Below are 140,769 nucleotides of genomic sequence, written 5' to 3' on the forward strand. Positions count from 1 at the left end.
TCCTGGCAGCGCTACAAGAGGACGGTCAAGGGGTCAAACATACCTCTCATCCTGCTCCCTTAGCTGCAGTGACATCTACTGGACTGCTACCCCAGGGTGTAGGACGCGCAGGGAAAACGAACACCTTTCCTTACAAGGAAACAGTGAAAGTGTTGAGGAAGAAAAAGGGGCAAAACTTTTGTCACTTTTAGTTAAATTAGCATGAAATAAATCACTCACAGCAGATGGTTGCACTGAGTTATATTAAAAAGGTCAGAATGTTAAAATAAAGCAGAAAGGGCATTGACAGGTTAACAGAAAATATCTGTATTGATGTTATATGCTGACAAGTTTTTTTTTTTTTTTTTTTTTACAGAAGAGTGTAATAAAGATCAACCTTCAGTATCTAGTAAAGAACATTAATATGCTGCAGGTTTTATTTAGCATGTTGGAGAAAACTCCCAAAGAAGCCTGAATGGCCAAAAAAAGGAGAATAGATCAGAAAGAAAAAAGACCAAACTTTCCCACGTCACCATTAAAACCACCACTGAGTGAGCATGTGCATTTCATTTTACAGTTTGGGATCAAACAAGAGATAAAAACATTGTGTAAGATGAAAAAAAAAAACAGGGAATGTAAAACATTTGAAATAAAATGACACTGCTGGGCTTAATAGAGAGTTTCCAACAAAACATTTTAAACCAAGAGGATATAACAAGATTAAAGTGATGAAAACAGTGCTGCTGACAAGTACCACTTTCAATAATCAATTCTTGATATCATGATAGGACCAATGAAAAAAAAAAGGTCAAACTTTTGCAAAACAGTTTGTTATATATATAAAAAAGTGATTTAATACATACACATGGCATGATGACAGCATAGGATGCTGTTTGAAAAATGTGAGACAAAAACTAAACAGAAATATGGACTGAGAAACTATACGGGTGATTTCCTCTACTTGCAGCACGCAGTCAAGTCACCCTGAGTTTGGAGTCAAATTTGGCAAATATCTCCAAAGTAAATGGCTTTGTTTCTTTTAATATTACAACACATCTTTTCTTCCCAAGATTTTTGTTTTTCCAAAAAGGGTACAAAAACATGTGAATTATGCAGAATGGAGCTATTTTAATTTTAGATATCACAAATACACTTTCAATGTTCAAAAGTATGTAAAAAAATTGATTGCTTTTCCATTCTCACCTGCTTAATGTTGTAGGTGTGAATAAATTCTTATATATATATGTAATCTGGATGAACAATAACTTTGGACGCAGGCTGACTGCTAAAAAACAATGCATAATAATAATAATTAAAATATTAAAAACAAAAGAAATCTTTGCATGGGCTTAATAGATTCACTTCAGCTGCATAAAATTTGCTCTGCCGTTGGGTCTGAGCCTCTCTTTAAAAATGACTGAAACATTATCCGGATATAATAGCAACAAAACGTGAGAATATATTTGCTTGACATAGCGATAACGTTTCCCAGAAATACATAATTGACAGATAAGTGAATTTAAACAAAGTGGCATTTAAACTACACAATATTGTACAAAATAAGGCATTTCTTTGTGTATTTACTGCAATGTCTTTTCCACCTTTTAGTCTCCACTTGCTTGTTTTTCCTCTATGGAAACTAAAGATGGGGATGGACTATTTTTGTGGTAAAATATATATTTATATTTATATATAATCTAGAATTTTCCTTCAAAACTTGAATAAAAATGCAAGTTGGAGTATACAGTATGAGAGACGCAGAAGTCCATGGGAGGAAATCACTTCATAACTTCACTGGCGGCGACCGTGGTGACGAGCTGGAGGGGGATCTCTGCGTTGGCCAGTATGTCCTGGGCGTTGTTCGAGCCCTGCTGGATGTTGGTGAGGATGAGGGTGGTTCCGCCCGCCGTGATGATGCTGTCAGAGGAGCCCGCTGACTCCATGGAGGCCACCACGGTGCCACCAGAGTTCACGCCCTTTTTGTTCTGATGGGTCTTAATGTGCTTTGCCAGGTGGTCGCTCCGCATGAAGCGCTTGGAACATTCGGGACAGACGAACTTCTTCTCTCCTATCAGAAAGAAACTAGAGTTAGATGCTCAATATGTCATGGTTGTTCCACCAAATATTGGTTTCTGAACTCTTCCTGAGTTAAAACATCAGTATTGTTGTTTCTGAAAGAATATGAACTTGTTTTCTTTGCATTATTTGAGGTCTGAAAGCACTACATTGCTATCGTTATTTTGACCATTTCTCATTTTTTGCAAATAAATACTAAATAAATGTTTGTTTGGAATTTCGGAGACATGCTGTCAGTAGTTCATATAATAAAAAAAAAATATTTTACTAAAATATATACCTATAATAAGATAAATCAGAGAAACTGATCATTTTAAGTGGTCTCAATTTTTTCCAGAGCTTTATATGCTGTATAATAAATCTAGAAATGGACTAATGCACAGAATGTTGCAATTAATTTTTTACATAAACAATAGGTTGACCAAGCTAGTTAACATATTGTTTTTGTCAGTTTCTTTATTATTTATTTTACACTGGCTGTTATACTGTTAATTGCACTGACTGAACAAATTAAAGTTGTGTTGTTTTTCCATGGTTTACCAAGGTTGTGAAGCTGTTGTTGTATTTAAGTGTGCTGTACTGGTGCAGAGTTATCAAATTAATTTATAATTCAGTATATTTTGTGTTCTTATGCTGAGTTCGATCTGATTGGATCCACATCACACAGTTCATCCTCATTTGTTACCTGGATTGAACAGGATATATTATACAATGAATGTGAAAAAGTTTATTTTTGATTTTTAAAATATATGCTACATTTTTTATCTCTGTTGTCAGATCCATGCACCATCAAGAAGAATGTTTGATATGCAGAAAGCCAATCTGCCAGAGGCAAAACACACAGTTTGAGACGACAACTAAAACAAAATCTTGATGAATAAATATCCTGTTGTAGTTCAGTTGAGAATGCAAACAGCTGAAGGAAATGATGGGATTAAATTCCACCAGGAAGCAGTGGAGAAGATGGCATTATTTTTAAAGGACTTTGTGGTCACTTGTTAGATGTGTATGGTGTGCATGTAATTTAAATCTGAAAAAAAAGAAAAATAGTGATAAAAAAAAAGGCTCATGGAAAAAAAACGCTATTTTCCTCGCCAGTGTCCAGTCCCAGCATTTTAGTCAACAGCGGGACAAAAGCTGAAATTTCTTACGTGACTCAGTTTACGAGCACAAATTAACTAATTTTACAAATTTTATGGATGTTTTCCTGCCGTGCAGAACCAAAAAGAGCAGGTCACCACCTGTGTGTGTTCTCCTGTGCCTCTGCAGCTCGTCGCTGCGTGTGAACCTCTTCCCACAGAACATCCAGCTGCAGACGAAAGGTCGCTCTCCCGAATGCCAGCGCAGGTGTGCTCGCAGGTGCGACGTTTTCCCGTACACCTTCCCACAGCCCACGATGTGGCAGATGTGCTGCTTCTTTTTCCCCGTGCTGGACCCTCTGGCAAACACAGAAAGAGGTACGTTTTAATTCAACCTGGGTCTGAGAACTGCTGAGAGCGCAGGCCTGGTTTTCTTACCTCCCGCCCGACTCTTTGCAGTTGGGACAAGTACACGCTACTCTGCGCAGCCTCTTGCCCTCCTGACCGAGCTGATCCTCTTCCTCTCCCAGCCTGCCGGGGAGGTGAGACAGGTCGTTGGCGTTCAGGGTGGAATCTGCACTCAGCCAGTCTCCAGAGTCCGGCTCTTCCTTTATCCGAATATCTGAAAAGGATGCGTGAAGGATGTTAGTGAACAACTGCCGCAGCAGCTAATGTTCCACCTCATTGACTGAAAGTATTTTAATGATAATCAATAGGCAGTTTGAATAACCAATAGCTGGTTTACGTGTATAGCGGGAGAACTGCAACGTGCTTCATCTGTACATGGGCAATTATCGTGTTGCTTATAGCTTTTAAGAAAAAACGAAATAGGACAGATTTGCAATGATGATGTTTCCAAACCCAGAAAACTGTGTGGTTAGGATTATTTTTACTGCCCCCCCCCCACTTTGTGTTTCGATAAGAGCATAGAAGTATTTTGGCAAATATGATTCAATACTACTATTGCTTTTCTGGTGTACAATTGCACAATTATAATGTAAATAGTTTACGAAAGTAGCTAATTTTCATTATTAAGAGCAGCATTTGTGTTTTTGGGACTCTGACTTTACACAATGACACTATATTGCAAAAGAAACAAAAAACAAAATCCACATCCCCACCCCTATAGTTAACCATTCATCATTTATATGCAGTGCACTAAGTAATGAACTAGATGTTGCCACCTTACGCCTACATTTTGTCTGTTCTCGCCAAGAAATGTTAAATGTGTTTCTGTGTTATCAGAGGAAGGCAAAATAGTTCAGTTTATCTGACCTTGCAAACAGATTTTATCTTGTTGCAACAACGAATATTATATCGTTTAATTTATTAGAATAATGGGTCATTTTGTTGATATTCCCTAGTACGGTTATTTCTGATCCAAACTAGATGCCCAGCTTCACAGCATAATAAAAACAAAGCCTTGTGCCTGTTGATGTACATTGCGGAAAAATTGCCAGTGGCGTAATTACATTATTCTGCCATTAAAACAGGATTAATCAGCACTTCAAACATTTCCCTAGATAAAAGCACACATGAAGAGTGCCATTTGTCCCTGGGCCTCCTCTTTAGGCAATCCCACGATTTTTCTCTAAGATTCAGGTCTGGGAAATGTGTTGATTTGTTCAAATATTCTGTGATGTTACCATGTTGAAAGACTTAATCATGACCGGTTTCCATCTACAGTTTCCTGATTTCGTCATGAATTCTAACATACCTCCCAGCACCTTTGGAGGAGAAACAGACCCAAAGCATCATACATCCTCTGCCATAAGGCATGTTTCTACTAGGGGTGTTAATCTTTTACTATCTCAGGTTTTGATTCTGATTTTTGGGGCCACAATTTGATTTAAAATCGTTTTTTTCATGCAAAACAATTATTTATAACGATTTCTACTGCAATCTATCGGTGTGCAAAAGACAAATTGAGACATTAAAGTATCTTATTCGTGTTTTAAACATTAATCCACGATTAGATGGATTTACTTTTATACTGCATCTACCCTGGTGCTTCAACAAAAAAAGCAACATTTGAGAATTCTTTAACTGAAATGAATGGACAGAACTGCACAAATTAAATCTTACATTATTTTACAGCCGTTTCTATAGAAAAATAAACAAAGTGGGATGAAAATTCTGTTTTTGTTTGGATGCATTCTATATTTACCATATGCTTTCTAAAGAAACTAAAAACCGAAGGTAAGTTTGTCTAAAACAACCTCTTATATTTTGCTGATTTAAAATGGGAGACTGTTTATTTAAATGAGTCATTGTTTCAAAGATTTATCTGCAGACATTTTGTCACACATGAGAAGCACAGGTGTAATTAAAAACATCAGGGATTGTTGTTCTACTCTATTTAAGTGCCCTCACACCCAATGACAGCATGACAGTTTCCTGAACAGTGTTGGACCTGAAGACCAAAGTCACTAAATCATCTATGGTCATTATTTATTGCGATCTTTATATGTAAGCTTTCATTGATGCCATGTGACATTTTTACTTGTCTTTAGAAATGAGATTCATTTAAATGGAGAAAATCTGTCAACAATTAAAACTGTTATTAGTCAGAAAACAACCCTGAAAAGGTAAACTGAATAGTAAAAATAATAATATTTTTATTAAAAAAAAAAAAAAAACATTTTATTGCAGCATTAATTGTAGGTAGACCCATGACAAGGTTTTTTTTGTTTTTTTTTTACTGAAGAGGATTTTTATTTCAATGTTTAGTAATATAAAACAAAGATCTGCTGTACCTCCTGGGGTTGCTGCGTCTCCTCCTCCTTCCTGTTGGCCCACTGAGTTGACCGTCACCGTCTGCAGGTTTGGGATCTGACCGGCACCGATGCTGCCCAGAGACAGGGTCTGGACTGGTGCCAGGGTTATCTGCTGGGGGGGTGACGTTGGCAGCTGGAGGTTCTGGAGATTCTGCACTCCTTGTACCTGAAAGGTCTGCCATTGTATCTGACCCGATGGGGTGACTGTCTGAGCTTGAATGATGAAGGTTCCAGGGTTGATGAGCTGGACATTTTGCAGGTTCTGTCCTCCTGCAGTGACAGACTGAACCATCTGGCCGTTGGTGGTCTGAATGGGCACCTGTTGCAGCTGGATGAGGGGCTGAGCTGAGGAAACCTGGACATTCTGCTCCTGATTCTGTTGGAGGAAGTTTTCTTGGAGAGCAGCACTGGAGTCTGCTTGCTCTGCAGCCACCGATTGTAATGAAGGATCTTGCGTATGGAGACCGGCTTCGTTTGCTGGAACGTGTAGCTGAGAGGAAGACGTTGGCACAAATATCTCAGTATTTGCATTTGAGTTATGTCCCGGTAGAGTCTGTGAGAGGTGATCATCTGTCTTGTTCAAACTCTCCGAGTTATCTCCTGGTTGGTTTGCCATAATCAGCTGGCCATCAGCAGTGACCCCCGTTGCTATAGTCTGAGCGCCCGACAGGCCAAGGGAGTCCAAGTCAACACTGTTAATAGGAAGAAAAGTAATGTTCCCGGGCAGACCCACAGGCACGTTGGTAACAACCTGGCCCTGGTTGTTAAAAGTGGAACCGCCAAATGACACCCCTTGGATGTGCTGGATGCTGCCAGTCTGTGAAATGAGGTTTTGGTTGTTAAGGATGTTTGCAGACGATGCCACATTGAGACTCTGGCTACCATCGGGCAAGATCTGAATCTGCCCTGTGGCGTCCTGAGTCAGAGTTGGTCCCTCCACACCGGAAGTGGAGAAGCTCAGCTGTCCGTCTGCTGTCTGGATCTGAGGAATCACTTGGTACTGAATGTTAGGCACTGAATTGGCAGAGGAGGCGTCTGTGCCAGACGCCACAAAGATTGGCTGACTCTGTAAGTTTTGGAGGGGAAGTACGTACTGTCCATTTGATGTTAATATTCCTTGACTCTGAATCTGTATTATTCCAGAATCATCCTTTGCTGCTGTTGTGGGAGTTAGCACTTCCCATTTCTCAGTCCCAGTAAGCTGAGAAGAAGGCTCTGATGCCTGAGGAAAGAAAAGAAATTAAAAGGTTAGTACAGTTTTTCAAAATGTTCTCTCATGCCATTAAGTAACAAAGCGAAATCAGCGGCAGAAATTTGAAGACCACACCCCAAAATAGCCAGAAATCTTTGCTGACCATCATCAGTTTGACTTTGATCTTCATTTGTTGCATAATCTGCTAATTTATCAATTTTTATGTCAATAGTTTTTTTTTTCCTTTTTCTTCAGAACTGCCTTAGTCCTTAATGGCATAAATCCACCAAGGTAGCAAAAATATTCCTCAGAAATTGTAGTCCATATTGATATAATAGCTTCAGGCAGTTGGTGCTAACTAACAAACCAATCATGTTCAAGGGACCAGTTTGAGCTTTCTAAGGTGATAAATTATCTTAATTTATCATCTTCTAAGTAGACATTGGAAGATGAGGACATCATGGACATGGTCAGCAATAATTAGCTGGTAAGTCGTTGTGCTTTCGCAATGCCGAAGTAGCTCCAAGGGACTTGAAGTATGCCCAAATAATCTACCCCACACCAATATATCACCACCAGCAGCAGCATCAGCACCCTGAAGCATTGATTTAAGGCAGAATGAATCACGCTTGTACTCTCTTATCTCAGGCATTTTATTTTTTTACAAATTGCCACTGCAGTGTGTTAAGACCTGTATTCTGATACTTGTGTTGTAACAACTGAGCTACTGCTGTCTTTCATGTTAAGCCATTCAGTCAATTTCCCTCTGAAATCAACAGGACAGTTTCTATTTAACAAAACAACCCTTACTGTATATTTTCTCCTTTTGGACCTGTCACTGTCAACTGGAGATTTAGCTATTCATAAAAACCCTTTCACATTCAAGTCACTTAAATCCCCTCTCTTCCTTATTCTGATCACTGGTTTTAACTTCAGTAAGACGTCTTCACCATATCTAGATGCCATGTAGTTGGCCGATTCACGATTTGTGTTAATAAGCAATGTGCACCTAATAAAGTGTGTTGTGAGTGTATATTATTGGCACACAAAGCATAAAACAGAACATCTAAAATATTACAGCCTATTAAAAATAGCATCCAAGCTGTCCTTGGTCACGTTTTACAGTAATATTACAATGAGGATCGCATTGCCACATATTGTGTCGTTTTAGCCCAATATGTGTGCAGTTTTGTGTTATTCAATAAAACCAATTTCTGTCAAACAACATACAAACTTGACTCTTCTCACTTGTCTAGATAGTTGCACTTCTTCCAGCACTAAGCTGGAATATACCTGCAGCCGCTCCCCTGACCAGAACAATGAGCTGCTGCTGGAAGTTTGAAACTCTGCTAACATGGTGAATACATTCAGACAAAACCATAAGTGACTTGTAGCCGACAAAACAAATGCAAATATTTTGTTGGGAGGAACGTTCCCTGTAAGACAGCTAGGGACATGCCAAATGATGCCACATGGTAATCTTTAGAGCATTAAGCGAAGGCAACTGGATTTCTTTTAAAACATGACCATCCTGAAGATGTTTCACCTCCAATCCAAAAGGCTTCTTTGGTCTGAAACTTACGCTGGACGTATTGGACTTACAGATCAGACTTAAATAAGAACAATCACATTGATTGGGCAAAACACTAACAAGGCCATGCCACGTGAAACTCTGGCAATGCCATCTATTCAACATTCACATTAAAAATTGTGAATAAAAATTAGAAACGTAATTTCTAATATGATCTAAAACTATGACCATCTTTGACTACACTCCCTATTTAAGACTTATTTATAGGAAATATTTGTTTATATTTAAATGATAGGTAAATAGGTAGAAAAGTGAGGTAGCATTCAAAATTGATTACAAATCAAAACTGTGTAGGTTTATAGTTTGCCAGCACAGGAGGAAATCTTCAAGGATGTCCCAAGAAACATCACTACCTCCTGTGACACAAAGTGGTCAAACGCTGCTGCCAATATCTGCTACCTACGTTCCTTATAGTGGCCTGTATTGACTACACTATCAAGGTTGACGATAATGTCAACGTGAGTCTATAAAATGCTAATTAGTAGAGTAAATTTAATCTAAAGTGAACAGAGGTCTACATCTGAATAAGAACTGTTACAGAAAATAATCTAGACTGACTGGCAACCTATAACTTCTAGTGCCGTAAAAATGTTTTATAATAAATATTTGGTCAATAAAACTTAAGAAAAGCAGATGTGTAATGAAATAAATGTGAAGCAGGTTGTTTATCTCTTTTTATGACTTTTTCTGGTGTGATTTTATAACAGTTTAAAATATTTGGTATATTTATTGTGACGATTAAGACCTAATTTTCCTATCTTTTCAAAGGGTGTTTTGGAGATTTGATACCAATAAGCATCAATGACATGAAGTCCAGACAGGCTCAATAAAGTTCTTACAGCTGCTTTAAAGGGTGTTATTTCCTTCCTATTAGATGTGAGAAATTGGTTCTGAAACTTGAATAGTAGCATGAGCGAACCAGAAAAGAGGAACAGCCTTGATGGCTTTCTCTAAACTGATCATCAAACCTAAATATGTATAAATGTTTAAAAACTTTTAAAATAAACTATATTTTAACTATTCTAAAGTAAAGAAACATGACAAGCTGTTTAATCCTTATTTGTGTTTGTAGGACTAAAGAAAATCTCAGCAGTAACTAGTAAATAATAAACAACCACAAAAGCAAAAAAAGTTAACAGAGAATGTAAAAACAAAATCTGCATAATACTTTTAGCTGCTTATAGAGCTGCTGCACCTCTAGTCCACATCTGAAAGTGATGTTATAATAAAGCGTAAAAAAAGATTTAGTATGAAGTGGGGTTTAGTATTAGTCGACTAGTCGATTCTCTGCAATGACTTTTTTCTGGGCCAGTCGACTAGTCGCAATCGTGTGACAAAACTGATTAATCCAAGGAAATGAAAGAAGGTGAACTAGATGAGTTTGTCAGAAAGTTCAATTTGTATAAAAATGTAAATAATTTACCAAAGAGAAACTGAAAATTTCAGCATAGGCTACCGCAGTAGGGGCGTTGCGTGGTGCAGGGGTCTTCATTGTAAACATGAGGAAAATGTAGGATTCTTTACACATTTGAACAGAAGTAAAGCAACACATGGGGAACAGGCAACAAAGTTTTACTCCATACTCCCAACAACCAGAGAAACCTAAGTCACTGCAACACCTTTTGTGGGATCTTATCAAAAGGACTGAAAACCACAGGACTGTGTCAAAAAAGGCTTTAGCTGTTCTACTGTAATAATATTTTAAAACCTCTGTATACTGTGTTAATGGTAACTACCCATAGTAGTTCTCACAGCTGGACTTTCTGTTGTTTGGGAGAAAAATACAGATGCCCTGCAAAAGAGCAGCTTTTGCAAGCGCATTATAATAAATGTGCCAGGGCACATTTATTATGATATCATAATGGAATGTTGTGATGAGTACATCAGTTATGATCAAACCAAATCTTCTATTTCTTTCTCTTTATTCTTCATCATCCAAAAGAAGAAAGAAAGAGGGAAATCCCCAAGTTTTGCCTTCCTTGGTCAATAAATCTATATCAACTGTAGGCATCAAGAGCACCTGGATGTAACATCCAGGTGGCCAAATATACTAGTGGCATGCAGAGCTCCAAAATAAAAGTAAATTAAGCTAACCAATTAGTCCAACACTTCAACCCCAGCAGCACTTGGTGCACATTAATATTGCAGTGATGGCTGTAACTTGAGACATCTTGCATACCTACTTTAAACAGATGTTTTTTAGTATAAAATCTGCAATCATAACCTTTTAAAACATTGGTATACCTTGATACTTGTAACCAATCGATGACAAGTAGTCACAGCTAGAATTTCTCACAACTGATACTAAAATGCAGTTGCTTTGTAATGTGGCTTTTTAATAACAGAAAAAAATTCTTCTGAGATGTTATGATTGAATTCTGTCAATATCAGTGACAGAACTTTCTACATCTTTTTCATTCTTTTTATCATCATGTCATGATGAGGGATCCTAAAACCTTATTTCCTGTTGTCTGTATCTACACAGTAAGCCATCAACTTAGCATTGCAAACAAACACATTTTTTTTTTGCGATTTTGCACTTAGTGATATTGCAATGATTGGACACATATGTATATACAGCTCTACTTTGAAAAAGCTTATCTAGCTAAATGCCCACCACCAGTTCTGAAGAGCAGCGACTCACTCCAGCTAACACTGAACCAGATGTAGCAGAGGTGCTGACTTACCACATCAGCTGCAGCACCTCTGTTCACCTCTGACGATGGCGACTCAACCTGAGTGCAGGTCGTTGCTAGCAGGTCGAGGGGAGATGGCTGAGCGTCCTACCCCACAACGGGGCAGTTTAAGGGGAAGAAAGTGGGTGGCCATTAGTCAGGGCCACACAGACAGTGACTCATTGCTTCAGAACGAAATGGACTTCATTGTCGCAACGTTGAGCCCCTCAGGCAGCACCTGGGTCCAATCCAGAACCGGTTTAAGCCTTAGGGGAGTTTACGGTCTTTCCCAGTATTAATAAAGGAGGCGGGATTCATGAGGAGTGTTGCCTGAGAGGTTCAAACGAGGGTATGAGACCCCCCTCACTTCCAAGTTTGAAATGTCCGAACTTCAGTACTCATCTCTCGGGTGACAAGACCGCACTAAGCGGTCAAAAAACAAGAGTGAAACCTTACCTGATTGCCCCTGCCTTCATCCTGCTGGATAAAACTGCCCTGACCGCCGTCCATTTCATCCGGTTTCAGCGGCTGTTCTGGGGCTACGAGGTGAAAATAAACTGGAGGTTAGCTCTGTAAAACAGCAGCTGTTGCTAATGTTAGCTATACATACCTGGCAATTACACAGACGGCTTAAAGTGTAGGTGAACAAGCAAGCAAAAACACCAACACATTAATCGGCATTAGACAGCACTATCATTGAAAAAACTACTTAACTGCTCAGGTATACAACGATGATTAACTGTATCACAAATGAGCATCACTGCTAGCCCGAGTTAGCTAGCTAGCTTCCGTAGGGTGAAGAATAATAACAAAAACAAACATACCAGTCATTGCGTGACTTGTCTTTAAACGGAAAGCCTTGATAGTCACAAGGTACTGGGCATGTTGAGCTGATTAAACTGATTGCATACGCACAGAAACAGATAATAACTGACTGATTTATTTCTGGTTTGATTGACGGGCGGTAGGTTACACAAAGGGTGGGGCCTCCACTGTTGACTGCGCCACATACAGGAAGTCCCACCCCTTTACCGAAAGCTGATTGGCTGTTCATTCTCCTCAAACAACTACCATTGGCCAGGCTTACTGTTAGTTATTCTTTGTTAGATCCATATGTTCAGTATTCAAGTGTAGGTGGCAGGGAAGATGGAAGTAACGTTGTTTACCTTTTAGATACGTTCTTCTACCACACATTGTTCATTATTGAAACAAAAAATAATGCTGAAAAAATTATAATGCAATTGTACTGAATAATCCTTTCTTAGTAAGAAAATTGATCAACGTCTGACATGCAAACAAACAAAACACATAGACACAAAATTTAAACAATATAAAACCCCAAATGAAAATAGAAGTTATTAGGTTGTGACAAAAATAGGAACTCTACTTCCTGAAATTTACAGGTGTATTGAGATAAAGCGTACTTGTGAATATTTTTATATTTTATTTGTGCAAGAAATGCTAGAACCTGTGCAGAGAACAACTACAGAAATACAAACAATTTAATCTGGTTGGTTGGGAGCAGTGCTGGTTATGGAGCCTTACTAACATACAGAGGCTCTAGATACTCCTCAAAACCCTCTTAAAATTATGCCAATTACACCAATGAAAATATTTAGAAGCCTTTTCCAGACACATGTGAAATTTACCCAGTGCAATTTAGCTGAAAAAAAACAACAACAGCTTATCTGTTTGTGAGAAAGGTAGAAATTTAAAAAAGTTTAATGACCTGGTTATATTAGTGTGCACACTCTAAAGCAGGGGTGGGCAACTCCGGGCCTCGAGGGCCAGTCTCCTGCAACTTTTAGATGTGTCTCTACTTCAACACACCTGAGTCAAATAATGAGGTTATTAGCAGGACTCTGGAGAACTTAGGAGGTGATTCAGCTGTTGGATTCAAGTGTGTTGGACCAGGGAGACAACTAAGAGTTGCAGGACACCGGCCCTCGAGGACCAGGATTGCCCAACCCTGCTCTAAAGCAAACTATTAAAACATTGTATAATTAAATTTCAACAGTCAGTCTTTTTCAATTCTCACATGGTATTAGTTGTACTAAATCTACTTTAACCTGAAAGAAGTTCAGCTTCATGTTTCTCCCAACAAAAGTTTGTAGAAAGATTTCAGACAGGTCACAGATTATATAGGTTTCTTCTTAGTATTTTGTTTGCACTTTATTATTTTATCAATACTGCTTTTTTGCCTCTTTTAGACTTATCACCCTGTGCGTACTGTGTGTATGTGGGCCACATATTGATTTGGCTCATGTTTGATAGAAGGACCTCATCCATAACAAAAGGCTTACTGTTTGATTTCCCATCGGTAGGCTAAATAATACTTTATTTGGGCTTTGAACAGGTATAAAGACATCTTGTGATGTGTGTCACACTTTTCATTTTTAGCTATTCTGTATCAAATCATTGTGCTGTGTTATGGCAAAAGTATTTTTAAACCCCTGAACTCTTTTGCATTTTGCTCTAAGACTTTTGCTGACTTGTTATAGCCGAAAACATGCCAGGGATTGCTCTGTTATAGCTGCAACCTCTGAGCGAACCTGGATGGATATCTGTTTCCGGAAAGACTGCCCTCTGTCTTGAATGTTTTCCCACTTGTGAATAATCTGTCTCACTGCAAAAAGATTGTCTGGGAATTGTTTGCAAATTGCCTTATAACCCCTGCCAGATTGATGTGCAGCAGAAATCGCTTCTCTATGATCGGTGTTGATGTTTTTTCTCCTCAACATTGTGTGAACACAAACCTGCATGCTCTATTTCAGACACGTTTCTACATTTCTTCTATACTATGACCATCTTTGATTAGCAGTTCCTAGGTGGGTGTTCTCGCTTCTTTTTTAGGTTCTCTAATTGAAAATATGGTTTCAAATGTCATGTTTTTATGCACCTGAAATGACTTACTCAGTGTATGATGTGGTGAATAACTAATAGATTCACCACAATGACTCAGTTACTCATTGGTCAAAGTCTAAAATCTGTATACTGTACTTTAATGTGGTAATGCAATGTTTCTGTGTCCATTTATTTTGATGAAGTGTTTGTTTCGTTTAGCTGAAAAAAGAGAATATTGTTCACAGATAAAGTTACCTAATAAAGTTTGCTCAAGAAACCGTCAATGTAACCCCAGTGATTGAAATTGCCATGTTTAAAAAAAAAAAGATTTACTTATGATGTGTATTCTTCCATAATAATTTGAAAAGTCATGTTAACTTATTAGATGGTTTTTTTTTTTTTTTTTTTTACATATAGGAGTTATTTTTCTCAATATCTTTAGAAAAATACGCGGACAAGACAGAACTAGAGTTTGTATTTAACTTGATTTCTTCCCCTCCATCTGACTGTGCAGATTACGACATTGTGAAAGTGCATTGAAATGAGGGCCTGCATGCTATTGTATCTGCTCCATGGCTGTGATGCTATCAGGACCCCACTTCTGAGTATTATTTGTGGTGTGTCAGTTCCTCACAGTGCGCGACCGCAGTGAGGCTATTTCTTTCCAACCTTCAATTCAAACTTGGCCCATTACAGCCAGACTACAAAAGCACTTTCCGTGCACTCAGGAGCTCACAGTGGTGAATGGTGGATATTTCCAATCACTCTGCTGTCAATCCAAGTGTCAGGTAAACACAGGCCAATGGAAACAGCTTTAGAAATCCTTGCAGCTACGTCTGCCTTGCTCTAGAAGTCCTTGGAAATATATCAACAATTTCTGCAAAGACCTCCAAGTTAAAGGGAAAAGTCAAATATCCTAAAAGCAATACAAATGCAACTCGGTGATGGACGCAGTGGTCTTCACAGACGTGTAACTTTGACCATGTTTGCCTTCAGAGCTGGATAAGTGTTGTCTCCAGCTGGAGCTGCAAACAAAAGAAATGAGAATGCATTGAAAGATCTTGTATTCACCTCATGAGAGGAATCTGAAGTCAACAGAGTTATTTCTGTGCTGGAGATTCTGTGCCAAGACAAGGCAATCCACCTGAATTGACAGATTGGGCAAAGTGAGCATTAATTAGGGAAGTATGTCAGGAGGCCTGCTGAAGTCACTGCATAGATCCACAGGTCAGTTATTAGGACCTGTCAACAGAGTAACTGTATGCTTGAACTTTCCAAATATGATGTTTATGGAAACATAAGGGTGGCAGCGTGATGAGAAAAAAAGTTACAAGCCGCTTTTTTCAAGAAAAAAGACAAAAACTTGTGTCTGGTGAGATTCACCTTTCAGCAGGGCAACAACCTTAAAAATAAGAAAGAAAGAAAAAATAGTTTAATTGACCCAGTCAAAGTCTGACCTAAATCCTTTTGAGGTTCTTTTTTTCCTTTTTGCAAAATCAAACCTAGTACAACACCAAGAGAGACAGAATATAAAATGTTTGCTACAGACATGACTGAATGTACTGAAACAAACAGGACATTCAGAGAATGCTGGTTAAAGAGCACAGCATTAAGGATTTTGTATTACACAAAACTATCACACAAAAAATGTTGACACATATAAGGAAGTCAAGTTTCAACTGGCTATCATGTTGAGAAAATATAATCACAAAATGTAACCATAAATACCCAGAAGAATAAGTTAAATGTATAATAATGTTTCATGCAAAAGGGCAACACACAAAACATACAACACTTTTTGTTTGTGGTCTGAAAACCCAACTACAGTTGATAAAGGCTGTTAATGGCTTTTTCCACAAATAGAAGGGTTAAAATTTCAAGAACAACACAGTGACTTTTAGGGATGTCAGAGATTGCATATTTTGTTTTCAGCAACATGCTCTGTATAATTGGGTTGAAAGTCATGAGTAAATTACACTTCCATTAGAGCACTATTTATTGTAGTATCTTCGTTGCATCATTTATGCAAAATCCTTTGCATGAATTACAAAACAATAACAGTCATAAAAATGGCCCTGTCAGCTGCTTCAACCTGTGATCCGAAGAAAGCAAAATCCGACAAAACCCAGCAAAGAACAAAAAATGGGCCCTAATTGTTCATCAGTCAGGACTACGAGATCCAAAATAGTTTTAAAATTTTATTCAAAGATGTGATGAAGCACAGAAAATATGTTTGAGTACAACTAATAAATTACATTATGTTTTTCTCGAAGTTATTGACATTTTTCATCTTTAATATTTTTTTGTTTTTGAATAAAAATTAATAATGTATTATGTTGTGTTACTATTTTCAATTAATTGATCTAACTTTCCCAAAGATATAAAGAGTTTCTTTGAGGATAAGTGATACATGGTGGAAAAACAGCCTGAAAAATCATCTTTCTTTAAGATAAATATTCACTATATATCATCCAGTTACATTACTAAGTACTTTGACCTTGTCATGTTAGACAGTAAATATTTGTTATTATTGTTATCTGTAAAGCGCTTCTAATTGTGCTGACAATCCTAAAGGTTTTTCCATGCATGCTCAAGGCCTCATGTGGCAGGAAGGGCTGGAATTAGACAGATTTTCTCTCAGTTGCCAGGTGATGATTCTTGCTGCTGAACCACAGCTTTAGAATGAGATAAAAAAGATAAACATTGTCATTAAATGAACAATTGGCAATTATCAGACAATTAAAATATGCTATGCAGAGGTTTAAAGTATAAAAAATGAATGGTTCTAATAGTTTTAAACAAATTAAGGAATATATATATTTATAAATATGTATTACATATTATATTTATGTAATACAAATATAATTATGTATTTTTTCAAAATTTAGTATATTAGTTTAGGGCCTTCAGCATACTGTAGCTGTTCCCTGCTCTCCGCTTCAGGTACCCTGATCTCGACTTTTAAATATATAATTTTTTAAAGTATAATTTAAATAATAATCTTTAATGCTGAAAAAGATTTTGTCCTCTCGGATCGCAACGGCTGGATTATTATGCACTTGGTTGTACAGTTACAGATATTGAAGTTGCTGCTGTATTTTGTGTTTAAGCACAATAGCAGAGATGGCTTATCTGAAATAATAATGGGAAGTTAGAACTCTAGAAAGGCCACATTATGCCTAATATGCATATTTTATGCAATAGGATAAGTTTATAAGGGTATGTTAAAATAAAAAAAATCTCTCACTCATTTTTTGGTATTTAACAAACAGACACGATTTCTTTAAATGTGTTGACATTGTATAACTGTGGTATAAAATGACTTGAGTCACAATCAACAGTTAAAAATACCCCACCCATGTAAGTTAGATGTCACCTGCTTAAGTTATGAACTAAGTAATTAATTAGGTTATTTTTCATAATTAATATAAGTATTACAATCTAATTATAGCTTAAAAACATTTCAGATTAATTGATTAAACTTGGAGAAATACTCAGTTAATAATATTAATAAGAAATAGATTTTAGTTAAACACTGATAACAAAACATAGAAAATAAATGGCAAAAAGTAGAAACCAAACTTCAGTGTAAAATCTAATGATGCCTTGCGAAGCTCAGCTGTTTATGTCATTCCTTTCACTCAGCACTGCATCAACAAAGTGTCATCCTCTTGACAGCGTGAACAATAAATCAAAGCAGTTCGCTGTATCATGGTGGTACAACATAAGGGAGGGGAAATTGCTGCATAAGCTGTCCTATATGAACATTTTACTGTTATTTTTGTCACATCATGGTGCCATTTTGACTATGCGCAGCATATAGTGTCAGGCAGGAAATCACACAATAACAACAATTACAGCATGGCTTTTATTGTCATCCAAAATAGAGATAATTTCTTCTTTGTAATGATACACTGCAGTGTGTTTGCTGCAACCATCAGATTTCCCAACACAATCCCCTGTGCATAGTTACAGCTCTGAAAAATGCCGCATGTTTATTCGTTAAAACTCATACATCCTTTTTTTTTTTATTCTTCAAAGGCTGTTGGTGAGAGTGCAGCATGATTTACGACAGCAGGCCGCGGTCTATTTTGTTGGGTGTGTGTTTTAAAAGCAAGCTTTCCACTCTTTGCTCTTTTTGGTTTGATGCCACTGTGGTTTGCTTCGGGCCAGAGTGGCACCACTTGATTGATGGCACTGACAGAAGATTTCTTGCAGAGATTCTGTCACGTTTCCTGGTTTATGAGTCCTGCAGCTCGGATTTTTTAAATCCACCTGATAATGACCACGAATGGCAACATGCACGCCTCTTTTCTTAATGGTGTCGCGTTCAAATGTTCGTTTGATATAAGAACAATGATGTCACAACAACAGACGGGACACAAAATCCTTTTCTGAATCCTTAAATCTTCCCTTTCATGTGACAGGAAAATTGCTGCTATCAAAGCTTGAAACATCATGTTGGGGATTGAACAAGGGATTTTTTTGCATGATGTTTTGATTCTAAATAGCTTTATTACTCGCACTGAAGAGATTTATAGGCACTTTATGAAAAACAAAATTCTCCTCGAACCAGACCACTGGGAAGAACTCATCAATTTCTGAGCCTCAAAATTGCAGCAGATGAATAATCTTCTGTGTGGGGTTTAGGTTGGCCAACACCACTGCCATCCCAAGAAGAATGCAAGAGCAGTTTTTGTCTCAAGCCCCCATTGTGATCTCCAGAGGATTTGAATGGTTTCACTTAAAAAACTGTCCGCTGAAGCTCGTTGAGGGAGTATATATGAGGGCTCTAAGTGTTGGGTCCCTCCTTTGTGTGCTGCGTGGAGTTTGAGTGATTAAAATCAGTGGTTAACACAAAGCAAAATAAGGCCAGTGGTTTATGATACACATATGTTCCTCCGCATTGCTTTTAAAATAAGCCCAATGAACACCCTCCTATATTTTGCCACTGATCTCAGACCTCAAAGACTGTAATCCACCTTATTTCCATGACAAACACCATGCTTTCTGCTGCCTCCGCAAAACATCCCATCCAAAAGTTGGATATGCAACACATTTCCTGCAAAATGACCATTTTTATTCAATCTTTTCGTCCCCATCAAATGGCCATTTTCTTTTGCTACACTCTTAATGCTTACGAGATATTCAGCAAAGCACTGCTGATCTACAGCTCTTTTGTCCGGACTCCCGCCGAGAACACAATCTTACTCCGAAGTAGCTCGGGCTGCAGCGGCGCAATTCCATCAGCATAAATGCTTCACAAACACTTACACACAAAGTATAGGGGCGAGAAAAACACTACTTCAGACAACAGGAATCGTTTTCTGGCTGCACTGCCGGATTGTGCAGACATCTATTTTCATGCTATATCGAGTGTTCTGAAATGTGAATTTTTTTTTTTGCAAGAAAATGCTCTGTGAATTAGTGCTTCGTTTTGTTTTGTTAATATGCATTCTCTTCCAGAACCACATAGTTCACAATAAATCAAAGCAGTTCGCTGTATCATGGTGGTACAACAGAAGGGAGGGGAAATTGCTGCATAAGCCGCTGCATAACCACATAGTTCAGGAGAAGAACTGTAAACCCATGAAAAACCTCATCCCGGAATGAAGAGGGACTCAAGTGTTGTGTTCAATGGTTCAGATCTGCTTCCCAGGTTAGGTCAAAGGTCAAGAAGAATCACTGATGAATTCTTAGGTTAGGTCAAAGGTCAAGAATACGGTGGCCCTGAGGTGCAAAGCACAACAACATTAACGAAGCACAATTACAAATTCAAAAACAAGAATCACTGATGAATTCTTTTTATGAAGCCACAGCTAAAAGAAATGACAATTTATGCATGCAAGGGTTTGTTTGTGACTCTTAGCAGTTCTAGTAAAGTGTTTTGAACAATTTAGTTTTGTAAGAAATTTTCTGAACCTTGATTTTACTTAATTGGTCTTTAAAAAAACACCTGTTCTGCCACACTCCAGAAAGTTCCAAAACATTAAGGCTCTGATAGGTTGTCGTTGATCATGATTGACAGGCAGACCAGCCAATCACAGTCCAAACAAGTCTACAAGGCGAAGTCCAGCGAAGTTGTGGTATTTTTCCACACAGAGAGTAGATCAAATAAATAAACTGAACTTCAAGTCAAAAAGAAACAGCAACATCAAAGCTTCTGCTGTGTTGAGTATACTTTATGAATTTCTACAAGCATCTAATATCCAGTTTAAATCGTTTTACAAAACATGTTGATTCCTGAATATTCATTTAAATTCCGGGGAGATATTAATATAGATTTATTGCAATTCAACAAAGGCTTTTCCCAAAAGATAAAACCAAAAAAAAAAAAAAAGAAAGCTTTTTTTTTATTTCAATAAACAAAATGAAAATTGAAATTAAATGACAAAAAAAAGCAAAAAAAAAAAAAAGATTGATTGTCATTACACCAATCAGATCCCTGTATAGAAGCTGACCAGATTTTTGGAACGTTTTCACTGATGTTTTGGTGATTCTTCTTGGGTGATTAAATTCAAATCTTTGAGGGAGAAAGGCCTCTGAGCCGTCACTGTAGCCTTTAGCTCCCCTTAAAGATTTCCCATCACATTCAAGTAAAGACTGTTTGTCACGCCAAAAGGCTAATATTACATTTGCATTAAGATTATTTGAAAGCCTTAATCTGGCAGGGGTATGAATACTTTGTGTTTTAATTTTAAATATTGAGCAATACATATACAATCAATTTTACAGTACAGCCAGTTGAAGAAAAATAGTGCAACATATTTCTTCAAGTGTTTTTATGGTTGTTGTTGCCATTATTTGCGGTGTAGTACACAGACTGGAGGTTTCAGTGGGAAAGAAAAATCTCTACCATGTGGAAGCATGCTTGGTATAAAAAGTTGATCCTGTAAAACTCACAGATATTCAGATACCACACAGCAATAGAGTTAGTTAGTCAGTTAGCTAGTTCAAGTTAGCTGCATGAACCTATAAAGATATATGATTTTATTTTAATTTTTCTTCAAATTTTATGTTTTCCATTTTTAGTTTTCTAAATTTGATGCTATATGTGTAAAGTCTTGAGGATAAAAAACCTCTTAAAATATTCTTAAGGCACATTTCACAATGTGTTTTTTGGTTTTACTTTATTGGGAATAGCATTACAACTGGGTTCTACCTCACTTACAAACAATTATGTGCAGGATGCATTTTTTTTTTTTGTATTGTAAGATATGTGATCCCCTTGAAGTTTCAAAACAGCCTTAAATGGTTTTTTGGAAAGCTGCCACAAAACTCCGCCCAAAAAATTATGCCCTGCTGGCCTTGGAGCTCAAACTATGAGTGACTTAGTTTTCTTATCCTTTGGGCCAGCTCTGGTTTCAGGGAAAAGATAGAGTGCACACATTCAGTGAAAGGTTAGTTCAATCTGTTTGGAAATACTAATTCAAAATGACCACTTCCTTTTGGCAAAAAGCACCTGCATCCTCCATGTGCCCTTCCAAAATCAGCATCACTTAACAGACTTAATTATAATTGTCCCCTCTACACTACAGTCAATGTCAGCTGTGTCTTTTAATTCTCTAATCAGTGGTCGGCAGGACCGCTATCGCCATCCCCATGCAGCTCTCCGCTCAATACAGACATCCCTAAACACACACAGGCTGGTTTTTGTCAAATGTTTTATTGAGTGTAGACATCTGGCCTACTGTAAAACATGCATTATCTGCAGGAGGGGGAGCAGAGCAGGTGGTATTGTCTCCACTGTCAGCTGTGTCAGAGCTGGCACCCGTGATGGAGATTAATGAAGTATCTGGAGAGTAATATGCTCCTTAAAATGCTGCTACAATTTGGAGGGGGCTGGGGGATCCCTGATGCTGATCTTAAATAGAGAATCTGTCACAGTTTACAGAACCTCTGTTTTGGCTCTCAACGTGGGGAACCAAAACTTAAGAAGAGGCACTTCAGTGCCAACAGACAGTTTTGACACCCCTTCGCTTTGGTTCTAAAATAGATTAGAGTTTTAATTTTCCCCACACATCTACACACATTACCCAATGAATATTGGAAAAATCAGCCATTAAGATAGATGTAAAAAATAATCAAGTGTTTCTTGCCCATTGCTGAGTATTTGTTCAAAGCATTTTTAGTGAGACTCAAGTCTTTACTGGACTGTCTCTATAAGCTTGGTACACCTGCTTTGAGTATCTATCATTATTATTGGCAGATCCTTTTAAGCTCAGACATGTTTGGATCAATTTTTAAAACCATTTTTAGATCATTTATCTAAGACGTTCACTTAGATTTAAGTCCAGCTCTGACTGGGCCACTCAAGGACATTCACAGTATGGTCTGAAACCATTCCTTTGTTATCTTGGCAGTGTCCGTTGGTGGATTCTTGTGTTGGCAGATGAATTGTTGACAAAGTCTGAGCTTCAGGACTCTCTGGAGAAGGCTTTCTTGAAGAACCTCTGTGTATTTGTCTCCCAGTTACTGCTGTCGAAAAAAGTTCCCTCATTTATCAGTTTCTTCAGCCAGCCAGATCTTCAAACAGCATTTTTCTTTATGTACAGTGGTGATGAAATGTCTTCATTTCCTTCTCCAGATTTGTGCCTTGCTTGGTTTCTGCTCCAATATCCACTGTCATCTGTGAGAGCTCTTACAGACCAAATGGGTTACTTTTCAAATTCTGTTCAGTCGACTGAATTTTACCACAGGCTTGTCAAGTTGAAGAAACATCTCAAACAAAATCAGTGGAAATTAGATGCAGATCTCCATTTTGACTGTGACTTCAAAGGGTGTGAATCCTTACTTTCCTATTAAGCTTAAATATGACAATTTTTAGAAAATGTACAAAAATGTCTGACAATGTATTTTATTTGTCTTAACAGGGCATTCTGAGTAGATTTATTTAAAAAGAAAACTTTACACACACCATTTTCAGAATAAGTTTAAGGACACGTGGAAAAAGTGAAGGGGTGTGAATACTTTCTGGTGGCACTGCATGTACGGGGCCCAAAAGGAAATCAAGCATAAAATCAGTTGTGTAAACAATAATAATATTCTTCCTAAGTCACTTTTTCTTTGGTGCATTTGGTGCGTTGAATTTGAAAAAAATGATGTCTCCATCCTCAACCGTGTAGTTTCTTCCCTGCTGTCTGTATTTCCCAGCTGCCTGAAAGAAATTCAAAGAAAGATTAAATAAGATAACAACAAGCACAGCTACTGTAAGTCTATTACACTAACTACATTAACTATTTAGCCTAATACATGATGCATTGTGGTATTAAACTGTGTTTGCCATAGGCGCTCCCAGAAAGCTTTTAAAGCGGTGAAGAGGCACACCAAAAAACATTTTAAAAAATCACAATCAACACACAGTGGAAAACAAAAAAGTACATGGGCATTAAAAAAATGATCAAACAAATAACAAATAAATGACTGTCTGGCCAGGGAGAGGACAGTTGGGTGGGCAGGAAAAATTTGTAGGGGTGGCCATTGCCCCCAAGCACACCCCTGGGTAGCGCCACTGTCATTCATGTATATCAAACATGCAAACACACCCCCCCACTGAATCACACACACAGAAATGCATGCATGTTTTGCGCGTGGGGGTGCCTGAATTCCCACTGAGCGAGTAATCCTCTCGTCTGCCCATTTGAGCTTCATGTGCACAGGCACAAAATGTTAATAAGTCTTTGATTACAGCGATGTGAAACTTCTCAAGGAAACTAAATAAGTTCTAACATTTCTTTTGTGTACTGTAAGTGTTTGTTCTCCTTCCCTGCAAACTCAAAAATAATTGACTTGAAGTGCTAACACAGACAGGTTTATCCATTCTGGTTCTGCACGGTGCACAATTAATTAGAGGAATCAATGTCCCTTTAAAAGGCTCAGGAGACCATTTAATCCAAGCTCAATACCACCAGAAACACAGGATGGAGAGGCAGACAGGAAAAAAAAAATCAATGGCTATTTGTGATTCCTGAGTATGTATTAAACCCGACACATCTAACTGGTTCATTTGCACTTGAAAGCAGCCATCTGGAGCGGCAAGCTTGGCTTAAGCAGATATGATTACTAATAATGTGATATCCCCGTACTCTGGCGCTATTCATGCAGCCTATTCCCACAACTGGCATTAAATAGCATGGACCTTAATGCCGCAGTCAGAGACGCTCCATGTTCTTCTGAGGCTCAAAAAGGGATTAAAGTGAGAGCAAGCAGTGAGGACCTGACACTCAGATCTCAACCCCGGATAACAATGGTGAAACCCCCCCAGAGACCAACACGATTCACTCTCAGTTAGCAGCTTATTGGGGGTGTGGACAATACACTGCCACTGCATTAAATACAAAAAAAAAATTATTTAAAAAAAGAGGATTGAATACTAAAGAGGTTTAAAATGTTTTTTAGTGCTCCCTTCCTCACTGGTCTCCACGGGCCTTTTGTGCCACCATAATTACATTAGCTGAGTCTGTAAGTGGGCGCAAGGATTCGATGCTGCTGATAAAGAGATCACGCCAGCATGGCTTACGGCTGCGGATGGCGAGGTTTATGCTGAGCAAAGTTAGTCACTTCTGCTTTCATTTAATGAAGCCACAATTTAACGGAGGTTTGTTTAATCAGAAAAAAAAACATTCTGCTGCATTAATGTGTTAATTTCATATTCTATACTTTCAGCTTGCAGATTAGAAATTCATGCTCAACCTAAACATTAGAAACATTTGTAATTTTGTTTTGAAGAAATTGAATTTAATTTAAAAAATCCCATGTCTTGTAAAATGATTACAAACCCTATTGAGACTTAATTACATCACAACCAGGATCTTCATTGTATTTAGCCAGGATTTTATGTATCAGTGGAAGAAAAGAGGATTTTTAATGTTTATACCCAATAAAGGAATAAAACGTGTATTTAATTTCCTGTTTTTGTATTTAATCTCGATTTTCTTTACTCCTTAAGAAAATCCAGGGCAACCAACTGCCTTCACCGGATTAATAAATAAAGACATTTAAGCTACATTTAAATCCCGATTATCTACGATGGCCTCAGCAGTTTGTTAGAGAAGAATACAGATCAAACATAATTTTATTCTTGGTTATGTATGCACATGTTTTCTCTGTCCTCTGATTGCTTGTTTTTTTGTTTTTAAAAACATGTTTGAAATAAATAAATCAAAAAGGTCACAGCAGACAGGTCAAGAATAAAGTTGTGGACAAGTTTAAAGCAGTGTTAGTTTATAATTCCCAGCTTGGCATCACTGCAAACCTGTCTAAACATCTGAAGTTTGGCCCAAACCATAGAAAACATTACAGAAATCTGGCCAGATGAAACTGAAACTGAACCGCTTAATGCGTTTACATTTGAAAACGAACCCTACACCTCGACTCTGCACATTATTCTCATGGCGAAACATGGTAGAATGATTCAGCTCAAAGCAAATTCAAGCGTTAGAATGGTCTAGTTAAAACCCAGACCTAAATCTAATTGAGAGTTTGAGACTTAAAAGCTGATTTTCAGGTGGTCGCATTGAATTTTGCTTAGTGCTGTGAGAGACACCAGATTTTAATAAAAAAAACAATTACCAGATGCAACGTCCTTCCACACCACAAGTATGCACTGGTCTATCAAATGAAATCCCAGTTTATTTTGTTGGTTATTGTGGTTGAAATGTGACAAAAAAAATGTAATAATTCAGTAGGTGTGAAAATTTAGTAATGCACTGTATCTTATTGCATTTAACATGAGGCTGCACACAAACAGCTAAAAGGTCAAAACAAAGGCAGATAGACATAACTAAGACATGCAAGTCATATTCTGCGCTACCCATCCATGAAGCAGTCCTTATTTGAGGAATTTTACACTTTATTGAACTTGCCACTTTATATCACTGTCACATGCCTACAGTTGGGGACTTGGCGCGGGAGAGCTCTAACAGCACACCGTACAGATCTGATAAACGCCTGGCGAGCTGAAGAAGTGCTTCCTCTGAGCATCTGTGCCAAGTCAAAAGCAAGAGCTGCCATCAGCCAGTTAGAACACATTGTGATAAAGATATGCACAGCTGGAGCACAATGGCAGTGTTTAGACCCAGAATCAGCTGGCTTGTCACTGGTGGTGCCTGAGTGTGTGCAGTAATTTCTTCCCCCGAGTAAAGGTGAAGAGGAGTTTTCAGTCGGAGTTGCGTGGCGACTGTCAGCTCCACTGATCACAGGAGACTTTCCCCTCATCTCCTCCGGCACACTAACTGCTCACCTTGACAGCGCTCTCACTGCCTTCTTCTTTAAAATCCTGGAATTTCATTACTTCTGCCATAATGAAGCCCCTCTCGAAGTCCGTGTGGATCTTCCCCGCAGCCTGTGGAGCCTTAGTTCCTTTCTGTCACAGAAGAAGAAGGGGAGAGGACAAATGAATTGTTTTGGAGAAGATGGATTACAGCATGCGAGCGACATGGTGTTTGATAGGGTGATAGCAGCGTAATGACTCCAGGGGTGTTTTTCAGTCGCTGGGTATTCTTGCCTCTGTCCAGATTTCTGGATAACTTTCCACTCGACTGTGGCCTGCTAGGGCAGCCTGGACACCGATAAGGACCTGGCGCTGCTATCAATGCCTTCTGACTCTCATTCCTTAGCTGTATTGATTTCTCTCCAAGCAATCTTGTCTCATTGTGGGTCGCTGCTCAGCTCTCTGGTCATGACAGCAATGGGACTCAGTGTTGCAGTGAGAGGCTAAGGTGGTGTAGACCTTACTCTATCAGGTCAGACTATTGTGACACACCAGAGTTTGGAAATTCAAATTCACGTTTAGCCTTGAAAGATATCACAGCATGTTAGATAGGTTTCTACGAACTGCTGTTTGACTTCAGAAATCTTCAAATATCCTGTACTTGAGGGTGTCTGGTAGACTCGGTTTGATTGGGGACCAAAATGGCGACATATGTTACATTTTCAGCTGGTGGAGTTTGCTTTCACACTGCACTGTGTCAAGTCAACCAGACACATTGATAAACCTATCCACCGCCTCGCCTGTGGCGGCGGTGCACCAAGAACCACTAAAGGAAATGATAGAAAGATCTCAGAAGAATAAATGAGCACAGCTTCCTTTTCCACAAAATATAAACAAAAACGGAGTGGCGTCAAATTTTAGTGATTGCAGGATTTCTCTTTTGATTTTGTTAAAAGACAAAAGCCATTTCTCCAACTAGCGCTATACACTTGTATTTATTTTGGTCGTATTTACCCAGAATGCCCTACACCGGCGTTTCCCAATTCCAGTCCTCAGGCCTCCCTGCCCTGCATGGTTTAGGTGTTTCCCTTCTGCTACACACCTGGATTGAATATATGGGTTATCAACAGGTTTCTGCAGCACTTGATGGTCATGCAATCATTTGAATCAGCTGCTCTGGAATAGAGGCACATCTAAAACATGCAGAGCAGGGAGGCCTTAGGACCGGAATTGGGAAACGCTGCCCTACACCATAGTCTGTGTCCTGCTTTTGGAGAGCTCTCTGGTCTGCTTGGCATTCACATGAACCTTCAAAGCATTTCAGAATTCACTTCAATAAAATCAAGGCCTAGGTTTTAGGTTTTCCAGACCTTGATTTCTTTGCTCTGAATCAGAGTTTGATTGTACATTTACACCTCCCCAAACAAACTAAACTTTCTAGGCAAACAAGCCAGAGTTTCAGGGCTGAAAGTAACAATATTCACAGGGAAGCTTTTGGGACCATATGGATGGATTAAAGTGTCAGTGTCTCTTTGAGTGCATACCTGTATTAGTATTGTCAGTGGACTCGCTTGATTTTATTATTATTATTATTATTATTATTATTATTATTATTATTATTATTATTATTATTATTATTATTATTATTATTATTATTATTATTATTATTATTATAATAATTATTATTATTATCTTCTTGTATGTTGTTTTTAACTTTCTTGTACAAGCACTTTGAATTGTCTTTGGCTGAAAGGTGCTATATAAATAAAGTTGCCTTGCCTTGCTGTGTGGTTCTGAAGATTAGTTTACCACAAATCTGCTGCAAACTAAGTTAAGCTAAAACTGTTGCTTTAGTTACAGTTTTAAAAAGTCAAGATGTGGGATGTTCTCTTTTGTAGTGGGTATGGGTATGATGGGCAATATTCATCATCATTAACATAAATGTAACCTAAAACCTACTATATGTTCAGAAGAGGCTGTTTATGTGTGTTCCTGCTCTGGTGTCCAATGGCTCCTCATTTTAGACTCAGAACCAAATGAAGCACTTGGAGGAAAATCACAGAATGAAGCTCTGGTCAAACGTCTTTCTGGGAAGTACACAACAAACTGTAGGAGGACTTCATGTGGGGTACGACTCGAAACAATCTGGTCCAGTTTCTTGCTTGGATGGATGCTTGGTTCTGAGGTTCTCATACATAAAAACTAATTTATGATTTGGTTCACAATTATTCCATATTATTCATAATTTTCTTGGTTGAGGCAGTGAAGGTTATGATAATTATTTCCCATGGTTTTGGATGCCATGTAGCAAGATGCTATGTTTTACTTTCTGGTAGTTGTTATGATGTGTAACTGTGGCAACAAGCACCTCAAAAGCTCAAATAATACCTGAACCACAACCTCATGTCCCAGAGGAGTTGAAAAGGAAGCTTCATGGAAATTTAAAGAGGAAAGGCAAAAGCAAATGAGGTGGATTAGAGAGTGCTTTTCAACAACTGATGTCAGCCAGGACATGTTACTGGGAAATATTGTCTCTGCTGCCCAAATATAGAGCTGTCAGCATGTTATGACAGCCATGAGATGGTCATAACATGACAACAGTTTCTACTGTCAGAGGTGTCTTCAGATTTGTTGCAAGACTGACTGACTCATCATCATCTACAATGATTTAAAATACTTGGAGGATAAGAGTTACAATAAAATGTTGTTTTCCTTTGGGATAAATAAAGTATTTTTGAATGATGTAAATTGAACAAACATTTTGAAATGACCAGGCAGGTATCTGTCTCAGATTTGATAGAGGATATGTGGATGAAGATCCAGATTAGGGTCAAGACTTGGAGCCCATTATCAAAGATAAATAGACAGAGAAAATAAGGGATTTTTATTTTTATTTTTAGAATTGATATCTGTGTTTTATTGTTTAGCTACAATCACAATCTTAACTATCAGGACATAATCTTTAGAAAATGTGGGCTTTATCACATCATACAACCTATGAGTAAAAGGGAGCCTTAAAGTTACTCAATTAAAATTCCTCGGTGGCACCAGACAATTTCACAGATGTGCAACTTTATACAAATACTTTTTTGTTTGTAGCAAAAACAAACTGTTTACTTAGCGCTGTTCTGCACCTTCAAGGTGTTTTTCATGTTCATTTATTCAGTTCTCAGGATAACACAGTCACATATTTCTCAATTTCGGACATTTCGTATTTAATTTTATGATAATTAATTATAGATTATTTTAATAAAAAATAAATTAAATTGCTAACTTCAGAAATAGTAGCATAACAATTTGATGGTCATAAAGGCAAATTATTTTTGAGAAACCAGAATATTATTTTGACAGGGTAATTCTGACTAAATAACTTCAGCTAGTTGGCTGAGAGAGTAAAAGAGCAGAAACTCTCCTAAGCTAAAAACTAAGAAACAAAAGGTCGCTTCATGCGTCAGAGCCCATTTCGAGACATTTTTTGTATAGGTTGAATTGTTTTGTAAAAATCCTCTGAACCACTTTAAGATAAAAGTGCTGAATGATGAAATGCGCAATTTGTATGCACAGAAATGATGTGCGGAAATGACAAATGAGGCAAATAAGTGACGTGGCCACCGTGCATCATCGTGACTCCTGTCTGTCGAGCCGCGCCGCAGCGCCGTGCTCAGGGGCTGTTGAGCGGTTTTAATTATGTATATAATCAGGTTGGGGTCAACATATTTCATGCCACAAGACTGATGCGTATTTAATGACTCTAATACATTACCATCTATTTGCAATCTCACTGACAGAGTACTTGTGTGTTTAACTACCATTAATCAGCATCAAGGTTTGTCTATGTGGAGAAAAAAAATAGATTAAGGGTTTGAATTTTTTTTTTTTCATCTGGTGCTTTACAGGAGAGCCACATTGTCCTAGTTAAGAGCTATGCAGAGCAGGCTGATAGATAATGGTCACCTCGAGGCTGCCTAATAAAGCATGTTAAAGAACTTAGGAACATGACATTACTGAGCGTAGTTTTTACAATGCAAGATGTATTGGCTTAATGTAGTTACTCACTGATGCTTACCTGACTAACTGCCCCTCACACACAAATCGAGGCTGGCTGTAATCACTTACACACAGGAGACACAAGCCTGTTTTTTAAGGATACCTTTGAAGCATTCAGGTGCTTTTATTGTAAATAGCAAGGACATCAGTCATCATGATATAAATCCGGTGATGTCATCCGACTGAGACATAACAAGTTCTTCGTGAGAAAACAGGAAGTGAGCTCACTTTCACCCCAGGCCTGTGCACAGTTTTAGATTCTTCAGTAAATAACATCCATAAGAGAGAAAGCATCCTGAGACGAGACGGAAAGACTGACCTGTTCAACCAGAGGAATTTAATGAAACATGGAAAACAGTTTGCTGTGTTTTTTATAAGCAGACTGTTCAAATTCAAAATCTAATGAAACACAAACTATTAAAAGGATCCCGTAGTAAATTATTTTAAAGGATTTTGTATTCCAAGCTGTTCAGAGGGATTTAATTTGATTTACTCTAAACTTTATTTTCAAAATCAAAACCATAACATAAACTGAACTGAACAATATTTATGGATTCTTGGGGTTTGTAGCATCTTAGTAAATTGGCTGTTTGTACATTTTAAATGATGAGAATGAGTCACTGTTCTGGATCTGCTTTGTTGAAATCTGAAGAATCACTATTCACTTTTTAAGACTTGAAAGTCCCACATTTTTCCTTATTTTGGAGAAAATTACTGACAAATGCACTGCCAAAATATTCAAAGAACTTCATCTTTCACATTTTGTCGTGTCGCAACCAGAAACTTCCAAGTATTCTGTTGGGATTTTGACATTGAAAGAAAAATGAAATAGTAAAAATCTGATTAAGTCAAATATTTTGCCTTTGTATTTTACCACTAAGTAAAATACTGCATAACTAAATGCCTTCATAAATAACAAGAGCTTATCTTTAAAGCCAGTTTTGGGGGATGTAGAGAGCATAAAAGACGGTTCTCTGGCACTCAGTTGAGAAAAATTAACAGTGCATCAACGTGAACACACAATCTCTCCAGTGAAACACGGTGGTGGCAGCTTTATTCTGAGGAGGTGCTTATCTTCAGCAGGGACAGGAAAGCAGGACAGGGCTGATTGGAAGGTGGATGAAGAAAAATATTGGGGAACCCTGAAGAAATAATGTTAGAGGCAGCAAAAGACTTGAGATCAGTCCCAAGGTTCACCTCATGCATCAATTATGCACTACGTTGTTTCTGTCTATCTATGAAATCTCAATAAAATTCAATTCATTGATTCATTGAGGTTTGTGGTTGTAGCTCAACATTTTTATTGTAAAATTTCAAGAGATGTTTTTTTTAATATTTCATAAAACAGTTTTTTCTTGTTCTTTAGTCTGTTTTCACAGGGATTTTAAGTGGCACTTTGCTTCATGTTTACTATAGTGATGAAAGGTTATTAATGGCCTGAGACAAGAAAAAAGTGCAAATGTATGAAACAGTTTCTTTAAACTTGTAGTTGAAAATGTGAATAAACAACACAAACATTGCTCAAGTTTAAAATTCAAATTAAATAAGGACTTTGTAATCTACAAATACTAAAACAAGGAATTTGCTGCGAGCCATTTGGAGATAGTAAAAATGGCAGCATAAGAAAAACTGAAATTCAGAAAACAAACCTCTTCTGACCTTCTTGTGACAATTTCTTTGTGGAATAATGCAAGAGATTTTTCAGTGTGCACTCTTCCTAAATGGATTAAATTCATTCTGCACTGCAAAATCGTGATTCAAAACAGCTTGAATAATATATGACACATAATCCATTTTGTTCTCTATTTAAATTTTAAAATACGACCTTTTTAAATCTGCACTTCCATCCACTTAAAGAAAAAAAAAAGAGAAAGAAAACGCACAATACCAACATGCAAAGCCGACATCTGTATTGATGTAAATCCTATGATCCCATTGCACGGAGCTCTTGGCGGGCAGGGCTCTGTAAACTGAGACACACATGGAGGAGGAGCCCCCAGCAAGGCCCACAAACAGTCGGATGAAAAGCGACATCAATTTTGGCACAGACACCCTCCGTCACACAGATTAGGCAGGCACAATGGACGGCCTCCTTATCTCCAGCGGCAGGAGGAGGGCAGGCAGATCTGCACAGGATGGAAACATTCTCACGGACGTAATGGGCAAAATCAATTGTTGTCCTCCTCAATCAATGTAGGCCCCCACTTTCACCGTTCAGCAGCTCACCAGTAATTGAAGTTATCCTCAGCCTGTAATGACTAGCTAAAGCACAACCATGACAAAGTTGGAAGTGTGTGATATCAGCGAAGGTGCCAGCAGGGTGGAACGTAGGATGCGGTGTGTGTTCACGCGACGCTGCAGCCGGCTCTCACCCGGATGGTCCAGGCACGGACCTCGTCTGGGCCAGTGGTGAAGAAGTACTCCAGCTGCAGGGCTGCATAGCCCGCCTTGATGATCTTGCTCAGGGCACTGGTGGGGAGAAATTTCAGCATGAATCAAAGGGTCTGAATCGTTTTGTTATACTTCGCTGACGCCTGGGAAAAGTTCCCTTCAGCAGCAAGGCGCCGTTTATTCCAATACAAACTCATTAAGTGAGCAAGATGGGTCACTTCATTTCACATGAGACGTTCAACTCTCCAATGGTTTGCATGATTAATTAGAATGCTTGTAGTCCCATTTAACATTTTTAAGAATTCAACTCGACGCCTCGGTCTTTGCTGAGAAAAAAAAAATGTCTCTGCTGTCACAATTTTTCTCTCCATAGAGGTTTTCAGATGAGAACAATACACCCAAAATGCACCAAGTTATAATTATACCTACAGATGACAGATGACAGTTAAAAACTTAATTTGGAGGAAAACCCTTTGACTGAGTTGTTCAGTAAGAAGAGGGATCCTTTGCTTTATAATGGTAATTACTCTGCCATTTATTATTCTATCAGCACATGCAATTAAAGGAGTGCATGGAGGACACAGCTGATAATAAAGTGTGAGGAGACTGAATGCTAATTAACCTCTGCGTCTTGTGCTCTTTGCAGCACTTCTGTCTCTCCTCTTCGCTCATGTCCTGCAGTCGACTCTCCAGGTTGCCGCTGAAGGGGATGACCAAGGCTCCGGGGTCGTGACTGTCCACCCACTCCTTGATTTTCACCAACCTGATGGAGAAACGGCAAACCAAAGAAGATTTGATTGAGAAGGGGGTATTTGTTGTGGCCTTGGAAATCCATATTCATGAGAGCAGCAGAGAATATGAATATCTTTTTAGGAGAGTTTAAAATGGATTCGTTTGAATGGAGACAGTGACTTAAACGAAGCAGTAAGATTTTTTTTAAAGGCCTATGGTTAGCATACCAGAAGTGAATAAACTTATTATTAGTGTTCATATTAACTAATACATTTTGTACAAAAAAAAAATGCTTTAAAATTTATTTGATACATTTTCTGTACCTGTAGATATAAAATGGCATGTAATATTGGCTTTGTTACATGCCCCTATTTCTTAGATCTACACCTGGATTTTTTTTGTCAGCATTACTGAATCATTGCTACAAGGTTGTAATTTATACTTAAGCTCAAAGTTCATCTTAGGGGGAAGTGAAAAATATTCGCTATTCACTTCTAAATATTTCTGATTCATACAGAGAACTAAAAAATGTCTTCATTTGGTTTTAAAACATATTGATTCTGAAACAATAAATTAGTTTTAATAACATTGGAAACAACTCACAATGAAAAAAAAAAAAAACTTAACCTTTAATTTTAATAAATTTAGTATTAGATTTTTTTCCATTATCCTTTTTCTGCTTGTAAATAAGGTGTTTTGTATTTTTTTTTTCCTAAAAAAGAAAATAGTTAATTAGTTTTCTATGACTAGCTGACCTGTACCATAATGGTGCATATATGCAAATATAGGCTGGGCTTTAGTCAATCTTGGCTGGAAGTACAGGTGCATCACAATAAATTACAAAACCATAAAAAAGTGAATTTATTTTAGTAATTCGATTTAAAAAAAGGTGAAACTCATACATATTTATGTAATATTTGTGTTCATGTTATGCTTACAGTACGACACAAACATCGGTCTCATACAAAATTAAAACTGTCCATAAGATCAATAGAAAGACACTGAAAAATGTTGTTTTGCCCTTTTCATGATCTATAAAATCACAGGGAACTTAATGTTTTCCTGAGATTACGTTTTCTAATGCAATACTTGGACACAACTCTGTCTTCCTGATGATTATGTAGGCCATACCGAGGACAAATTTTTAAAAAGAAATTATTTTGGTATATTATAATTTTCTGAATAACTGAATTTGGGGTTTTTCTTAGAAATAATTGTAAGCAAAAAAATAAGCAAGAGAAAAATAATATTGAATTATTTTGCCAATTAACAAATCTATCTGAATTTCACTCTGAGTTGAAATAATAAAATAAATTGCCTAAGTGGGAATTCTTGCTCAGTATTGTGACTATGGATTTTGTGCATAGGGAACACGCAGCAGGTAATGTAGCAAATCTAAACTATTTATTTGCTCTTTGAAAGTTTTAAATCTCCTTAAACTACTGGCACAGCTTGTAAACATGTTTCTTAAAATAGGGATAGTTTTATCATTTTGTACACTAATGGTAATGTTGTCCGAGTTGCCAAGAGAAGACGCTCAAGTGTCACATCGTTCCCAGGTCCCATCTCCAAATTTGGAGTCAAAACTGAAAGCACCATAAATGTGACCTAATAAAGAGACAATCTACATTCACACCGCAGACACAAAGGATCTCAGTCTGTGCATTCATGTTGTCTTACATCAGTTCTCTGTGACGTGTGTCCCATTTCATTGCTGAAATGAGACACACATCACAATTTTGTGATCGTAGAAGTGGGGAGCGTTCCCATTGAGTACAAATAATGAACCGAACAAGCATGGCAGGCACCATGTAGATGGAGGTTGTCAGAATTGTGTCTGCTACACTCTGGACCTTGTTGCATCGTCATTTCTTTGCCATGTATGATGTCAAAACCTTTTCATTACTTCAGGACCGTCAGAGGTTCACACTGGAATTTGATTCACATTTAATTTATGCAACAACTGTGCAAAATCTCAGCTTTGACTGGACATGCAGTGTGGATGTGGTCTTAGCCACATGTTGTTCTAGTAGATAAATGTATGTTGATCTTAATAAGTCTTGAAAGTGCTACAAGAAAACAGTTACTGACCTAAATCTGCTCTTAAAACACAGTCAGAGCAATAACTAAACAGCTTAAAACAGCTGGAACTGTGACAAGCAAGACTTGGCAAGAAAAAAAAGTTGTTCTTCCTGATATGCACAGAGAAGATGATGGGATGGGAGAAAAAAAATTGGCAAGCATACATAAGGGGTGCAATTTAATGGTTGAGGGTGCTGTATGCCTATCAGAAAAGCCAATGTAACCAAACAAATGGCAGGTAAAAAAAACTTGAAATTAAGCCAAAAAGGAGTTTAAAAGAAGAACATTTCCACAGATAACATAAAACCCAAACCTTCAGTTGTTTTGCCAATGTTTTATTATGGGGGACATTTAATTTACCTGCTGAGTGTTAAATAAACATTTTGCCTAGAGCCTGGAGAGAAAAGAACAAATAACCACTAAGTATTTCCTTACTTTTAAATGTCTTTGTCACTTCTTTTCTTTTCTTTTTGTCTCCCTCTTCCAGCGGGACACCTGACATTGCAGGACAAAGATATCCTCACACTTAATGGCAACCCTCAGTCAGAACAATACAAGGGGGTTAGGGCAATTATGAGATTAGCTCCACAAGCTCCGAGGCTGGGATTGGACGGATGGCAAAGAGCAGCATCGCACAAATCCATTTTCACACGTCGGCCCCGGATTGATTCTGAGGGGGGCCCTGTCATTATGTGTAATCCTGGTTTCCTGTTTAAAGGCCCCATAAGGAATCAAAGACTGGGAGGAACCCGGAGCGCCTCAATATCAGATCTGTACCAATAACAATGTCCCCGGCGTTATCGGCCGCAGCACCAGATCACCGCTTCTACCTAATGATTATCAATATACAACTTATGACAGGGTAACACACACCAGAACGGCGCCGTTTGCTTTGACTGAATGCTGTTTAAGTGTCAGTTTGTTTCTCAGTTTACATGCACAGCTATTAAGAGCCATAACCTAATATTTCCCTTTTCTTTCTGCATTTTGAATAAAGGTGGCAACCAGAGTCTCACAGGAAAATAAGAAAAAGCCAAAAAGCCTCAAAACATAGGAGACGGAGGGGCGCTCCATGAGGGGGGAAAAATCCAATCTGAGATAATAACAGCTGTAGTTTGTCACTTTTAGCGACACAGCTGTCTATTTGGTGGCACGTTATTTGCATTCCTCAGGTATTGCGTTCTCTACAGGCGGCTTGAATAATGATTCACAAATCACTCTCTCCACACCAGTCAAGGGCTGTGATCCTTTGAATAGACCATTGTACCTGGGACTGTAATTGGTGAAGACTTTGACAGAGCCGAGCCGAGCCGGCCGGGTAACAAAGAGGCTATTGGTGGAGGGCTGAGGGATGATTTTAATAATGTGAAGCCGAGACGGAGAATGTGAGCCGCAAATGAGCACCGGGGGTCTCTGGGTCCTTGCACTGACTGACATAGGAGCAGACAAACACCTCGCCATGAGGGAACATGAAACACCCCCTTGCCTCAACTCCAGAAACAAAGCGCTGTCAATTAAGAGCTTTGATGCACCGTCAACACGGAGCCCGAAACCAATTCTGTCAGCATCTCCACTATGCCCTGGTCTTACTTTCCTCCATGTATTTATGTGGCTTCCAATTACTTATGTGGATGTTCAAATGTGATGAAATATTTATGTAAACTTCGCTTCAGTTCATCTTTCATGTGTTTTTTGAGCAGATTTACAATCCAATTTCATCCCTTTTAGTTAGATTTGATCAAACCCAACAAAAAATAGGTTTGAATAACTCGTTCCCTTAGTAAGATTCACTTTTGAAAGCTTTTACAACTCTGAAGAAAGACTGTTTGAGTGTAAGTGTCTCTTGTCAGTCTCCCATTATGTCCCAATGCAGAGTGCCATCTCTCACTGCTCTGCTAATAGACAGATTCAGCACTTTCTGGTCCTGATATCCCCCTCTGAACAAATGATGCCTGAAATTTTTATTCTCTTTATAATGGAACTTCAATGGCCTTGGCTGCAAATCAAGTGGAAATTTTTGCATATCAAGTGGGAAAAATTAAATGTTAACCACGTTTTAATGTGATTAAGGGTGACAGGGACATTATTTCTGCTAATCATTCAGCAGCATGAACGCTTCAAACAAGGCAAAGGCGCGGGCCATGTTTGCTGCTTTTTACTCACAGACCACAGAGAAATTGCTATCACTTACAGTTTGATCAAACTTTTCCAGATTGCATAGTTTTTCTTTAAATAAATAAAACAGGTCAACATGAAAACATTGTGTTTATCTTGCAGTGCTTTGAACAAACATTCATACACCTAAAAGCTTTCTGAAAAACCAACAAACTACAGCATATTATTACAAAGGAGAAGAAAATAACTATTTGTTTTCATCTCCCAATAGTCTTATACCCCTAAATATAATCTAGTAATCTTAATAATAAATGGAGCTGTTCTGTGAAGATCTTAAAGGTTTATTGGGAACAAAGAGCATCATGAAGATTAATTCACACAGCAAACGTCATGGAGGACTGATGTAACTCTGGAGGAGCTGCAGACATTCACAGCTCAGGTGGAAGGAGAAGTATTAGTTGTGCAATTTATTGTTTAAGAAATAGAGTGGCAAGAAGAACGCTGTGGTTGAAAAAAATACACAAGAAGTCCCATATGCATGCCCAAGTCATGTAGCTGGAACTACAAACGTAGAAGAAATAGTACTTGTCAAACATGAAAACCACTATGTGAAAAGCTAACTCTGCACATCTCCACTGTGAAGCGTGGTGGTGGCAGCATCATGCTGAGGGGAGGTTTTCCTTCAGGTGGGACAGAAATGATTCTCAGAGTTAATAGTAAAATGAAGAGAGCTAAGAACAGGATCATGCTGGAAGTAAACCTGTTGCAACCTGCGAAGAACTTGAGACTTTTCATGCAGGACAAAAACAGTCAGAGCTACAGTGGTAAAATCGAATGGTCCAGTCAAAGTCTGGACTACTGTGTTCAGATACAGTGTATCTGATACACTGTGCATGTAATATGACTGACATAACCCTCAAAAGCCCTGAGGAAGCTGAATACAAATGCCCGCCACACTTTTGAGATTTTCATCTGTAAGAAAACTAGTTGTAATTTTCTTTAAACTTTTGGCAGTTTGTCACATAAAATCCCCCCAAAACAAACATACATTTGTGGTTGTAATGTGGGAAAAGGTTACAACCACAACATGTAAAAGTTCAAGGGAAACTAATATTTTTGTGAGGCTTTGTCCATCAACACAAACGGCTTTTGATTCAATGCCTGTTTCATTTACAGTTCTCCCGTTTTAAAACATCACATTGCAAATAATGAGGGAAAAAAAAACAAAAAACAATTGAACCATCCACAACAGATTGCCTCTGAATAGTGATGTCCCACAGGGGGCCACCCTCTGGTGCTTATTTGTCCTTTTTTGTGTGAGAATCCTGAGGGGGGATAATTCCTGTCTTTCTGTATGCCCGGGGCTTTCCTAGGCTTTGTCCCAGCTTTGATCTGCTTAAACGGCGTGGGAGGGGGAAAACAATGGCCTCCTCTTTTTAAAGCACAGGGACAGCTCTACCTGAGACAATGACCTGCGTCTGGACGCAGGTAGACTTTATTAACGAGACGCACCGCTTAAGCCAGTGGGAGGTGGGTCATCTCCTCCAGTTCGGGTTCTCCTTTCAGATGCAACTGAATGGTGAAAAGCTGAAAGATTAATCTGCTCCACGCCTACAGGTAAAGGCTCCAGCACCTGAAACTGAGCTGTTTCACACATAAACCAAAAGTCCTCTACGTTCTGCTGGTCACAGTTTGGCAAAGATGAGTCATTTAAGATGTTAGGATGCTGCAGCACACGATCCCCTCCTCTTCTTCTTCTGTTTAGGAAGACAGAAATGAGAGGTATGAGCTCATGGTGGCTTTTGAGGCTAGGAAGTCAGAATCTCTGTGGGATGCTTTTCATCCTCCCAGTGGTGAGCTCCTGAGCGACAAGAGTGCAGGCGCTCTCTACTCCCTGTGGCCATAGCTGCACAGAAAAAAAAACTACACATCAGCCTCTGAGCCACACACACACACACACACCCACACACACACCCATGCCCCCCCCCACACACACTTTATTCCCAATATTATCAACTTCTTATGGCCTTCAAAGCAATCGCCGACAGGAGGAAACAGAACGCAGTGGACGCACAATGGGAGCAGCTTTAATTAAGAGCATCGTATCGCTAACAAACCATGAGGGTGTGCTGGTAACAAGCTTTTTAAAGTAACTTTATTTTCTTTGATATTTGCACCCATTAAATCTCCCAACTTTAGAAATCTACACACACTGTGAACGCTTAACAAACCAACCGGTCTCAGTTTTCGGTCCTCAAAATGGTTGTCGAGGCGACGGTTTTAGAGCTGGATCAGTGTTTAGGGGTATTTACGAGTGAACAAGGATAAGGAGAAGGCAAACATTATGAATTCAGACCCGAAAGAGTACAATCTGCATCACCAAAATTTTTCTCTATATGGGGTATCCATGCTGTCATTTATGGCGGTTGACTGGGCGAGAGAAAATAAGGGGGCTGGGGGTAGAGAGGGGGGAGTCATCAAGATGTGACAATTGTGACAAGAGCAGGCAAAGTGTAGCGCCGACGAACACCACACAGATTTCTCCATCTCGTCTCCTTTTTTTTTTCTTCTTCAGGATGACAGCTTAATGTCTACCACATGCAATATTTATTCTCATCGTGTGTCAGACTGTCTAGCTGTCCCAGGGAGTACAAAGAATGCCACTTATTAGAATAAAAGCCGAAGGAAGGTAATCAAGGACATATGTAGCATCAGCCCATCATGCCCCCCTCCTTACAGTCCAACATCTTATTTTTTTCCCCTCCACCATTCATAACAGTTCAATAATAATCCTGATAATAAGCTTTCAGGAGCTCTATGTGGCAACACTAAATTCATTTATTTGTCTCATTAAGGCGACCGAGGCTGCAGGAGACTCTCTGTGGCAGGCCTGTTTGCTCTTAACTTTATCAGAAAAAAATCAAATGTGAAGCACCGTGCAACAAAGCAGGAGCAATGGGAATCTATCATTAGGCAAAGTTGACTCTCGCAGACATTTCTTTTGTCTGTAAAATGTCAAAGCTTAGGCTTTACAGGTGAGCGATTCCCAGGGTGCCTTCAAAAGAGTTTCAGGATGCCATCCTGCTGCAACCGGTGTCTAAATGCATTATGAACTGCAGGGGACCCGCTCCGTCTCCCTTAACGTTTGGGTCTGATTAGATGGGAAGGAGTCACATTGTCTGTTGACTTTTTAAATTTTTTTTTAACAAACTGATTTCTTTCACAGTCAGAAAAAGCAAATACAGAAATCTGAATGTCACATTTAAGCTCTTACTAACACAGAGCTGCTTATTAAAAAAAAAATTATAAATGTTTCATCATGTAACCTCTCAAAAGCTGTAAGAACTAAAGAACTTACAGATATATTAAATGTTCAGGTGATTAATTAATCATTTACAGATTAAACTGTCTGTTGAAAAAAATCAAGCTTTATCAGTTTCATATTTCTGACACAGTTGTACCTCTGATGCACACACTCCAGTGCAGTAGTTGGCGCTGATCCATCTACAGCTGATTTGCCAGCTGCTTCAAAGATGAAGTACTGAGGTTGTTTACACCCTGGAGAATTTGCCAGTGTATCACAGAGACATCCAACCATGGAAAAACACACTCATACCTCATGGCAACAGATTAACCTCATCGTCATGTTCTCTACACTCTTTATGAGCCATATAGTGTTGCCCCTTAGGATCTGCCACCCAGGGTGGCAAGCCACAAAACTGTCCATTGAAAAGGATAGATCATTTACAGTGTGCATGAAAATGTTCAGCCTACCCTCATGTATGTCGTCTTTACTTCCAAAGGCCAAGCTTTTCCTTAAAAACCACTCAAACAAAGATTTGCTTTCTGGTCCTTTCAAGTTTATCTATGTCATTTTTGCTGCTGCTCCTAAAATTCATGCATCAGTTTATATCTATCATGAGATTGAGGAGTTCTAAAATCTCTGCTTAGTTTTTTAAAATTATTTTTGATTGTAATATGTCATATTTTACAGAAGGTTAAATAAAATGTAGAATTTGCAAAATAAGAACGTCTGAAGAAACATACCTTAAAATGTGATTTCAGTTTTTATTCTATCTAAGGGCCTTAACCAAATTACCAACACTGATATAAGAAGTTAAGAATAAAATGAATGGGGAATATATTGGTGAAGGGCTGAAAAATTAGTTCCCTGTCAAGTTGTCTGTTATGCATTGACACAACAATAGTCTATCCCTGGAGCTGTTTCACGTTTGAATGATTTATAAGTCAGTATTAATTAGCACAGCAAATAATAAATGTCTTTTAAAAATAGTGAAGTAGTGCACTGAACAATAATAAAAAAGGAGTAAAAGTTTAGAGAAAAACATTGACAGACCTTTAGAAAGCATTAAGATTTGATTAAGACCACTAAGTCAGGCTCTTTGGAAACAAAAGAATACATTTATGAGTCGAGACCTTTGCACAGTACATTATGAGACAATTTACTTACAGAGTGAATGTCAAATGACTCAGATTTAGCTAATTCTACAGCATTTAATTAAGCTTTAAGAAGGTTTAGGGGGTTCTCTTTATACTTCCTATTCCAAAATTGCACATCTTATTTTATTTCTTCAGCGCTTCAAAGAACAAATCATAAAATAAATGTGAAAATGATTTATCTTATGAAAAGTATTTCTTTAATTAAATGTGAAAGCAACAAAATACAGACTTAAATTTGTTGTTTTAAAAAGATCATCTCTTCTGGCAGGCTGCTGCTGCAGTCAGTGCTTCCTTCACTTTAATTGTTCAAGCTCCTCCTACAGGCCGACCTGAGTATCAGATCCAAGCAAGGCAGAGTTATTACTGCATATTTTCACTGTACTGGTGTTTAAGGTTAATTATATTATGCTAACTGCTAGCAAACATAATCCAGTCATTTAAAAAAAGAAAGTGCCTCCATCCTTTGTCTCTACTGCGACTTTAAATCAAAGTCAAATTGTTTCTAATGTCATTTTTTGAAAACATTTTATATTTAAAGATTAGAAAGAGGCTTTGTAAGAAATTAGTTATATTGTATTTACAAGCTATTCAGTGGTGTATAAAAGGGCATTTTTGTGAATTATTTTCAACTATGCAATAGTGTCCAAAGAGTATTTTCACCAGCAGGATGGCAAAGAGCGCTGTTAGGTAAATTGCATTTTTATGTGTGGAAAGATTTTACCTTTCAAATGACTAATAAGTACCTATTAATGAAGCTGTAAACACATTATAATAATTAATAGAAAGTTATAATGCATTGTTTAGTGAGTGAGAGAGGTTCAAACGAGCAACTCCCTCACCAAATAGTGAGTCTGCATCAGTGTATGAACAGTATCCCGTAATTGCTTGACAACTGCTTTTTAGAAAAACAGTTTGACCTCATGTATTTCTTCTGTTATTTTTTTCTTTGTTTGTTTTTTGTCACACTTAAATATTTCAGATTATTAAACTAACTTTAATACCAGACAAAGATAACCCGGAGCAATGCAGTCTCCTAATCGTGATTGAATTTAATGAAAATAAAAAACAATCTATCCAAGCCAACCTGGCTTTATGTGGAAAAAATTATGCTTGTCCCTCCTTGTTAAATCATGAAATGACTGTGATGAATCACGTTTCTTTACACTCAGTTTCACTTGCCACGGACCAGCCTGCTTGCTGACATACTTAACCAGCCAAAAAGTAACTTTTCTAGCGGCACATAATAAATTAAAAAACCAAAACATCATGTTTCAATCCAAAAAAATCAAGATGAGAAATTAAGACACTGACATTTCTAAAAGTTTTTAAGGCTTTGTCACTCCAGTGAACCACATGGAGACGAGTTATTCAAAAACAGTAAAATATGGAACAGCGGGGAATCTTGGAGTGTCCAATCTATGAAAAATACTCAAAAAGTGAATCAAACACTAATCCAAGAGTTACAAAAGGTTACCACAACAGCATCTAAAGCACTGCAGACCTCGCCTGCTTCAGTTTAGGTCATTATTCAGGATTCAACAATATGAAAGTACTAGAAAAAAATGGCATCCATGAGAAAGTTCCCATGGAAAAAACCCTGTCAACCAAAAATAACATGAACATCTGACTCAGTTATAGAAAAACACATTGATGATCCTCAAGCCTTTTAGTGAAAATGTTCTTTGAACTGCGAGACAAAAAGTTATGTGAGATTTCATTTCATCTGGAGTAAAACTAACAGCAGTTCAGAAAAATAACATGGTGGTGGTGTGATGACTGGAGCTACTTCACTTTTTGAGAACCTGAAAAATTGTCTGCAGCGATGGAACCATAAATTCTGCTGTTGTGAAAAGGAAGATATCCAGCCATTAGTTCTTGACCTTAAGTTCAAGTGAACTTGGGAGCTGCAGCAAGTTAGGTTCCTGAGGGGCCTAGTCAAAGGCTGGATAAATTGGTAGAGACAGTGTAGCGTGATCTCAAACAGGATGTTCATGCTCAAAGCTCTCAATTGTTGCTGAATTACAGCAATTCTACCAAAATCCCCCCACACTGAGTTCAACCAGTTAGTAGGCTTAGAGGTTAATTATACTTACACATAAGGAAATGTTGCTATATGTTAGATTTCCCCTCTTATGAATAAATTTAAATTCATGTATTTACTGCGGTCATAGATGTCCGTTTTTTTAATCAATAACATTTAATGTGACTAAAAAGCAAAAAGGATGAAATCATTTGGAGGGTTAATGCTTTTCTACAACAGTGTGCCTAAACAATAATCAGATCCTCTCAGTCTGTAGAGTTTGATCCACATATTTCACATGCTGCAGTTTGTTTGTTGTTGGACATTTGCACATTTCTGTAAAGAAATAAAATACCTGCCTATTATTTTTCCTTGAGTGGCGATTAGTGTCACCATGCTTCTTCATCCTTCTCTTCTGTAACTTGACAGCATGCTGTGTTTAACTCTGGCTGTATTAATATGGTTAAGTCAGGAAATGCTTAAACCGCAGATTTTTTTAAAATAAACTTTCTGTTTGGAGTACATCATCAAGCATTTCCAGGTCAAAAAGTTTGAGTACAAGAGAAGTCATGAGTGATTGGTGCGAAAGTGTGCTTCTGAGTCTTTCACCAAGTTAAATCTAATTAAAATTAAAATTAAATTAAAATAATGAGTCAAGTCCAAGTCATGAGACTGGAGTCCACACCTCTGTCTACTCATTTTCCATCTTTTTAAACATCTTGATTTAAAGATGCATATAATTCAGTCACTAGATGAGTTACACCATGACTGAATAATCATGGGGAAATAAACATAAAAATATTTGTGTTTGATTAAAGAATGACAGAGCGGATGGGAAGCTGTGGTATGTGACTCTTGTGGCTTTGTGGCACAATAAGATTCAAATTTAATTCAACACAGACTGAGTGGCAAATACTATTCACAAAATACATTAACACATACGTTTGGAGCAAAGTAAGAAGTGGTAAACTAAAGAAAGAATTACGTATGCTTTTTTCTGCTACACACACATAAAGAGTGGCATGTAGACATTGAGGGAAAAAAACAGAGCTGGACTAACAGAGTTAATAAAAGCTCCTTGTGATGGTACCCTGCAGTTCTTCCACTCACCGGGAGAAACCACTCGGCAGAGGCACTCACAGACAGGTCACGCTTGCTGGTTTCCTTAAAGGTCAACTCATCTACTTAAGAGGCTCCAATTTACTTTAATGCACATTGTCCAAAAGACGAAAAAAATAAAAGCAGAAAGAAAAGGAAATGACAAGAAAGAAAAACATCACAGCATATAGCTGGAATATTCTCAAGCGTGTCCTTTTCTCTCCCAACTACGGCTGCTCTTTGTTCTCAGAGGATGATTGGATAAATATCTGATTTCAAAAGAAATGAGGACTGATAAAAATGTTCGTATGGTTGTAAAATAAACAATGTCTTAGATGATGGGCCAGAGTGCAGCCACCACATCATCAGCAGTGCTCTAATGACCTTCTCTACAAAACAAACTTCACTAAGCGCAGCAGAGAAATAGTCTTCTAGACAGCTTACCAACAGTGGGGGAAAGAGGAGAAGGCCTCTTGACAGAGTCTCTTGTAGATGCCATTCCCTATCACGCAATGCCTCTCAGTCATAAACACATGACAAATACAGCCTTAATCATTTTTTACGAGCGGGGATGTGCAGGGGGCAGCCAAGGCTGGAGGGGAGAAGGGAGCGGTGATCAGCAGGCGGCCCCCTCTGCACAGAGGAGAGGGCTGTGTGGTAAAGTCTCCTCTGGAACATCACTCGGCCAGCGCGCCTTTGATCTCCGCACCGCAATTACACCAGCATCCAAATGAGCGTGGAGTCGCCTCTGAAACAGACTTCAAACATGCGCATGTACGCATTCTCATACACATGAACTGTATAGGATTGGAGCCATGTGCTCCTCTCGATAGTAAATGATGTTCTGTCTCCAGCAGAGAACCTGAGGATGAAAGGAGGCCTTGCTCCTCGTCTGATCCCTCCATTAATGATGGCTTGCTAAAGCTAATACTGTGTATTCTTGTCTAAACAAGGGCAGCTTGGTCTGTGGTTCCCATACTCCAAACGAGATGATCTAACTTGGTTCTTGCGGCGCAAGTTGTTAAATAGGCAAATGTGTGCACTAAAACATGGTTAAATGGTCAGTGGACGTGACAACATGGGCAAAACCGATGTTTTCTAGGGTATGCTGCTAAAATTGACCCAAATCTCTCTGGGAAGCATGCACTCAAAGACACACTTCAAATGAAAACAGCTCTTGGAGAAAGACGGGAACCTGTGGAATGGCCTGTATGGGCGTCCCAAAAAGTCACCGATAAAATTTGCCTAATTCTACGATCTACCGTCTTTTCCTCGGCACATTGAAGCTGAGATTGCAATTTGTCTTGCTGTTTGCTTTGAATAGTCCTTAACCGTATCATCATCTCAACTGCGGCGGTGGAAAAACACGGGAGCATGGCGACAGCCAAATGGCAGTCTGGCGTCTCTGCAGCAGACTAGCTGCCATTAGGGCTGAGAGCAGCATTTATTGTACAATTAGGGCCAGCGAGATCTACCTGTAATCATCTCCATACAGGTGTGAGCTCCTCTCTGGACAAGGGAAGTGACTCATCACTTGTCAAACATCAACACTTTGATGTCAGCATTGTTCATCGCATAGCCCTCGGGGAAGTGCTACTGTTTGCCTGTTTAAAGCGGTGAAAGATTTATGGCGTTTCACACCTTAAAAAAAAAAAAAACACACACACACACATGCAAAATAATAATAAAAAAAACAAACTATTTTCGCTCTGACGATGGACGTTCGTCTTGTCATGAATCATTTGACTTATGAGCTCTTCCTCCTCCCTCTTTCTGACAGTTTTACGTTTGTGACAGGAACATTTTAACAAACAGTCATAGATAAACAACTTCTCTCGTTTTACAATGCTGTCAAGCAAAACTCGCAAAAATACATTTTTCATCCATTTGTAAACCTGACACAACAAGCCTGGAGGCCTGTTGAAAAGGTGTAATAACAATCCACATGGTTGGTTCTGTGGACAAAACAGCTGTTGTGTAGGAAGGTAGCCATCCAAACTCACACTAAACATTTAGGATTATTACTTTTGCAATGTCCTATATAAGTCTAGCAAGATGACAGATCACATTTGGTGAAATAATGTACAAGTTCTTGAGTTTGTTTTTGTGACATTGCAGAAGTTTTACAGGATTGCTCTTTGCATATCCCAAATGCTTCAAAACCCTTTGGAGAAATCTGATGAAAGTGTTTTCAAGATTCCATTCTACTTTTGTCATGTCATATCAAGAAAGGCTTCCTATAGATCTGTTTTCAAAACTCCTTAATGCTTTTGAGAGTTCCTGCATGAGGAGAATCTCCACCAAACTCCCAAATCTTTACAGCACAAGCTTGTTTTGTTCCAGTTGGAAAAGCGTGATAACAATCCACATGTCAATACTATAGACGCTTGAAAGGTAACCCTCTCTGAACTATAAGAAGACACAAACTGAAGATTATTGCTTTTGTAGCATACCACAAAAGTTTTACAAGAGTCCAAATTACTTTTTGAGAGCTCATAAACATTAATTGTGTGATATTAAACAAAATCTTTGCAAGATTCTCAAACATACTCAAGAAACTCTACCAAAAAACAAAGAAAGAGCAATTGTCATCATTTCTTTTTAGTTTCAACAGCTATTGTTATTTAAAGGGTGTGTAAATAACTAAAACATGTACAAATGATTAAATACAAAAGAATACTGTGCATTTTTCCCAACGTATGCAATCTAAATGCTCGTTATTTCTTCTGCATAAAAAGCACAGTGATAAAAATAGTTTTACATCTAAGAGTGAGTTGCACACTACAGATTAATTTAAGTGAAACAAAAACCACATAATTGTACACTGTTCAGTTTATTGTACTTTACTGTTGTGAATTATTTAAAGACGTCCCATTTCTATTTCTACTTCAGTTTGTTTGCTTTTTTCTTTTCTTAAACACTTTTCTCATGATTGTAGCAACTACAGCAAACCTGGATACAACCAAAGCTCTATTTTGTAAACTTGGTTCTATTTTGAATTAAAATGAAACAAATCACCAATACATGGGCTGATTTTAGATTGTCAAGTAATGATGTCACAAATATGTCACTAATATGGAATAAACACCAGCTAAACTTGGTTCTAGTTTTAAGTGCTGGTTGCAAAAAATGTTTGGATTTTTGCTATCTAAAGTACTATTAGAGGTAAAATAAATTGATAGCAGCTGATTAATCAAGATGGGTATTTGTTGGGCTTCTCTCTCAAAGCTTTCCAACTTAAGTTTTAAAACAATTACCCTATAAAAAGTGATGGCTGATGTTGCTTTAGTAACCACTACATGACTGTGCATGTTTAATTGACTAAATATATTTCCAAATAAACAAATTATGCCAATTTTCTCAGGCTCTTCTTAGGGCGGCTCCCTTACTCAGTCTGCTTTGCAAGCATTTCTATTACTGTTTTTTTTCTGTACTTGTACTGGCTTATTTTGTACAGTCAGAGCTAAGTAGGTGCTCCATGTTACATGAACAGACTGCAGTTCATTAATGGCCCATGGGGATGGTCAGACGTGTGAGTAGAGCAAGCAGAAACACAGCCGCCGCCATTTTTTCAGAAATTGCAACAGCAGAACAAAATTGTCTGGAGCTACCAGCAAATGTAACCATTGGTGCAATGATGAGAAAAGTCTGCATCATTTGCATCCACCTTTCTAGACAAATGACAAGATGTTTGTCGAAGTAGCAGAAAGAACGGCAATCCAGGGAAATAACCGCAAATCATGTTAAAAAAATAGCAACAGCACAGACTCCATGACCTTCATAGCTCACTCTTCTTCAGTTGTCTCGAAAAAATGATGACATGCATTGCTATTATACAGTTATGAGGAACAACACAAGGTGTAGGACATCTGTAGGTGTGGCCTAAAGTCTCCACCTCCAGGAGGAGTTCCCGTCCTACAGGTATTCCTGGGTCTGTGGAAACAACTTTGGAGTAGAGTAGATCTCGGCCGAGTGAACTGGGGTCGAGCAGAGTTGCAAATATCTGTGTGTAATTATTCTTTTTCGAAAGAAAGGGAAAAATATAGGAGTCTTTATTCAGTCATCTCACTGGCAGCGAGCAGCAACCTGTGGGGTAGAAACACCGTTATGCTCCACAAAGCTGGGAAAATGAATCTCATGTTTCTCTGCTCCTCAATGAAAAGACTTGAGGCCAAAGAAACTGGGTGATAAAAAATCCTGTCGGTCTTAAAACAAACTTTTAACCAATCCACGCTTACGTGCAACGATACACAACAAGACGTATCCCCAATTGAGAACCTCTTCTCACCTGTTCTCCAGCCACAGGTGAAAAAAATGTGTTTTTGACCGATAAGTAGCTCACAGTGTTAAACCTTATCTTCAATCCATCAACAATACGAGGCTCCTGGAAAGCTATTTGAACAAAGTTCTGTTTCCCAAAAGTTTCATAATAATTTATTAGGAATAAAACACGTGTGCATCGGTTCATCACAGCCGCCTAGGTCATTGTGTTGAGGCGTGGGAGTTTCCTAGCAGTAAAAACAAAATGCTTGTAAAGCAAGAGCGACAACATGTGAAGACAAACCCAACTATTTGGAGCACCAAAAAAAAAAGCTTTCAGTTAGCTTGTGTCACTATGATTCATTGCCTCGCCTCCAGATGATATTAATCACTTGTTTTGGCTTTAAATGTACACATGCTTGTTTTTGTCACTGGAAGCACCTCCTCTTGCTTTGATATTGCATGGAAATGAGAAATTTTGATGCAAAATGAGGACCATGTGCTTGTGTACGCTTAATGAATTGCACAGTCTGGGGGCTGCGGTTACGGTTTGCAGATCTGGATGCTGTGTTGGGAGTTTTACTCGTTGCCACCTCCAGGCAGAATCTATCTCAAAGATGTGACCGCTTGCACCAGCAGGAGACTACAGTTGGCCTCATGTGCCGGCAAACGGATGCACACAGAGGGAGGCACATGAATGTTCTGTAGCTGACTGCAGCATCAGTGAAAAGTTAGTTGAAATGAACGCAACTCCTTCTATAGGAAAGCACAAAAGCTCTTTGGTGGTGATTAGTGAATGCGGCGAGTCTGCCCCCGCCCTTCTTCTGAGCACTTACCATTTGTTCTTCCTCCTTATGTAGTCTTTCTCAGAAAGATTAACGAGGTAGATCATTGGTTTAGATGTCAGAAACAAGTATTTGTTCAGCACATCGATCTGTGGAGGAAAGAGAGACGAGTTCTGAGAATCTGAAACTTTCCAAAAGTGGCCTTTGAGGAGAGCACAGACAGCGACAAATGAAGCCAAATGAAATTATAAGCTCTGCAGGGGGTCAGCGAGGAAGAGCCTAAATCAAGATCAGACTGGCCAGATGTCATTAACTTGCACAAAAGTTAGATTTAACCGAAAAAGAATATGAACATGAATGTGGAAGATTTACTTTCAGGTCACATAAAAAGATTGTCAAGATAAATCACTTTAATAAATTTCATTCACATCAAAGTCTTACCTCCTTGTCATTCCAGTCATGATAGTAGCGGACGTGCTTCTTTTCATCCATGACCCAGCTCTTTATTTTGCACATAACGTCCTGTTTGGGGTTGAAACAGAATGAACAAGAAGCCATTAAAGGAGATGAAACAGAATAAACCCAGCAGGGTATGGGGTAATTATTTCCTAAATGCATGGCATCCTGATGCCAAAGGGAACAATGGCTTGAGCTCGCTTTCAGGCAGGAGTGGCCCTGCTTCGACAGGGGAAGGCAAGAACAAGACCCCTTCCTTTAAACCCCGACAAAATGCCTTCTGGGGTGTCTCTCAGCTCCACCAGGACTGTTTAATGAAAAGGATAGACAAAATTGGAAAGAGCAGGGGAACTAATTGGAAGTTGGTTAGTAAAGGTGTAAATTATTGGTCCTTCCTCAGGCACTTTACGGAGCGCAGTCATACTGAATAAGCACTTGTGAGGTGCGGTGCTAATTATTCACTGTTTCTGAAAATATTGAGCATTTAGCGCGACGTAAGCCGCATTCATTACTGACGCACTTGTGGGCTGAGACCACAGGCGAGACTGGGTCTTGACAGGATCTGGAAGCGGAAAAGGGTGGGAAAATGGGAGGGGGGTAGTTATAAAATTTGTAATAAAGAAATTGAGCCTATTATTGTTGATCCAGCCCCGCAGAAATTAGCGGAACACACTCTTTTTGTTCCTGTCAACTTGACCTCCCCCTTCATATAAAAACTCCCCCACCCCCTGCACCACTCTCCCTGCCTCCTCCTTCCCTCCCCGAACCCTTGCAGCACTTCACAATCATACTCTCTTTTGAAAGAACTGAGGAAAAAAATCCTGCCAGAGCCTCAATTACACAATGGCAGAAAAAGCTCCACACACTGACCCCCAGCCAGCTGCATTCACTCTCTGCACATCTCTCTCTGCAGGAATTCTAAAGGCCTTTTAGTCAGGCAGCCAGAGTGCAGCCAGCGGGAGAGAGCGCAGAAAGAGCTGCATACACTCCGCCCGCGCCGGCCCAAGTCTTCACAGAGAGATTAATCATCTGTGAAATGGAAACAGCAAACGGCCGGTGACACGGGCTGAACCCGCTCCAGGTTTCCCTCATCAGCTCGCAGCCGCCTTGCAGCGCTCCTCTAACAGGCAGGTGTTAATAAAAGGCATATAGGTCCCACAGGGGTCAAACACATACGCTTGCCACCATGGAGCGCCGCTGGTGGGCCGGTTTCTTATTATTGTTTTGCAGAGGAGAGGGATTTTTGAGGATCCGTGCGGACTGAAAATGATGGAACGTTGTTTTTGTAAACACAGCGCCGGCAAGAATGGATTTACAACGATGCATACATATGAGCACTGTGCTTCTGCGTGCACGCACATTCATCATGGATTCTCAGCAGAATATTTAATGTACTTTTTTTTTTTATCATGATAGCAAATATTTTTCCTTTTCTAGTCCAGAAATAAATGTATGAAGACTATTAAAGAATATCTACAGGTTTTTTTCAATCGTGCTTTTCTGACTTTTATACTTGAAATCCTTGAAATCTGTTTTGTTCATTAAAATGCTTTTAATTTAAGTTAGCATTTTCTTGCATATCATATGTGTTGGTGTCCAATTTTACACAGCTTTTCATGGTTTTATACCGTAAATTGTCTTTTCTCCACTATACTACTTTGCCCGTTTTTAAACAATAAACAGGAAGAGATGAGATATGTTCTCACAAAGCATCTTCTAGTTCTGTAAATATTTATAGTGTCAAATAATGAAATATTTTATTGTTTTATGCCACCGTCTTGGAAAATACACGCACAAGTAGTAAAATACAGTTACAAAAGTCTTCAAACCCACTGGGCTTTTTCACATTTCATCAGGTTACAACAGCAAACTTTAGATCATTTTATTTGTATTTCATGGGATAGATCAATGCAAAGTAACACATAAATGTGAAGTGGAAGAAAATATATGTGGTATAAATGTGTACTCGATTCACATGCATACTCCTAAAAAATCATGTGCCTCTAGAAATCAATGATTTGTTTCTGTCTGTTAATCTTTGTGTACAAATGCTGCTATGAAGGCCTCAGAGGTTTGTTAGAGAACATCAATGAACCAACAGCATCATCAAGACCAAGAAAGGCAGCAGGCAGGTCAGGGAGGCTGTTTAGGGGAGGTTAAAAGCAGATTTGGGTTCCAATACCAAGTGCTGGAAATCTCAAAGAGTATTTTTCAGCCTCTTATCCTAAAATAATAATAATTTAAAAAAACAATTTGGCATTACTACAAACCTACCAAGACATGGCAGTCTGCCAAAACTGAGAGGCTGGGCAAGGAGAGAATTAATAAGAGCGTGAGCTAAGCAGTTCATTGTAACTCTGGAGGAGACACAGAGATTCACAGCCAGTGGAAAAATCTGTTGATACACTTAATAGTTGTGAACATCACTGGAAGAAGACTCGTGTGGAAGAAGGTGCTCTACTCAGGCCCGAGTTGTATTTCTTGACCTACATCCAAAGCAGCATGTGTTTTTAAAAAAACTAGCACTACAATTTACCCTGAACAGACCATCCAAAAAAGTGAAAGGTGGTGGTGGTGCCATGATGCTGTGGGATGATGATTGGAGCTAAATGCAAGACAATCCTGCAAGAAAACCTGATGAAGGCTGCAGAAGATGTGATACTGTGACAGGGGATCAAGTAGTGCAATGGCAAAAAACAAAAACAAACAAAACAAAAAAAAAACACAGCTAGAGCTTTATTAGAATAATTTATATTTATATGGTGTAACATATTGTTTGGGTTTCTAATGTTAAAAATGGTGAAAAACCTTTTTTCTTTCACTTCACATTTATCTTCTACTTTTTGTTGGTCTGCTAACCACAATCCCAATAAATAAAAGTTCAAGGAACACAAGTAGCCTTGCTTGGCACCAAAGTACATTTTACCAAATGTACTTTGATAAAATAAGTGATTTTTTTTCTTATAAAATCTCATGGCACAAGAATTAAACTCTATTTCAAATGTTTTGAAAATTACAGTGCAAGGAGCAGGATTGAAGTAACTGTACAGTCCTCGTTTTCCTCTTTCCTCTTGTGTCTTGACGCTCTGCTTGGACGGCGATATAAAGACACGCATGTACGCCTGCAAGCAGCTGAGCACGTCGAACCCCGGGCTCAGCCTGCGAGGCAATCACACAATCCCCCTCCCGCCTGAGAGCTCGCTGCAGCCTTTTGATGGTCGCCATTCTTCAGAACGTCTAGAGAGGTTCTTCTATAGATTCTCACTTGCCGACGTGTGCGCAACCTTTGACAAGTAATGTAGATTATTTTTATTCATTGCCTAAAATTGTTAGCAATTATGGCAGTAAGCGGCCACCTGCCTAGCCTGAATGGCTCCTGTCTGTGGGGCGTTGGGGAGGGCTGCAGGCTGAAAGGGAAAGGATGGTGGCTGTGGGCAAGAGGGGTGGGGGGATGAGGGTAGGATGTCTGATGCAAACCAACCAGTGACTGGGGTGCCTGCAGCAGGTGAAATAGCCCCCCTCGTTAGTGTAATGAGTGGTCAGATCTGGAATTGGGCTGCTCCACTGCGAGTGAAAGGCCAAATATATTCCTTGCGTACCAGTCTGTTCCTTCCTGGTCCAATGATAGGTCAGCATCAAATCATCACTGAGTTTGCCCTCCCGCCCTCATTACTGCAACAATATAACAATCCTCATTCAGCTCGATCCGACATCCAGGATGCGGATTTTATTTTCTCATCCTAACCTGCGTTTTTTTTTCTTTCTTTTTTTAACCTCACACCTTCGACAAACTGTCATGGATTATTCTAAACATTTACAGTATCCGTAACCCGGTATAGGCATATGTGTCAGCCACTGTATGGCCTTAAACAATTTCCCAAGCTGCTGTAGGAGGATAAGCACGAGCAAGAGCTGTGCCATGATTTGAGTATTACTTTAGATGAAAAGAGCTGTGTGGAAACACTTTCATTAGCCCAGTGCTGTGACCCGGGGTCGGCAGCTGAATAAGTAACACTCTATTAATGATTTCTACAGCAGAAAACCCCTGACCCCTGATCACTTTCAATCTCAGAGAGGGAAAAAATGGGCCAGGGGGAGGGGTAAGGCCTATTGGAAGGAGATTAAAAAAAAAAAAACATACTTTTTTCTCCACGGCCATGTGTGTGGGAGGGTTATTATTTGTGCCTTGCTGTGAGGGGGAGCAAAGGGCCTGCTGGGACATTGACTCACATATTCTGGTTTGAGTTTCTTGTCACCGCCTCTAACGGCCGTCTTCTCCAGCTTGTCGATAATGGGGACGATCATCTCCACATCTTTCAGCCTCAGCTCCTCGTGGATGATCTCGATGTCTCGAACAGGGTCCACCGTCCCCTCGACATGGATGATATCCTCATCCTCAAAAGCACCTGCAGGGACAGGACACAAACACACACACACACACACACACACACACACACACACACACACACAAAAGGGGAAAAAGAATTCCTTTATCTCAACAACAATTGTTCTGATTTATGTGAATAACGTGTAATACAGAGCAGCAAATCAGAACAGCAAAATCAATGACATTGACTTTCTGGGATCAAATGTGAAACAGTGATGTGATTCAGCTCAGAAAGAAAGAAAAAAATCATTAGCTGATGCAGAGAATGTGGGAAAAATAGATATCCACATATAAAGCCCGGTGGGAGCTTTAGGGAAGTCATAACAAATACAATCAGGAGTTTAGAAATATAGCCGATACTTTTTTTTTCAGCCAGAAATGTTAGAAACCAACTTCAAGTGCTACAGTATAGAAAGCTCATCTAAAACTGGCTTTAAGTGGAGCAAAACAAGAAAGTTATTATAAGAAACAGAAAATGCAGTCTGAAATTACAAAATTTAGCTTAAGAAAAAGCATGTCATCATTCATAAATAAAGAAAAAGAGTCCTAATCTCCTAATCATGTGCATCTTAATGGTGGCGTTGCTGGTGATTTGGTAATGAGGCTCTGATGCAGGCCATTTAGCCAGCAGCGGGCTCTCAGGACTCCTTCTGATTCTGTGGCAGGGTGGGAGCAGGTGATCAGAGGGGTTAGCGAGAGCATCTGCCACATGAGAGCGCCAGCCTTTACCATTAACTGTGCGTCAGGCAGTAAAAAAGTCTAATTCATTTGTTAAACCTGAGGATTGTGATACATTTAATTCAAAAGCATGATTTTATTTACTTCATAAAATAGAAAGCAACAGGTCAGAACCCACCATCATCTCAACTGCGGCCTGTTTTAAAAAATACCTTTTTTTTCCTATGAAGATATGAAGCTGAATGTGTTATATTTTCCACTCTGCCGTATCTATGTTTTAAATTATGAAAGGTTCTTGAGTTGTTCCTCTGTTCCTAATAAAATCCGTTCATCAGGCTGCCTGACAACGCTCATTTACCTGGAAAAAGTTGTCATCGCATTTTAATCCTTCAGCAGCGTTCTTTGGAACTTAGTAGAGAAAAACGGTGACAGAGTTGCACACAAAGTAGAAAATGTTTGTAAACTAGAGCAACTAGATTAGATACTAATGATGCTGAAGTTAGTATCTGCTGCTGTGGCTCTGAATCAACTGTTTTTATTTCTTTTATTTTTATTTTTAATGCTTCTGAGCAACATGTGATCATCTTCAGTTAATGACTCATTAAAACACAGTTTTAAACTAAAGCATAAGACATTTACATTTTAAAACATTACATTTTCTGAAAATACATAACCATTTTTCTTCTGCAAGAACATACCGTGGTCTTGTTTTGCAACTTTGAATAAATATTAATCTTACTTAATACCTATTATTCTACACAAAAACTATATTAGGAACAAAATGGCTTAAATGTTCGTTTTCAGAAATGGATCTTTTGAATGGCTCTTCAAACGGATTCTGAAAATTTGGCTGCCTTTAAAGAACCCTGAGTCCCACCCCCGGGCTACGGATCAGGTTTGGGGACAATTCTCCTGAACGTTTGAGGGCTGTTCTTTTCTGTTCTTCTCTGGAAACCAGATCTTGCTGATCTTGCTGATCTGGTTTCCAGAGTGCCAACATTCAAATGGCCATATTTTATTAATTTTATTTCTAAATTGCATGTGTTTCACATCATTAGAAATCCTGGGATCAGCACGTTCGGAATCTGTAAATAGCTCACACTTCCCTTCTGAAACTTGTTTCCAGTGTTGTCGTGGACAGTCACATTGTTTTATTACGCGGCATTAGCGGGCATCCACTCCCCAATGAACGAATATATGAACAGTATATGCAAAGCCTATTTGACACTGATCAGTCACTTTTTTCTTTCCACTCCCAATTGCAAGCTGCCTTCCATAGTGCCTGTCTCAAAACCCAACAATGTTTGAGAAGTAAGAAATGACTGTACAAGTAGATAATTGATGGAAGCTTCTTGATATAATCAAATAATATGACAAAAACAAACTATTTTCTTCTCTAACAGTTGATGCTGGCTGGTAAGGCCTACAGTGGAGCTGGATTTGAAATGCACATACTTGTGTAAAACAGAAAACAACAGCAGCTTGTTAAGTTTTACAGTGCAGCGTAATGTGTCTGCTGTCTCAGACAAAGGAGTGGATGTCAGGTTGAATGATGGCTTGCCTTTAGCTGCTGCAGCATTGAGAGACATGATGTTTGGAATGCGTATGGGGGAGTCACTCAATCCATATTCATGTGTTGACACCTGAGTTTGTGCAAAGGTGTTGACAGGTGAGGCCCTGTGAGATTGCATCTAAGCAAGATTTAGCAGTGACACATGCAGAAAATAGTAAAGAAGTGACGGGAAATGACGTTTCCTAGCTTTAAAAAAACCAGTATCAATAATCAGTATCATTTCAAATACAAGAGAGTCCAAATGAAAGCATTAACTAGACTGAGTTCTTCTGCAAGTTTTTATATTTATTTCCATTTTTATTAACAGTGCCACTTTTCTAAAAAAACATTACATTCTGTGGAAATGTATAGGAACCATTAAAGATTTATTGTGCTATTTTATTTTTCACTTAAAAGTCTTTTGCCGACCTTATACATTTTAAATTCTAAGTTTAAACCACTTTTTAGACCAGGTGGTTATTGATTAGTCTAAACCTAAACAAAATTCATTGGCCTAAATCACAGCAACACCTAGAATTAGCATTGACTCAGGTCTAACTCATTGACTAGGTGTGACCTCAGCATTGAAGGTTTTATGCTTATTGACGCACGAGTGGCATGTAAGCATGTAGTAAAGGGTACTGCATGGTTACGTGGAAGCTGGAAAAAATTAGCTAAAAGCTAATTGTAAAGAACAGAAGATTGTGTCATGGAGTTATTAGTGACGTTCATGGCCAGGCATGTAGCAGCACGCTACAGGTTATCAACACAATTTCATATGTGGCTTCTAGCAAAAACTTATATGCGCCTGCCATTAAATATGACGCAAACGATTGAGCCATGTACATATTGAAGACTATAAATTATGAGGTATTAACTTTTCTCTTTGCTAACTTTGGCATACATTGTGGCATGACGTAAATATCAATCTAAGATACGTACTCAGTTTCTTAATGCACAAATAAAAAATTATTACAACTCTGATGTTTGTATGACAAATCCGTCTGGAAAATTGCCACTTTGAATGTTAATGACTCAGAATAAGGAAACATAAAACTAGATAAATATTGTTAACACAATTTTAGTTCTTTACTTGCATACAAAACATAAGTTAAGCATAGAAGAAATAAAAATACCTTAGCTAAAACTTTTGCTGACAAAATCATTTACAGCTATTCAGTTTCAGCATTATTATTCATGATCAAAACAGCATCTGTCAACACTACATGGACAACATAAATCACTTCTCTTTTACTGTAGTTTCTTTTTATGTTGATTAATAATATTCAGATGTTAAGAATGAATTTGAATCATTTCTGAATAACTTATACTTTCACCATTTCCTTTATTTTATGTTGAGCCATAGCTGGATCTCAATGATTGTTTAAAAATATAATAACGAGGCTTTTGGTTATTTTATGTTCAACATTTGCAGTTAGTAAAAAGTAAAGTAAACGGGCGCTTTAGAGGGAGGAGTGAAAGTATTTCACAAAAAAGGCAACCAGCAATGCTGACTCCAATGTTTGAATACCAAAAAAATAGTTTCAAAAGTCACAAGTTGGATTTGTCTTTCAAGGACACATACAGTTAAAATAATTAGCGAATTGCTGCACTTTGGCTTAATTTGCCTTATTTGATAACAAGGGCTCGGCAACATTGAATCTTTATATCTTTTTCAAATATGCAGATACCAAAATGATCCCTTTTACTGGTTGAAGCAGTGATAAACACCTGATTTTTTCATAAAAGCCCTCCAGACAGCTTTTACAATCAACGTCAAAACCCGACACATCCCAACATCCAACACCTTATTACTCATGCGAGTCAACAGAAGCTGCAGACTTTGGTGCAAGCTGTCATCCTGTGCCTTGTCCTCATGGTGAAATGAACTTATTCAATTACTCTTTGCCTAATCAGGCTGTTTTGGTTCCTCTCCTCTTGCAGAGGTACTCCACAGTATAAACAGTTCACTTACGCCACACAGAAAGGGGCTAATCAGTGGAATTATTGTTTTGCCGCTCCAATTTAGCAGCTCGCTGTTTAGCACTGATTGGAATAAAAATTTGCCATTGTGTCTGCATGAACTCTGGGAATATAATGCAAAGTAATCATTTTGTTAACTGCAAGAATATGCATACATTATGAAGAATTAGGATGTACAGTTTTGAGGCACTGTCTTTCAGACAGTAAAGGTATATGTTCACTGATTCTTAATCAGTGTTAAAAAGCTTCATGAAAATATGAAGCTTTTAAAAATACAGCTTTTTAAGAGTGATAACAAAATTATTATTTGCAGCAAATCCCAAGATAATCAACAATTCATGAACATTTTGATAAAGAAAATTTCCAAATCAAAAATTCAAACAAGCTTTGAAAGAGCAAGCGCAGCTGACCACTCAATATTTAGTCCTCTCATTCCAGAGTAATTTTCCTCAATTCATTTCGCCTAATTTAACATTCACATCCACTTTAACCACCTTCCCATTCAGGGCTTAGAGCTGGACAACAAATGCATGAAGGAGAAGAAAAATCTGATGGGCCAATCTCCACAATTAGTCCTTTCAACAACTGGGTCAGGGCAGTGAAGACAGGCTTTATGAAACGGTGCCGCCACACAAAGCCGCGTGTAAGACAATAAAAACACGAGAGAACAAGGGAAGACGTTAAAAGGGGGCCTTTTTCAGGAGTCAGCGCCGTCCCGTGATTCAATTCTTACTGCCTCGGTTCAAGCAGTGTATGTAGACATGCATAAAGACACTATTAACAGGTGCTCCTCTGCTGACGGAACAATGGGATTATTCTCTGGAGAGCGAGTTGCGTTCAATGGCCTGATTAGGGATCAGGCTAAGCTGCTCAAAATTACAGCAGCACCCCAGGCAGATGTAGCCCGAGAAGAAATAACTTATTCTGACATTTACAAATGAGAGTGATTTTAAAAGGAAAAACAAAACAACAAAGAAGGCTCATGATTTTACATTAACTCCATTATGTTTTCTGCAACCCGGCTTCTGGAAAACGTCTCCTCATTTATGAGTGTGTGTGAGTTTAACAACAAAAAACATCAAGTAATCTTAAGTTATCCTAAATCATTGCTCTTCTGCAAGGCACACAGACCAGGCAGTTATCCGTGCAAAGGGAAGATCAATACTGATTGAGGTGCCTCCTCTGAAGCTCCTACTTGGATTGGGAGGATATGTGGTCAACATAATTCAGGTAAATTACAGTATTCATTGACTTCTTACTTCCTGTGCGTGTTTTCACATGCAGCATGGGTGAGAGCACATCTAAAGAACTTGCATTCCTGACGCTCCTTTTAAAAATGCTCATGCAAACTCAGCGCCGCAATCCTCCTGGCATTCAGGGCAGTAAAAGCTATTTTATGAGTCTGTCGGGGGAAAGCACATTATGGACGACTTCCAAGCATAGAAAACACAAGCAATATACATGAGGGTATTTACGTTCATTCAGGAAACCTCCTGTACTCAGTCAGTTTTATTTAGATCCATGAATTTGATAGAAATTTGGCTTCCAGAACTAAATTCATGGAAGATTTAGTCTTGTGTTACAGCGAATGTTAATTATGGCAACTACGTACTAAAAAACTGTTTGACACCAAAAGATGGTGTTAATCCATCAAAGATTACTGATGTTTTAAGCACCCCATTTATCAAAACTGATCACTGTGAAACATTACCAGAATATAGATTCTTCCTTTTGTAAGGATAATATACTTGGAAATGTAATCTTATTTCATATTTCAGGCAAAAAAAGTGGGATATTAGACCCAATACCTAATTCCTTTTATAAACATGTCTTCACTTTTTTGGAAATTATGCTATTAATATTGTAAACTATTATCTTCAGATGTTTTCCTAAAAAAATATGAATGTCTACTTCTAATTTTCCTGTTTATTGTAAAATTGTAGAACACCTAAACATTTCAGAAACAATCAAAATATAACAGAAAAATACCAGTCAGGTTTAAGATCTAATTTTTGTACAGAAACTGCACTTCCAAAGATTATGAACGTTCAAGGTTTCTCATACTGTTGACCATATCATTCACTACACATCTCAGAAAAATCTCTGGATCTGTCTTAAGTGCTCCAGCTAATGTCTCACTCATAGCAAATGATTTCTAATTTAAGAAAATTATTCAAAGGGATGTAAGAGGTTAAACTTTGGAATACCCCAAGGCTCAATTTTACATACCACAGTTTTTAAACTCATTCATGGTTTCACAATAACTTTCACAGTTAGGGAGACAAACTTAAATCACTCTTTAAAAACCCCTTAAGAGGCTCAGCTTATATCGTACTATTTTAGTATGACCATAGAGAACCTCAAGGTTCAATAGCAGGCCCATTTTATGCATTAGCATATAAGGATTACATCAGAACACATTTAATTAATTTACGTAGTCATGCTGATGACACGCAACTCTACATTGACATTTGTACCGATGTACTAATTAATGGTAAAAGCATTGATGACAGTGAATTTTCTAAAGCTTAGACACGACAAACTTTAGCTTTTTCTACAAATATTTATGTATCGATATATTTCTGTTTAGCTTTTAATGATTTTTTTTAAATATAATTTCTGGTGTGTATTCACTACATAATTGTTGTTTCTCAGTTCCTCATCCTCTATAAATGTGTAATTTCTTAATGATCTGATCTTTTCTAGTGTGGTTTGTGTGTTTGGCTGTCTTTAATTGTGCATGGAAGGTTTACCATAAAAGTTGAATTTTAAACGTGTGTATGGCCATCATGATATTAACCCTAGAAAGGCAAAGAGAAAAAGTGTTGCTTATGGTAACTTGTACAGACATGTCTGACCTAAGTGCAGCTGAAAGTCCAAGGAAGTCTGTGATTTTGAACTAAAAACAAGGAAAGCAGCTGTATTAATTCCCTTTCCATCAGCTTAACCTCTGTCATCCCATTTATTTTGTTAAACCTCTAAACATGAGGGCGTCTTGATTGAAAGGATCAGTCATATGCAGGGAACTGTTGTCCCACATCATCCAGAGAACAAACCTTTTCAGATCCCTAACTACTACAGGGCTGCTGATTGCACAGACACCAGCAATTTCCTAACCAACTGCCACCTGAACAATGATGTGTTCGGCTTTCAGGTCCTCCAGTCTTTCAAAGGTGAATCATTTCACAGTTTGGAACGAGATCTCCATAGCAACTCCCTTTTGAAGGGTGTAGAATCACCGTCCAATAATTCTATGATCATCGGGCCTCGCCATTCCCAGTGGTTCTTTTCACAGCGGACAGGCGGAGGGGGGTGTGAAGAGGAAGCAGAAAGATTCTACAGTCTATTTCAGGCAATTCATCTTGCGGGCCCATTAGAATTCAAAATATTGCGACCTTCAATCACTGGGCATGTTATCTGGAGCTGTGGCGATCTCCAGTCAAGATGGGTAGACATTTTTCTCTAATCATCCTCAATGAGTGGAGGCTGACAAAAACTCTTCATTCTCGCCGAAGCAAAATGCTCATTTAAATGCTGTGACAGCACCTCAACACAGCCTGGAAACACACACACAAAGGGAGGACGATCCCACCACAGACACATGATTAAGACTTTACAGTCAGAATATTGCTTAAAACAGAAACCAACATAAACAAAGAACCACATGACGCTCAGGGAGGAGGATTTTTTTCCTGACCTGTTTATAATACAGTGTTGCTGTTTTTGCTCAAGAATTTTCACAAGATAAAGAATAAGAAGGCAACTGAGATTATCCATTGTAAGGTATTCATAGCCTGAGAAGTCCTTGTTATCCGGTTAACCTGGTCACATATGAAAGAAATATAACACTTTAGTACATGGGGAGAAAAACATAGAAATCTTTGGAAGGTGTACCTTAATTACATAGGGTGGAGTGACGATCTTAGGTTGCTTTGATGCTGTATTTGTACCAAATCATGAATTCTCCTTCCTACCTGAAAATCCTCAAGGAAAACCTAAGCTTTGTGATCTTAAACCCAAGTCTAATTTGTCAAATCTAATCATTACAACAGCACTGAGCATGAGACTGAAAAAATGTTCTATGTGCAATCACAGTTAGCTTTTATTGACTTACCTAAGTTAATATTACAAACGTCTAATGAAGCACTAACAACAGCAAAGGCCAATATTGACTGTTTAAGCTGTGGAAGCAGATGACATATTTACTCACTGCTAAGCCCACTGGGCTGACGGAGGCATCCTGGACGTTTGTCAAGTTTGAGAATCCGTGAGTTGATGAGTGATAGGGCTGAATGCCCGGAGAGCAGCCATTACTGGCGTCAGACGGGAGGAAGGCCAGCTATAAATCACCTCAGCCTGAATAGTCAGTCTAGTTTGCTTGTAACGCCTGTGGCTGGGATAATCAGGTACTTTTTTTTCCAGTGAGTCACTCATACAACATAAAGTCACAGAAAATTAATACACCTCTAATATACCTCTAAGAAAACTAAACTCAGCGAGAGAGAAAATACATTTTATTATTATAAAAATTTAAAAAATACAGAAAATATCTGTTTAACACAATCCCTGCTCAGTACATACCTTCCTTGATTGAATTATATTTTCTCTTGTCTTTCTTATTTTGAAAAGAGTGTAAGGGAAAACGACCTCTGTGTCACATGATATTCAGCCAGCACATAGACAAAAGATAATGGGATCACTAAACAAAATTTCTCAACCATCTGCTCAACATAGAAATTTTAATAGAAATTGAAATTATGGTAACACTTTATTTGACGGGTTGTGAATAAGACTGTCATGACACCGTCATAAACATGACATAACACCTGTCATGAACATGAGTAAGTCTCCATGAATATTTATGACTGTTGTCATAAAGTGTCATTCGGTAAATCATGACACTTTTAATACAAAGTTGACATTATTCAAAATTGTCTTCGTTATGACAACTTGACATTAACCAAGAAATCATGATCTGACATAAATTTGTTATAAAAGTATTACCGATTAAGCTTTAAAAATTATGTAGATTTATGTTATTAAAGCTAAAGTTTAATAATAACGAGCTGATAAAGAAGCCTAGTTCTGTTCTAGAGGCTGCTGTGGAAACACTGGAGATGACAGTGCAAAGAAGGATTCTTCATAAAGTCAATAAAATTACGGACAACCCATAATATCTTCTTCATTAGGTTGTTATACAACAGCTGAGTGTCTTCAATCAGAGGCATGCTCAGATTTGCTGTAATACTGACAGTAATCAGCATCTACAACAACTCTGAGGGAAATTGTACAACATTTGGTAAGCTTTAACTTAGCCGGGCATTTTGGGCGCCGACAGCATGAAGATCACAGTAACAGAAACGTCTTTGCCAAATGTAACAGCTATTTTATACTTGGCCGCCCCAAAGCCACAGAAGGTCCCTTAAGATTAAGAGAAGGTCCCTGCTTTACCATTGGTATCTTAAGGCTAGATACTTACTGAGTATCATGCAGCTATAAATAAGTCCTCGTTAGCGCTGAACTCAATGCTTCCAGCAGTGATGGTAGGGAGGAGGGGTAGAGCCCTGAGTGAGCGTTCAAACATCTAATTGCTGGAAAGAAAACATCTGGGAATAAGGCCAGGTAAACTGGCAGAGTCATGAGTTTGAAACAGAAGAGGAGATGAAGTAGAACATGTCTGTGTCTTGTCTCAGACTGTTGGGTTCCAATTGCTTTCCAGTCACTGCAGAGAGACTAGTAACATCTATACCGCTAACTATTATACGATGGGAACAGAAGCCTTGTGAGTTTAGTAGAATAAGCTATAAAGCTGTCATCTCAAAGGAGAGCTCATACAGCCTTTTCAAAGCTATTGGGGATTTTTTTAAAAAAAATATGTATTTTGAAGAGGGCAAACTTCAAGAGAAAATTCATTTTAACTTACTTCCCACTAAGGCTTAAGTGTTTCATAGCTCCCACAAAGAAAGCAGTCGACATGGGCTGAAAAACACCATGTTTTCAGTGAACCATAGTAATAGTAAAATAATAAAATGGTAAAATAAATATATATTATAATTTTCTTTAAAGGCATTTACTGTTACTAAAATAACATTCCACATTGTTATATGACTGATTATTACCACAGTTTTCATAACAGCTATGCTATTATCAAAGCTGAATTGCAGACAGTCACTCTGATTATTATATAATCATGAAATATAATATAATAATGATTTCATGGGATTTATAATATATCATAGATAGTTTAGGGATCAGGTTCAAATTCTCAATTGAATCCCAATTCCTGAGATAGATTAAACTTAAAAAGGAATCAGCTAAAACACTACAAAGTGAATAACCTGACATAAAAGACTGAACTTCAAATTTGTTGTGGTTTTAAATCATTATATGTTGATTTTCATGTCTTTATTGTTCTACTCTTTCTAAGGTTACATTGAGACCATGACAAGTTGGGGTACCTGCACTATCAGGGTCTTTATTTTAACCATATGCAAAAAAAAAAAAAAAAAAGATTTTTTTGACTTAAATGTCGCAGCCTTCCATTCCAAAAAAGCCAAAAATTCCAATAAAGGCTGTGGGTGGTAACAGCTGGTTTTGGATTTGTACACACTTCTGAATTGATTTATTTATTGTAAAAGTAGAGACAAAATAATTACTAAAAACGTCTTGCAACTTAGTCGCAACGAAAAATAATCTCAATTTAATGGTGGAAGGTATAAAAAAAGTGTATAAAAGTGTAAACAAGTGTTCAAAAAATCATTTTACAAAACCTCCCGTCCACACCAGACATTTACCAAACAATCCACCTCCACCAACCACCCTGTGTGTTCTTAATTACTCAAATTAATGGGAGGGTCTAACAATTAACAACATAATCTAAACAATTCCAAAGATAAAAATTAATTACAAATTTTGGTCCTAAATTAACTTAAATATATTTTAACTGCCCAAAGAACAAAACGAAATTGGTAGAAATTACAAACTACAAAAATTTAGCATAAATGGCCACAACATTAGCTCTTAAAGCTTGACAGCGTTACCTCAAAGCATGCTAGGTATTAGCCTAGCCATAACTTTCTGTGACTTTCACCAATCAAACTTTTTCTAAAAATCTTTCCCATCTATCTGAGAGTAAGAAAAAACTTTTGGATATATCCTCTCAATTAAACCTTCTTACGCAGCTGACTGACAGCTCCTGTCAAAAGGCGGAGGAAAGTGAGAGCTATTCTACATACAACAGGAGAAGGTAAGAAATCCATCTTCATTTCTACAAGAATAATAAAAGTATAAGAGTATCAAAGTTACTTATTTATTTTTTACCTAAGGATCAGAACAACCCTGGTCCTCAAGGCACACTGTCCTACATGTTTTAGAGGTTTCCCTGCTTTAATGTGCCTGATTCAACTGATTACAGTTCGACAAACTAATCAGTCATCAATTGAAATCAGCTGGACTGAAGCAAGGAAATACTTAAAACATGCAGGGCAGTGTGCCTTGAGGACCAGGGTTGGAAAACACTAAACTATAAGAAAAGTTGTTACATAAAACTACAAAAATGGTCTATAAAGTCAATGTGGATTTTTGATTAACAATAAAAACCTATTTCGGACAAGTAAGGATACATAATTGTGCAAATAATAACTTTGTGGTTTAGGCTAAAAGACTGTCGAAACTTCTGAAAGACATAATGTTCTAGTAATTTGCACTTTGATTGAACCTTTGCTGGCCTTCCCTTCAAAGTAAAGTTTGCACATTGATTTTTTTGTCTCTATTCTTCTATGAATTGTTACATTTAGGTACTAAAACATAAAGGTACATTTTTTGTCATTTTTTTAATTTGAAGACAAAGATAACATGTATGTGCAACACAAAAAATCAAAGCATTTGTACCTTTTGGGGGCCATCTATATACTGTCATTTTTAGACTTTTGCTTATATTTCAGTAAAAAACCATATGTAAAATGAAATAATTTGATTTGATTCATGTTTTAATCACATCACATCCAGGCAAATAAAGTTGAGTTTCAATAGCAACAATAAAATAACTGTGAGCTTTGAATGAAACTTTGAGCTATGAATGCTTCTGCAAAAATCAAACAACAAAAAGAAAACTAACAAAAAAATCCCACTCTGAACAGAAGAAGTGAGATTTTCTCAAGCATATAATCAAGCTATATAAAAGAAGAGGCTTCTGTGCTGCACTCTGCTCAGATAGATATAATTACAAAACCAAAGCTGCTATGTTGAATGTTTAACTTGTGAAACAAACCACATTGTTTCTAAAGACTTGACAAGTGTGGAAACAATAGCATGCCAGAGCAGATAGCTGCACAGAAGAAGCTTTCGATTTCTATTTACGATCGCCATGTTTGCCATCTCTGACTGAGAGGAAACAAAAGAGTTGGTTTTGGGGTGAGGATCTGGCATATATACATTTGGTCCTCAGTCAAAAACAAAAGGAACAGTGGGTTCTTTTGACCACATTTACAATAGAGTATATGAAATATCCATAACTCAACATGAGTAATGCTGCTGCATATACTGCACTAAACACCATTATACCCATCACAATGCAAGGATGACAAACTTGAATGCAAACAAGAAAATATCTGGCAACCATTTCAAAGAGGAACATTTCCTACTAAAAAAAAAAACATACTTGGAGAAATGTGACAAATGTGTAACAACAGTAGGTAGCTCCTAATAAAGGAAACTATAATTTTACATTTGGTAAAAATCAGCTTTTATTGATCCCAAGAGGAAATTGCTTATTAGCTGACAAGCTACTCCACCCAAGATGTTAAAATTTGAACAGTTTTTAATTTATTTTTATATTTCTTTCTTTATTTAGTAAGTTGTTAGTGCATTTCTATTCTTTTTCTCTTACTGATATTCGCCAGTGAAATTCTATTTCTTCTTGTTAGCAATGCCTGACACTAATGTAGCTTTTTGCCCTCCAATGGCCTTTTTTTTATAACAATGCGACTCAGAACTTCAGCCTTTTTATGTCCTTTATCTTTGTACTCCACAATCCCAGATTCCTCCCAGTCTTGGCCCCAAAAGGTTCTGATAAAACTCTTTCCTTCAGTACCTCAGGACTGTCAAACTCTCCTAGTTTTCACTGGGCTGCCTGAAACAGACCACTAATAGACTCTACCATTGCAAACAATTTGTTTTGCGATTAAAACTTGAATCAGTATATTGCCTTTGTTTCTTGTTGGGAGTCAGACCATAAAAAGTGAGACACTGAGCTTACCATAAGACTTTTACATTTTGCGATTATGAGTACACCAACCTGCACAGTAGACATGATTAATCAGTTCACCAACCTCAAAAAACAAAGTTACGTGATTTCAGAAGAATATCCACTTAATTTACAGTTGTGTCGAAATAATCTCAACTAAAATGTTATTCTGTCTTTGTTCAATTTCCACAGGACATTGTTTTTAAAACTACAGTGTTCGGCTTTATATTTCTTAGAGAAAGCAGCCTTTCTTCAGCTGCAGGTCTTCCTCTGTCAGTCAAGGTTTTTGGACCTCCTGTCCCCTCAGTAATTTGCTGGCAGTCGTTGATAACTTAATGTTTCTGCCACTAAGGTGTGTGGCTGCTCTTCCTTTAACTTTAACCTGGCAAATTATGCCACCAACTGTATTTCTAGAGAGATTCAGAGCCTTTGGTATCTTTTTTAAAAAACATTTTCCTTGCTTGTGCAAAGCCATCCCTAACATGACGCAACAGGTGTGCCTCAGGCTACTGGGTGGTTCAGAGGATTGATTAACTGTGAGGCAGTCATTAATGTAAGTCAATAATATATGTATTTACATTGAATTTGAATAAACTTGTTTCAGTTTTATTTAACTATTTAATCTGTTCTTGTGTAATTCAATTTTGCCAATTAAAAGCATTCTGTATTATGTCAATAATCCTGATTTGCAGTGGGTGGAGGGCAGAGTGTTGGTGGGGGTGTTGGATGATTTTGGGATGCAACTGCATATAAAACCATAAAACTGTGTACTCTCTTTGCCTGGTGGCTGTGCATAACCTAAACGTCTTTGGCATCTCTGATTTTTTCCTCTTTTTAAATTAGATAATAACTCTTCCGTTTTGTGGCAGAACAGTACAATAAATCTTGTTTCAGAAACACTGGCTGTACTGTTTAAAAGTGCCCATTCATTGTTGGTTACTGCCTTTTATGGGGGAACAAAGGGACCTAAAATTGACTGAAAAGCCACAGACATAATAACTAAGTTATAAAGTTTCTAAGTTAATCATATTTTTGGTATCTGCTTATGATTAAAAATAATGGAATAACATAAATCTTGTTATGTGACTTTTATTACACAAAAACTCATTGCCAACTCAAGTGGAAACAGTTAATCTCACCTGACAGGTCATTTAAATCATTATTACATTTTGCAGTGCGGGGTTTTTCTAATTTAAACGTCTTAAAATGTGAAGATGAACCAAACAAAGGAGAAAATTTCCCTGCCAGAGACGTAATGTGTCTGTGATAACTTAAGAACAAGATAAAAGAATGACTGCATTTTAAACGTTTTTCCATCTGTTCGCTCTCTCACCTGCTCCAATCAGAGCTCTTTTCACACAGGAGGAAAGTCAATACAATCAGCAAACAAAGTCTGCAATTTCTTTCTAAAAGGACCTTCTTCTTCTTCTTCTTCTTCTTCTTCATTTTACTCACTGTGATGTGAATTATTCTAGCGCGTAACACTTTAATTGGCCAAGACAAAGACCATGAGAATGAAAAAGAACCAGGGGTGTAAAACAAACAGTGAAAATGATTTAAAATCTGTCACAGCAGAAAGCAATATTTGCAAACAAGGTAAATAAAGAACAATGTTAAAAAGGTTATGAAGATAAATGGAAATAATTAAAAAAACAATCTGATAAGAAACAAGACACTTACCTCCTTTGCTCCCATTTAAATCAAGCAGTTTTAAAGAAATGATAAAAGACTGATTTTTGTCCAAGAGGCTTTCCTGTAGGAACCTAATGGTTGATTTACCTTCATTTATTCTTACTATAAAGTTGATCTAAGTTTCAGATGTTCTTGGAGCAAAACTAAGAGAAACTACAACTCTGTTTTCAAAAAACACTGTTTGATGTCCTGTTGAAACAATATTAATATATGTCATTCCTGATTATATGTACAGTAGTTCCATATAAGGAAGTAAGTTACGACTCACGTGTCAGGTGGAAGATGCCATCGCACGCGTTAATGTGGGAGAGGAAGGCGTTTCCCAGGCCTTGGCCGACATGAGCACCTTTCACCAGGCCAGCAATGTCCACAACATTAAGGAATGCTGGGATTTTACTACAAGGGGAAAAAATGGATGAAACAGAAACCTCTTCAGCTCTGTCTTATTTTCTTTACATAGTTTCAAGATCATTTGAAAGCAGATTTCTTACAGGTTGAGATCTTTCAGCATATGTTAGCACTGTTCTAAATTTCTCAAAAAATATTAGCAACAAATCAAGTAACTCACAAATATATAAAATCCATGCAAATCAGGGATGAGACAGGTAAAAAACTGGAATGACATCTGATGGCCTAAAAAGAGGATTTCCATTGCCAAAATATTGCTCAGGATGATCCAATGGGTGCAAATAAAGACATCTTTACAAAAAATCTTACCCTTGCAAAATATACTGACACTAATGTTAGCAGCTGCTTGTCTAGATTTCAAATATTACAGCTAACATTGTTGGAACAATAATCCAGAAGTGGAAAGAACGTCATTTCACCATGAAACAGTCATAGCCAGGTGCCTAGTCAAAAACGTAATCAAGAGATTTTTGTAAGAGCCATGAAACATTTCAGAATGACCTGAGTATAGGAAGTACTGTTTTTCCAATAATAATAATAATAATAATAATAATAATAATAATAATAATAATAATAATAATAATAGTAATAATAATAAAAAACAATTAACTCAGCTGCAAATGTGTCTGTGCACACTCACTGCATAAGACTCCACTGCTGAAGAGAAAGCATGTTGAAAAGTTTAAAGTTAAATTCATAAGATTTTGGCCCACCAGTGAAATACTGGGTGAATATATTTGTGTTAGATGAGTCCAAAGTTAAACTCTCTGGATATTATTGCCCACAGTAGTTTGGAGTAAGAACAGTTCTGCAGATCACACCAAAAATACCTTACTAAAAGTGAAGTTTGCAGGTCAGATATGTTTAAACTAAGTAAAAATACTTTGTGTGGTATTTTGTGTATTTCCATAATGTTTGTAAGGCGCTGAAGCGGTTGATTTGAATTTTGTGCTTAATTTAATTTTGTTTATGTTTTAGGTAATACCACTATGTCTTTTTTGTAATGTTTGTAAAGGATTCAGTAGAGACTAGTGGGTTATCTTTAAATAAACAAATAAAGTCATATGAGATGTAATAAATCTCACATGAGATGTATTACTGTATATAAAACATGTAAAATATTCTCTTGAAAGAAGCTTGTGGGATTATTTGTATTGCTGCAGATGAAAAAAAAAGAAGTGGGGCTCATTTTTCATGCATTTGATGAATACTTTAGATCATATTGTAGCCTGAACAACTGCATTCTGTCTGCTTAAACAGCCTCAATAGATGTGCATTATCACCGGCTGTTAGATTTTTTTCCTTTCTTTGAAAGAAGGAGAATAGTGCACCAATTGAACACCACAGCACACATCTTATAGCCACATATCAACAACATTGTTGTGTGATTTCTCACACCTATAGCACGGGGGCCATCAGAGGCTACAGATGCGAGGTGTGAATAATGCGTGAAGGATGAGACCCCATACCTGGCAGGTTTGTGGAATTGGCAGAGGAAATCATAGCGTTCATCTGGAATGGGCACTCTGCTTTCATTTGGGTCAATGGTGCAGAAGGGGAAATTTTCTGCTGGAGCCTGACTCTTTGTCAGCACGTTGAAAAAGGTTGACTTCCTGAAAACAACAACAGCACTGAGGTCAGGACAGCTGAAAATGCTGCTGTGTAGATCCTTGATGGTTTGATAGGATGAACCTGAAACACTGAGGTAAATGCTGAGGTAAACTGACTTCTTCTTCGGGACACAAAACAGAAAGCAACTCAAAATAATCCAGTGATTTTACTTCTAAAGCTAATTAAACATTCCAGATAATCCTCAGGTAGATCGAGTGAACATGAAATGTCATGCTGTGATCACATGGGTACTTCTTTACTTTGTACAAGCTGTTTTAAATTACACAAAAATCTCACATTTAGAGCGCAAGACTTAAAACTTCATTCAACTCAAGTATAATTGATGCACATGCCTCTGTTGATAAAAAGAAAAGCAGGAGATAGGACATAACTTATTTTTAGTGATAGAATTAAGGTAATCTGTGAGTGATGTGTTCATAATTATTACTTAAAATAGTCACTTAAAAAAACATAACTGGGCCACATACTTAAAGTGAAATAATTATTAATATTTACATTAGTTATTATTCTCTTTTGTGTCCATTCATTTACCTACTTTCACATAAGGGTACACGTGAAATGTCAAAAAGATTTAATCAGGATTTAATTACGATTACAGATTCAGTGATGTGAAAATTTAGGCTGATATCGACAATATCCAATATCGATATTGCTGTTATACCCATGAAAAAATGACCACACAGGTGACATTGTTTCTCTGGTTCAGTTAAACACCTCAGAGTCCTGCACTGCATCAAACATCACATGACCAGGTGTTAGGTGAAATGTATATATATATTATCAAATATTTGTTGTTTCATTTATCCTAATAGTGATGCTTATATGATGTTCTGTCTTATATGCCTTTATTGTTTTCTTTCCTTTCAGCATAAAGAATGTTTCTGTGTTGTTGATTTACAACCTCCCTCAGCCCTCTGGAACAACATAGATAAACAGCAACAAGATGGAAATAGATATTGGTTACTAATATCGTCCTATTTGTCTTATTGGACCAATACTGATATGCTTTAAAAAATTACTGGTTGATAATGATGCTAATGCAGATATATCCCTAATTATTCAGATCTAAACGTTTCTATGCACTCTGATTCATTTAATTTAATTAAACTAAACATTAAATTGAATTTGAAGTGAAGATTGAAGTCAAACTATATGGCAAAGTGTGTTATCTGTGAATTTATCAGTTACTCTTATTTTGTCTATCTTATCATAATCTATCATAATCTATCTGAACTCATCCAGTGGAGTGGCTTGAGGAAGTTGGTTTTATAAGAGCTAAATAGACAGGAATGAAATTTTTCCAGTTCATGACAGATAAAGTCAGACAGTTTCCCAAGTGCAAATCATTTTAAATTACACCCAAATAACAGATGGTTTGGATCTGAACACAGTTCAGTTTATTCACGAAGAGAAAGTTGGAGGGTGGACGGTTTCTACTTTGACATAAATATGTAGTGGCAGACCACAACCTCACAACTTCTACTTCTACATGAGGAAGAACTGTGGTTTTGCCAGAATGAGAAATGAAAACACTGGACAGTGCAAAGGGATCTGGTTGCAGAAGCCTTCAGAACCTTGCATGCTACCAACTTTTTCCTGCATATGAACAGACATCTGCAGGAAACTGGAGCTGTATGTAATACTTTCCACCACTGGAAACCACTATCCAAACTGGAGTTAAATAACTCCTGAAACAAACCCTTGACCTGTCAAAACTTTAATTAAAACTTCATTAGTAAAAAAAAAAAAAACTATAATAAATTAATTAGACAACAGCTTTACATTAGAACCTTTTGTTTTCTTTAAGCTTCTTTATGAGTATATTAAAATGTTTTAACCCATCAGCTGATTAGATGATGACATAAGCCCAAAGTTCTACCTGAAAAATAAAGCAACAGGGAATGTGTCTTGGTTTAATATGTCCTGACCTGCAAACACGATCTCACAGAGGGTAAACCCTGACACAGTAGCATGGGCCCCCAAATATTGGAGGATTTTTTTTTAAATAAGCAAATGTTTTACATAAAAAAAAAACATTTCATTTTAAAGGTCTTTAAAGATGAGATAATTTCATACTGAGTTGTTTTAATTTGTTAGAGTTTTGTGTAGATGACCCCTGCACAACCATTTAAAAACAAAGTTATAGCTCCACCTCTGACCTTCTGCCCCATCACACTATTGCATGTCTGATTTTCCAAGTTATAGAGAGGTAATATGCATGCACTGCAGCACACACAATCTGATCACCAGGTCAGACAAACTGTTTAATATTTGGCACATAACATAATTCTATCATATGAGCTTCACAAACTAATGCCATGCTACACTGCGCAGATGCTCTTTCTGCACTGATCCAGATTCACTCACTTCAGACTGAAACTAAAAGCCTGGTAAAATCCAGCCTCTTGTTCTACGCTTTGCTTCATAGAGAGGGTCTGGACCATCGACTATTGAGAAATGATTGCTGACTAGAGGCGTGGGCTCTGTTGAAGCTTTAAACGATCGGGTCTGATTTTACCCAATTGCTAATGTTTAGCTGTCGTATACAATGTGCCTCCTCAATGAAGCATACCGGAAATTGCATGTGATGTGAACAACCTCGCGGGGTGTAGGGTCACAACATCTTTCCCAGCAGTAAAACAACTTATACATTCCTCAATACAGAAAATCAACATCAGTCATTAGAAACTAGTCCCATGTTTATTGGTTTCCCTGGTTGAATTTCAACGGGAAAAATTTAACTCAATGACAGAAATCCCAGAAGGAGCACTGAAGGGAAATGAGAATCAAGCAGAATTGCGAAATGAGGGGGTGATCAGGCTAGAATTACCCTTCTTTCTGATTAGTAATAATCAAAATTAGACACTGACAGCATGATAAAAGTTATGTATCCCTCCAGACTCAACAGAACTCAATGAATTCCACTCCCCTGATCCCAATACACATGCACTATTCAAAGAAAAATACCTTAAAAAGAGATTACTGGATTGCGCATGGAACAGTGTTCCCTCCCTTTCCTCTCATTTAGACCCAGGACATGTGATAAAGTTAGCAGTTGTGAATCTAACAGAAAATTAAGAAATTCCAAGATAAATCCCGTTCATGCAACAAAACATACAGTATACTGCTCTTTATCTTTTTATATTAAACTTGGGATGGGCCTTTAATTTTGATGTGTTCATTGAATAGAAATGGTGAGAGTTCTCAGTTTTGATACATGCATGGATTAGGAAAAAAAATCTATAAAGTTTTCTTTTCAGATCCAAGGAAAGTTTATGTTTCTGGTCAGTTGACTGGTGCACTTTTGAATCAAAGAGAAAGTATGAAACGTTTTGCTTGCTATCGTCTAATCATAGATTTTTCATAGAAAAAGATTTGCATTTTGTAGAACAACTGTAGGACCTCCGGAAAATGTCTCATGGCATTCACGTAATCTTTTTGTAATCAAGACAAATGGCGGCAATAATCCTAACTCATAAATAATGAATTCTTGTAAACGTCAACTCTCTGCTATCTTTCTTACCTAAAAAAAAACAGATAAAAAAAGACAGGACAAGTAGCTAGGAGCAGTTCAAGGATTCTGATAGGAATGAAAGGAAAGATAAGAGAAAGGAGAGCACATGGCTTCAGACATTTACCAGCCGTTGCAGTGTAAGACGACTGGTACGTCTTCCCCACTGAAATGAAGATCATTTTTTCAAAGTTTTGTTTGCATTGGGGCATGCATTCGTTTTGGAGAAAAGACTTTTTACAAAATCTCTTCATACTTTTAAAGTTCTGCTTTTACAGTGACACACGACTTGCAACAATGTTCTGCTCTGCACATATTACTGTTTGTATGATTAAAGAAAAGAAAGAATGTAACAGCGATGTACAACAAAGGCCATTATAGCCATACTTACCCAACATTGGGCAATCCAACAATCCCTATCTTCAGAGAAGTCCCAAACCTTCCAATCAGTGGCGGTGGCTTTGGTGCATCATCTCCTTTGGCCTAACGAAGACAGAGTGGACATGTCTGCAGTCAAAGTCAGCACTTGCCATTATACATAAACGTTCTTTGAATGAAACCTTTCTTCTTTCACAAAACACACCTTTTTCGGAGCCATGTCTCTCACTCTTAAACTCTGAATTGACTTCCACAGCAGATGACACACTCAGAAAAGCACATTCATTCACAGGGTGGAGGGGGCGAGCTCAGTCCTTAAACATAACCAGCCTGACTGCAAGCGCTTCTGCTCCAACGCTGTCTGCATGCACTCAAAATAGAAACATGCAGCATGTGGAAATGTAAGTTGACACTGTAAGCTGGCGAGCTGACCTGCACCTCCATATTTAGCTGTCGATAGTATCACTGTGGGTTAATGAGCAGCCATAAAACCCACCCTGTGCAATGTATTTGGAAAAGGCCATTTAGGCCTGGTTAGAGGCTTGGCAGCATTAAAGGCAACACATTTATGTAACACAGTTATGGATCAACTTTCTGCCTTGTCGTCTTTGTCTTTTTGTAATGGGTTTTGCCTCAGTCAGATGAAATGTATCCTGCTTTCATTCAATGGAGACAAATTTGCAGATCTGCCCCTGCAGGCAACCAGGCCCATACTGTTTGCCTGAGCTGAAAAAAACACAGATTTATTAATCAATCTTGAGTGGTGCCTAGGAAGAGATACTGGCATTTTTGTCAGGATGAACAATGTTGCTGATGTGTTTTCTTATTGTGGGCCTTGTGTAGTTTTCCAAATTACAGAGTGAATATGCTGGAAAACTTTCTGCAAGTTCTGTGAAAATCCTAAGGAAAGTAGAAAACGAATAAAAACATTGTCTGATTGTAGACAAAACAAAATTAAAGTGTAGAAACCGTTTCTAGACAACAACAAAAAAAGAGAACAAATTTCAAGGGAAAATCAACAACATACATTTTTCATTGGGGTAGATGGAGCTGTCAGACAGGAAGCAGCACAGATTCACAGCGCAACATCCCTTCACACACAGTTTACCCGGACCCCCTTAGAGAGGAACAGGTGTAGCCACATGGGCGCACGAAATTACAACAATTAGTTAAACATCCTCAAATAAACTTCCTTCCACAGACGTATAAATTGAGGCGTGCGCAACCAGCGAGCCCTGGCCCAATCCAGGAGAGCTTGCCTGGGTTTAGCATGCAGAAAATGAGCTCCTAATAATCTGGATTTGAGGCAAAGTGCATTTTGCGGGGAAAAACTCAGAAATGAATAGATCTGAATTAATCATTTATCTTTTGTTGATGGATGCACCCCCACTTAGACTCGTCACAATAGATGCAGAGCGTTTTGTTCGACCAAATAAATCATTCCCATTGTTTAAGGTACATTGATCAATCTAATGGCTTGTAATGGGCTCCTAATTGCCACAGAGAAGTGCTCACGAATGCAGCGCGGTATTACAGATTCAACTCTGAGTTTTCACTCGAGTGACGAGGAAAGAGTGTGTTCAGTCTTCTAGTTCCATTAAGGGGAAAAAAAAATGTTTTTATCCTCCAAACAAATGGATTTATTTTTGAATTAATAATTAATTAAGTTGCTTATTTATTAATTACTTTATTTAATCATTGCATATAAACCAAATTAATCTGATCACAGATATCCTTAAAATAACAATTATTGTTGTAAATTATTTTAAAAGTTTCTCTTTTTTATTACTATTGTTGTATTTGATTTAATTATGTATTTCCTGAATCCAAATGAACCTAGCTTTATTTCTAAAACACATCAAAATCGACCATCAGCTCTGCATGTTGCAAAAGTTGCCAGCATCCAAACAATAATTTGTCACGGTTGCAAAATAAAACGATTTAATTTCTTTCTTGGCAGCGTTCACTTCCTGATGAGGACGATTTTTATTCACCCCCTCCAAAGGTGCATGGGAGGCTCTGGAGCAGGAGAAAAGGAAGAGCATTTGAACAAATTGCGCCTGTGTTTGCTGGCAGCATTCACACCACATAATAGAGCATTATCTGCCCGTTTTTGAATACGGTGATTCACATCCTTTGGTCAAGCTGGGGTTTTTTTTTTTTTTTCTTCGCTGGAAAATTGCTATAACTTAAAAAAAAAGAAAAGAAAAAAAGACGAATCGCATCAGAGCAGGTCACTTTTACATTGTGTCATTATCTCCGAGCGCTTTAACAAGCTTCTAAATGCGTGCTTGTTGACGAGTCAATTGCAAGCATCTATAGTTTGAAAAAAATATATATAAAAAAAAGAAAAATAACACGGCGTCCTCTTCGTTGTGCTCGTTTAATTGGATGTGCAATTAGGCTGGAAATGCATGTTAAGTGCATGCAGTGCGTGGCCCTTTTGCAGGATGCAGAATTTAAATTCCTGCTTTTGAAGAATTCTGCAACAGGCGCTGGTAAGACAAGCTGTCGTTGTTAATTAACCTCTCACCTGCACTCCCCGACAAGTGCACAGGAGGAAACGCGTGCACCAAAGCAAAAAAAAAAAAAAAAAAAAAAGATCAACACGTATGCAACCTGGAAGGTAATAAAAAAAATATGTAAAGTTAACCCATTAAGATGTGTGTCTCCAAATCTGATTTGGATTGACATGCGGTTTTACGCCTTCCGCTCTCACGGGAGCGCTCAGCTTCAGGCCCACTCCAAACTTCATCCATCCCCCCCACTTATAAATTCTTCAACTACGACTTATCAAATTAATAGAATAAATAATATCCTCTGAGAGCAGCTGATTTTTTTCCCCAACCAGCAGCATGGCATGCATGACACATATCACTGGCAGCAACCAGCCTGTTTGCATAAAGTAATCTCCAAGTTAAACCAAAACCAATTTTAAATGCTGTATTGCTCATGATCTGAATATCGAAAATAAGGATGGAAGCTCAGAGCAGTGCCGCCAAATGCTTTAAATAAAATGAGCGAAACGCTTACCTCCTGAAGATCTGAGGCGCGAACTCTATTCTGCCATCAAAAAGAGAGGGAACATTGCGCCCTTCGCGTGAGAATGCGTAAAAATAAACTGCGTGCATTTAAAAAAAAAATTAGATCAAATCGCGCCTTTGGGTGACAGTCGGAGGCAAGAGGCTGCACGGCACATGATTGACGGCGGGGTTTTTGGTGTTTCTCTCTGCGGTCGTGCTTCTCATTGGCTGACAACGAACCCCCGACCAAGGATGCGACCACGAGATTGGCTGCGCGTCCTCTCCAGCTGTACTTCAAAGAACACGCTCGCTACAACTAGGTAGTGTCGGGGTAGCAGCGAGCCAAGAGAGAGAAACAAACCCGTGTGACCCGAGTCACAACGCGGTGAAATCTCAATCACATTGGAGTCATACAGCCTCGACACCGCGGACATTCTCGGCGCTGCACAGAGCCCGGATATGGCTACGTCTATACTGGGGGTGAGTCTGACTTCAGTCGCCTAAAAAAGTTATTTTCCTTCGCAAAAGCTGAGAAACTTTGTTGTTGTTGGTTTCTTCTTCTTCTTCTTCTTTTTTGTGCATGTTTGCGTTTGTTGTCATTTGTAAATATTTTTTTGCTTGGTTTCAGTTTTTTTTGTAGAGAATCACAAATTAAAAGTTTGTAAATGAAGAAAAGTGTTCACATTGTAGCACTTTAAAGCACACTTGGACAGATTGCAGATATATCAACCTTTTATTTGACCATTTTCTGCAGGTTCTTATAATGAAAGTTTCTCAACCATCAGTATGAAAAGTGTGCGGCGGTTTTGATATTTTACTTGTGTTTAGAAAACGTATTAAAACTGCTCTGTGCTCAGATGACTGGAACATATATTTCTGTGTCAATAAATTATCAGTGGCATGTCTTATAAATATAATTACTTCATAAATACTCCATATTTAACTTCTCACAGTATTTGCTGCTGCTTGTTTTTAAAGAGAAACTTTGCTCTGTGTGCCCTCAGGAAGAGCCACGGTTTGGAACTACACCCCTAGCAATGCTGGCTGCAACCTGCAACAAAATCGGCAACACCAGTCCTCTGACAACTTTGCCAGACTCCAGTGCTTTTTCCAAAGGCGGATTTCACCCTTGGAAAAGATCCTCCTCCAGCTGCAACCTGGGCTCCAGCCTTCCCGGTTTCACGGTGGGGACGAGCCGAGCCTCAACTGGACTGACGCCGACCAGCGGCGCGGGCAACAGCGCCTTCTGCTTAGCCTCCACCTCGCCGACTTCCTCCGCGTTTTCCACCGAATACAGCGGTCTGTTCTCCAACTCTGCCGGCGTCACGACGCAGGACTCCGGCCAGTCCGCCTTCATCTCCAAAGTGCACACGTCGGCGGAGACTCTGTACCCGCGGGTGGGGATGGCGCACCCATACGAGTCGTGGTACAAGTCCGGCTTCCACTCCACCATCTCCGGCGACGTCGCCAACGGCGCATCCTCGTGGTGGGACGTCCATAGCAACCCCGGGTCGTGGCTGGACGTGCAGAACCCCGCCGGCACACTCCAGACCTCGCTGCACTCCGGGACGCCCCAGGCCATCCACTCACAGCTCAGCGGCTACAACCCGGACTTCTCCTCGCTGACGCACTCGGCGTTCAGCTCCACCGGGATCAGCCCGTCCGCGTCTCACCTGCTGTCCACCAGTCAGCACCTGTTAACGCAGGACGGCTTCAAGACAGTCATTCCCACTTACACGGACGCTTCCGCCGCCAACGCCATGATTTCAGGCGGCACTTCAGGAATAAGTAGCTCATCCCGGTCCTCCAGGCGGTACTCCGGCAGAGCGACGTGTGACTGTCCGAACTGCCAGGAGGCCGAGCGGCTGGGGCCCGCGGGGGCCAGCCTACGGAGGAAGGGACTTCACAGCTGCCACATCCCGGGCTGCGGTAAAGTCTATGGGAAAACATCCCACCTGAAGGCGCACTTGAGGTGGCACACCGGCGAGCGGCCTTTTGTGTGCAACTGGCTTTTCTGCGGCAAAAGGTTCACTCGGTCCGACGAGCTTCAGAGACACCTGCGCACCCACACCGGCGAAAAAAGGTTCGCCTGTCCGGTGTGCAACAAGCGCTTCATGCGCAGTGACCATTTGAGCAAGCACATCAAAACGCACACGGCGGGCGGAGGGGGCAAAAAGGGCAGCGACAGTGACACCGACACCAGTAACCTGGAGACCCCGAGGTCCGAATCCCCAGAACTTATTTTAGAGGGGGTGAACCCCAGAATTACAGTTAAGGATCCGTCTCCTCATGACGAACCGTGAGGTTTAATTCTCCAAAACAAACAACAGACAGCAGCTTATTAAATAAACTGCACAATGAAAACGGGTCCAATTTTACAGACTTTAAAAAAAAAAGGGGGGGGGGGGGGGGATATTTCCAAAAGCAACTGCAAAATTTTAAAAATATATATATTCTTCTCTGGCGTGATGAGTATGTCATTCGTAAATTCATCCTAAAGAAAACTTTAATTTACTGTAGGAATATTTGGGAGGGGGGAAAAAAATGAAAAGGATGTTGAGAAAATGCTGCGCCAAACCCTGTTGAACTTTGCTTGGACAGTGTTGTATATTGACGACTTAAAAAAAAAAAAAAAAAAAAAACTAACAAAAAAAAAAAAATCAAGTGTGTTATTTTTTATGTAAATGTTATAGACTCTGATTGTTTTCTTCGTGTTGGTATCCTGAAAATCAGGGAGTTTTGCTTTTCGACGCACTTTTGTGGATATGTATGTAACACAGCTTTTCAAAACTTCTGTTTATCATTTTTTTTTAAATTTCTTTGCTAAAAAAATAATTATCTATATATAAATGTTTACCTGTATAAAGTCACACGTATAAAACCTTCATTTATCGTAATTAAAACATGTTTAAAACATGCCGTGTGATGTAGAGTTTATATTTATTTGTCAGGATTTAATGTAGAAGAAAAAATGTTATATATATATATATTTTTTTTTAAATTTAACCCCTAAAATACTTTTTGCTTCCATGGCTTCCCCTATGGAATAAATTAATGTTTAATCCCCCGGAAAAGACATTTCATGCCCAAATGAAAATCTTGTTAAATGGTATTAATTATGACTTGGAGCACGTCGCAGCCCCATGTGTCTTGTATTTGCGGTTAGGGGATTCGTGTCTTATCAAATATCTAATTAATCTCCGAGACATCTATTGTTCACATTCACTTTATCGGGGGCTCCGCTGACAAAAGTCCCCGGATTTTTATTCTAATTGTCCAAATTAACTGCTTTAATTTGCATAGCAAATATTACTAAAACATTATGGACATCTTTTTTTTTTTCGCAGGAAAACATGGATATAACGGAAAGAGCGTTATTTCTTTTACTGGCGAGGGAAAGAAGGGGGCAAAAAGTCAAATGCAAATGTTGAATTTTAAATGCTTCCTGCGCGCCGCAGTCAAATGGTCCCTGTGTGTTATTTGAATATCAGTGGCCCCGCACTGAAAAGGTTCAAGGATGCTCTCTGACTTCTTTGTGCTTACCCAGTGCAGCGTCCGACTCCCAAAGAAAAAGAGAGAGAGGGAGAGAGACGGGGAATAATTACAGCATGAATCCAGGACTGGGAATACATCATGGAAGAGCATCTCACCCAGACAAGCCTCCATTTTTACCCCCCATAAGTAGGATGTTAAATTGAGCAGAAGGCAATAGGGAGGGAAATTATTTTCATTTCCTTTTGTGCAACTGCGTTTTTTTAAAAGGAAGCGGCCAGATTGTAAAACTATGACATTAGGCATTCAATTTGTTCTTAGCAAAAAATACATTAAAAAACAAAAGAAACAACACAAAAGAAAACTGTATGATTTTGTTGATTCAATTGGCCGACTTAGCAAAATATCAAAATTATTTTACAATTGGCACAAAAACATTTTTTTTGTTAATAGCTCGATTATTTAACATATTTAAAAAATGGAGCAAAAAAAAAAAAAAGCACACAGTGTCTGTATAAAATTACTTTGTGACCTGCAGAAAATATATAAAACCAGCGGTTTTCTTAATGTATTTTTTTAATGCTAAATTTGACTTTTGGTTTGAGAGGAAAAATAATTGGTCCATTTAATTTTAAACAAACAAAGAAGCATCACATGGATTAATTTCACCTCTACTCAGTAGCTAAAGAAAGACCTTTTAATATATATGAAAAAATGGTTTTACATTAAATGATATTGCATTGTTTTGCTATTTTTATCAATTTGTTTTATTAATCTTTTCCGTGTATATACATACATACACACACATCTTTGTACACAAATAAGAGAACAATAAGAATCATTCCACATTAAATGTATAGTATTTATTTGAAAGGAATTAATAGGCTTCTATACTGCATTGTGGAGTAAAGGAAAAAAAACTATCACAGATGGAGAATAAATCACAGAAAGTTGCTTTCATGAAGACTGTTGATAAAAATTCAATTCAATTCTACGAACAAAGTTGTTTCCAATGATAAATAGTTTATACATCTCTAATAAAATCACGGCTGAGAGCGCACCGAGGCGCTTGTTGAAATTTTCTGTTCACTGCTTCCCCCTAGTGGAGATAAACTAGACTAACGCGCAGCTTGTGCACAACAAATTCCAACCAAGGTCCTACAGGATTTCCAAATCTTATCAATCATGTAAAACAACACAAAAACTAAAACTAAAACATGCCTGCACTTTCTTGCATTAAAAGTATGAAGAGAAGATTAAAAAAAAAAGTTAATATTTTCTTTTTATCCTCTCCCTGCTTCTCTCCCTTCTATCCCTACTCCTGCTCCTAGTTCTTCCTCGAACTTCTCTTTCTTCTCTCCTCTCTCTGCTTCTGCTCCTCCTATCAGCTGTTCTGCCTTTGTTTCCGTCTGTGCATCTTTTGCTCCTCTCACCGTCTCCACTGTGACGTCTGTCTTTATCCCGGTCCTCCCTGCCTCTCTCGCGGCTTCTACTTCTGTCCAATCCAGCCGTAGAGCTGCTGACTTCCTGCCTGGCCCTGCTGTTGTGCCTCCTTCTCTCTTGACCTCCCTCCAGCTTGATCTTGTTCTCTGGGCTGCGATTGCGACTCCTGCTCCTTCCCCTTTCTGTCCTTCTTTGTCTATAATCTCCAGAGTCCTCTTTAGCCCTCCTCTGTCCAGCGTGGGGGCTCTGTGACCTGCTTCTGTGAGAGGAGGCCTTTCTCTGACTCTTGACTCTTCGCTCGCTCTCTGAGCTGTTATCCCGACGGGAATCTTCTCTCTTGTTCTTCTTCTTCTTTTGGCCCTTGGACTTGCCGTGGTCGTCTGAATCGGAGTCGCTGTCACTGCTGCTGCTGCTGTTGGAGGAGTCGCTTGAGCTGTCGCTGCTATCCTGCCTTTTCTTGTGCTTTCTTTTGCTTTTCTTCTTTTGTTTTTTGCTCTTCTTCTTCTTGGCCTTCTTTTTTTCCAACCGGTCAAGTTTTCTGTAAAATGCAGGGGGGTGGGGGGGGCCAAAGAACACTCATTTTAAATTTTCCACTTTTAATGAATAACAGCAACATTTTGCTAAATGTTTACAGTAGATGAAAAACACAATAAAGTCAGAATCTATTTACAAAAAAAAACAATAAGATTTTATTACACAAACTTATTAATGATTGGATTTTTTGTGATGCAAAAACGTGATTGGATATTTTATCAATATGAGAGTTTCTGATATACTTTTTCAAATATCTTTAAAATGAAGAGGTTAACAAAAAAAAAAAGAAAATGTTGAATTGGTTGTTACCTGAGCAGTTTCTGTTTCTGCTTGGTCGTTAATGATTTCAGAAACTCCACCTCCGGATCATCTTCTTCGTCACTGGCAACATATTCCTTATGAAGCATAAACATTGAAATTATTGCCGCAGTGAGAATATTAGTTTGCACATTCAGATGTATATAAAATGTTCTGTAGGGACTAACTTAATTTTTTTTAAAATAGATATTTTAGCAGTTTTATTTGAGACTAATAAGCAACAAGTGAAGGCATCATCAGATCTTGCACTTTATGATAAAACCACAAACCTTCATGCATTTGTAGGTATTTTAAATGTTAGAGCAACACACGCAAAGTGAACAATTGTTAAGTTGAGAAAAAAATGTCCAGATATCTTCCTACTGGGTGTATATATAGAAAGACTGCTCTCCATATGGTTTGTGGCAATGCAGAGACAGTATCACTTATGGTTTTATTTTAATAATGAATGTTTTCTGGCACCCAGTTCCCCACCTGAGCTGTGGATCCACGCAGCTCCTCCAGTGTTAGCATCAACTTCTAGGCTGCCTCTTTGATTAACACTGTTTTCACTCGGCCAATCAGTTCAGGATGACCAGTCGATACGGTTTCAAATGACAACTGAGCAGTACTCTGTAATTGTTTTAGACCAAAACTACGCTTTGAACTTCTTCACATCTTCCTCCCTGACCCGTCTGCTGTGTTCCTTGGTTTTCATAATGCCGTTTGTTCACTAATGTTCTCTAACACACTTCAGGGCTTCACAGAACAGCTGAGCAGGTCACTATCTTTAGGGTGTGTTATACAGCTATACAGCTCTGGAAAAAAAATTAAGAGACCACTGCACTGAACCCCACTGAAAATCTCATGGTTATTTCTCCAAATATTGATTTCCAAACTCTTCCCGAGTTAAAACATTAGTATTGTTGTTTCTAAATGAATGCAAAATTGTTTTATTTCTGCATTATTTGAGGTCTGAAAGCACTACATCTTTTTTTTGTTATTTTGGCTATTTCTCATTTTCTGCAAATAAGTACAGAATTTTTGCTTGGAATTTTAGAGACATGTTGTCAGTAGTTCATAGAATAAAAGAACAATGTTCATTTTGCTCAAACATATACCTATTAAAAGTAAAATCAGAGAAACTGATCATTTTGCAGTGGTCTCTTAATTTCTTTTTCCAGAGCTGTATATATGTGTGTGTTTGTATATTGTCTTGTGCTCACCAAGATGACAGTGAGACAATTACCTGTGCTGGATCACAAACAGTAGAACTCCTATCAAGGACACATTTCTTCAGGGCAAATCCACTGTTCCGCATCTCAGCCATTAACTCGGAGGGGTGCATCGACGGGCCTGTTGGCACAAATCACAGCCTCAGAGACCCATTGATGTGGGAACGCATACAGTCCGCTATCTCCACAGTGGGAATTTCAGAGGCGGCTTTGTTAACAAAATGGGACATCAAATCAACTCACTCCACTTCCGGCTGAGCAAATCATACAATATCATTCTCTGCCAAAGCAGCAGTTAAGGGAATCAGAATACACAATAATTACATTTTTTTTCTCCTGGCACAGGAGGGGGACCATTATGGCACTCCACCATCAGCCCCACTGACTGGACTCTCCCAGGGTAAACATTATTACTTTACAACTCAATTCGCTGATTGCAGAACTCAGAATCAGCTCAAGGCAGGGAAGCTGGAGCTGAAGCTGAGGAGGAAAGTGCAGCAAGAAGCCAGACAGACAAAAGCTCCTGCAGAATGAAAGAGCTAGGGCCATGTGCAGGCGTCTCAATCTCACCAACACAAGGCATGCTGCAGAAATATGTTAGAAGAAATTATGTTTCATCATTCATAACTCACCTGTACGGCAACATAAACTCAAACCTACCAACCTATACTTGTTTGATGTCCAAATAAAGCTTGCACTGGGCAGAATTATGACAAAAATGACAACAATATTGTAGGAGGACATTTAAAACTGCATTACCTGCTGTTTCATCTGTGGCCACTGAGCTAGCGTTGATCCCTGACAGTCCGAACAGCGGGCACTCTCTGTCCGTGTTCACATGGCCCCACTTGTGACACTTGATGCATCTCACGTTGCGCACCTTGAGAAACAGAGCAATCCTATTTAGTTTATTTACATAGCAACAAACATCATTTCAATACCCTTTACAAGACAAACATTTGCAACTTATATGAAAAATGTCTAAATTTGAATCAAAATACAGACAAATCTTACAGCTAGAATTATGTACATACAATTAGTTTCTAATTTTAGCACAAAAATAAATTGTTGAAGTTTAATATAGCTATCTGAATACTGAAGATTTAGGTAATGTACTCTAAAAACAAGAACAAGCTCAACAGTTGTTTCAAATCATGCTCTTAAAACCAGAGGGTTTGTTGAAATTACTTAACTGTCTCCAATAATACAAGCAGAGATGCACAACCAGGCTTTCCCAGTCCAATACTGATTCTATTTTTTTTGTGGGACTATAAAATACTGAATAAGAAAACATGCTGCAGGTTCCCTAATGATGTGTAGTACCTTTTAATCCAACTCACAATGAAAGAATTCGTGAACTTATGCATTGAAGCACAAGTCCATGATATTTACTAAAGTCAGAAAATGCATGAAACTAAGCATTGTTTTTCGACTGGGGAGAGTTCTGAGGCATTTAATGTTTTGTTTTTGTGTATTAGACATGTTCACCATGGATCAGAAGCAGTCAATGGAAAACTGGCTAAATCCAATCTCTGCCCAGTTAACCGGTGCATCACCAAAAAAAACAAATTTGCTCTCAGCGTTTTTCCAACACTCTGTGTCACCAGGGTAACCTTATGAAAGGAAATGTTGCATTTAAATGCTCAATCAAACTCAAATGTAAATGGACAAAAGAAAAGAAAGACCAAATTCAATGTTTACAGTGGTTTCCTTAGAATACATTCTAAGGATGTTTCCATGACTTTGAGGAAAACACTGATTATGTGTATGTGTCGTAACCTGTCCAGTGTTGGTACTAAACTTAATGTTTTTTTTTTCCTGGAAAAATATAAGTTAAGCAAACATGGTAATGAAGCAAAGTGCTGTGGTGAAAAGCCTGGTTTTACATGTATAAATAAAACTGGATTAGCCGATATCTAGTTATACTAAAAGGCTGTAAAAATAAATTGCCGTTTCAGCATTCTTGGAACTTCATTCCTTTTAGCTTGAATATTTATTCTGCACTCTCTAATTCTACTGAACTTCTAGACTTCATTACCTTCAGGTCTTTCTTGGCTTTAGTTCTGACAGGAATTTTCTCCTCCTCTATAGACATATTTATATATAGTTTCTCAACTTTAGAACGGTTGCGTCTTTGTGCTGTTACGTGCATTTCAGTGACGATCAAATCAATCTGGCAACATTTTAAAACTCCAGAGTTCTCCATGTTTGCCTTGGACTATCGATGTAAAACAAAATACTCAAAAATAAAATATCCAAACTGAAAACTTCTACTTTTTTATCTGTACATTGATAACAAAACACAATATTCAGTTGAGTTTAGTAGAAATTAGATATAGGTTTTTGTTGTCTGCTAATCTTGTAATCCTTTCATTTTCTACTAGGCAGTTTTTACTTGTATAAACAAAACTTCTCTCTATCAAGGAACCCGAGGTACATTTTTTTCTTTTAAAGTCAAGGTTTGTTACTTTTAACTGCTGAATACTATAAAGTGGTTTTGCATGTTGCTTGTGCAAGTGGAAATCATGTGTCAGTGTATCCATGCTAGTTAAAGAAGGAACTTATTATCTGGCTTTTCATGTGTGATTTTAATGGCATTTCTTATTTAATGGAAAAAAACACAATTGCGAAATTGTGCGTTTTCAACATTATCAAAATATCGAATATGTTTTGCGCACATTTCTAATGGAAATGCAGCTGGTATGACTTCAGTTTAAGCTCTCCGTGAGTCTAATGTGTAAACATTTCTAACATCATTGTCGGGAGACAGCGATGTAAACACAGTGAGACAGTGATGCAAGGCCTTGGACTTTTAGTGTGCACATGTTTAGGTGGGCTGTGTTTGGCAAACCTCTGTTGTGACATTATCGGTTCGCCGATGACAGAAGTTTTTAGTTAATTCTGACATGAGAAAATCTGCTTAAAATAAAAGTCATCTCTTACCTGGATACCAAATGGCTGATCTCTAATATTCATGTCATCTTTCGCATACCTACGAGAAAAAAATAAGACAAGATGAAAACAACAGATTGAAATTCTGACTACAAACGTTACAAACCACCACTTACTTCTCTCGAGGAGCCAGCTTCTGCCATTCAAATTTGCACTCTTCTTCTCCTTCCTAGGAAGCAAACTCTTTCAGTATTAATGTCTTCAGTAGTTGCTACTACTCAGATGATTTTACAACCTAATCTATAAAATAACATTTTAATCTGCAAGACATTTGAATTTTCTAAGACTGCAAAGAAGACAATTCTAATTCCAGAGGACATGGGATAAAGCAATTTTAGCACATGGCTCGTTTTAAGCTACATCCTGTTCAAAAATGTGACACCATGTTTATAATACTTGCTTGTAAGACATAAGAACATTGAGATAAGAGATGTATCAAAACATGGGTATTTACTAAAATACAAAAACAATGATTTACTTTCTTTTTGAGAAACATATAAAGTTGAAGCCTTAATTTTGAATTAAATTGTATTTAATTTACCTCTTTCTTTTCCTCTTCAGGTCAGAAGCACATTTTGGGGAATTAAAGAAAGAAAAACAAATATTAAACCCTCCAAGTTTTCACCTTAACAAGAAGTTGAAATGCAGTGATAATATTTTGAAGATCTTCTCTGAGCAAGAGATAATTTACCTTTGGATGCTCCAGGAGGCGCTTCGTACATAAAATTGAGTCCATTTTTAACACGATCATCTCCCATCAACAGCCTGCAGGTTAAAAGAAAAAAATTTTTTATTTCACTTCTTTTTAAAACTTATAATTAAGGTGCACAATGTATGAAGAGGGAGGAGTCCTTAAGAAAGATTTGTTTCAAAAGGCCAACACTAACCTGTTATTGTATGTGTCCTGTTCTTTCAAATATGCCTGCATAAGGTCTTCCTGCTTCCTCTTCTCGAATGTCAGTTTCTGTTCGGCAATCCATACCTACGAGAGAAAAAGACAAGAGTATTCATTGCAGATTTTCTTTCTATTTCCCCATAAATATAACATTAAAAACTCAAAAACATAAATTACTCTCAAGACCAAAATAGTGCTAAAAATATTGAAGATGCACTCATCAGTAATCTGTTATTACAATTACTACGTTTTAAGAAGAAAATAAACAAGTTCATGGCATTAAGAAAAGCATTTAAAGCATGAAATGTGTTTTGTTGGTACTGATATTTGTTATTTATTAAATATGTAAAGTCTTTAAAAAATAGATTTTTCATATTCCAGAAAGTGTACATTAGGACATTTTTTTTTAAAAATATCTAAATGTTCAACTGAAGGTATTAAACTTAAATATTTAACATCTTTATATCATTTTAGGGTTGAACAATTTTCACTTTAATAGAACAAACTGCTATTATGATGCAAATCACTTAAAATTGACTCGTCAGTTAAAACATTCAATTTAATCTGCTAAACCAGTCCTAAAACCAAGACCACAATAAACACACCTCAACAGCTGATGTGTATTTCCTGATATTTTGTGATTAGTGAAATGTTGGCTTTTGTTTCTGATCGTAAGTAGCACGTCTACAGCTAAATAGCTAAGCTAACGCTCTTTAGCCTCAACTGTGCTAACGTTTACGGCGAATAAACTCTTACCTTTTTAATATTCGATTTCGAAGCAGGATGAAAATCCTTTTTACACATAAAATTAGCAAACGACTTCCCCATGGCGGCTGTTAAGCACTGTCAAGAGACAGTAAATTGTTGCGTTACGTTGAGCTAAAGTAGCCACTAGTAGCTTAGCTTCACTTCGCTTGTAAATAAAACCCAATGAGAGAGATGAAGTTGGTTTCATGTTGGTATAAATAAGGTCACGTGTAAAACTCGTCATCAAACACGCACTACAAGTTTTATATTATATTATATTATATTAATTATATTATATTATTCACAAAATAATTACTATTTAATGGAACATTTCCTTCTCGTTTGTTTTAGTCAAATGTTATTGAGTCAATTTTTGAATGAATAATTATTAGGGATGATTATAAAACCATGATTAATGATTGTATTCTAATATATTATCATTATATATTCTTATTCTAATATTTCATTTTACTTCGATAGGAGATAAGTTTCGTTTTACTACGAATCTAAGCCTAACTTCATCTTTTTGTCACGTGACAGTCCTGCTTCCGTATCAGTGCTGAGAGCTGGATTGACTGCTGAAATCCTGCAGGCAAGCAAGAATAGAAACCGATACTGACAGCTGCCAGACGACTCCTCAGGTAGTATGGTTTTCTTATATACTCTTTTAAAAGTACATCGTTGCTTTGTCGTGCTGCATTTGTTGGGATTGTCACAAAGTAAGGGGTTGACAAACTTTACTACTTTCTCCCACCTACTAGTCTGTGTTTGAAATGTTTCCATCCTCCTGTGACACCTTTGTGGCTCTGCCTCCTTCCTCTGAGGGACAGCGCATCATTTTTGGGAAAAACTCGGACAGACCCTGCGATGAAGTCCAAGAGGTTGTGTATTTTCCCGCCAGAGACTATGGTCCAGAGGAGAAGGTTGAGGTAGGTGTCACATTCATTTAGTTGCTCATGACTGCTCCTTGCTAAGTATGAAACTTCATAACTTTTTAAAATCTCCCTTTCTTTTTGTGAAAAAGTGCACATACATACAGATCGAGCAGGCTGCCCACACCTATGCAGTTGTGCTGAGCAAGCCGGCATGGCTGTGGGGGGCTGAGATGGGTGCAAATGAGCATCAAGTGTGCATTGGGAATGAGGCAGTATGGGGCAGAGAGAGCGCTGATGGAGAGGAGGCTCTGCTTGGAATGGACCTTGTCAGGTAATATGCCACGCAGACGTGTTAATAATCCTTGTACCTTTTCACTTTTGTCATGGATTTTATGGAAATAATTGTTCATAATAGTGCAGTTGAAGGAAAAATGAATTATAAGTTTAGTTTTTCCTTTTTTTTACAAAAGAAAACCTGTGGTGTCCATTTGTATTCAGCCTACTATTTATATTGCGCTAGCCTATAAATAAAGTATTTTATGAATTGATCTGTAGTGGCATTTACAGCTATCTGACAAATATGGAAAATAAAATTGACAACTACTACAATAACATTTGCATCTTAGTCCAGGCTTTCTAATTATTTCTGATCAAGTTTGTGAAATGATAGGAAAATGTGATTCTTCAATTTTACAGACTTGGTCTTGAGCGAGCTGACACGGCTGAGAAAGCTGTTGACGTTATCGCTGCGTTGTTGGAGATGTACGGTCAAGGAGGCTCATGCATGGAAGATCAGAGTGAGTTCACCTACCACAACAGCTTCCTCATCTCAGACCGAAAGGAAGCGTGGGTACTGGAAACATCCGGGAAGTACTGGGCAGCAGAGAGAGTGCAAGGTAATCAGAAAACTGCAATTGGAAATAAAGAAAATGTTTAATTTGCATCCCAACGGATGTGCCACACTTCTAGTCATAATCATTTGCAAAATCTGGCAAAGGTCAACAGACCCCTTAAAAATGTTCTAATTTTTTATGTTACAATCACAAATTCCAATGTAGTTTTGTTAAGATCTTTTATTATTGGGTTGGTTTATTCAATAAAATCTTGTTAGAATAAAGTTTGTGATTGAGACATGAAAAATGTTTAAAAAGGTACACCCCTAATGGAAAACACAAAAACTGCTAGTCATTATGTTAAGGTTATATGAAAGCTAAATAAAAAGTGTTGCAAAAAATTTAAAAAACACCTGAATTTATCTGAAAAATCACTATTTTTTCTAGGAGTACAGTGTTGTTACTTGACCAAAGCCAGTAATATATTAAATGTATTTTCAGCCTTTCAAATGTCTGAGTCCTTATCTATGTCCAGCTTTAACATGTTGCTTCAGTTACTGACGAATCTCATTTCACGCCTTGTTTCCAGAGGGATATCGGAACATCTCCAACCAGTATGGAATAACAACAAAGATAGACAAGGAGCATCCAGGAATGAGGGAATACGCTCTGAGCAAAGGATGGTGGGACGGGAAGTCAGAGTTCAACTTTGCCACGGTCTACTCCTTTCTGACGACAGCCAGAATAGAGTCTGCTGGGACTCGGTACTGCGAGGGGAAGAGCTTGTTGGAAAAGAGAAACGGTTGGTTTTCTCCAACGAGTCTCTGCAGAAAGATAGACTCTCTGCAGAAAGAATTTTGGAAATGTTGACAGAGGCTTCATGGTTGTATTTTTCTTTTCTCAAGGCCACATTACTGCAGAGGCAATGATGGATATTCTGCGAGATAAAGACAGTGGCATCAATATGGAGGGCATGTTCATGACAACAGGAAGCATGGTGTCTGTGGTACCCACGAATCCGACTCTGCCAGGAGTTCACTACTTCACGGCAACTCCAGATCCAGAGAGGTTCGTCGATTGCAAGCCTTTCAGTTCACGAGCAACAAATGCAGCTACCGAAGATTTATAACGTTCTTTCTTTGTTCAACAGGTCTGTTTTCAAACCATTCGTGTTTGTGACAAACGCACGTGAGTGGAAGGAGACGTCCTCCCCCAGTTTTGGTCCAGATGATCCCGCAAAGAAGAAACCCCGCTTCCAGAGCAAACCGGACCGCAAACATCCATTGTTTGTAAAGCATGAGGTTATCGCCGCCATCATTGAATCTTGCAAGGTTTGTCATTCTAAAGTCACAAAATGCTCTTGCCTGATCATTTACTGTAGAGAGGTTCAGTGTTAATATATTCTTTTATTTTCAGGAAAAAGGACAGAAAGTCACAGAAAATCTGAGGCAGCTTGAGAAAGAGACAATGAAAAAGATGGAGAATATTCTCGCAGTGGGTGTGCAACAGCCTGATGACTATGTGAACCTGTTCTCTGAGTGTGTCCAGACGGAGCTGAGTGTTTACAGCAAAGGTTAAGAGCTGTGTGAGATTAAAAAAGTGCAGCAGTGTGTTTCCTAATGTGCTGCTTGGAGCCAGATTTAATTACCCACATGCATATTGGATGAACCAGTAAACAAACATAACTGAACTTAATAAAATCAATGCACAGAACTACACATGAATCCATCATAAACTTGTTACTTTTATTAAGTGAACCATTGATTGTAAAAGTACAGAAAAAAACCTTTATGTATATTTAATTTATATTATAGTCAAATGTGCAGCATTTGGCAGAGCACACTACAAATTTCATTGGCAGTTTATGAAAGAAGGATTTATTAAAAACTTGCAACAAAATTAATAAAACAATCTTAAAAAACAGACAATTCATCTCTTTATTTAAAAATAATTAAAATAGCAGCATTAAACTTTATTTAACAAGATTTATGTGTTAGAGGTTAGTCAAGATGAACATTTTCAAGTCAACAGCGGAACATTTTCTATCAGATTGACTAGTTGGACATATTGATCGTCTTGGTCTTCAGCTGCAAATCAATCAAGGTTTTCATTTGTCTTTTAAATGCATCTTCCACAAACATGGACAAGAAGCTGAACATTTCCCTTCAAGAACAAATATGAAGATTTCAGTATTATGTGCTCAAAGAAATACAGTAGTACCGGTGCATTAGGGCGATTGTAGATTAATTATGTCTATCTAGCTATGCTCCTTGGAGGAGTATATTTCTACCCAAAAAACGGCAATTCTTAGATTAATTTTGCATACGTACAAGAAAAAAAGTAGATATTCTGATGTCAAACAGTTGTAGATTTTCAAAAAAAAAAGATTCCATGATTAAAGGCAAACTTTTATGCCTTTAATTACAGAAAACAGTACATTTTTTAAATGAATTTAAACCTATTCAACATCAGAAAATATCTTTTTTTCTTGTAAATATGTAAAATTAATCTTGAAATTTCTGAGATTTTTTGGCAGAAATATACTCCTCGGACGGCCCTAATGATACACATGAATGCGTAAATGAAAAAGATGTTCCAATATCTCTATTAATTAAATCATTTTAGTTAATAGAATATGGGACAGCAGTTCTATAAACATTGATTTGAGTAAAGTGAAATTCACAGCAAGCGCTTAATATTGTTCCACTGATCTAAACCGTGCAACATGAGAGACTTTCAGTGCATTGAGTAAAGCAGGCAGACCCAGTTTATGACCATTTTTAACTCTAATAGTTTACTATTTTAATTAAAACACTATCTATAAACACTGCTAACATGACCTGAGAAACATTTGCTGTGGCTTTTTTAAGATACTGGTAGCCTTACCTGTAAAATTTAACCCTTCCACTCACAATGCTCAGAAAATGCTAACATTTAAGTAACAATACCCATGCTTAATTTAATAAATGCTGAACATATAATCCTGTCTTCCCTTTATCACTTTAGGACAGGATTTATTAGCCTTTACAATCCAGACATTTTCAACCTTCTTCCTTCTAAATATTTTGTTCCTACAGCTTTAAAACCTACCTCACCTTTACAAAATGTGCGTTAAGTGAAATAAACATTTAAATAATTGATTTTGTTAAAAATATTTTTAAACTAAAGAACCACCATATATTCAATTCTAATTTTAGGTCTTAGAACAAAAACATTAGATTTTTTGCAAGAAAGTTTTTTTTTTTTTTTACTATATTTGGAAATGATAAGTCACTTAAAAATAAAATAAAGCACACTTTGCAGCTGAATGACATAACAGGACTAAGAAGAAGAAAAAATAAGCTTTCATATTGTGTCATTCTTTATAAAGTCAAAGGAAATGTTTGAAATGCTAAAAAAATGCATTTTCTATTGGTTTTTATTTATGTACAACATTTTTGCTTGTTTCTATGTCACTTCATGCATTTTAAGTCATAAAGAGCCACTTTAAAGGGTCTGATGACCTACAAGTGTAGAGCTGCAGGTTGCAGACCCCTGTTTTAGGGGTCTGGCTTCAGCTCCTCGATGAATTATGTGTGTACAGATTTAAAAAACTAATACATTCAGTAAATGGGTAGCATTTTTTTCCCTGCAATATCAACTTGGCCTCTGTGCTTCACCAATCATACAGTGATACAACTTAAGCAATTACTGCATAAAAATCTTTTTTTATCTCACAGGATCAATAATCCCATTCAGTAATGTAAAAACTCTTATGCCATTTTTTTCCCCACACAACCAAGGATAATTGGTTGTGTAAAACATTCAGTTTTAGCTCCAAGTAAGTGGCTCTGGTTGTGTGGCTTAATAAGGACTTACTGAACATGCCTGATCATCTGAAAGAATATGCATCTGAACCAAGTCACAGTTTAGCAAAGCAGCTAAAATGTCATATTTTATAAATGTTAGATAAAATGCCTGAGGTGGTTCTAAAAATACTCTAATATGTATATTGTTTTCCCTTTTTTAATAGGAATAAACTGCAGAGTAAGAGTTTGCTGTTACTCTACTAGACTTTAATGTCACATAGCATAAACCTTCACAGAGAGCTGCTCTGTACAGTGTGTCGACTGTGTCGTTCATGTCTAAACTGAAATGTGTCCCTTTGAGAAGAAAATAACGGTTAACTTTGATGCCTTAGTTTGGTGCAGTAAAGTAGTAATGAAGCTGACTGTCTTCGAAGCTGTACTCCTGCTTGATGTGCTGAAGCACGCCGCCCTGCTGCAGCCGCGTCCCGTAGAGGACCGCCTCGCCGCGGTCCTGCGCCAAGCCCACCTGCTGAAGCCAATCCACCAGCTCACAGCCGCGGAAACAGTCCAGCATGGTCCTCACACCACACCTGTAAGGCAATGAAGCTTTTAGCTGCTGCTTTTAACAGACACAAAAGGAGCTGCGCGACACAAACACATTCGAGGCACAGTGTGAGAGTCAATATTTAGGGAATATTTTCACAGGTATTTTTAGATAACCTCCAAGAATGTCTTACAAACATAAACCAAGGAGCACATTTATTCAAGATGGATTCTAATCAACTTCAGACCAGGGCAGCGCTCACCTTCTCTTTTTAACAATGTCATGACAACACTGCTGTTTGTGGTATTTGGTAAACTGAAGGCAGGTCATCCTGATGTCATCTGGTAAATCCAGATCCGGTTCTTCTTTTTTCTTCTTTCCAAAACAGCGACTGTATAACCTGAAAAACAGGTGAAAGGATAAAAAATAAATAAATCTAAGTTCTTAATACAAGATATGTGGTACAATACAGTTCCGATCAGAAGTTTACATACATTCATCATTGGGAAGAATGTCATATTACTTAAGTGTTTTTGGTTAAATGAGACAAACATTAAGCTATGCTGAGGTTTCAAACATCCATCAGAGCTGCTTTTAGAGTAGATAAAACAGGCCAAGATGTGAACCTCATTAGAGATGTCTGAAAATTTTAAACCAACATATTTAAATAAGTTCTAGCATTTCTGATACAAAACAACAACTGGACTGATTCCAGTACACTGTGGACGGCTAAAAGAAGCAGTCATTCACTCATTCACGCACACAATCACACACTGATGGTGGCAAGCTACTAGATAGTAGCCACAGCTGCTCTAGGGCAGAAGCGCTTTACCGGCAGGTTGGCCACCACCACGCCCCAGGGAAGTGTAGGTACATTTCTTTAAAAATTTGCATTTATTTGTGTATTTATTACATTACCTCTTCAATGGCAGTAAAATAATATGCTTGTCCAACCCGAAAAGAGCAAAGGAGATAAATCCCTGCCAACAGGAAGAAGGGGTATTATTGCGGTGCTTCTGTGTGGGAGTAAATTTACGTGATTTGGGGACTTCTTTATTCATTAGACTGACCTGTCCGTAGTTTGCTATAGCACAGAAGAACTGAAGCTCCAAGTAGAGTCTCCCATGAAGGTGGTTGTAAAGCAACCACAGACCACTGGAAAGGTTCTGTGGTTAGAAGAACATGAGATAGGTTATACTCTGCTGATTCATTGGTGGCTCTGGTAAAGATGTGTATCAAATCTTAAAGTAATTTCAGTTGCATGGTATCGCTGAAGACTAGAAACAAAAGCCTTAAATTTGAAAACATTTTTTCATTTGACTTAATTTAGATTTTACTTTTTTTAAACTGATGAAAAAAACTTCCAACTAATAATCCACTACTTTGTCTTTCACTCATGAATATGTCATGACACAGAGATCCATGTCTTTGGACCAGTGGCTACAAGGCTGGACAAGGAACTAATTAATGATAAGGATGACAACTAAGGTAAAAAACAAAAACAAAAAAATAAAATAATTTCCATGTCCAGATGTAGTCATTTGCATGGCATGTCTGGGAAAAACTTTTTCTGTTCTAGTGTCACAAACGGAAATGTGGAAATTGCTCAACTCTTCATGGACTTGAACTGTAACCGTGTGCGTTGCTCAGATTAGTCAAAGATTGTGCTTTTTAGTAACAAACATTCATGAAAAATCACTTTATGGCCACCGTTGTCATGGTAGAGAATCTATGATATTGTGGGCTCGTTTAGCTTCTAAATTCACTTAAATCCTTGTTAGCGTGTGTGTTTGTGGCATCAGGAGCTTTTCAAAATATCAGGAGATTTTAAATAACTGAACTGAAAATAGGATCATGACTGGGTGTTTCAACGAATTAATGATGCAAATTTTATGACAAAGAAATTGTACAAAAGACATAAAATCCACCATTTTCAATGGGAATTTTACTCTCCAGGCCTAAATCCTAGGGAAAACCTGCAAGCTGAAGGGAAGAGATTGTAAGAGAGAACCTGGGATGATCTCATTCCTGTAAACAGGTCAAAAGTCTTTCTTTCTAGTCCAACCAAGTGAAATATTACAGGAAGAGTTCAAGTGCTGGCCTAATAGCAAGGCAGGGGTTTAAAAAGTATTAGCAGGGGGAGAAACTGTAACTGTGCCACTACAGATTGTGCAAAAAACAATCATTTGTTAAGGTTGAAACATTTTCTTTTTTTCTTTCTGAATATAAACACATGAATTAAAGACTGGATTTTCTCTAAAATTTACAGTTTCAGATTATGCTACTGAATTAAAAGAATAATTTATTTTCACTCAGTTTACACATATTTTTCAATATAGAGGCAACAAATTTGTCCACACCTGTATATTTAAAAAATACGTCGGACCTGCTTTAGCTCAAGCTTGTATGAATAATTACATAATTAAATTTCTTGAAACATGTTTTTTTTAGTTATTCTATTATCAGATATATAGGAACTAATAAGACCGTTAGCTGAAATAAATACAGAAAAATGAGGTGTTCTATTGTGGTTTTAAAACAGGAGTATTTCACTGAGATGAGCTGGAAATTAACCATTAGTTTGTATGGTTTGCCAATGATTGCGGTTTTTTACTCACAGCCAGAAGGAAGACAGTCAGGAGCAGACACAGGAGCACATGACGGACCACTTGTCTGTCTTTCACCTGCTGGTCTTCATCCATCTGAGCAAGGAGACAGTCTGTCGACTCGCAGCCATTCTCACAATGAACTGTGGAGGGCAGCAGCGCACAGAAAATGAAAAAACGGCTCACGAGCGAAAGGACTGACGGACCAAATGTGGCTTTACAGTCCTCAAAGCAAAATGTTAAAAACTAAGGAAGTTGATTCGGGTCTGGAACATCCGCAGTGGGGCTTTAGTGAGCTTAAAATATTTGTGCAAGATAGAATGCGTGACAGTCAGCTGTCAGTGGAAATACCTGGGAGGGAGCTTAGGCTGTTGGTCATGTTTGTGCTGATGATCATGTCAGGCATGGGCGTGGCTGGAGCACAGGCACATCTGAAACACTCTGATAGCAACCAAAATGAAGAATATATATATATATATATAATATATCAATATATATAATTACATTTTGTGTCTGTATTATTTACAGTGGGGTTTCTTGTAATTACATTAACCAACATATCAGAAAGTAATCATAAAGTGGAAGTAGCTGCCTATTTTTCTGCAAATTACATTTGAACATAAGTTTTAAAGACTCACCAAACATTCTTTGTTTAAGGTCTGAACAGTGTGTTAATGCTTGCTGTCCTTCTGGAAAGTGACCCTCTGAACTGATCTCATGTTTTATGCAGGTTTTCTATCAGGATTGTCTTTAATTTAACTTCATCTATGTTTCAACCAACAGAACATTGTCTGTTGGTATCCTAAAGTATCTTTGTCGTAAAGTATACGACAAATCTATTTGTCGTATACAAGTATACTACAAGAATACTGGTACATTTTATTTAGGAGGTTCAGAGTAATGAGGGCTGAACACAATATCTCTTCATTCCTTCCATATCAGTATTCTAATCTATAATGAAAAGAATAATATAATACATAGAAGGTTGTGGTTGTTTTATGCTAAAATGTGACAGATTTAAGACATAAATATTTTTGCAAGGCAGTGTAAGTGCAGTTGAACATGATCATGCACTCAGTGGTGACATAATCTTATGATTCTGCTAAAAATGACTCACATTTTACTTTCTGTTTAAGGGTTTCAAACACACGCAACAGAATGTGTATATTAAAGAAAAAATGCAAAACTGTCTGTAATTGTTTGCAAATTGCAGCTCATTGATAAATCTTAATTGGTATTACTAATTCTTGCCCTTATTGCCAACTGCGGATATTTTGGCAATATAGTTTTTGATACATAAAAGTGAGGCTGCATAATATTAGAAAAACATGACAATGAGACATCATTGTTAAATGTTATTGATTGTGATTAACATGTTTTCCTGTCTGCTCCTTTTTTTCCGATCATAATAATGTACTCAACTGTTTTCTTTAGCTTTCTGATCTTGGGTTTTCTACATGATTCCTGAAATGTTACAAACTAACAAATATTGCATCAAAAGCAGTCGATAGTGGCTGCAATTTGATAGCTTGTGCAGCTCAACCCGAAAGTAACATTAATACACATGCTGCAAACATCCATGAAAGTAGAGAACTAGACTGCAGAACCATAAAATGGAAGTGAGGTGAAATGACCAGCCTGGTTGTTAGATAATTTGCTTTCCATTTATGGCATGAGAACTGTTTACACCTTTCCAGTCATAGCAATTAATTTCACTGCAGGTGCAATGGCAATAAACGTATTCATTCAACCATTCAAATAATGTTATTTGACAAAAGAAATCAAATCTAAAACATTTTCAGAGTGGAAAGTACCTCCTCCTGTTCCGTTTCCTGGCTCTATGAGAGTCTGAATTTCTGGTTCAACCTCGGTCACCTGATCCTGGTAAGGTTCAAATGAACTTTGTGTGTCTTCATATTCTTCATCTTGCTCCCAACTTCCTCTACTAAGACACACCAAAGAGCCTCCTCCAAGAAGTATACTGAAGCTGACCACTACTGTGGTGCAAATGATCTAAAAAAAAAAAAAAAAAAAAAAACAATAAAAAATTTGTCAAAATTTGGAGCTTTGAAGTTTTACTATGAATAGCAAAAATCATTAGCATTATTCTTGCTTTGTGTGTTTTATACCTGTAGTTTGCCATAGAAGAACAAAGAATCAATAGCGTCAGACCTTTTTTCGCCGAAGATGAGCAGAATAGAAGTTACCAAAGATGGGATCCTGTAAAACAGGAGTTTGTTCACGTAATTAAAATGTCAAACAGAAACAGCTCAGCAACACTGCCATAAAACATGGAGCTGTGGCACTGATCTGGATTAAAAACCTGCAGGAAGATTAGAAAACTGAAACAACAGAACACACAGTTAAACACAGAAATGCAACACCATTAAACTGATACATAAAACCATGAAATGAATTACTTTATCTTGCTTTTTTGCATTTTCTTTACATTTCTTTTTTTTTTTTTATTGGATGACTTAGATAATTTTCTCAAACTTTTTTATTTTTGCCACATATTTTTTTGGCTTTTGTGTGTCTGTAAATGTATTTAGATTTGTTTTTAGTATAGTATAGTTACCTATACAAATTAGAAACTATGTTTCAGAGGAATAAAAGAAGAGAAAACAATACACAGATAATGGTGTTAATAATCACTGAAGCAGCCAAAAAGTGATAAATGCATTTTAGATTTTTGTTCTAAGTCCATTAAAACAAATATACAAGCATAGATTAGAGGCTCAGAAAACACAAACTAATACAATACTCTTAGAGAAACCAGATGCTTGTTAAATCAATCCAGGTTATATTTTGAGATATAACCTGTGAATGTTCTGTGAATCAGAGGTGACTCACCCCCAGCCTGCGATGACCAGCGCACCTGGTGCTCCTCTAAGATCCTCATACTTTTTCATAAGCACAATCGAGAGTGCTATTAATCCTAAAACAAAAGACATTTTATTCACAAAAATAATCAAATTCAGATTCTGGAGTAGCACTAACTCTACATATGGATAAATGTGTTGTCAGCTTACCTGGCCACATAAAACTACTGTAGAGTGAAGTAGACAGCAATGTGAAAATGAGGACTTGCGCAACAAAGTTGTCTTCCTTCACCACAAAGTTCCACAGAATCATCCCAATGCAGCTGAACAGCTAGAAAACAAACCACATCACCAAACACACAATTAAAGGTTTTGCTGAAGATAAAAGGTAGTTGGAGCTACAGTTCTTTTTTTCCAGACGAAAATACAATTGAAACTAAGACTGCCTGCTTACCTGCGCCAAGAACAGGTTGACTGTAAACATGTGAGGAAGTCTCCTAAACGTTTTGCTTAAAAACATGACAGCAACTGTCCACAGCTGTTGGGAAATAAAAACATTTTAAAATTAGTTACACAAAAAAATTGACTTATTAAACTTTTCTGTTTGCTGAAACTAAACATCAATGCACTTTATAAAAAAAAAAACGTGGAAAAATTTGACAGCATTTTAAAATTTACAGCAAAAATCCTGAAAATATGACACATGGCTGAATCACAGTTGACATTGGGTTTTCAAGGCAGATTCGACAGTATCCTTTAGAGACATGCCTCTCTAAAATGGAAAGACACGGCCATAAATATATGATGCCATGTCGGCTGTAAACGTCAGAGAATGAAGAACAAACCGTTTGCCCACTGATTCTTTAAGCAGGAAGGAGGCTGAGATTTGTGAGTTACTATGTGAAGACGGTAGATTTCTGCTCACCCAACATAAACAGCATTTCTGTCTGAAACACCTCTATTTTGTCTCTAAGGAAACAAATAACCGTTCATGTTAAAAGGGAGTTTTTCATCTCCACTATTTTTACATATGCATGTGCTACACTATGATAGATTGCTGTTAAGGCAATCTGCAATACTTCCTTAGATAGAAACTTTGAAACTCATTTTAAACATGAATTGAACTGTTTGGATCAGCTGGAATGTATGCATGATTTGGATGAATAACATTTTTTGTAAAGTATTTTGAGATGACATACTTTGAGGTGACGCAAGTACCTATGGCAATATGTAAAAGTGAACTAGCTTGGTACATTGCACTTCAATGCCTAACTACAAAAATTAGATTAAGCTTTTTTCCCCTCAATGCCTGAGCTAAATCAACAAAGGACATGGCAGTGTTTTTACTTCATTTCATCAGCACAAATGCACATTTACACTCCACATGCATAAAAATGGTTGGAAATGATTTTATGGGGTCAAATACCATACTTCTGTACCAAAGATAACTTGATGGTGTCACTATTTTTGACAGCTATTGCTTTAGTCCAATTAAATCCTCAGAGGTAAAACTTTCCTAAATGAAATCCGTCAGATTTTTATATTATTTTATTTTTATTTCGAGCAGGCATTCCCCACTGTGATAAATTACAGGTACATAGGATCCATCAAAGAGTACTTTATTCCTGGTAGGGTTCTGGTCTATTAGATCTGTAATCTACTGCTTTCTGCTGTTTCTCCTGACTTCCCCCTCTTCACTGGACAAATCATTATAATGGTTGTCACATTCTAACTGGCAGCTTTATTATTATAATGTTCCTCTAGGGTGGCCATTTTGTTATGCACGTTTGCTCAAGTTTAGTGTTACATACATCACTCCTTTGGCTTTAGCATCTGTTTCTTGTGCTGCCTTTCTTACTTGTATAGATTTTTTTTATGTTGGGCCCCTAAATAAAATATCCATCTTGAACCTCAAGCCACAATCCTTCTTTCACAGGGTTGAAAGAAGGATGCATTGTCTTTCAGAAAACAGTGAAGCGGTTTTCTGAAGCCGCTTCACTATTTCAGAGTGAAGCGGTTTCACTCTGCTTTCCATTTATGGCATGAGAATGCAGAACCAGAAGCGGTTAGTTACTGACAGGGCTACATGTTTCTTAAAGTGGCACTGAAAGTGAGAATGAGGAAGCGGGCCTGAGTGAGTGACGAATCAGTGAGGCAACTCATCCTCTGAACAGCTGAGCCTCCCAAAGACAGATGGTTAAGAATTTTAAAACATGAAAAAATAAGATTTTATAAGTATGTATCACTTCCTTTAAAAGAAGCTACTGTGGGCGAGAGAGAGAAATGTAATCCAAACACTAAACTGGGTTGATTTATTAAGCCATGATTGACTGGTAGTTCCAGAAGTTGCCAATCCACTTCTTGGGAGAATAAAAACTAAACAAAGAAACTAAGGAACAATCTGGTGTACAGTCAGTTAAGAACGAGTCTGTGCATGTTACACAGTCACTTACCAGAGCCACTAAGCTCACTATGCTTATATTAAAGCTGACACTCTCAAGTGAATTCATCAGACACTGGGGATCCATTAAGTGGATGGTAAGTAGCCAGGCTGAGACATACATTATTGGAGCCGAGAGAAAAGTGCTGATCACCATCCCAGCGGTCACCTGTCACAATGAAAAACATGTTCAGGAAAGTTTTAAAAAGATACATTCCAAGCAAATAAGAAAGTTGAGCTGTAGTTCACTCACAACTTCTAGTTCTGCGTTATAGTAAACAGCATAGATGGCCACGCTTGGTGCAGTGGGGAAGACTCCGTAAAGAAAAGCATAATCTGAGAGGCTGGAGTGGTTCGTAGTATTGCTGCTGTTATCCAAAACATCCACCATATCCTTACAGAGAAGTGGCAATACCAGCCTGGAAGTCCAAAAAAAAAAAAAAAAAAAAGAACAAGATATGAAATAGTTAAAAGTGCAAACCGGAGGAACTGAAACACTTAGATAACTGTGGTTAAAATGCAGACATGTAATCCTGAAATGACCTATGGTCTGAGAAGATCTGAGTCATCTAAACCATTAGCACAAAACACATGGGGAGCACTTAACTTTACTCAGCCTCTAACACCATGTATCACTATAATGGCAATACCAAAGCATTTATTAGTAAAAATATCCATAAGGTGCAATGAAATTCCACTCACAGTTTAGCTGTAATGAGCAAAATCAGTGTCACAACAGTGGATCTGGTCAGTTTCCTCAACTGGCCCACCATGGTCAGACCCAAATAGAACAAAGCTGCTCCACCAAAAGAGTTGCCCAAGCCGTCTATGAACTCGGCCATGAAAGCAGGAATTCTCTGGTGCAGGGCAAAGTGGGCGATGATGCCTACAATAACCATGAATACTATGGGGTTCTTCAAGACTTGCAGGACTACATGTCCCACAATCAACAGTTTCCTCTGCTGGTGGTTTCCGTGATTCTTCCACTTTTGGATCTCGCACAGTGCAAAGCCGACGGGATTTAGGAGCATCAGGGACACGGGTGCAACCAGGTAGATGTACTGGAGGTACTCTGGGTATGTGCTTTGATAGAGGGCTTCAACTGTGGACAGAGATGAAGGTAATAGGGTCAAAGAAAAACAATAAAGACAGGTAAATCTAAGATCTAATTAGTCAATAGTTTGACTCTAAAATGTTTAAGTGAAATCATTCCAGACACATGCAAGCAGCATTTACAATAAATATTTTTATGAAAATCAGGTTGAGAAATGTAAACCCACTTATTCTGGTAGAAGAAAAGATCGTTACAGAAATCCTTAAAAACATCCATATTGTGCAAATAACATATAAATATATAAAGCAGTATTTCTTAAAGTGGAGGATATGGATACCTAATCCAGTCAAATGCATTAAAGGCATAAAATTATCTCCCCAATAAATATTTGATGACTTCCATACGTTTTTTATGAAATATTTCGTCAGACCAAAAGCTCCAGAGTTATTTCAAAAATATTTAATTACTTGAGCAAATGAAATTGAAGTGGTACTCACTGGCAGCCACACAAAGATATACTGTATGCAAAATCTTGCTACTTTGACAATTAATTTGAAACAGGTTCATCTTGCTCCAACTGCTAAATTGAGTCACAACCTACAGAAAAGGGGCCAGGCATTTTCTGTTGTTCTATCACATGTGCATTCACTTGTTTCATCTATTAGGTTAGACTACCCTTTGTGGTAACACTTTATTTGACGGGTTGTGAATAAGACTGTCATGACACCGTCATAAACATGACATAACACCTGTCATGAACCTGAAGGAGTCTTTATGAATATTTATGACTGTTGTCATAAGGTGTCATTCGGTAAATCATGACACTTTAAACACAGAGTTGACATTATTCAAAATGCCTTTGTTATGACAACTTAACATTAACCTAGATAAAATTGTCTTCGTTATGCCAACTTGACATTAACCTGACATTAATCATGATCTGTCATTAATTTGTCATAAAAGTATTACCGATTAAGCTTTAAAAATTATGTAGGTAAGAGATAATATTAATGACACTTAATGACATCATCATAACTGTTGCTACTTGTTTCACTTTACTTGAGGCAAGAGTTAATATTAATAACTCTGCTAATATAGCATTTGACACTGTAATAACACTTGATGACATTGTCATAACTGGTGCTACTTGTTCCACTTGATGACTTTTTAATGACTCCACTTATCCACTTTTTAATGACTGTTTTTAAAGCTTAATTAAATCTTTATTGTTGGTCCTACTTGTTCCACTTTATTTCAGGTAGGGAGAAATAATTACTGTTTCGTTAACGTTTTTGGCAGTGTAATAAGACTTTATGACATATTTATGACATATGATGATTATTGGTTAATGTCAAGTTGTCATAACAAAGACATTTTGTATAATGTCAACTTTGTATTAAAAGTGTCATGATTTACCGAATGACACTGTATAACAACAGTCATAAATATTAATAAAGACTTACTCATGTTCATGACAGGTGTTATGTCATGTTTATAACAGTGTCATGACAGTCTTATTCACACCCCGTCAAATAAAGTGTTACCAACTTTGTTCTTTGCTTAGATTATTTCAGTCAAGGACTGATTGAAATAACCAGTCCTCGATTGTTGTTGTTGAAATTACATCTGTAGAAATGGTGAGAGGTTCATATAAATGGGCTTTCAAGATGCATTTGAACTATTCATTTGTCTAGGTGGAATGATTACATGATAATGAAAAAGACTACAGATGTTGGTTAAGACTAGAATTTGTCTAGTCTATTTGATTCTCTTTACTTAGTATCTAGTTGAAAAGTTGCAAACGTGTAGATGTTGGTTTGAGGGGAAGACTTTAAAAGTAGCTTTTCATCTTCATTAGTTCCGCCATTTTGCGAAATGCACCTGTAATGGCAGATAAGCAAACCCGGCATGATGCTGCTAGAGTTACACAATAAAGATTGTGATGAAGGAACAAAAAGAGAGAACAGTGTTATTGCAATATTCCGTAATATTATGGGAATTAAAAGTTTTTCTGACATAATGCAGTCCTAAACTCTATTTTAAATAGAGTAGAAAAAAGGTTGGTAATGCACAAATAGTACCTGATAGGTAAAAGTTTGTGTGTTTTAGAGCAGTGTTTCCCAACCCTGTCCTCGAGGCACACTGCTCTGCATGTTTTAGGTATTTCCTTACTTCAGTTCAGCTGATTTCAATTGATGACTGATTAACAGGCGTTTGTTGAACTGCAATCAGTTGAATCAGGCACATTAAAGCAGGGAAACCTCTAATACATGTAGGACAGTGTGCCTTGAGGACCAGGGTTGGGAAACATTGTTTTAAAGAAATCCACATCAATTTGAATCACCTCCTCCAAAATTAACACTTTAAATCACGACTGGAATTTGCAACTGAGCAGTTGGACTTCTGTAGAGAAATTTAAGCTCATATAAGATAAAGACTGAGCTATTTGGCCGCAACACTGAAGTATGTTAGAAGCAGTCATGGTGAAGCTTTCAAATATAATACAACTGTTTCACGGTAATGGTGGTAAAATCATGCTGAGGGTATTTTTTCCAATTTTTTCAACTTCCCCTCAAATCAACAACCAGACAGTAGCAATCTTCAGCTAGATGTTCCAATTGGAAATTAATACCATTCTGAAAATGCTTGATGAATCAAAATGTGTACTTTTTAAAAATGCATCTAAAGTCCCAAAATAATATATGATGCAGATGTTTACACGAAATCACACTTACCTATTGGATAGCCCAAAGCAAAGTCATTGCTTTGGGTTGCAAATATTGAGAAGATGCCAGCCTTACTGTAGCGGCTGTCAGGACTGGACACTATCAGAGTGAGGAAGCAAACGATGCAAAATACAGACACTTTAGCGATGAGGATCCCCCACAGGAAGGGCCAGATGACGTTTCCAAAGTCCAGTAACACCATGTTCTTAAAAAGGAGCGCAGGGAGAGCAAACTTTGATACAAAGTTGCCCAATCCTTTGGCCTGAGTGGTGGTGATGATGTTGGTCCTTCCTGCTATGTATCCACACAGGATGATCCCAAAGCACTCCAGGAGAGCAGGTAGCAGCCTGTCTATGGACATGGTGGAGGGCACAGCAGGGGGGCTGGGGCTCCCCTCCACGTTGTAGCCGCCTGCTGTCTCCATCCTGTCTCCGTGTGTTTTCTGTCAAAAGTGACCCGTTTTCATGCTAAGTGGAGAAGCTCACCGACCTGACACTGATGGCGGAAGACAGAGAGAGGAGGGCACTTTAAACTTCTGATTTAATTTTAAGATTGCTATTTGGTAACCAAAAAACACATTTTAAATAATTCCTCAAATATACACCGTAATATTAACAAAATAAAGCGACGTATACAACATATAACCTAATTTAATCTGTCATGCCTTTAAAAATATCTACCCTTACCGTTGTAACAGCCGATTTCCCCTCCTGTTTGCCCCATGTGTCGGTTTTAGTTCCCTAGAAGCAGCCGTTGAGAGTTGATCTTTAACTGGAGTAACAAAAAGCATAAAATAGAGCTAAATTCCGAAAAAAAAAACAGTCGGGAAAGTGGTTAAGAAACAATTAATCTCGCTTGTTTATGTTCCCTGCTACATTCGGAGTCACTGGTTAACGTCACTGCCTGTGCTTTTCTTAATCTCTGATTTGTCACACAACCCGACCAATCAGGTTCATCAGAGAGAGAGAAGAGGCGGGGCTTAACGAGCGCAACCTCTCAAGTGTTATCAAACTTGGTTATAAAACTAGTGATAACCTGAACTGAAAAAAAAAACAAAACATTGAGTTACAGACAAACACTTTATTAGTAATAAAATGCTTTACAGAGTAGAATATGCAACCCTGCAGTCAACGAGGTTCTCAACTAACCACTGCGTTCGTTAGTTGAGAATTATTTGCAGTACTAAGATATGGTACTGCAACCTTTACGGCCTTTACAACCTTTCTATGTTTGCCTTGTTAAAGCACACACTTTGATTCAACTGTTTAAATGTATCCACCAGGAAGATAGGGAGAGCTGGAAACAGAGATTGCAGTCAGATGCCATATTTTGGCCAAGAATCTTTCTCATTTAACGGGCCTCCGATTTGGAACAATTTGCTACCATTAATCAAACAGTTGGCTAGCCTTAAGACTTGTACATTTTACATTTCACATTGAAACACTTTTGCAAAATTGATGCTGTCTTTTGTTAAAACAGTATATATTTTTTATCTTTTCAATCACACACTGTTCAGCATATCAAACACTTTTGACACTCTGATGTGGAGAACCTGAAACACATTGAGCTCTTTGACTTTCTTCATGATTACTATCAGTGATTTATGCAGAAGAAACACAAAATTCCACAATTTTTCATAATGTTGAAAATTATGGATAACATTTTTCCATTTTGTGTGTGTGTGCTCAATCCTGAAATAACTATAAGACGGCAGACTGTCAACCTTGCCGTTGACAGTCTGCCATCTTCAAGGGACCCTTGAAGACCCTTGAAGACTTCAAGGGTCTTCAAGGGTCCCTGAAGACCCTTGAAGACCAGGGTTGGAAAACATTGGTCTAAGTCAAACTCCGGCACCTGGTGCAGTGCCTAAAAGAGGAAGTGGTGAAGTGGAAGACAAAAGAAGAAGTGTCAAAGCTGTAAAAAACATTTTGAAAGAGAGTTAGAAAATAATTTAATAACAAGAGGGAAGAAATGTGGCAACGACTTGACAAAGCAACTGCTACATCATCCTTCATTTAATCCTCTGTGGCAAATGTTATGAGCTGTTTAGGAACCATCTTGTTGATGCTAAAATACTATTTGAAGTCTGTCAAAGTATCTTATCACATATTTATGGTCTTTGATCAAGCCAAATATAAATTAATAGATAATTGGCTTAATTAATGTTTTTATGACAGGTTTCGGTTAATAAAGTGGCAAGAGATTTAAAAAGCTGGTTATTTACTTGCTAAACTGTCTGTTATATGCTGCACTGTCTTGCACCATTGAGTTTATAACATTTTTCTGCTACATGACTCTAGGTCAAATATAAGGGTTTAACCCAGAAGCAAACAAACCAACAAAAAAAATAAAGTCATGCAAAAACGGAACAAAAAAAGTACAATCAATATTGAGGTCTGTTTTAAAGATTGAAAAAAAAAATCTGTCTTGTAAGCAATATGTAGAAACATGTAAGCAATGAAGAACTTCTACAAAGCTGTGTAGCTGAGTCAGTCAATATGCATAGTGTAGATGGGGGCCTGCAACTTGCGACTCCAAAGCTGCATATAGCTATGTGTAGACCTGCCCTATAATCTTTGAATATATACCTGTATATACCCTTTCTTTAAAAAAAAAAAAACAACTTATTAAATATCAACAATATCTAAGAAGAACCAAAATGTCAAAAAAAAAAAAAAAACCCAAACAAAAAAAAAAAAAACAAGGCAGGGGCAATTGACAGGAACCGCAGATATTTTATTTGTTTATTCAATTGTTTTTCAAGTGACGAGAGTAGCATAATAAAAGTTATAGAACAAATAGAAGAGAAAAACAGAACAAAGCAACGCATCTGTTCTGTAGGCTGCCACTAGATGGCAGAATAATACAGAAAATATGACTGCAAAGCTTCAAGAAGTCAAAATTGCATTAAATTGTACCTTTACCTCTTCTTTCCTTCTATCTCCTTGTTACTTTCGTCTAACATTAATCTTTTCTGTCACAAACTGAACATGTGGTCCAGAACATAGAAAATTTGACCAAGTTTTTTTTTTTGAAAATGGAAAGTATACATGTCAGCAGTATTTCATGATTGTGTAAGGCTATTACATGATCATAAAATAACTTTTTAAAAGTATATATTGAAACGTGTAATAAATGGATATAATAAACAGATTCCCTTTTCTGAATTGAATTATTGAAAGAAATAAAAATAATTTCTATGACGTTCAGAATATTAAGCTCCACTTGTATTCAGTTACACAACAGGAGATAAATGGTTGTTCCCAAGCAAAAGGTTCATATTAAAGAGGAAGCAGAAAGGAATTACTAAGATGATTTCAAAGTCCTCCTTTTAGCTGACAACAGTCTTTATCAGTAATTTATTGTCGTTTTGTGATATGTTTAAACAAAGATAGTAGACATATTATTATCTAATTTTTACAAGGTTCCGATGTTTATATATTAAATACACATGGGGAGATTTACATTAAAAAGTAAAAAAAATATTGTAACTATTTTAAATCACATTTCTTTTTCTAAGAAAAATGTGGAGATCTGAGGATGTTGCAAGCGATGTCTGAATTGCCAAAAAGGGGGAGCTGTTTCTTTTTCTCGCATCCAATAATAAATAAATAAATAAATAGATAAACCCTCTACAATTAACACACCAAAATCAGTGCTTTGCTTATCGCTTAGGCAAATTATAATTAGAAGGTAAGTAGTCCATTTTAATTTATAAGCTCTAAAATAATAAATGACTGACTTATTTTGGCAAATTACACAGAAATGTTTTGTTCATGTTGTTTCTTGTTTTGCTGTTATCCCACTGAGATCATCTTCTTGAGCTGGTTTCTCCTCCACACGTTCCTGTCAGCAGCCATATCAGAGACTGGGATCGAGTGATGTATTATACATTAAAGCTAAGGCCTGCTTTCAGACATGACAGCGCGGAGGGACACTGGGTAATGAGGCAGGCCTTATACAATGGGAACACTGCCAGATGTGCACATAAGCTGGGAAGTTACTGCAGCAGCAGATGCAGGGGCAGTTAGTCTGATAAACAGGATTAAATACAAGGATCAGCCAAATGTAGAGTTGGTAATTAAAACAAAACCTAGAAAATAAGGGTAAGTTCTTATTGTATCTAGCAGTATTCAACATTGGAGAACATTTTTTATGATTACTGACAAAAGTCGAGAGAAAACACTAAAAGACAGATTTGCATTATGAATGAAAACAGTTAAAGTGGCTCATGTTTTCTATATTTTCAATCAGTTAAAACAGCTCTCATTTCAGTAATTATATGACGGATCATGCAGAGGAAAGCTGCTCAGGTCTGAAAAGACTTTTCTCATGCTCTTCACTCACTGTTTAAGTCATTGCCATCTGGCAGAAAACTTACAGGACTACCAGCAGGGATGTGCACAGATATACACAGGTGGCTACAGCACCTTACAAAAATCATTTTAAGCTCTATTTTTCATAAGCATACCCCACTTTTAACTTGTTCAGTTTATAGCTTATGATTATAAATTTCAGTCAGACTAAAGTTTGGGTTTTCATCAACTTCAAACTACAATCATCAAAATTCACAAAAAGAAATCCTTAAAATACATCACCGTGCATGTTATAAATATATATAACATATGAGTGAGACCTGCATATTATACAGATTTATTAGACATACAAATCAAGCCAGTAGTTCTCCTTTCAGCAGGAGCTGTGAACCTGTTCAGTGTACCTCTTCATATGAAGCAACAAAGACAATGAAAGACCACAGCTGAGTAAAAAAAAAGTTTCATGTTGATGAAATGAGATGTAATTATTACACCAAAGAGCTTCACCGCCACTGGATTTTCACTCTTCTGTTTTAACCTATTTATCAAAAGCTGGATTAAGCATAATGTTTACAAACATGCATGACTCAGACTGAGAGCAAGAAAGTGATTCTATATGGATTAAGTTGTTTTGTAGGACTGGTGAGATTATATAGTCCAGACCAAAAAAAAAAAAAAAAAATCTAGAGTTGCGTAGGAAAAGCATCTCAATTATTTCCTAATAGGTCCTCAGAAGTACAGGTGGGTTGCAATTAAGCAGTAATTTGGTCTCAAGAACAATTTTGAAGCCACATTTGGCACTCCAGGCAGAAACTCATCAACAAGAGCAACAATAACCTAAATGTTAATGCAAAGAGACATCAGTGCCTGAGGACCAGAGGGAGAGTACAAGTTGTTGATGCAAAGCAGTAAATCGTCAGAGGCAGCATATGGTGGGTTGCTGGTGACGATGGGGGTTTTCAACACAGACAGTACAAATTTAACAATCTGAGCTACATACATACACACATACATACTTGTTGTTTATAAAGGTTACGATCTGCAGGCCACATGAAGCTGATGAAAATGAAAACAATAAGCTTTGAGAGAAAAGTTGACATGATCTGGATTAAATGTAGCCTGACAGCATGCTTCTTGTGGAGAACCAGATCTGGTCATCAAATGTCAAATGATAGGACTGAGATCCTTCTGATGCCTTCATAATTCTCTTCCCTCCACTGCAGGTTTGTTATTATTGTTCCAATAACGGACTTGAGGTGAATTCTGCTGGACACAGTTTTGGAAGTAGTTGGTTCAAAACTTCAACATAGAAAGCTGCTTTCTGGTGAAAACGTTTTGAGAAAAGATGAGTATTTAGCATGTGGAGACACAGCACTGTGCAAAGATTTTAGGCGGATGTGAAAAAAATATGTATAGGGAACAGTCATATTAAATATATTAGAATTTTATTGAAAATATAATATATTTCTGCTACTCAATTCTCTGAGAGAAACACATTATGTAGATTAATTACACACAGACTGATGTTTTTAAGTGGACATTTCTGTATAAAGCGTTACATTTCACTTACAGACAATGAAAACATGACATCTAATATTTAAATATGACATTGAACCCTCCTACTCCCCCCAAAAAACAAAATACAGAAATGTTTTGGGTTGTTGACCCAATATCCAATATTTAGACCAATCAAACTCCTTGTAGTTTTCACGATTGAGGAAAAAATACTATTTTCTTCCAAATTTTGAGCTTAGTTTACAGAAAAGCACTCTGAAATTCCCAAGGAACCTCCTCCATAGTTTGATGTTGCCTGCAGATACCCAGTAATGAACCTCTGCCCAGCCTCACGATGACCAGCATCACTGTTCATGTCTCAGATTGTAAGAAAAGACAGAAGATTGTAAGGAAATTACAATCTTTTCTGCAACGTCTGATTTGCAGAAAATCAGACTTTAGTTTCCAAATATATGTAGAAACAACCTAAATCTAATTGTTTTAAAAGATATCTGAGTGTTACCAGAAGAACTGATGAAGGTTTAATGGAAAAGTGGTCAAACAAAATACAGATTTAAAATTTGATTTCTTTTTGCATGGTAATGTATGTAGTCAATGATTAATAGGCATCAAGAACATGAGTAGTTTAAACAAACATGGTAGTGTTCATGTTTTCATTAACTATCTGACAAGCTCGACCGTTGCATCTACATGAGGATTTACCTTTACATCAGCACAAGTTTATCTATGTGTCTTCTAGAATAAAATATAGGCAGGGTTTTACTTTTAAATACATCAAATATTGGGTAAAATCTCTACAGACGGTACAAGTTGCAACTATTAATTACAGATGAAGGTTTACCTTCTTTTATTTCTATAAGCATTCCTACAGCACCTAAAAATATTTATACATAAGTATAATAAACAATATAATACATTTAGTTATCAATCTCCGTGTCTCCAAGAGGCCAGGAGGTTTGCTTGTGTGTCTCTTCTCTGCTTTGCCCCGCCCGCTCCGTCAGGCCTGTGATGGGTCAAGCAACTCAATTTCCTCACATCCTCGATCTGTTCAATCAGCCAGTCACTCATCCACAGACCTCATTCATCTCACTTAGTGACAAATGACCATTTTGGCAACATTTGAATTAGAAAGACTTGGCTTAACCGGTCCCCCTCCTCCTCTCCATCCAACCACTCGGGTCACCTGAATTCACAGCATTTAAGCTCCAGTTATCCAAGCCCGCCTCATGTCTCACGTTTTATTGTGTTCAGATGTTTGACATGCTTGGTGCTCTGATTATAGCTCCCTCTCTGTTTCCGCCCTCTGGAGGACTGTACCTCATGTGTTTACATCTGCTCTGTAAGTGATTAAATGTTCACTGAATCTGAATAGAAGCATCAATCTGAAGGGGGTTGATGAAAACTACACACATTAGAGTTTTAGGCCTGGGTGGAGAGGATTAAAGAGCTTTTGTTGGAGAGATAATAATGTTCGTTAAACAATGTAAAGAACACAGTGTTCTTATAGAAATAAAGAAACAACATCTTTATTACTTATGTCATAGATATTTTAGCAAGGGGTGTCCAACTCCAGCCCTCAATGGTCAACACATTGCATGTTTAGATGCATTCAGCTCATTCAAACGACTGAATTACCTCACCAACATTTACCTTAATTCTGAAGAGTCCAACGAATGAACCATTCATTTAATTCAGATGTGTGAAAAAAGGGTAAAATCTGAAACATGCAGAACCCCGGCCTCTGAGGACTGACTATGTGCTTTAGAGCCAGAAAATCTAAAAATCTCCAACGTAGAAAAGAGGAATAATAAACACTTGGGCTTTCCATTGTTTTTCAAACGAGATAGATCATTTGAAATTTTCTACTTTGACAAAAACAGCATGTTTGGAGCCACACCTCCTTAAAACAGAAAAGCACTGCCATGGATCAGAATGAGGATGTGTCTAAAGGCTCCTTTAGACCTGTAGTTCGTTTCTATTGTCGTAAACAGAAATAAACTTTGTATAGGGAATATGCCAAGTAGGTGTTTTGATGGTTGTTTTATTGTATTAACACAAAAAAATAGTGAGCACTTATATGTTGCCATCTGGTCCTTTAAAGAAAGCGAATGACTTTCTTAAAAGTAATTTTGTAAAGAAACTGGATTTTTACTAACCCACTACAAAAATGTAAAAAATAAATAAATAAAATGAATTTTGGCTTTAAGAGATGGATTGACTCAAGACTGATGAGATGGGGACATAAGACAACTTATGACAAAAATATGACGGCTCTAGTGGAATCAGCTGCCAGACCATAAAGGCGACGCTGCATGCATTTCCAATGAGCTTCGTTTATAAGTATGGATAATTTTAATATGATGGCAAAATAATTTAACAGAATAAGAAAGCAATCTGTAAAATTAAAAACATTTGCATATTTTCAAGTCAGGATTTTACAGGGAGGAGAAATTAACATCAAGTTCGAAGAGAAAGGTCAGTTTTCTCATGGATCACAGCCTTTTAAATTTACTTTCATTGACATGTTGCCTTGAATGATGCACATCCAATGAACAGTACATTGAAGAGACACCACTCTTGCATGGCATTATCTGCCTGGGAGATAAAGACCCTGATAGCTTTATTGCTGCGATTTGCTTCCTTTTGCAGTCAGTGCAGATCATGGATGAAGGTAGGATATATTCAAAATAGAAAGGGCAGGCTAAACGGTTGGATGAAAATCCAATTTTACCACACAATCGAGACACGCCTGGGCTTGGCTTATGTTAACTCAATGTGATGTGGTCCCAACAGCCAAGTGATTAAATGTCAAGTCTTGATTGCTGCTGAAATGCTGCAAAAAGAAGTAAAAAAAAAAGAAAAAAGAAAAGAAAAAAATGTAATTAAATTAAAGAAACAGCTGCCAAAAGGAAAATTTGACATGACAGATCATATATTCATCATATATTCATCGACTCTCTCTCTCTCTTTCTCTTTATATATATATATATATATATATATATATATATATATATATATATATATATATATATATATATATATATATATATATATATATATATACTGGATATATATAACAGTACAAATTTCCTGTGTAAAAGTACACATTAATGAATATATTCCTTCTATATTTATATATATATTATATGATATTTGTGTGTGTATTCTATCTATCTATCTATCTATCTATCTATCTATCTATCTATCTATCTATCTATCTATCTATCTATCTATCTATCTATCTATCTATCTATCTATCTATCTATCTATCTATCTATCTATCTATCTATCTATCTATCTATCTATCTATCTATCTATCTATCTATCTATCTATCTATCTATCTATCTATCTATCTATCTATCTATCTATCTATCTATCTATCTATCTATCTATCTATCTATCTATCTATCTATCTATCTATCTATCTATCTATCTATCTATCTATCTATCTATCTATCTATCTATCTATCTAGAGATATATACATACATTTATTCACATGCATGTTTTCACAAATCAGTCATGATCAACATATTATTTTTTATCAAAACCAACAACAACGAAACCTCTTTCATGTCAAAGTGACTTTGACTAGGCCACTCTATAACATCCACCTTGCTGTCTTCAGACCATTTCTGTGTAGCTTTAGCTGGATTTTCATTCATTTTTCATTTTATCTTCTACCTTCACAGGTCTTCCAGGGTCAGCTACCAAGAAGCGCCCCACAGCATGATGCTGACACCACCATGCTTCACAGTGGGGTGGCGTATTTTGTTGATGAGCAGAGTTTGATGTCTGCCAAACAAAGAATCTTATTTGTTGACCAAAAACCTTCATTTTGGTCTCATCAAAATGGAGGAAGAAAGATAGTTGAAGAAAGTTCTTGTTATCAAAGAACTTTTTTCCATGTGACTAGTTTCCCACAAACTCTAGTCAAGTCTTAATTTAAGTTTTGTTCAAAGGTGGCTTTCAAATTAACACACTCCCATAAAGTTTGAGTGGTGAAGAATTGATGAAACAGTTTTTGTCTGCAGCCTCCCCGATTTCTTCAGCATAGTCAGTGGTGTTCTGATGGTTTCGCTCATGGGTCTCCTTGGGAAAAGGTCATTCAGTTTGTGAGGTCGATCCGACCCAGACAGATTTACACATGTGACATATTCCTTCTATTCCTTGATGATGGATTTAACTGAACTCCAGATTCACTGATTTTGAGATTTTCTTGTATTCATCTCCTGAGTTATCCTTTTCAGTAAATTCTTCTCTAATTTGTGTTCTTTTGTCTCCATGCTCCAGTGGTTACCAGGAATACTGATTAACCAGTGAATGGACACAGGCATCTTCATATTAAAAGATTTTGCTTTGACTCTCCCCCTGGACTTTTCATTTGGTTTTAGTCCCATGCTCTAGACTGCTAGAGCATGGGGGTATTTATTTTGAATGTCCTTCACTTATAGATCATTTCCCATACAGTCAAAGTTATTTTTTTCAAACTCTTGTAAGACCAATGCAAACCAATTTCCAGGTTCATTAGCTGCTATAATCTTCTTCCTAAAGGCCTCAGACAGCTCCTTAGGAGAGAGAAATTGCTGCAGTGTTTGTGACTTTATGCAATCATCTGGTTACCTCAAAGAACAGATTTTACCCATTTGTTTAAATAAACTCCATCTGAGTGCATCGTTTTATAATTAGTATCAAATTGATATTTGTGTAGCTGACTTCCAAACTGTTTATAAGATTTGATTCAAATTACTGTATGCATACACATTTTTGTCATATTACACATTACTTGAATTTTACAGTGTTATTAAATTTACATTAAATATCCACATGTCCAAATAAACTAGAAACATTACTCTCTACCAGTTTTCATATGTGTTCTGAATCTCAATAGTAAGAATAGAAATTGTACAATGACGCCCAGATTATGAACACGACAAGTTTTTGTAAATTGTTTGGATAGACATTATTGATTCTGTGTGACAGTGTTTACATATTTATCCAGTAATTAAAGCCCTCTGCGGAGCACAGGAGTGTAGCTTCAGGTAACAAGGATCAGGTTTTAATCACACAGGGAATCTATACGACTGATGTTTTGAGGGTGTCTTTTGGGATAGTCATCTGATGTGTGGGGGGTTTTAGATGCACTTTTTTCACAAATGTAAACATTTTTTATCATTTATTGTCTTAGTCTTACACAGGAACCTTTTCATGCATCTTATCTCATTTTCCAGGTGACTGCAGCCTTACTTTCTTTCAGCCTTTCTGCTTTGAAACATGGCAACACTGGAGGCACATCTTTATAGAAATTTCTTCCCAAATGGGGGATACAGAACAAAAGACTTGGAATATTATTTTCTTATTATATTGGACTAACAATCCACTGGTAGCTTTCCACCTGAATTATTTATTCATGTGTAAGGCCCTAAGCAGAATTTGATTCAGTATAGAGTCAGGGAAAAAGAGGCCAAATCTTTATTGATTTGTGGGTTAGTTTATAGTTACACTGTGTGGATGCATGTTTGAAATACCACCATTAAAGCTGCAGTAGATAACTTTTATAAAAATATGTTTTTAACATATTTGTTAAAACTGTCACTATGACCTCAAGGAAAAAAATGGGATGGAAAATCTTGAGCATACAAACTCAAGATTGTTGCTGTGCAAATGGCGAAGGATCAACATAAAGTTGTGGATTCAAAGCAGACTCTGCTATGGGGGAGGAGCTGTAGCACAGCAGCAGAAAGCAAGGGGGGAGGGTGCATATTTCAGTCATGTGTGCCATCACTTGATTGGAGTAGGTATTTATTTTATGATGCTCCTTCCTTGCATGTTTTACACATATCCTGTTGGTTAGACAGGCGTAAAGTTCAGTCTGCAACTTCATCATGTCAGGACAAGCAGCATTTTCCTGGACATCACAGACTCGTTTTTTGTATTTCTCATACTTCAGATCATTCTGTGCTGAAAGTGTTAGTGTCTTCAACACTGCCTATGAGTGCCCCCAAGAGGTCAAATAGTTATCCACTTAACTGGCTTGAAAAACAGAACCCACCCTCTAGCCATGTCAGCCAATTAAATTATTTAGTTTGCTACAATAAACAAATCTTCATTAGTACAGACAGAGCATCTCTTTGATGGAGAATGAGATTCAGTAACATTATCCCTCGGTAAATGCCCCCACATTTGGGTACCGTTTATGTAAAATACAAATAATGTGTTTGGTGTCATGGATGCTGCAGCATCAGATGTATGAACAATAGTCAAGTATTATTTACTGGAAGCAGTGTGTCTTTGTCGTCGCATGAACATAAGCCAAATACACAATACTGAGCTTGCAGTTTTTTCTGTCGTTTCCCAGTCAAAGGACTAACAAGACAGAAATGCATAAACAAGAAATGCTTTTTTAATCACCAATATGATGTTGATTCTTTATTAAGGCAATAATTCATAAAGAGTTTGTCAAAGTAGGGTTTAATAAATTAAAGTGATCATGCACAGGTTGTATAGAAAAAAACAATACAGTACAAAATTAATTTCACAAATAATGCCGTTTTATAGCGCAATAAAAATGTTACCATCAGGCAAATGCACCAGCGTTTACATACAGAAAGTCGATTCAACCAAAAACTGTGGGTCACTTACAAATGATCAAAGAGGTAAAAAAATACAGCGTCATAAAAATCACCTAAGAAAATTTAGTAGCTTATTTCCATCTTGATGTACAAAGTTTCACAGAAGTAACTGCAGAGCCAGCAGAAAGGAATGTGGATGACAACTACTACCTACAGGACAGACTAATGCAAAATCACAATCTTAACACGAGCTAAGGTACAACAACAAATCAAAAGAGGCCTTGCACCATGCATGCAGGCCTATCAGCTTCTAAAAACCCCCCGACAAAAATGGGGAGTCAGTAAATAAGTGTAAGGTGCATCATGTGCACCGAGAACAGATGTTAGTCCATATGGAAGGCATTAAAAAAAGTATCCATCATTATAATGCAAAAAAGTATTCACATAAGGGAACAGCTGGAAAACAGAAAAACAGTGTTGATCAGAGCTTAAAAGAGCACATCTTCGTTTTTGATGAGCACCTCCACCACCTGCCTCTGGTAGCGGATGTCGTTCAGTGCTGTCATGGCGTCCTGGTTGGGCGCACGCATGAGGGTGGGCCCAAATACAATGCCGAGGTTCTCTGCACTCATCAGATTGAATTTCTCGTTCTGTGTTACCCTGAAATATTTATTACAATTAGACATGCACACACCTCCCTGCCAGTGTGAGAGGAATGAAAAATAACATTGGTGTTGTGTTCATTCCTCTTCCATTCTCTTAAGTTGTTTTAAATGTCATTCTATCCATTAGCTGTTACAGGGCTTGTTTGCATTACTCACCTTTTTAAATGGGCCATGAGGTACTTGAGAGTTTCCTTGTGTGATGGCGGCAGCAGAGCGAGAGCCTCCCGGAAAGCTTCCAGCTTCTTCTCAGGATCTGTTAGCTCTGCCAAACAGAGAGGATGACGTGATCAGCATGAAAAGATCACTGAAAGGGACAGAGGGGCACAGGCTCGGGGGCCCGAGGGGTAAAGTGGCTCAAAACATCTACATGAAAGAGTTTCTATTTAAGAGATATCTTGTTGGAAAGTCTAGGAAATACCCAGAGAAAGACAACCACAGGGGAAAGCAAATCCTGTCCAAAAAAGTAAAGAAGGAAAATACTTGTACTACAGCACATTTTACATTTAATGGTAGTATATAGAAGAAATCTAGAAAATATTTAATTTTTAAAAAAGCGACTATATGCATTTAATGGTCATATTCGTCTTGTGCAAAAAAACATCATGTCACTGGCTTATTTTGCTAATAATAGTAGTTATTGTCAAAACAAACAGCATACCTTACTGTTTTCCAAATGTTTAAATCTTTTGGAATGAATAAATAAGCTAAAGCTAGATAAAGCTGTCTACAGAGGTATCTGGCATTTTAAATTATTTATCCCTTTAGAAGTGGTCAGGCATCACTCTAGCCTCAGAGGAAGCAGTGAGGGATAAAAGTACTTCCTGTTGTTGGCTAAAAGCCATTTTTATCAAAGAGCAATGGACAATATTGTTGGAGACTAGTGGTTTAAAGCAAGGCAAGACTGTTTTTTTGGGGAAAACATAATTAAGTAAAATGCACACTCTGCACCAACAACAGATACAGTTATGATAGGTAAATTATTGGACATAAATAGAAAAAAGTAGAACTTTATAATGTGCTTCAGATGGGTTTCCTTGTGTCTGGATGCAGATCACATTTGGCATAAGCTTATTTTTACGTATTTGAGGGTTTTGCAGTTGGCTTGTTATTTAAAAGTTTAAGAGTTTTATTGTGTAGCTTAAAGTAATTTTAACTAGTTGGTCATCAGTGCTGATTATGTACAAATCAAAATAGGGCTTTTGTATAATCAGGGCTTCAGTGCTGAAAATTGGCAAAAGCCATAAAAATTCTGTACAGCACATCAGCTGCATTTTGTGCATTATAAATGTCTATTTTATTCTGTTTTATTTTAAATAACTTCAGCAAGTATTTCAACAAAGCGATCCGATGTCATAAATTTATATAAATCTCAGGACCACATTACCACTGTCTGCAGGTGGTTTTCCGTTGTTTACAGTTTACTTCTATGGTGTATTTTTTTCTTTACTCGTCAAAGATGTGATCTGAAACAATTGCTCCATCTAGAAATCTTGTGCAAAATAAATGTGAAATGAAAAGCAATGTTCTTCATCAATAATATTTGCGTGCTTTAAATGACTTCTTAAACCTACTTGTGGCCTCGATGAACCTGGGGTAAGAATCGTAGGAGATTACAGGAACTGGCAAATCCCTGAGGTACAGCTTCAGTGCGCTCGTGATGATATTGATGTCTTCATAGGCGTTCACTGAGATGTCTGTCTTCTCGCCATCTGCAGAGATATGTGGCAGGATAAGGGAGACAATAGTGGGAAAATGAGAGTGCTTGTACTGAAAATGGCTCACATCAGCACTTTCACATCACAGTGTGAACTGAGGAGTAAAGACAGTGCGTTATGGTGTTGGGGAAAAAAAAAAAATCAATTTCCGATCTCTCTCTTATTTTTTTCCCGGAGTATCAGCTATCATGCCTTTGGCCTGTTTAATTCTGACTTTGGCTCATTTATGCATGCTTTCCAGAGGAGAGCGTGGCCTACTTGTGCTGGCAGACTGAACATCACAGCGCTGTGAGCTGGAATGACACTCTGTCATGGATGATCTCCTGCATGCGGATCTGGCTCAGGATTCAGTCCACTGCTGTGGGGTTCTTCTTACGGTTAAAATTCATACAGCACTCGGCCACGACAGGTTTATTCTCACTAAGTTGACTACTGAATCCCAACACAGCCACGTTTAAGACAGTGTGACCCCTCGGAGGGCCCTTCTTATCTGTCCACATAGTGAAATTCAACAGGAGTCAGAGATGTCAGAATCTGCACTCCCAGATGGACTCTAATCCTCTCAATTTTCCATTACTCTGAAGCGATCTGAATGTCTTGTGGACATATGCAAACAGGCTTCAAGTGTCATCCTTGACTTGATAACAATCTATAAAACAAAGAAGACAAACCTTTATCAAATCCCGACTTGACTTCTTCCACCGAATCGCTGAATCCGGATATTCTGTAGAGGCCCTCTGACTTCAGTCCTTTAATAAAAAACATGCAAACTTTCAAATATCAAACGAGTTCTTAGGAGAGATTTAGACAATTTTCACCTGCATTTAGCAACATCTAATTTAGGATTAAATCTGAAATATTCAGAGGAAATTAAAGTCAAAACATCCTCAGTATCATGCAATAAAGGAAACATGGGTCTGTGGAAACAGTTTTCTGCATCACTGGGCAAAATAATAAAGCCATTAATCAAACTTAGGTACAGACAGACATTAGAGGGGAGACAATGAGAGATCTCTGAATGATTTAACTGAAATGCAATCAGCTAAGACAGCAGGAAACAGAGTAATGTTTTCCTCATTACACATTTACAATTACCAGCAATATCATCACTCCACTCAGCCTCCGCTGGCAAACAAAAACATTAAATTAGTCTGTAATTGAATCAGACTTTAAGCACTACAACCAAAAGGGTACACATTGAAGATGATTTGAAGGAAAACTGTTTTAAAAATACAAGAAACAAAAGTCTTAAAGCCACTCAAAGACTTGTATCTGTTAAGAAATTAGCAAAAAGGGAGAATTGGTATTCAAGTACAGTGATCAATTTAAACAAGTCAAACATGAAATTGTTTTTATTGTCTTGGAATAATGTTTGACGGAAACAAAGAGTCTCATCAAATTAAAATATCAAGTTTCCAAATGAGGTTTTTTGTAATAACAACAGAGTTTGAAAGAATTTTAAACGTTTCTATTTATTCCACCTTTTACTACCGTATATTTTTTTACCCATTTATACTGCTTTCCAAAGATATTCATATCACTTGAACTTTTTGTCACATTTTGCCATGTTGCAACCACAGGCTCAAAGGATTTTGTTATGATTTTATGAAACAAAAAATTGTGCTCACTCTTGCAGCAGAAGGAAATGAAGCATTATTTTCATTTTTTTAAATAGAAATCTGACAAGTTTTGATTTGCATTTGTAGCCACCGTTACTCTGACACCATCAAATAAAATCTAATCCAACCTTTAGAGTCTATACAAAAACACCAAATATTAACAGTTATCAGATATGAACTTGAACCTGGTGTTAAAAGAAAGCCATATCATATTTAAAATTGGCCAGAGCCCATGTAGCGGACATTCCAAACACAAGGACGAAGATCTTCTGGTTAAATAAGACCAGAAGACCTAATGTGTTTGGTTGCCCCTTTGACTAACCCCTTTTTAATTGTTTTGTTCCAGCAGCATTATTTGTAAAGATACTCCAAGACAAACATGTTGAGTCACAATTATTGTATTTTAGTTGAAACTGTCGCATCATTTTAGCCATTTAATTGATTAGTCTTATGATTAAATCAACACTTTGTGTTGGTCCATTACATAAAATTCCAATAATGACTTATGGATGTAATGTGACGAACTGTGAGAAACTTCAAGGTGAAATGTCATTCTAGTTTTTGCTTGTGTATAAAATGCATAAAAACTAACCTCTGGACTCGATTTCCCGTATGCACATGTCCACCACCATGGGTCGGGCTGTGTTGTAGGCCTTCACCAGGGTCGTGAGGTCGCAGCTGTAAACCTTACGGACGTGTCTCAGGTCAGGCTTGCAGTCATTGGGCACCTGAGCCGAGCACTCTTTGTGAACATTCATACCACAGTCTATGAAAAGAAGAGGAATTGAATCATTAATAAGCAGTTGCTTTGACATGACGTTCTTGTTTGGTTGAATGCACTTGGCAACAAATATAATCCAAATCTCACTGGATGATTTGTGACTGTTCATTTTTTCATATTAGCTTCTAAAATGTCACAGCACCTCTGGAGAATTTGTTTCATCTCCTCACAGCATTGGAGTAACCTTGAGTACCGAACAGATCCATTCCCTTCCAGATGGCCTTAGATGAATTCAGATGAACCAATTAAAGAAAGATAAGCTAAAAAAAAAACAAGACGGGAATGTGCAGTGCAACGTTCTGGTTGCCCAAAAATATCTACAAGACACAATACACTCTTTGGCACTAGTATTGGAGGAGAATATCAGGAAAAGCAGAACATATTGTGTCTTTCTCTCAGTCACAGCATACGAGGCCTTGAGGCGCAGCTCCTTTCATTGTGTTAAGAACAGAGCATCAGCAGGGAGAGAGACAGGCTGCAGCTCTGCTCTTTAACAGGGACACATGTAGGGAGTTAGAGGCTCAGTGAAAATGCTGGTGCCCAGAGGAAGGCCAGTCAGTGCAGGGCTCTATTCTTTTCCAAATCTAAGCTTGCTCTCATTGTCAGTGGAAGCAGCGATCGAGGCGCTGCAGGCTACAGAAGACCTACTTTCCCAGATTAAAATGGGCCACCTCTTCAGCTCTTTAGATCTTAGATGAGCTTGTGTCTTCAAGTTGTAATGGGGGGTATGTTTCATGCCGCTTTAAACAAAAAGCTATTAAGAAATATACATTCGAGAACCAGGAGAGAAATGTTGCATTTTTTGTGTTGTAAAGAAAAAAAGCTGTGAAAGCCTTGGAAGCTTTTAGCATTTGAGGATATTTTGATTAATATGGGTCCCTGGAGAAATTCGCACCGCCTGCTTTTATATGCATTGATGCAGAAATGTAATTACCCTAAGAGATGATTCTCTTAAAGACACGAGACAGGCCGTATAACAGGGATGTGCGTGTCATCGGCTGCAAGCCTGCTGAGCTACCCTTGTCCGTGTGAGGACGGTGGTGGTCCGGGGTCTCAGGTGGGGGAGGCTGATCCCAAGGGAGTCCAGACGCTGACTCTTGCTATTCTCCCATTTGAGAAAGGGTTGTTAATTTTCTTATCAGCACATTATCATCCCAGTCTAGAAAATGTATGGGACGCCTTTCTGTCTGGAAAGATTTTTAAGGCAGGCCTCGTTTTTATATATATTATTTCAAGTGTTTAGGTTAAATAGGGCTTGACCCAGCTCTATGATTGAAAGGGAATGCATTTTAATGTGTGTGTGTGAGAAAGAGAGTGGAAAAAAAAGCTCCTTTCCACACAGTCCCAACTCTGCACCTCATTAAAGAGATATGCCAGCTTTGTTTTCCTTCACAGGCATGATGGGATGAGGCTGGGTGGGTCGGCGGGTGGGGGGTTTTACTCTGATGAGGAAATGTGCCACAACAAGCACAAGCAGAGCCTTGCTCTCTGGCACTGGGCCAAAAACAGTTCACACATACAAAAAAGAAAAAAGGGGGGCTGGAAGAACAGTGAGGTTTTTTTTTTGGTATGCAAATGTGAGAATCATGGGAGACATTGCTGCCCCAGATTCAGCAAGCTGGGGGTGAGTCTGAAGGAATGATGTGTCTGTATGTGAGTGGCTGATAAAGATTAGCTTCCACCATATGAGGCTTTATATAGATTGTTGTCAGCATTCAGCATCAAGTTGTTAATAATTAATATCAGATCTCTTGCAGACTTATGTGACACACTTTGTTGCATCAATAAAACATCAAAGACACACACCAGACTGGGTTGTAGTGCTGAGATAGAAATCTCACCTGGAGTATTTGACATGTTGGAGATGAAACGCACTCAAGGAATTCTACTCGCAACTAAAGGACTGAGCAAATTCAGAAAGACAGAAAACGACTGCACAAAGTGGGTGAGTATGCAAAACGAGTTGTTCAGAATTTTGTGGCCATTTTCTGATTCACGTTTTTTTCTTTTAAAGCTTTGACTTGCTCATATGGATTGCAGATTTCAAGAAAGGATGTTTAAAGATTTTTTTAGGAGCTTGAAAGTTCATAATTTTACATTTGGAGCAACCAAATTTGACTGTAAATTGTTTTTAAAGTAAGAACAAATTATTAAATAGTTTAGCATATTTATTTCTCAGCAACATCTTCCACACCAAAGGTAGTTGTCAGCATGACTTGGTAGTGTTCAGTATGGTGCCTCCACTGATAGGAAAAATATGGGATTTTTGAGTTTCCAACTGGCTGGTCACGGATCTGTGCCTCTCTAGTGAATGTTCTTCAAATGTGCTCAGCCTGGGTAGCATAATCCATCAACGGAGATGATGAGGAGAGCTGTAAAATGCATCAACTCCATTTGACTTATTTTGTATCTTCAGCCCCAGAAAGCTGTGAATTCTTATCCCAGAAAGTAAATTTTCCACATGACTGATCCTCATACTACTTAGCGCAAACAAAAGTAGGTCAAAAATAAGGTTTTAGATCCCATTGGATATATGTTGCATCACAGCTTTGTTGTACAATCAATAATCCCCAATCAAGAGTTGAGAGTTTGGGATTAAAATTCAATAATCCAGTTCCAGATGTATTATAAACCAAGTAACCTATATAGCGTAATGCTCATTTTGAACAACACCAGTGTAACAAAGAAGTGTGGTAAAGAAACATAGCAGTTTATATAATGTTGCTTTATTGTGATGAATTGAACATACCTGCACATTTGACCCCCTGAGCCATCAGCCCCCACATAAATCTGGCACAGTGTTCGCACCAGTGAGGCCCCCGGAAGGTGTGGACCTGCAGCAGGAAGGAGGACAGTCAGACGAGTCCAGCCATTTAATCTATCTTATTTACACAAAAACATTTGACTTATTTCCCCTCTTTCCCCTTCTTCTCATCCCTGAACCAGGGTTTTTTTTTTTTTTTTTACATTGCCCACCACCCAGAGCGACAATCTATGAAGGAGTGAATTTGGGGGGGAAATCTATATCTATCATTTGGGTCCAAATGGGTTTTCAGTTGCTTTTGTGATTTCAAGTCATTGGGGACAGGAAATTGTAAGAGAATGAGGCAATTAAATAGCTTCATAATGATGCTAAAGTTGTAGATTTAAAAGCTATTTTATTATTTTTTTAAGGAATTTGGATAAAATTTGATCATTTGTAGTTCAAAAAATGTAAATACAGCAAACCTAAACTGGATTATTCAAAAATAAAAGAAATTATTTTAAGCATACTTTATTTAAGCGTTTTTCTTTCACTTGACTAAACTAGAACTTTTTTTTAAAGATGTTTTTCAATGAATCAGGAAAATTTTTTATTATCACCAGCACAAGAATCACGAATTGGCCTTAATAATGATAATGCTAAAAAAATTTTTTGCATACCCAGCATTTCCCAGGGCAGCATTTAGTAAAAGTACTTCAGTTCCATTGCAACAACAAGTATGATTGTAAATGTCTTAAAGAAGAAGGTGAAGGCGTTTGTGGACAAGTGATGAGCAATCTTGCATCTTTGTGAGATGTTCACACAATGGCCGTATAATAAGTTGCTGGGAGACTTTTCAGTGGAGACGGAGCAAAGATTGCTCCCACACTCCAGCGGGTAACAACAGTCCAGCCAATCAGAGAGGTCCCTGAACCAAACAAGAAAAAAACAGTGCTCTGCCAGTTTTCTGGCAGCAAGTTAATAAAAGACACAGGCGGAAATGTGTTTTTGTATTTGTCAGAGGCTTTGAGAAAAAAAAGTAATAATACCGTTCATAAACACATAATAATTTCATGCTTTTATAGAGATTTGTTGTTTTCTTTTCTCTATATGTTTCTTGGAATCTTGTGCTTCTTGTGTTTGCTCATCATTACAACTGCATCAACAACAATGTGTTTCTTCCATTGTTAATATTATGTTTCTACTTATTCTTTACCTTTGTTTGTTTATTTGTTTTTTTTGTCATTGTCTGTTTCTTTACTATTGCTTCCTTTTTCTAGCTGATGCAAAGGACTTTGTGTTTCCCTCGATGTGCATGAAACCCACTCCACAAACAGAGATTTAATTGATGAATTAGAGATGCATTGTACCAGATTTAACTGCAGACTAATGTGTAAACACCCTATAAAATTCAAGCAGAAATCATAATCACAAAGAATGAATTAAGATAAGAACTTTAAGCAATGATTTTTGTTTTACATGTAACTGTTGGTGTTAGAAATCATGAAATCAAAAGGATTTTACTTTATTTTTCTAACAGCGACACATTTTTTTTTTCTATAAATCCAAAAGATTTTTAGTTTCATTAACTGTCAAGATGCCAGTTAATTTTTATTTAATTAGGTTTAAATAAAAAAAAAAACTCAGCTTTGTTGCACAATTTTATGTTTTGTCCATTATGGCAGCGAAACACCATCAATACTGTGCATAATTACAAACTTCACACATGCAAAAGGATAAAATGCAGCAATCAGCAAACTGAAAGGGCAAAGCAGAAGGAAGAGACCAGCACAAAAAAACATTGTCAAAATCTGCTGCTGCTCTCTGTCCCATTAAAAACCAAACTGAAGGCAAACAGGGATGCTGTCCTCCACTTTTTCACCCTCGTCCAGCATCATAATCTCCCCATCTGGTGCTCTAACTGACAACAGTGCTCTACAGCCCTACCAGCAGATTTTCTTTTGATAAAATCTCTCTGGACAGACCAAAACAGCTCTGTTTTTCACCTCCCACCCCCAAAGCTCCCTCCTCCCCCACAAGCAGCAGCTCTCCGGCCACACAAGAGGACATGAAGACAGAGTTTTGCGGAGGCATCTTACCTTAAAGTTGTGGACTTTTTCAGACCTGGGCAACTGGACAACCTCCTTCAGCGAGGCTCTGCGAACCAGTGAGGTGAGCTGTGAGTAGGCTAACAGTTTAAGTGGTTGCCAAAAAGTGGCTGAAGGTTTCTGTGGCCCCATCCTCATTCCAAGAGCCGCCGCCAGAATGTCCTCCTGATTGGCCTCTCTCTTGGCCTTTTGCACCAGAGGCTTGTCTTTCTTTTGTACATCATAGGCCTCTCGAGATGGCATTCTGAAGCTTCAATCCCCTAAAGGGAAAAAAGATAAAAGTGTAAAAAAGTCCCAAAGAATGAGGATAGTCTCCTTGATTTTTTTTCAAAAGAAGTGACTGTCAAACAATATGACTTGCATTTTCCCAGTTAAATAAGTGCATCTCCAACATAAATGTCCTTTTAGAGTATGACGAAAAAGTATACAAAACACCTATAAATAAGAAAACAAAAACTGTAGTCTTTGAATCTTCACACAGTCAAGACAGCAGATCAAGTGCAGCCTCAATGATTGGAGTGCCAGGTTTTATACAAAAGGGGTGCAGCCTTGGATGCTCATGTGCTTCCCTAGGAACGTAAATGCAGATGAGATGAGTGGCTGAGCTAATCCTCTCCTCCCTGCGCAGAGCTGATATTCTCCCCTGGAACAGAGACAGCACACTGTTGTGTGTGGATGCTGACAGGGGCGGGCTGAAAGGAAGAGAGGGGGAGGAGGATGGAGGTGGACCCTCTAGTAGTGGCAGAAGATTAAATGGATCCTACCAGCCAATCGCAGCGTGGCTACACCAGCTTTGTAGTAGCCGCTATTCTGCCTCCCCCCCCACCACGCACGCCGTTCGAGCAGGATGACATGAAATGAGAGTGGGACGATAATGAGCAATGAATGAGTCATGCATCCAGAGTGGGCTCCAGCCCGGAGAACTTGCGACAGCATGTGGGCCGTTAGAGGCGAAGCTATTTTCAAAACCGGGTTGCCACAGAAACCAGTGACGACTGGAGCCTTCAAGGGCAAAGACGCACAAGCCCAAAGCATCAGACAGAAACAGGAAATACATGGATGCGCGCCATCATGCCGAGTGATGCAACAAAAGCTCGCATTTCAAACAATACAGATTAAAATTTACCATCACATGTATATGTCCACATAAAGTAATTTCTTTAAATTACACAATCATTACTTTTGAAATCATTTGCAGCAAGGCCTGCCAGATTTTAATGTCCACATACAGGAACTCATCCATGCAGGTGACTCCTCAAGGTCTTTAAAATATGAGAGGCAGAGGACCTTGCTTTGTTGTTACAATCCAAATGTTTTGTCCAATTTCCTATGGATACATCTCCAAGTCATCTACAAATGACTGGTCTTTGTTTGCTACTTTAACATTTTTAAAAAGCTTTGAAACAATCCTCAGTTAATTGAACAATTCATTTTTCTTTTTCTTTTTTATGCGGATGTTTAAAACCTTGAATGTGAACCTGTCACTCAGTAAAAGGAGTGACAAGTTTTAGAAAGACAGTGATGTAAAACAGCTTCTGTAATGGGGTACCTGTAATTTTTTTTACTGTAATGATACTTCGAAACTTGTTTGAAAAAAAAGAGGTAAAATTAATACTTTATAGGTATGTAGGACAGGTATGTAGTTCAATCTCTTATACTGTATTAGCCAAGTGCGTTCTGATTGGTTGATCAGTCCCTTGTGCTGCCTCCTCACCCAGAAGCACTGTGCTGTGTTTGAAAAAATTGAGGTAAAACATGAGTATAGGTTTTTCTAGGGTCAGAAAGGACCCATCAACCTTTTGAGTCACAGCTGTGATAATTGTTTTATTTGCATCGTACTGGATGTAGCATCCATCTATTTTTGTGCAAAGTTCTGGCTTTATTTTCTGTTTTGCTTTTCCTCCACAAATTCAATGTATGCTCAGTGTCCCTTCAGTAACGGCCTTTGAGTGTCTAGTCCAGTTCAGTAGGTGAACCAAAGTGAGGATCCTCCAGACATCCAAAGGCTGTGCCAGAATGGACAGCAAGCCAGTTTCAGAATGACCTTTGGCAGACAGAGCAGCTGTTGGCACAGAAGAGAGACAACTGCAGGGGAACCGCCTTAGCAAAAATTAGTCCTGTGAAAGTCACACAGTCCACATTTGACTCAGTAAGGTTCTCATTTCCTGTTCCATTTAGAAGTTCTGGTGATAAAAACTCCTAAAATCTGGTTCAGGTTAAAGTGGAAATTAGAAACAAAATAATGATGTAAAACTGCTTTCTTCAGGGGAAATTCATCAGATCCTGATAACTCTTATTATCCAGTTCAATTATTATTTTAAGTGTTCATTCTCTTGTCATAACATTTTTTAATCTAGTGGTCTCTGGCTGCAGTCTTTGAGTACCAATGTCCTGCAGCTTTTAGACGTTACCCTGGTACTGCATACCTGAATAAAATGGCTGGAATAGCTCTTCAGAATACAATCAGCTTCTATAGAGACCTGCTAATGATCTAATTATTTGATTCAAGTGCACTAAAGCAGAGATACATACAAAAGTTGAAGGACCTCGGCTCTTGAGGGCAGGAATTTAAAAACCCAGATTTAACCTGTAGTTGGAAAGTAGAAGTGGTGATTTTTGGCTTTGTTTGTGCTTTTTCTGTTGCTTAAATAGAAAATGAAATAGGTTAATTGTAAATTAAATTATTGGTTCAGTTGAATTCTGTAGCTCTTGTTAATGATTCTTATAGGCTTCAATTGCTTCATTTTTTATTTATTCTGAATAATTTTTTAAATCTGAGATATAGAAATATCCTAAATAGTTCTAAGTAACAGGATTTTTGGTCGATTTTGATGCCAATTGATTTATAAACATTAATTTAATTTAGGCACCTAAATTAAATCTCTTTTCTATTCAATGACTATGTGCCTGAATGCTAGTTATGTAAACAATAACAATGGAAACCCAGAACAAGTCAATGTATTCTCAAATCACTGCAAGAGCACACCAAAATGTTTTTATTGCACATAAATATTCAGCTTAAGAATCTCCTTCCAGCCCTTAAATTATGGTAAAATATACAATAAAGAATTAAACGGCATTTGTCTGTGCCAGCCGTGCAATCTGCTTGCTCTGAGCCGTCCTCTTTCTTTGCAGGCTTTGTCTGAATGTTCATTTCCTTGAGGTATATGCTGACGCAAGTCTTTGTGTTCTCCGCATGCAGATGAAGTCTCAAATATAACACTGTGATTGCAATGTGGAAGAAAAGAAACATCAGCCTGCCTGTGTTGTTCACACTTCAAGTCAAATGTGATTACACTCCCACGTTTGAGGGTTAATTCAGCCTCGGCCGCTGAAGTTCTCACCTTTTTTTTTTACTGCAGCTCAGGAAGGGACTGCCTGCAGACTTGAGAACAAGAGGTCGATGGTTTGAGTTCATGCTGCTCCTATTTCATTGGAGAGATTTCAGCATGAGTTTATGAGCAGCAGAGAGGAGGAGAAAAGAGGCTTTGAAGATCAGAGTGATTATGTAGAATGGCATCCCAAACTGGGCTTTCTGACAGGGACAGGTTTGAAACATGAAAGTTGAAATACAGATTCCTTCCAGAGCAGCTCTCTCAGCTGAAGTCTCCACTCATGCGGGTGACCTGAGAGCGAAAGATAAAACACAGTGAGGGCCTTTTATATGCATCGGTCCGTCCTCCTCACACCTGGAGCAGTTTCTGCAGGTTTTGGAGAGTAATTGTGTTTCCTGCTGTTGACTGCTTCTGTCCCAGTATGTGGCTCACTTTGAGTGCAGCTCTAATTGACACTGATTGATTTTCTTGTTTTCCCAAACATGCCCAGAGATGGGACCCTTGAGGAAAGATGCACAGGATGTGGGATTTTTCCATCTGTGTCCAGCCTGGACAGACTCCTCTGCATTCAGGGTTTACACAATAATCCAGTCCTGACAATCTAGTTTAATTCTGACTTAACCCAAAAATACAACCTGAAAAACTTTATTTCCTTTTTTTTTTTTCTTCCAATCTTTTCTAATCCATTAAGCTGTGGCCATTTCTGCTGGGTTCAGGAACTGTTACATAAGGAAGTGATTGCAATGCTGACCCAAAATGCCACAAAGACTCATTCATTCTCATGGAATCAATGAGTGCTATTTCCAGTGCAGACATTCATATAACAGTGTTTGTGATTAAAGAAGGACAGTCAAACTAATCCATTCTAATTCACTTCCAGAGCAAATGATGAAGTAAAGCCAACGAAAAGCTTTAAATCAATGTAAAGTGGCTGCAGAAAGTGGCTGGAAATTCAGTTACATAATTCTGCAAACTGTAGTTTAATAGTTATAATGCGAGACAAACCATTCAGCAAAACCTGAATGTTAACAAAGACTGATGCTAATTCTGTCCTTTGCAACTTTTAAATGCATCATATTCAATATTCAATAACATAGATTGTAGTTTGAGCACTCGTTAGCTCATTTGCAAATACGTGTTTTTTAGTATCAAGAGTGAAAACACTAATGCGGCAGAAACCTGAAGCAGAAATGCAAACGATTCAGAGAAGGTAACCTTCTACCCACAGTAGCAGCAACTGTCTCTTCTTTGTGTACTATGGATGTTGTAGTTTATTGGGTTAGTTGTCTAGGTGGCTCCAAAGTTTTGATTCCTTTTTTCCTTCCCCAATCTTTCTCTCATGAACTTTGTGACATTTTAGAGCTCTAGGCCATGAAGCTACATGACCTCCTCTGACCTCTTGTGAATTCATGTAATCTCTGAAAAAAGTCGAACCTTCAATCAGCTTAGATAACATCATCAACATTCATGTCTTAGCCACCCGTTCTCTTTAAAAGTAGATTGCAGAATTAGTGCTAGTCGGTTTGTTGTACCTTGTTTGTTTTGTGTTGCCTTTACCCAATTAAGTCACTGCAAATTAGACCTTATTGTGATTATTAATATAAGCTGTGATGATAAGTAGTAGATAAGTAGTATTTAACTGACTAAACAAACTTCAGTTTTGATAAGCATTTTGAACATCCCTATGTCTTTGAAACCCTGGTTGGTGAATAGTTCAATTCACCAATTTTTTTGAAAGATTTTTGAAGAATTAATTCATGAGACAAATTCAATCTGAAATATTATGAGACCAATTATTTCCACACTTAAATGTAGCAACATTAAGCATATCCAGAATACCTGTTACTATGTCATGTTATTGTGTCTTGTAGCTACCAAAACAGTGACTAGGGGGTTCTTGGGCTAATGTGTAAGAGAGCAACATTTTGAAAGAACTACCTTTGAGATAACCAAGCATGCAAATACAATCTCTAAGAAGATTTTGAGGACTTTAGAGTGGTGATGCAATGTTTTATTGCCTTCCAGCATGAGGATTGATATGCCATAAATATAGTCAAATATGTGCACGTTTGGGAAGCAAATAGCGTACAATGTGTATCAAAGCTAAAGGAGCCTTTACAGTGTAAAACAGAGTCTGCTTTCTTAAAGCGTAACTGCCAGGAAATACCACATATGCATAAGATTCTGCACAAATTCTCCCTTTTTCTGCTGCGCCTGCATAAAACGCAGAACAAATTACACCACATTTTACCCGAACAAATAGATTACCTGGGATGGGATCCGTCTGTGCATTGACAGTGATTTATGGTAGGCTGCTATCACACTTCGCTATTCACACTCCAAGGTCAATCTAGGCATAGGCCACAGTCAACACAATGCATGTGCATAATATAGAGTGACAAAAGCTTTGGCTGTATTTTTAATTGAAGCATCACAAGAGAGAGATCATAAGAGTTTGTTGTATTGCCAAGACAATTGTGATGGGTTCACTCAATTTACAATTTAATCAGAAACAATCCAGTTTGTTGCAAAATTATAGGGTTGAATTAATTTGGCTTTTGTTTTTTCTGGGGTCTAATATCTAGAAGCAACCTCACATTTACAATCAATAAAGTGCAAATGCTTTAATTAATCCTGTGCTGAGAAACAGTTCATTAACCACAAGAGATTATTAAAGGTAATCGCCTACATTTATGAAGGATGACTGTGGATTAGATGGAATGACAAATAACTGCGAAGAATAATTGAAATGCTTAATAATTTTTTTTACTCAGTGTGTGGCTCTGCACGGGACTTGTTCCCTGAATAACAATGCAAATTTCTTTTCAGAGCAAGATAAATGGCTCAGTGTGCTGAAGGTGACTGTGCGGCAGAGAAGTGATATGAGGGCCAAAAGAGTTAGTTGGCACCTTTAAATATTTACTGAGCCTTGAGCAGAAAAAAAGTCAAATTTGTGGAAAATAAAGAGATACTGTTGCACCACAAAAGCTGCACAGGACAGCACATTTTGTTTTGTTGAATATTACATTGTATTTAAAGATTTCATACCTGTGCAGAGTAGATACATATTTTTCAAATTAAAACCGGCAGACTTGCAGCCATGAGCTCTGCTTGATCTTTTTATAAATTTACAGCTAGTTGCTTGCGCTCTTCAGAGAACAATAATTTTAAAACAATGGGAGTTTGGAGCAGTTTTTCATTCAGTTGTCTCTGAATGGGTTGAACGTCAGCATGAAAATTTACTTTTATGAATGTCCACTGATGAACATTTGAGCGCACAGAGTGTTCTCATAACCACTGATGAAAAGAATGGCTAAATATTTCACTCTTACATAACCATACTTTACTCCTCCACATAGTTGAAGACACAAAGCCTGACAGGCCCTGCAGCTTCCTGCAAGAAGAGGTTTTTTAATCAGCTCAGTCAGTTTTGATCCTATTAGTAACGCGTTTCATTACAGTAAGATTACACAAACAATTTTAAGAATCAAAATTCCTTCTAAATGTACAAGTGTAAAGCAAAACCTTTATTGCACTAGTTTAAAGACAGTTCTCCAAAGAATAAGATGGAAGTTAACAAGATATCTAAAATAAAAGTTACTACACACACCAACCTCAATTCTGTCAAACATACAGTGCAGACAATATTTTAAGGTGCCAACATATTGTGTGAACATAAAGATAACTGTGAACGGAAAACAGGGCAACACAAGCTCACAGAAAATATGCTGGATTTGTATTCTTTAACCAAATGTGTTTCTGCTGTTGGACAGAAATCCCTAGTTTTTAATCAAACATTGGACGAGAAGTTGCGAGCTAATTTGTTGGGTTAGATAGGAGATCAGAAGGAGTCTTATTGCCGCCATATTGATCTACAAACCAGATTTCACTCGACTTTCTGAACAGGATGACAAAAAATTGTAACTTTATCAATGTTATATGCAGGTCAGTTGGTTAATTTAGTTCATACTAAAGAATGAGTTCTTTTTTGTTGTTGTTTTTACTATTTTACCATTTTTGATAACACTAGCTTCTATCTGCTAGTTAGCTAACGCTAGAGATAACACTGTTCAATATTCACACTTTACCAAAAGAACAGGTCGTGAAGCTATGTAGCCATTTTACATATTGAAAACCTGCAAAACATCTGAAATGCTGAGTTTCTTTAAATCAAGTTATGTTTAGAGTTTCCTTTGATTAAGAAGAACTGAAACATTGATTAATATACTTGTTGTACATTTGATGATGGATCAAAGGTAAGGTATGTTGCTTGTTTTTAACATGTAAAGTATTTTGAACTGCTTTGTTGCTGAAATCTCCTAATAATTATAATTTCTCGATAGCCCAGACAGTCTGTACGAAGCAAATAGTGTAGGACAAGAGCTGGTTTTAACCAGGCTAGTGTAGGAATAGCCACAACATTAAAATATAATGGAAAAGAAATATCCTTTATTGTCCCTCAGTGAGGAAATTCAGGTGAATGAGCAGAAAATTGAATGACAAACCATAGAATGCAGTCACACAAAAGTAAATGATAAAAACAGAAAAATAAGAATAAGCAACTGTTTAAGTGAAGACAGAATCATGACAGGAAACAGAAGCTTTTTGTTGTTCTTGTTACCCCCATCTTACACTGTTTTTTACAGAAAGGGGCCATTGTCGCCTCTCTGAAGCAGACAAAAACATGAATCCTTACCTGCTTCTCACCTGCTGTTTGTGCTCACATACCTGAACACTCTGAGGGCAGTTCATGTTCTTCTTACACTGAATAATAAAGAAAAAAAAAATCTTGTTTTCTAGTGTTCGGAGCCAGGTGGCCCTGACTAACATTTTGGCAGCAGGCTTTGACTCGCTGATCAGTAGCCTGCTCCCTGCCTGCTCTGACTGGAGGACACAAACCTGTGGTGAGGGGACCATATTGTGTCTTACCGGATTTCACTCTCTGTGTAGAAACAACATCTGTTTTGAGTGTCATGTTCCCAAGAGAACAATACCTTTCACCCACCACTGGTTTTCTCACCATCTGAATTTCAAAGACCAGTCCCTTGAGCAGACAGTGGTAATTGATATTTCATAGGTGCTTGTGTATGAATAACTTGATTAATGCTCTGAACACGGAAAATGGTTTTCAGTGCAACAGATTGGGCAACCCATAAAGCAATTGTTTGGATGTTTGTGCACTAACACAATAGCATTTAAAGGTCATCGAAACAATTTGATGTTAGCTTGATTATGGTACTTCATTTAGGTCGAAGGAAATATATAATAATTTGTAGGAGGTATGGCAAAGAAAAGATAGTAACGTGAAGATTTGTATGGGGATTTTTATGATGATGATGATGATGATGATGATGATGATGATGATGATGATGATGATGATGATGACGAATGGGGCCATGGAAAATGTTGCCTGAGAGCAGCAGCAGCTTGGATTTAAAAATGCTCTCTGGCTTTTTCCACTCTGCCAGTATTTCTCCACACCAACAAATTAGAACCTCAGACAAAAACTGCAATTCAAGAAACTAAAATTATTCCAGCATTAGGTCAAATTTGATAGTTTCTGCTACAATTCTAATTTCTCAATACAAATGTTATCAGAATACCTTACATTATAAGCCATGCACTAGTTGGGTAAAACATATCATGAGTGAATGGAAGCAGCTTAAAGTCTCACCTTTCTCCACATTATCAGTTTTATTCCTGAAGGTTTTACGGCACAGTAGTAAGGCATCTGTGGACGTACCACCTCCACTGGTCAGAAAGTCAAACTCTGTAAGTCCAATTACTTTTTCCTAGCAGTGATATGCTGTTCAGCCCTCAAAGATACTTTAAGCTAATGTTATGTGTTAATTTAACTGTCATAACATTAATACTGAAAAAAATTATAAAAGAAATGTCAACATAATAAGGACACAAGTATTCTCAGTAATGACTTAATATTTTGTTGAAGACAAAACAAATTTAAAACTTCAACAGAGTCCAAGCCTCCAGGAGGAAATAGTTTCTCAACAGTCATGAGTCCAGACAGTGTAGAGCAAGGGATTGTTTTTTACCAGGCCAGCAATGGCATAATCACACACCAGATGACAAACACCAATTGTTTCTTGTAAATTGAATCCAGAATGTGTGATTAAAAACATCATCATCTTAACCTTTTATATGAGTGGGTGCAGACTGGAAAATGTAGCAAAAATTCCCTTTAAAAAAGTAAATTTTTATATTCGATACAGTTTTGCAACTTGTGAGCATAAAAATAAGCTGTAGTTATAAAAATTTGGCTACACCAGCATGTATCATATTTTTGTCAGGGAGTTTCCCTGTAGATATTTATATTAACATTTAGTATTTTTGTTTTATTTTACCTAATTGTATCATTTTCATTTCATGAGAAGAATTGTAAAACTCTTCCTGCATTTTTTTAATTGTCTACTTTTATGTTGTTTATTATCTTACCAGTGTAAGATGCCAGTATTAATACCAGTGCATGCGCACATATTTATGACGATCATCTGCAGGTATCATGTCTGCCTAATTATGTTGGGTCAACTCTTGAAAAACAGCATTATTCTAATTCCCTAAATGTATAAGAAGAAGCTTAGAAATAAGCACATAATAGAAACAATAGTGCCAAAGCTACACCAGCAATTTTGGTTCTTGTACTACATTGTTATGATATTATTGCAGCTAGCAAAGGCAACGTGATTGACAGTGATTGCTACACAAACAAGCCAGATGATAAAAATGAAAGCAAATGAATTT

General features: G+C 37.7%; 7 protein-coding genes across 10 annotated transcripts; 2 read left to right on the forward strand and 5 right to left on the reverse strand.

Annotated features, from left to right (window-relative positions):
* Positions 1-223: 223 nt before the first annotated feature.
* On the reverse strand, positions 224-12,369 carry sp3 (Sp3 transcription factor). 3 transcript variants are annotated; one of them, XM_005799409.2, is made up of 7 exons: positions 12,194-12,369; positions 11,826-11,908; positions 11,382-11,477; positions 5,891-7,133; positions 3,573-3,756; positions 3,297-3,493; positions 224-2,047 (listed from the first exon to the last, which is right to left on the reverse strand). In XM_005799409.2, the coding sequence occupies exons 1-7, from the start codon at positions 12,198-12,200 to the stop codon at positions 1,758-1,760; spliced, it is 2,100 nt and encodes a 699-aa protein (XP_005799466.1). In that variant the 5' UTR covers positions 12,201-12,369; the 3' UTR covers positions 224-1,757. The 3 variants fall into 3 exon arrangements, with proteins under 3 accessions (XP_005799466.1, XP_023193178.1, XP_023193179.1); XM_023337410.1 differs by having other exon boundaries at positions 11,980-12,369; XM_023337411.1 differs by lacking the exon at positions 11,382-11,477.
* An 8,278-nt stretch (positions 12,370-20,647) lies between these two features.
* On the reverse strand, positions 20,648-76,710 carry LOC102229587 (obg-like ATPase 1). 2 transcript variants are annotated; one of them, XM_023336950.1, is made up of 11 exons: positions 76,542-76,710; positions 76,350-76,441; positions 72,285-72,428; positions 70,676-70,803; positions 55,102-55,277; positions 50,857-50,937; positions 50,467-50,564; positions 33,485-33,625; positions 32,844-32,940; positions 26,455-26,577; positions 20,648-23,366 (listed from the first exon to the last, which is right to left on the reverse strand). In XM_023336950.1, exons 1-11 carry the CDS (start codon positions 76,554-76,556, stop codon positions 23,136-23,138), a joined length of 1,326 nt encoding a protein of 441 aa, XP_023192718.1. In that variant the 5' UTR covers positions 76,557-76,710; the 3' UTR covers positions 20,648-23,135. The 2 variants fall into 2 exon arrangements, with proteins under 2 accessions (XP_023192718.1, XP_023192719.1); XM_023336951.1 differs by having other exon boundaries at positions 23,169-23,370; positions 76,542-76,707.
* Positions 76,711-79,413: 2,703 nt separating this feature from the next.
* sp9 (Sp9 transcription factor) lies at positions 79,414-81,744 on the forward strand. Its single transcript, XM_005799352.2, has 2 exons — positions 79,414-79,839; positions 80,364-81,744. Exons 1-2 carry the CDS (start codon positions 79,819-79,821, stop codon positions 81,660-81,662), a joined length of 1,320 nt encoding a protein of 439 aa, XP_005799409.1. The 5' UTR covers positions 79,414-79,818; the 3' UTR covers positions 81,663-81,744.
* Positions 81,745-83,692: 1,948 nt separating this feature from the next.
* On the reverse strand, positions 83,693-91,151 carry LOC102235890 (corepressor interacting with RBPJ 1-like). The gene is made up of 10 exons (XM_005799353.3): positions 90,964-91,151; positions 90,200-90,294; positions 90,004-90,077; positions 89,854-89,867; positions 89,429-89,481; positions 89,304-89,352; positions 87,120-87,240; positions 86,375-86,481; positions 85,138-85,223; positions 83,693-84,832 (listed from the first exon to the last, which is right to left on the reverse strand). The coding sequence occupies exons 1-10, from the start codon at positions 91,033-91,035 to the stop codon at positions 84,121-84,123; spliced, it is 1,383 nt and encodes a 460-aa protein (XP_005799410.1). The 5' UTR covers positions 91,036-91,151; the 3' UTR covers positions 83,693-84,120.
* A 349-nt stretch (positions 91,152-91,500) lies between these two features.
* scrn3 (secernin 3) lies at positions 91,501-94,378 on the forward strand. The gene is made up of 8 exons (XM_005799354.3): positions 91,501-91,595; positions 91,716-91,883; positions 91,979-92,160; positions 92,526-92,725; positions 93,252-93,464; positions 93,568-93,730; positions 93,813-93,993; positions 94,079-94,378. The coding sequence occupies exons 2-8, from the start codon at positions 91,728-91,730 to the stop codon at positions 94,238-94,240; spliced, it is 1,257 nt and encodes a 418-aa protein (XP_005799411.1). The 5' UTR covers positions 91,501-91,595; positions 91,716-91,727; the 3' UTR covers positions 94,241-94,378.
* Positions 94,379-94,396: 18 nt separating this feature from the next.
* gpr155 (G protein-coupled receptor 155) lies at positions 94,397-109,542 on the reverse strand. The gene is made up of 16 exons (XM_005799411.2): positions 109,329-109,542; positions 108,652-109,137; positions 105,565-105,964; positions 105,116-105,281; positions 104,876-105,031; positions 102,877-102,960; positions 102,633-102,753; positions 102,454-102,538; positions 101,730-101,820; positions 101,415-101,613; positions 99,952-100,041; positions 99,613-99,743; positions 98,065-98,160; positions 97,913-97,974; positions 97,257-97,394; positions 94,397-97,040 (listed from the first exon to the last, which is right to left on the reverse strand). The coding sequence occupies exons 2-16, from the start codon at positions 109,064-109,066 to the stop codon at positions 96,839-96,841; spliced, it is 2,436 nt and encodes an 811-aa protein (XP_005799468.1). The 5' UTR covers positions 109,067-109,137; positions 109,329-109,542; the 3' UTR covers positions 94,397-96,838.
* Positions 109,543-120,930: 11,388 nt separating this feature from the next.
* LOC102233772 (N-chimaerin-like) lies at positions 120,931-131,345 on the reverse strand. The gene is made up of 7 exons (XM_005806259.2): positions 130,667-131,345; positions 128,574-128,658; positions 125,636-125,809; positions 124,096-124,173; positions 123,281-123,418; positions 121,866-121,971; positions 120,931-121,704 (listed from the first exon to the last, which is right to left on the reverse strand). The coding sequence occupies exons 1-7, from the start codon at positions 130,916-130,918 to the stop codon at positions 121,533-121,535; spliced, it is 1,005 nt and encodes a 334-aa protein (XP_005806316.1). The 5' UTR covers positions 130,919-131,345; the 3' UTR covers positions 120,931-121,532.
* Between the last annotated feature and the right edge of the window lie 9,424 nt (positions 131,346-140,769).

Source organism: Xiphophorus maculatus, chromosome 7, assembly GCF_002775205.1.
Source record: "Xiphophorus maculatus strain JP 163 A chromosome 7, X_maculatus-5.0-male, whole genome shotgun sequence".
Classification (NCBI taxonomy): Eukaryota; Metazoa; Chordata; class Actinopteri; order Cyprinodontiformes; family Poeciliidae; genus Xiphophorus; species Xiphophorus maculatus.

What these genes read in the sequence shown, in the direction of transcription:
- sp3 (XM_005799409.2), bottom strand. An exon ending in GAGGTGCTGCAGCTGATGTG is followed by an intron (nt 7,134 to 11,381) that starts GTAAGTCAGCAC and finishes TTCTTTCCTCAG; the next exon opens with GCATCAGAGCCTTCTTCTCA. An exon ending in GCACAGGAGAACACACACAG is followed by an intron (nt 2,048 to 3,296) that starts GTGGTGACCTGC and finishes TCTTTCTGATAG; the next exon opens with GAGAGAAGAAGTTCGTCTGT.
- LOC102229587 (XM_023336950.1), bottom strand. An exon ending in ATGACTGGAATGACAAGGAG is followed by an intron (nt 50,565 to 50,856) that starts GTAAGACTTTGA and finishes TTTCCTCCACAG; the next exon opens with ATCGATGTGCTGAACAAATA. An exon ending in AAAGAGCACAAGACGCAGAG is followed by an intron (nt 32,941 to 33,484) that starts GTTAATTAGCAT and finishes TCTCCCCACCAG; the next exon opens with TGCCCTGAGCAAGATCATCA.
- sp9 (XM_005799352.2), top strand. Translation starts at nt 79,819, where the DNA reads ATGGCTACGTCTATACTGGGG. An exon ending in TGGCTACGTCTATACTGGGG is followed by an intron (nt 79,840 to 80,363) that starts GTGAGTCTGACT and finishes GTGTGCCCTCAG; the next exon opens with GAAGAGCCACGGTTTGGAAC.
- LOC102235890 (XM_005799353.3), bottom strand. Translation starts at nt 91,035, where the DNA reads ATGGGGAAGTCGTTTGCTAATTTTATGTGTAAAAAGGATTTTCATCCT. An exon ending in CGAAATCGAATATTAAAAAG is followed by an intron (nt 90,295 to 90,963) that starts GTAAGAGTTTAT and finishes TTTCTCTCGTAG; the next exon opens with GTATGGATTGCCGAACAGAA. An exon ending in GGCCACAGATGAAACAGCAG is followed by an intron (nt 86,482 to 87,119) that starts GTAATGCAGTTT and finishes TTGTGCCAACAG; the next exon opens with GCCCGTCGATGCACCCCTCC.
- scrn3 (XM_005799354.3), top strand. Translation starts at nt 91,728, where the DNA reads ATGTTTCCATCCTCCTGTGACACCTTTGTGGCTCTGCCTCCTTCCTCT. An exon ending in GGCAGCAGAGAGAGTGCAAG is followed by an intron (nt 92,726 to 93,251) that starts GTAATCAGAAAA and finishes CCTTGTTTCCAG; the next exon opens with AGGGATATCGGAACATCTCC. An exon ending in GCAACTCCAGATCCAGAGAG is followed by an intron (nt 93,731 to 93,812) that starts GTTCGTCGATTG and finishes TTTGTTCAACAG; the next exon opens with GTCTGTTTTCAAACCATTCG.
- gpr155 (XM_005799411.2), bottom strand. Translation starts at nt 109,066, where the DNA reads ATGGAGACAGCAGGCGGCTACAACGTGGAGGGGAGCCCCAGCCCCCCT. An exon ending in TTGCTCATTACAGCTAAACT is followed by an intron (nt 105,282 to 105,564) that starts GTGAGTGGAATT and finishes TTGGACTTCCAG; the next exon opens with GCTGGTATTGCCACTTCTCT. An exon ending in CTATAGCAAACTACGGACAG is followed by an intron (nt 97,975 to 98,064) that starts GTCAGTCTAATG and finishes TCCTGTTGGCAG; the next exon opens with GGATTTATCTCCTTTGCTCT.
- LOC102233772 (XM_005806259.2), bottom strand. Translation starts at nt 130,918, where the DNA reads ATGCCATCTCGAGAGGCCTATGATGTACAAAAGAAAGACAAGCCTCTG. An exon ending in TCAGGGGGTCAAATGTGCAG is followed by an intron (nt 125,810 to 128,573) that starts GTATGTTCAATT and finishes TTCTTTTCATAG; the next exon opens with ACTGTGGTATGAATGTTCAC. An exon ending in CAAGTCGGGATTTGATAAAG is followed by an intron (nt 123,419 to 124,095) that starts GTTTGTCTTCTT and finishes ATATCTCTGCAG; the next exon opens with ATGGCGAGAAGACAGACATC.